This window comes from Pecten maximus, chromosome 9 (genome assembly GCF_902652985.1).
Source record: "Pecten maximus chromosome 9, xPecMax1.1, whole genome shotgun sequence".
NCBI lineage: Eukaryota > Metazoa > Mollusca > Bivalvia > Pectinida > Pectinidae > Pecten > Pecten maximus.
This window is the reverse complement of record NC_047023.1, coordinates 7955309-8099487: the sequence shown is the minus strand read 5'-3', so window position 1 is coordinate 8099487 and position 144179 is coordinate 7955309. Positions and strand designations below refer to the sequence as shown.

Genomic DNA, 144179 nt, shown 5'->3' with positions numbered 1-144179 from the left:
AACTTTTACTCTTTCGGAAAAATACGTATTTCCCTTTAAGTTTCATTTTGGCGACATACACTTTATTCAAACGAGGGAATGTCCCTTTAAAGACATTTAATAGTTTACAGGCGGTTTTAATTAGTATTTTTTTTTTATTACTCCCTGCATAATATTATTTTCATAGTGTACAATTCTGTATTTTAGGTGTCAGTGAAGTTCCGTGTGGTGAACGGTACAGCTCTAGAACATCTGGACTTTGAGATGCTGTCGGATACCGTTGTCCTACTAGACGGGGAGAGGAGTAAGGCCTTGCCCATCATTATCAGAGAAGACCAGGTACCGGAGGTGAGGGAGACCTTCTACGTCGAGATTCTCGACCAGATCACAGGTGATGCAGTTCTTGGCAATAGAACCTACTGTGTCATCAATATCCTGCCCTCTGATGATCCAACAGGTGCATTTGGTAAGTGGATTTTTTTTTCTGTTGATAGAGGTAGCCTTGCATATTCTTACATGAAAGAATGTTTATCATTTAAATTATCAGATTGATAAAAATGAATAAAATTTATACAAATTGAAAGTATTGGTAATGCTTCTCAGCTTTTATTGTTGCTGAATAATTATAGTTTATTAGCCCACCTGGTCCGACGGACCAAGGTGAGCTTATGCCATACCGTTGCGTCCGTCGTCCGTCCGTCCGTCACCAATTGACTTCTTCTTCATAACCACACATCAGAATTTGACCAAATTTGGTCAGAAGCATCCCTATGGGTAGGGGACTCAGAATTGTACAAATGATGGGGCTGACCCCCTGGGGGCCTCTGGGGCGGGGGAAAAAGGGGTAATTTTTGCGCTATTGATATAAACGACTTCTTCTCTGAAACCAAGCAATGGCTATCACTCATATTTGCCTGGTAGCATCACTATGTGGTGGGGATTCAAAATTGTACAAATGATGGGGCTGAGGGGCGGGGCCAAATGTGGTCAATCTGGCTATATTGATATAAACGACTTCTTCTCTGAAACCAAGCAATGGCTATCGCTCATATTTGCCTGGTAGCATCATTATGGGGTGGGGATTCAAAATTGTACAAATGGTGAGGCTGACCCCCGGGGGGCCTGGGGGGCGGGGCCAAGATGGGTCAATTTGGCTGAATTGATGTGAACAACTTCTTCTCTGAAACTAAGCAAGGGATATCGCTCATATTTGCCTGGTAGCATCCTTTTGGGTAGGGATTCAAAATTGTATAAAGGAAGGAACTGACCCCACTCCCCCCGGGGTGCAGAAGGCGGGGTCAAAAGGGGTCAATTGGTTTAGACAACTTCTTTTCTGAAACTAAGCAATGGATATTACTCACATTTGTGTGGTAGCATCCCTATGGGGTTGTGCCAAAAGTTAATTTTATTTCATGGATTAATGCATTTTTTGACATCAAATCCTCACGTACCCATATAAAATGCCTGTGATATATTGACATAGCAATACCAGTGACAAATATACTTAATCATCATTCTTGTTTCATATCTCATGAAATCCAGGTGAGCGATACAGGCCCTCTGGGCCTCTTGTTTAGTATTACTGTTATAAAGCGTTTTTATTGACTCTAAGAAATGGATTCCTTGTTTTAGTGTTTTCGGTTTGAGGAAGGTTGTCTATTACAAGTAACCAAAGAAAGCTTGCTTGTTGATGTTTATCAGAAGTCCATTGTTGTTTTCCATTGTAGCTTCAATGCTTTTTCTTCTTTTGAATGAATATTTTAGAGCTATCAGAAACGTTTCTGAAATTTATAAGATCATTTACCTTTGTCCACAGAATTTGCTGTAAATGAGATATCCGTAGAGGAACCAGAGAATGGAAGTCCATTTGAGGTCAATGTTACTGTGATCAGAACAGGAGGGAGCATGGGTGTAGTCAGTGTTGACTGGCAGGCCAGATACCAGGGTAGGTAACTCTGTCAGTGAGGTGAGGATAGGGGGAGGTAACTCTGTCAGTTAGGTGAGGATAGGGGGAGGTAGCTCTGTCATTGAGGTGAGGATAGGGGGAGGTAACTCTGTCATTGAGGTGAGGATAGGGGGAGGAAACTCTGTCAGTGAGGTGAGGATAGGGGGAGGTTACTCTGTCCGTGAGGGGAGGTAACTCTGTCAGTGAGGTGAGGATAGGGGGAGGTAACTCTGTCACTGAGTTGAAGATAGGAGGAGGTAACTCTGTCAGTGAAGTGAGGATAGGGGGAGGTAACTCTGTCAGTGAGGTGAGGATAGGGGGAGGTAACTCTGTCAGTGAGGTGAGGATAAGGGGAGGTAACTCTGTCAGTGAGGTGAGGATAGGGGAGGTAACTCTGTCAGTGGGGTGATGATAGGGGGAGGTAACTCTGTCAGTGAGGTGAGGATACGGGAGGTAACTCTGTCAATGGGGTTAAGATAGGGGGAGGTAACTCTGTCAGTGAGGTGAGGATAGGGGGAGGTAACTCTGTCACTGGGGTGAGGATAGGGGAGGTAACTATGTCAGTGATATGAGGATAGGGGAGGTAATTCTGTCAGTGGGGTGAGGATGGGGGAGGTAACTCTGTCAGTGAGGTGAGGATAGGGGAGATAACTCTGTCACTGAGTTGAGGATAGGGGAGGTAACTATGTCAGTGAGGTGAGGATAGGGGGAGGTAACTCTGTCAGTGAGGTGAGGATAACTGTGTTACTGAAGTGAAGATAGACAAATCATGGAGAATTTTGAATGGCATTATTAAAGTAGATAGTGCTTTATATGTTTGACTATGCACAAATATTAAGAATCATAATCCAAGACTAGATTTCATTTATACAAAGTTTAGACTAGATATTGTGATGTTTGTGATTTTTTCGCATTTTACCATTTTGTGGACTTAACTTTTTTGGCACCAAAACCCACTTTAAAGTTTTGGGTTAAGGTTTTGGAAAGCTTGTAAGTCCAAAGATATACACCTCACACTCTTCTTATTTGGTTTATGTATTTATAAGAAAACAACATCAATAACTAAGAAATTGCCATGACGTATAATTTCAAAATAACATACATGATAAAAATGAGTGCATAGTGTGATTGCTGCTGCCGGTGATCTTTGCAGTCATTGATTGCACTTGTTTTATGTTACTAACAGACCTTCCTCCAGATGACGACATACAGCCTACAGCTGGATCCATACACTTTGTCAGCAACGAGGGCAGTCGGAACATTCGGGTATCTGTCCGCCCGGACAATATCCCTGAGGGACCTGAGGTAGGCACTGTTCCCAAACAAACCTTATTTAGAAATATGTGTTATCTGTGACCTCTCCTGTTGATCAAGTTCCGCTAAGTTTAAAATGGTTCGTTAATTTGCAAATTATGGATGGCCTTGGTGGTCTTATAAAGCCTCATCAGAGACTTCCTGTCCTGCTTGAATACTTTAGCTCACAAGCTATCTTAAAAATACTACACTTGAGATAGAGGAACTTGTGATTAGTCTCCTTACCTGTGAAACCAGAGTCATGTTCGTCTTGTATGTATGTATGTAACACCGAAGTTTGCCAGTGCTCTAGCGGCCGCGGTGGCCGAGTGGTTAAGGTGTCCCATGTTGCCAGGTACTGACCGTAGGCCGGTGGTTTTTCTCCGAGTACTCCGGCTTTCCTCCACCTCCAAAACCTGGCACGTCCTTAAATTACCCTGGCTGTTAATAGGACGTTAAACAAAAACAAACAAATCTAGCGGCTTCATTCCTCGAAGGATTTTCATCAAACTCCATACAATGATAAAAGGACCATAATATCTCAGACCTACATTCCAGGTTTTATAAAATCAAAAGTCAGAATAAGACGTACTTGGAGGGTAGACCCTACCATTACCCGACAAAATCGACGGAAGCCCCCCTTGAATATCATTTAGAAACACATTGTTCCCAACTTCTGAAAGGTGGACGCCATCCGAAAAGAAATCACTGCATCTAAATATTTGCCTTAATATCTGTAGGCATAATAATGTTCGAGTTTTATGTATTTTGAGTCAAGGACAATGTTACTGTTACTATTTTTAGCGGGGCTGGTAGGGGGCGTGTATTGCTTTAGCAATACCAATTATGCTTGTTCCTGCTGTCGATTATAATTTCTGTCTGCAGCATTTAACCTGGTATCCCCTTTCAGGGCTTTTTCTGGGGGCTTTTTGGGGCCGTTAATGTGCCCCATTCCCAATTGAAACTATTTCATATTTAAGCCAGATTCACAAAACTTGCAGTTTATTCCTGAAAAAACCTTTCCCAATTCACCATTTTCTTCCTAAAATGAGACAAAAAGGCCCTTTCCCAAACCAGTCAGAAAAAGCCCTGCCTTTGGACAGGACAATCAAATGGAGATGACAAACCTCTGGTTTCAATATCAGTATAGTACTAAATATTTAACTGCAAGTAACTTGGTCAATATTTTTTGTTGAATACTGATCATGACCTCCAATGATTAAACTTTTATTTACCGATATTAGTGATGTTTCAGGTTATTAAGTTCACTCTTGTGAATATTAACAACGATGGACGTATTGGGGAGCGGAATTCTTTACTTTTTACGATTGCTGCCAACGATAACCCGCACGGTTCCGTACAGTTTGCCACTGGTAACTACAGTGTGGAGGAGAGAGATACAAGCAGTGTTCAGTACATCAAACTGGCTAGGCTGTAAGTTGTTCAACTTCTCAAAGGAAACTTCAACCTACGTGTGCTTAATAAAATTTAATTATTACTTTATTTGTGTTAAAACATACGAAACTTTGCATGTGTACTTCAGAAAATGACAGAAAAATCTGAACAAGAAATTGAAACATAGTGTTAAAAATTGATTATATTTGTACAGGTAAGAAATTAAATATTCATTTGAGACATGTAACACACAAATCTATGGACTATGATATGTTATTCCTGTTTCCCGTCCACAGTGGAGGTACATACGGACTACTGCGTGTTTACTACACTACAGAACAGATCGACATTGTCGAGGAGGCCATGCTAGATGGCAGCTCCCTACTGGTGTACTTCGACTCCCCACAAGATGGAGGTCGGGTGACTCCTGGGAGTAACATAGACGTGGGAGGGGAGAGTGATCCTCTAATGGTATGATACCCTGTATGTGATGATTGGTGGGGGTGGATGGGATAGGGTTCTTATGCAGCACATAACTTTTTCAGTGACAAATTAACAGAATTTAACTGTAAAAATGTTTCACACTTACTTAGCTTTCATTAAAGATAGTTATTTAATGAAAAGGCTATTAGTCTTTTAACATTTTTTCTTTAACATCTTACTCTCAGTACTTTTAAGTACATTGATTGAGCTATGAAGAAATTTCTCCTAAAATAGTTAGCAAAAAGAACAGTTTGTCTGAATTAAGCCATCATCTTGATTTAGGTGTGTCTGTCGAGCTGTCTGAAGGACAGTTTGTCTGAACTAAACCATTATCTTGATTTAGGTGTGTCTGTCGAGCTGTCTGAGGGTGGATGCTTGTCTAGCCTTTGAGGTGAGAGTGGAGGGAAACCTAAGTTCCTGTGTATGGTACATCACCCGTGCTGTCCAGCCTCTGGTCGCAAAGACAGGGGTCAAGTATTACAACAAAAACCAGGTCAAGGTCAGTGTTATCGTTAGGTCACAGGGACGACACCTTGCATGAATATTCTAGATAACAAGTAAATTGAATATTCTTGTTAAGCTTTCATCATCAATTAAAGTATTTGATAAAGTTAAGCTGACTTGTAAAGATATTTATAAAAATCAGATCTCTGGAAATATGTTTTTAATTTAAAAGTAAAAATTAGTCAATATTCAACATTTTCAGATGGGTCATAGAGGCTGTTACAATGTATTTGTTATTTTGTTACATGTATATTTTAGATGTTGAATTTTACTTCTTATGCATAAAAAATCTATACAAATAGTCAAATTGAACAAAGATTGTATATATTAAATTATATAAGATGACTTGATGAAGTAAATTGAGGACATGCTCAGTATATAACATATGATATACTAGTTAAATTATCTAGAGGTGGGTTTACAAAAGGTATCTTGTCTGTGACTGTAGATGCAGGAACTGTTGATGATGCGGGCGACTCCAGGTCAAGACTTTGGAGTAGTGACCAACGGCTATGTCCTCATAAACGACCAAGTGAACGAAGGAGCAATCCCACTGACCATACTGGCGGATAACTTCCCTGAACTTGGAGAAAAGTTTAGGGTGAAACTGACCCGTGTGGAGGTCATTTCAGCGGGAGGGTCAGCCAAGTATCCCCCTACCCTCGGCTCACTGGACAAGGCCACAGTTCAGATCATAAAGAACGACAATGCATACGGAATATTTACTTTGTTCAGTGACAGTCCAGCTGGGTCCGACGGTGGTCACTATCTTCCTGTCGAGGAGAAACCTCAGCATGCTGTGGATCTCATCGTAGAGAGACAAGGTAAAATTCTAGGGATGGAGTTTTTTGAAAATTAATGATGTTATGATAGATTTATTGAAGAGTGACAGGGAAAAATTCTAGGTATGGAGTTTTTGAAAATTAATGATATTATGATAGATTTATTGATGAGCGACAGGGTAAAATTCTAGCGACAAATTTCATGAAATGATACAGATTTATTGCAGAGAGACAGGGTAATATTCTAGGGATAGAGTTTTTGAGAAATAGTGATATTATGATAGATTTATTGATGAGCGACAGGGTAAAATTCTAGCGACAAATTTCATGAAATGATACAGATTTATTGCAGAGAGACAGGGTAATATTCTAGGGATAGAGTTTTTGAAAAATAGTGATATTATGATAGATTCATTGTGGAGCGACAGGGTAAAATTCTAGGGATAGAGTTCATAAAATGATACAGATGTATTGTGGAGCAAGGTTAAAATTCTAGGGACAAAGTTTCTGAAAATTTATGATGTTATGATAGAGCTTTTGTAGAGAGACAGGGTAACATTCTAGGGATAGTGTTTTTGAAAGTTAATGATATTATAAAAGATTTATTGTAGAGAGACAGGGAATATTCTAGGGATAGACTTCATGAAATGACACAGATTTATTGTAGAGCGACAAGGTAAAATTCTAGGGATAAAGTTTTTGAAAAATAATTTTATTATAATAGATTTATTGTAGAGAGACAGGGCGATATTCTAGAGATAAAGATTAAGTTCGTATAAAAGATTGATCAATAATGTAGAGGATCTGAGAGTTGTGACGTATCATGGTGGACTCTAGCTTTGATAAACAGAATCACAAAAAGAGAACTAAGTGATGAATACAGACATTAAAATCAAATGACTCTTTTTAAGTACCAGCCATTAACAAAAAATTCTTTATTTTTAGAGCCTCCTCATTGGATAGTTTAATTAGACTGGAATAACCCCAATATATTAAGATGAGCCACATTTTCTAGATTACTTGAGTCAGGACAGGGATATAAAATGCCAATTACTAATACTATGTGTGGTCTTATTAGTGTTTGAGTATCCAAGTTTGCGTTACAGGGGGAAATGTGGGTGATGTTATGGTGGATTGGTTTATCAATATGACGGCCACCAATGCCCAGTACGGTGTGGATTACAGGGCCGACGGGGCTACCCTACAGTTTGAAGCAGGACAAACTAGGAGAGGGTAAGTTGTACAAACATTTGGTGCAGTTTGTGGTATTAAAACCATAGGTTGCTATTAACATACACAGTTGTTGATGATCTGAGAAATTGAATTTGATGAAACCAGAAAATATGTATGGTCACTTTATTTCATGTATCCTGATTCAAAATATATACAATCTTGTAGTTCCTTAGTCAGTTCTGTACCAGTGAAATGGTGTTATTTAGCTTTCGATGAACCTTGGCAAAGATATGATTTAGCAGTCCTTCAGTTCTGTGCTTGTTATAAAGAAATACTGGTACATGATTATAAAACTAATTCTTCCTATTCCAGTAATCACTCTGACAGTACTAGAGGACGCAGCACCAGAATTAAACGAGACATTGACAGTCCAGCTGCGGAATCCTCAAGGAGGCGCTGATATCAGTCCAGATGCCCGTGTGAGGGTTATCATCATGGAGAACGACTATGTGGCTGGCGTCCTGGGATTTGATACGACTTCGGCTCTAGCTAGAGAAGGTACGGACTGGATACTTGATATGACTTGTGTTCTAGATAGAGACGGTACAGACTGGATACTTGTGTTCTAGCTAGAGAAGATACAGACTTGATACTTGATACGACTTGTGTTCTAGATAGAGACGGTACAGACTGGATACTTGATACGACTTGTGTTCTAGCTAGAGAAGGTACGGACTGGATACTTGATATGACTTGTGTTCTAGCTAGAGAAGGTACAGACTGGATACTTGATACGACTTGTGTTCTAGCTAGAGAAGGTACGGACTGGATACTTGATATGACTTGTGTTCTAGCTAGAGAAGGTACGGACTGGATACTTGATATGACTTGTGTTCTAGCTAGAGAAGGTACAGACTTGATACTTGATATGACTTGTGTTCTAGCTAGAGAAGGTACAGACTGGATACTTGATACGACTTGTGTTCTAGCTAGAGAAGGTACAGACTGGATACTTGATATGACTTGTGTTCTAGCTAGAGAAGGTACAGACTTGATACTTGATATGACTTGTGTTCTAGCTAGAGAAGGTACAGACTGGATACTTGATACGACTTGTGTTCTAGCTAGAGAAGGTACAGACTGGATACTTGATATGACTTGTGTTCTAGCTAGAGAAGGTACAGACTGGATACTTGATATGACTTGTGTTCTAGCTAGAGAAGGTACAGACTGGATACTTGATATGACTTGTGTTCTAGCTAGAGAAGGTACGGACTGGATACTTGATATGACTTGTGTTCTAGCTAGAGAAGGTACGGACTGGATACTTGATATGACTTGTGTTCTAGCTAGAGAAGGTACAGACTTGATACTTGATATGACTTGTGTTCTAGCTAGAGAAGGTACAGACTGGATACTTGATACGACTTTGTTCTAGCTAGAGAAGATACAGGACTGGATACTTGATATGACTTGTGTTCTAGCTAGAGAAGGTACGGACTGGATACTTGATATGACTTCTGTTCTAGCTAGAGAAGGTACGGACTGGATACTTGATATGACTTGTGTTCTAGCTAGAGAAGGTACAGACTGGATACTTGATATGACTTGTGTTCTAGCTAGAGAAGGTACAGACTGGATACTTGATATGACTTGTGTTCTAGCTAGAGAAGGTACAGACTGGATACTTGATATGACTTGTGTTCTAGCTATAGAGAAGGTACAGACTGGATACTTGATATGACTTGTGTTCTAGCTAGAGAAGGTACAGACTGGATACTTGATATGACTTGTGTTCTAGCTAGAGAAGATACAGACTGGATACTTGATATGACTTGTGTTCTAGCTAGAGAAGGTACAGACTGGATACTTGATATGACTTGTGTTCTAGCTAGAGAAGATACAGACTGGATACTTGATATGACTTGTGTTCTAGCTAGAGAAGATACAGACTGGATACTTGATATGACTTGTGTTCTAGCTAGAGAAGGTACGGACTGGATACTTGATATGACTTGTGTTCTAGCTAGAGAAGATACAGACTGGATACTTGATATGACTTGTGTTCTAGCTAGAGAAGGTACGGACTGGATACTTGATATGACTTGTGTTCTAGCTAGAGAAGATACAGACTGGATACTTGATATGACTTGTGTTCTAGCTAGAGAAGGTACGGACTGGATACTTGATATGACTTGTGTTCTAGCTAGAGAAGATACAGACTGGATACTTGATATGACTTGTGTTCTAGCTAGAGAAGGTACGGACTGGATACTTGATATGACTTGTGTTCTAGCTAGAGAAGATACAGACTGGATACTTGATATGACTTGTGTTCTAGCTAGAGAAGGTACGGACTGGATACTTGATATGACTTGTGTTCTAGCTAGAGAAGATACAGACTGGATACTTGTGTTCTAGCTAGAGAAGATACAGACTGGATACTTGATATGACTTGTGTTCTAGCTAGAGAAGATACAGACTGGATCCTTGATATGACTTGTGTTCTAGCTAGAGAAGATACAGACTGGATACTTGATACGACTTGTGTTCTAGCTAGAGAAGATACAGACTGGATACTTGATATGACTTGTGTTCTAGCTAGAGAAGGTACGGACTGGATACTTGATATGACTTGTGTTCTAGCTAAAGACGGTACAGACTGGATACTTGATATGACTTGTGTTCTAGCTAGAGAAGATACAGACTGGATACTTGATATGACTTGTGTTCTAGCTAGAGAAGGTACAGACTGGATACTTGATATGACTTGTGTTCTAGCTAGAGAAGATACAGACTGGATACTTGTGTTCCAGCTAGAGAAGATACAGACTGGATACTTGATATGACTTGTGTTCTAGCTGGAGAAGGTACAGACTGGATACTTGATATGACTTGTGTTCTAGCTAGAGAAGGTACAGACTGGATACTTGATATGACATGTGTTCTAGCTAGAGAAGGTACAGACTGGATACTTGATATGACTTGTGTTCTAGCTGGAGAAGGTACAGACTGGATACTTGATATGACTTGTGTTCTAGCTAGAGAAGGTACAGACTGGATACTTGATATGACTTGTGTTCTAGCTAGAGAAGGTACAGACTGGATACTTGATATGACTTGTGTTCTAGCTGGAGAAGGTACAGACTGGATACTTGATATGACTTGTGTTCTAGCTAGAGAAGGTACAGACTGGATACTTGATATGACTTGTGTTCTAGCTAGAGAAGATACAGACTGGATACTTGATACGACTTGTGTTCTAGCTAGAGAAGGTACAGACTGGATACTTGATATGACTTGTGTTCTAGCTGGATAAGGTACAGACTGGATACTTGATATGACTTGTGTTCTAGCTAGAGAAGGTACGGACTGGATACTTGATATGACTTGTGTTCTAGCTAGAGAAGATACAGACTGGATACTTGTGTTCTAGCTAGAGAAGATACAGACTGGATACTTGATACGACTTGTGTTCTAGCTAGAGAAGGTACAGACTGGATACTTGATATGACTTGTGTTCTAGCTAGAGAAGGTACAGACTGGATACTTGATATGACTTGTGTTCTAGCTAGATAAGGTACAGACTGGATACTTGATATGACTTGTGTTCTAGCTAGAGAAGGTACAGACTGGATACTTGTGTTCTAGCTAGAGAAGGTACAGACTGGATACTTGTGTTCTAGCTAGAGAAGATACAGACTGGATACTTGATACGACTTGTGTTCTAGCTAGAGAAGGTACAGACTGGATACTTGATATGACTTGTGTTCTAGCTAGATAAGGTACAGACTGGATACTTGATATGACTTGTGTTCTAGCTGGAAAAGGTACAGACTGGATACTTGTTATGACTTGTGTTCTAGCTAGTGAAGGTACAGACTGGATACTTGTGTTCTAGCTAGAGAAGATACAGACTGGATACTTGATACGACTTGTGTTCTAGCTGGAAAAGATACAGACTGGATACTTGATATGACTTGTGTTCTAGCTAGAGAAGGTACAGACTGGATACTTGATATGACTTGTGTTCTAGCTGGAGAAGATACAGACTGGATACTTGATATGACTTGTGTTCTAGCTGGAGAAAGATACAGACTGGATACTTGATATGACTTGTGTTCTAGCTAGAGAAGGTACAGACTGGATACTTGATACGACTTGTGTTCTAGCTAGAGAAGGTACAGACTCGATACTTGATATGACTTATGTTCTAGCTGGAAAAGATACAGACTGGATACTTGATATGACTTGTGTTCTAGCTGGAGAAGATACAGACTGGATACTTGATACGACTTGTGTTCTAGCTAGAGAAGGTACAGACTGGATACTTGATATGACTTGTGTTCTAGCTGGAGAAGGTACAGACTGGATACTTGATATGACTTGTGTTCTAGCTAGTGAAAGTACAATACATTATGTTGTCCTTATGTAATTTGAACATTTCCACAACCAAGATCTGTTTGTTTAGATGCAGTGCCCATTTTGTACTATACTGCTGCATATATACGCACTAGGTACAAAGCCACATAAAATATATCATGTGACCCAGGTAAATACTAGCCACAATATACCACTTGACTAGAAAGAATTTATCTTTCGAATCAGCTTAATCAGTTGAGTGTAAGAGTATCCAGTAATCCAGAGGTCCCAGGTCCGATCCCTAGTGGGGGCATTGATATATACAACAGAAATAAATTTAATTATGATGCTTAGCTTTCTGATACATATAGACACTGTGCTCTATTGTTCGACTTTTGTTTTGCAAAAATTTTGCTGTAAAATTTTATAACTTCCCTTAATTAGCTTAATACTGGAATTTCGTAATAACATTCCCTGAATGTGATGTTTTTAAACCAATAAAACAGATTGATCACAACCTTCAAATTGATATTAAATACATGTATAGTTAAGACTAATTTTTCTGTATCAAGGTGATGGCATCTCCATCAACGTGACTCGGTCAGTCTCCAGTTACGGTATCGTCCACGTCGACTGGCACATACAGGGCAAAGATGGACTGGACCCAGCCAAGGGCTTCAACATCTACCAGGGGACATTTACATACCAACAGGTAAATCTACCCCGCCAGTGTTAACCGGCGGAATGTCTCTGGGGAAGGTGTCCACCACCCAGTTAACCTTAATATACCCTGGCCTTACAGTAACTGTAGAGGTTTATCGGTATTTAATGGAAGTCTACAACAGTTGATGTACGAAAAAAATGCATACAAATCATTGCACATTTTCTTAGGATTTTATATGTCAGATTAAGCAGCACCTACCTCTTGTTTACATCTTAATATGTTGATCTCATGTTCTTATGACATGATTCTATTTATATCTCTCAGACAAGAACAGAAACTTTATAATTGTGTAGCGGGACTGGACTGGGTCGATCATCGGTGACCAGGCAGTTCAATTGGTAGAGCTTCCGGCCAGTGTTCGGAGGTCCCGGGTTCGAACCCCGGTCTGGCTGCTACATTTTCACCTCTCCTGTTACAATTGTATACCTCAGTATGTTTCGACCAAATCAATTGGCCTTCTTCAGCTGAGTGAGAAAATATACATAGAACAACCTCTCTTGATTGTTTGTGATGTTAATGTTTTATTTATAACTTACAGGGAGAGGTGTCCAAAACAATAAACTTGGATGTGTTGGTGGACCAGAATCCAGAAACCAACGAGGAATACCAGATCTTCCTCACAAATGTCAGGACTGATGGTAATATCTTCAGTGATGTTTATAGAATCTAGTTTTTTTTTTAGCTCACCTGGACCGACAGTTGGTCAAATCCAACCAGGTGAGCGATACAGGCCCCATGGGCCTCTTGTTTCTGATTGCGTTAATCAATTTGAATTACAGCTGAACTTTGTTATCTCAAAGTCAATGGGGCCAGGGTAATTTTCAAGTCCCCAGTATTCGAAATAACAGGTTTTTTTTTTTTATTTTGCATAAATTTTTCACCATCGGAAATAAATGTTTATGTCGAGTTAAACAGAGTCTATGAGTTATCGGAGTTCGAGAAAATGAGATTTATAACTGCATTGATTAACCATTAAAATGATCCAAGAGGAGTAGAAAAGGTTTCCAGAACATGCATCTTATTTATATGGAATCCAGAGTACCTGTCATATGAGACTTATCAGGGGGCGTTTGAGATATCAGGCAGAAATATCAATTAATTCTGTTAATTAGTTTCTTACAAACTATGTCAGGTGTCGGGGCGACAGGAGCAGCAAAGATTGACTCCCAGTTTAACGAGGCGGCCATCACTATTCAGGGCAGTAATGACCCCCACGGGGTCATTCAGTTTGCTTCCACCTCCCTTAATGTTCGTGTTCAGGAGGCCGACAACATCATGAGCCTACAGATCGACAGGAAGTTCGGAGCAATAGGTATTATGTATAAACAACATCAGAAACGTTGTTAAAAATTTCTGTGCTTGATAATCTTTCTTTAAGCTGAAAAAATCATTATTATTTATTATATGATCATTTTTCAAATTAAATGAAGAATAAATTATAATCATTAACTGAAATTAAAATTTGAATACTGTCATTAAAGGCAGCTGTACATCATCTGGGCAACATTGTTTGAAACTTAAATAATAAGTTTGATACTAGTTATTGAAATCATACAATAAGTATCCAATTAAATCTTTATATGAATTTATGATAAAGAATTTATTTTTAATGTAGAGGTTTGCAAATCTATAAATTCAATCACAAATATTACTTGACTAAGTCTTATGACATACTGGTTGATTAATTGGAAAAGGAAGGTAAATCCAATTTAGCAACATTAATGATAGTATGTCTGATGTTATATAATGGACATATTGTGCTAGCTTAAAGAAATATTCAAATCAGATCGTTTGAAAATAATCCCATTTGAACTGTCAGGAATGGTGCGAGTGTCGTACGAGATCACAGAAGGGTCTGTGAGCCCGACCACTGAGGAATTAGTGGCAGCTATGGCCGCTGAGGACTTTGTTCCCATCCAGGGGTACCTGGACATCGCAGATGGTGTATCAGACGGCGCCATTAAGGTGCAAATCAAGGATGACGACGTACCTGAGGTTGACGAAGTTTTCATTGTGTCCCTGACCGGTGTTACTCTTATGGACACAGATAACACGGCCATCCCTCCAAAGCTTGGTAATAATCCTCTACCTATGATATCATATTTTATCTGCTTCCATGAGTTTAGATATCTCATGCTGTGTTTTAAACCTTGGCAAGGACACAAAATATGAGTACCTCTAGTAATCTAGAAATGTTTTGTAATTTCCTGTGAAATATATTATCATCATGAGTCATAGATATATAAAATGAAATTTATTAATTTCATAAATTCATATTATAATAATATTAAACACTAGTTGCTATGAACACAGACTGGTGATATGTCTTCCATATTTTCATATTAATCTAGGCATTAAATATTGGCCAATTTTCTTCAATTTTTCATATGTATATGGCCAATTAAGGCATCTGATTATCCAATTTATTAAATATTGATCAGATTTGATATTAGATATAGTTGTATTACACTACAAATACTGCCGTCTCATACATTAACATCATTAACAGCTAAAGGGTAGTTTGGTGGACTTCCTCAAAAAAAGAAAAAAAAAATTAACTCCCTTAATTAGTATTTTTATATTCTGGTAAGTTTATGGTATTAATTGAAACACATTTTTCGATATTTGGGATTCATTTTGATTTGCTGAATTTGAAGCTGGTCTTGGAACTGTGGCACAGGTGATCATTGATGCTAACGATGGAACCAAAGGCATCATTAAGTTCTCTGCAGACTCAATAGAGTAGGTATTGCTTTTCCTTACCAGGTAAAAAAATTGTATTTCACTAAACAGGCCACCAAATAATCATTCTTGGTGACCTTTATCTTAATAGCAGAATGATGTATCCATCTTAGAAGTCTTTTATATGATGTTTTGAATTTGTTTGGTGTGTTGTAGAATGTAGACCAAAATATCTTATCCTCAAGCTCAGCAAATCATATAAATATTTTGCATAGTTTTATGAAAAGTGAATTTTGATTCACATTGCCCTTCCTCCATAAACCATATTCTGTCTTTTCATAAATTCTTACTAATTGTTGCTATTCCTTGAAAAAGACTGAAGAACTTCTTTCAGTTTTCATAATTATGCATGTTTCCCGATCAGTCCCTTGTTGTGCACAATCAAATTACAATTTTGAGACTGATCAGAGAAAAAAATGGCTGATCAGCAGCCATCTTGGATTTCGACAATTAAAGTTTGTGATTTGTTTTTTCTCTGAAATTACTTTCAATTGTTCAATCACAAGTTTCACTTGCCATTTCCCCTTGGTCTCTAGGTGCATATGTTCAATTTCGAGATTGAAAAAGAAAAGGGAATGGTTCATTGACATTTTTGATTTTTACTGTAAATTCATGAACCTTGATATCAGTGTTTTCAGAAGATCTTTCCCTGATTTTTATTTATTTTATTTTTTTTCGTTGTCTCTTGTCGTCCATGTTCAATTTTGAGACTGATCAGCAGAAGAAAAGTACTGTCTCATGTGTTACCAATATCAAAACAGAAGAGATACTTAAGAGGGAAGATCAAACTTGCATCAGTATCATTTATTCATTGGTGTATATGTCTGAGGTAATCATATGATATCTTTGTCATTTAAAGATTTAAAATGATCACAATGCACAATTTTGTTTTCATTGTAGTGTGACAGTCGACGAAATCACAAAAAATATTTCACTTACCGTGTTCCGTGACAAAGGAACATTTGGAGATGTGTCTGTATTCTATTACGCTCAAAGTATCGTGGAGGGCACCACCCAGGGAATCGACTATAAAATCGTCCCTCAGGTAGGCACTGGTAACTTGGATATGTTGTATGTAAATTCTCTCAAATGTATCATGGCATCAGGGTATTCAAATCCAGATATTTTCACACTTTTTTGGAATGTTTTGATTATTTTTGCATGTGGATGATTTTAAACCTAATTGTGCTGGTAAATTCACATTCAAAATCTTATTTAATCACTCCTTTAAGTTGAAAAAAAAGGAAAATAATTTTAAAGGAATTATTTTCCTTTAATATGAAAACCAAAAACCATATAATAGCATTTATCTGACTTTTGTTCATTTCAAATAGACCGGTAAACTTATGTGAATTTTGATGTAGTTATTCTGTGAGGGTAAAGAAATCATGTGACAGTGATGTTAATTTCATTAAATTGTACAGATTACTGAAACATAAAATGTTAATTTCATTAAATTGTACAGATTACTGACCAGTTCTATATGGTTAAGTTAGTATTAAAATGTTAAGATTCACTGTATGTTGTCCTGTTTCACTGTGTACCATTTTATACTCACCTAGAATGTAACAGAAATACCACCACAGCATTTGGCCCAGGTAACCAGGATCCCTGTGGTAACCTCTATAACCCCAGTGGTTACAGGCTGTAGTTACCTTAGTTTCAAGCCTGTATTACAGACTGGTAACCTTGGTGACAATCCTAGTATATACTAGTAATCTTGGTGACAACCCTAGTATTACAGACTCTGGTTACCTTGGTGACAACCCTGGTACAGACTGGTAACCTTGGTGACAACCCTTGTATTACAGACTGTGGTAACCTTGGTGACAACCCTAGTACAGACTGGTAACCTTGGTGACAACCCTAGTATTACAGACTGGTTACCTTGGTGACAACCCTAGTACTGAGTGTGGTAACCTTGGTGACAACCCTAGTACTGAGTGTGGTAACCTTGGCTACAATCCTAGTACAAACTGGTAACCTTGGTGACAACCCTAGTACAGACTGGTAACCTTGGTGACAACCCTAGTATTACAGACTGTGGTTATCTTGGTGACAACCCTAGTATTACAGACTGTGGTAACCTTGATGACAACCCTAGTATTACAGACTGTGGTAACCTTGGTGACAACCCTAGTATTACAGACTGTGGTAACCTTGGTGACAATCCTAGTATTACAGACTGGTAACCTTGGTGACAACCCTAGTATTACAGACTGTGGTTATCTTGGTGACAACCCTAGTATTACAGACTGGTATCCTTGGTGACAACCCTAGTATTACAGACTGTGGTTATCTTGGTGACAACCCTAGTATTACAGACTGGTATCCTTGGTGACAACCCTAGTATTGCAGACTGGTATCCTTGGTGACAACCCTAGTACAGACTGGTATCCTTGGTGACAACCCTAGTATTACAGACTGGTATCCTTGGTGACAACCCTAGTATTACAGACTGTGGTTATCTTGGTGACAACCCTAGTATTACAGACTGGTATCCTTGGTGACAACCCTAGTATTACAGACTCTGGTTACCTTGGTGACAACCCTTGTATTACAGACTGTGGTAACCTTGGTGACAACCCTAGTATTACAGACTCTGGTTACCTTGGTGACAACCCTAGTATTACAGACTGGTATCCTTGGTGACAATCCTAGTATAGACTGGTAACCTTGGTGACAACCCTAGTATTACAGACTGTGGTAACCTTGGTGACAATCCTAGTATTACAGACTGGTAACCTTGGTGGCAACCCTAGTACAGACTGTGGTAACCTTGGTGACAACCCTAGTATTACAGACTGTGGTAACCTTGGTGACAACCCTAGTATTACAGACTGGTATCCTTGGTGGCAACCCTAGTATTACAGACTGTGGTAACCTTGGTGACAACTCTAGTATTACAGACTGTGGTAACCTTGGTGACAACCCTAGTTCATCATGTGGTAACCTTGGTGACAACCCTAGTAATGACTGTGGTAACCTTGGTGACAACCCTAGTATTGCATACTGCGGTGACCTTGGTGACAACCCTTTTATTACAGACTGTGGTAACGTTGGTGACAACCCTAGTATTACAGACTGGTATCCTTGGTGACAACCCTAGTATTACAGACTCTGGTTACCTTGGTGACAACCCTTGTATTACAGACTGTGGTAACCTTGGTGACAACCCTAGTTCATCATGTGGTAACTTTGGTGACAACCCTAGTACAGACTGTGGTAACCTTGATTACAACCCTAGTATTACAGACTGGTAACCTTGGTGACAACCCTAGTTCATCATGTGGTAACTTTGATGACAACCCTTGTATTACAGACTGTGGTAACCTTGGTGACAACCCTTGTATTACAGACTGTGGTAACCTTGATTACAACCCTAGTATTACAGACTGGTAACCTTGGTGACAACCCTAGTATTGCATACTGCGATGACCTTGGTGACAACCCTAGTATTACAGACTGGTATCCTTGGTGACAACCCTAGTATTACAGACTGCGATGACCTTGATTACAACCCTAGAACAGACTGTGAAAACATTGTATACAATCCAAGTACAGACTAACTCAAGGCAACCTTAGTAACAACCCTGATACAAGACTCTGCTGTAAACTTGGTACCAACCCCCGTGGTGAAGGTCCTCCTGGGTTGCATGTTGGATGTATTTATTGTTTCACAAAGTTTATTTTTATTTGAATCCAGGATATGTAGTGGTGAAGGAAACACCTACTTCAGGTAGGACTTTGTTCTGTGACATTTCCTCTCACAAATATCATCTGAATGTTTCAAATGAAGTAACTACCAAATTCTGACATTAATGACATTTATTTTACCTTGTCTCAAGACTACATATTTGATGCTTTGGAGTGGAGAAAATCTTGCTTTTTCACTTCTAAATAGCTGTATTTCTTTGTCTTTTGCTTAAAAAACTATTCTGGATGAGGAATAACCTAATAAATAGTTTGACAAAAAGATTTTTTTTTTATCTAGAACTGTTATTTATTTGCCTTTACATTAATCAAAGGGGCTTTTCTCATAGAGAGCCTTGATTCAGACACAAGTTAATTGTCGTTAACTTCAAATCTATCTTACATGTACTTCGTCATTTACAATGTAAAGTTTTGTAATCAAACTACATTTTAACATAAGTAAATGTACAGTAAATGTACTCAGTAATCAGGATATTAAGATAAGGCTGTTAGAAAGGAAATACAAAAGTTGTGTCTGAACCCAAAGAGTTATGTGCAGGAGCTGTTCTTTGCCAAGGGAGAGTCTAATAAGATGATCATCATCGAGATCCTCAATGATGATATACCAGAACCAGACGAGACATTTGAGGTGATATTGTCCAACCCTACTAATGGTCTACAGATGGGGAACCAGAGTAGAGGTAAGGTTCAACAGGATGGTTTTATCAGTTTAGCCAGAGTAGAGGTAAGGTTCAACACCATGGTTTTATCAGTTTAACCAGAGTAGAGGTACGGTTCAACACCATGGTTTTATCAGTTTGACTAGAGTAGAGGTAAGGTTCAACAGGATGGTTTTATCAGTTTAACTGGAGTAGAGGTAAGGTTCAACAGGATGGTTTTATCAGTTTAACTGGAGTAGAGGTATGGTTCAACAGGATGGTTTTATCAGTTTAACTAGAGTAGAGGTAAGGTTCAACAGGATGGTTTTATCAGTTTGACTACAGTAGAGGTAAGGTTCAACAGGATGGTTTTATCAGTTTGACCAGAGTAGAGGTACGGTTCAACAGGATGGTTTTATCAGTTTGACCAGAGTAGAGGTACGGTTCAACAGGATGGTTTTATCACAGTTTAACCAGAGTAGAGGTAAGGTTCAACAGGATGGTTTTATCAGTTTAACCGGAGTAGAGGTAAGGTTCAACAGGATGGTTTTATCAGTTTGACTACAGTAGAGGTAAGGTTCAACAGGATGGTTTTATCAGTTTAACCAGAGTAGAGGTACGGTTCAACAGGATGGTTTTATCAGTTTGACTAGAGTAGAGGTAAGGTTCAACAGGATGGTTTTATCAGTTTGACCAGAGTAGAGGTAAGGTTCAACAGGATGGTTTTATCAGTTTAACCGGAGTAGAGGTAAGGTTCAACAGGATGGTTTTATCAGTTTGACCAGAGTAGAGGTACGGTTCAACAGGATGGTTTTATCAGTTTAACCAGAGTAGAGGTACGGTTCAACAGGATGGTTTTATCAGTTTGACCAGAGTAGAGGTAAGGTTCAACAGGATGGTTTTATCAGTTTAACTGGAGTAGAGGTACGGTTCAACAGGATGGTTTTATCAGTTTGACCAGAGTAGAGGTAAGGTTCAACAGGATGGTTTTATCAGTTTGACCAGAGTAGAGGTACGGTTCAACAGGATGCTTTTATCAGTTTGACTACAGTAGAGGTAAGGTTCAACAGGATGGTTTTATCAGTTTGACTACAGTAGAGGTAAGGTTCAACAGGATGGTTTTATCAGTTTGACTACAGTAGAGGTACGGTTCAACAGGATGGTTTTATCAGTTTGACTACAGTAGAGGTAAGGTTCAACAGGATGGTTTTATCAGTTTGACTGGAGTAGAGGTATGGTTCAACAGGATGGTTTTATCAGTTAACTAGAGTAGAGGTACGGTTCAACAGGATGGTTTTATCAGTTTAACCAGAGTAGAGGTATGGTTCAACAGGATGGTTTTATCAGTTTAACTGGAGTAGAGGTATGGTTCAACAGGATGGTTTTATCAGTTAACTAGAGTAGAGGTACGGTTCAACAGGATGGTTTTATCAGTTTAACCGGAGTAGAGGTACGGTTCAACAGGATGGTTTTATCAGTTTGACGTACCAGAGTAGAGGTATGGTTCAACAGGATGGTTTTATCAGTTTGACAGTAATGTGTACTAGAAGTAATTGAGGTGTAAAGGCCTGTTGACAACGTCTCAAATATATTGTTGGAAACAATGTAATTAATCATTTGCTCCTTTTTAAGTGATAAAATATTGTTGTGATTTGAAGTAACACCATTCCCCAAATGGTTTCTGAACATATATCATTTTAAGATCAATTTTCTGTGTTTTGTGATCATTGTTGTATTGGTTGGATTTTACCTGTAAGTCATGGAGTTTTTTTATCCTTATAATACAGGGATATTTAATAAATAGCTACTTGGTCTCAGGAAAACATCTGGAGATAAAATTCAACTGTCTTTGCTGGGAATAACTTTATTTACTTGTACATGGTGTCTTAGCTAGGAATAACTTTCTTTACCTGTACATGGTATTTACAGCCACTGTAACAATATTGGGCAATGATGGATCCAGTGGAATTGTGTCATTCGATACGGATGCCAGTGTGACGATTGAGGAGGCAGGGGGAGATGACTCCTCTGTCAGTGTTGCCAGACTTAAGATTGTCAGAGGGCCGGGCGTGTATGGTGTGGTCAATGTGCCGTTTGAAATCATACCCGAGTTTCCAGATAACACCAATGACCTATCTCCTGTCAAGGGATACGCCACATTCCAAGACAAACAGGTATGTACGATCACTTCATCGCTCAATATTCTATATAAATGGCTACACTATTTCTATTATAAATTGTAAAATTTTGTCAATAATGTAAATTTGTGAAATAACCATCGTATGACATAGTACATTTTAATTGATTTTCAGATACAAGAAAGAGAAAGTTCTTGGACTAAACACTTTTATATGTTGTTACAAATTACTGTAATAACTGTACATGATTATATATGATTATTTTGTATGCTGCATCTTAGATGACAATTTTTCAGTTTATTACCTTCCCCATGTTTTGTTTTATTTAGAGTGCTGTGTACATTGAGTTGATGGCCCTAGATGACAGCGAGCCGGAGCAGGTGGAGAGGTTTACAGTGAGGCTGAAGGAGGCTGACAACAGTGCTGTACTGGGTCGGTACCTGGAGAGGATGGTCATTATCAACCCTAATGACTCGCCCAATGGTCTAATGCAGCTGTATATCCGAGGAACCAGGTAATCAACAATTAGTTCATCGGTCTGCAGAGATCGTAGACTATTGTGGACTCACATTGATATATTTTGGAAAATAAACATGTTGTAACACTTGATTATACTGAGTATTCAGTAAATTATCATTATTGATGGAAACTGAACACAGTACAGTAAAACATCTGATTCAGTTCAGTTTCATTGAAGAGATCACACTATTGAACGAACCAAATAAAAGTTTTGAGAAAATTGATTTTGAAGCTGTATGTTAGAAATTTCCTTATTTATTCCTCAAAACATCCTTGTATCATTACAGGAACAGCAGTGTCTCTATGGATGAAAACATAGGTATACTTTACATAGACGTGGAGAGGACCCAGGGGGCTGATGGTACTGCCACAGTGGACGTAATAACCCGCCCTGACACAGCAGTCGTTATCTCTGACCTTGACTCCGTGACCCTTGCCCCCTACCAGATGATCCCGACAACCCAGGTTCAGTCCTGGTATAGCTACACGGTCAATGGGACACACTATCTACTGATGCTGACCAACTTCAGGGTCGGAGAGCTCACAACAATGATCGGCAGTAACGGGTCAGCGGTGCCCATCAATGTCGACCGCCTCTACCAAACTACACTGTTCAAGTGGAGAGGCCAACTCATACCAATACAGGTAAAGTGGCAGGAGAACAATGGAATACCTTTTATCCTATATATATGTTTTTATCCTGCAACTGGCACCACATTGTCGGAATACACCCACCATATATATTTTTGCTGTATATATATAAGGCAGTGAAGGAAAAGCGCTGTATTTTAGAATCTTAGCATGTGCGTCGATTCGACTGATGTACTTCAAAGTAAAACAACATTTAAAAGGCAAACATATTTGGGACATTGTTGATACAGTTTCACTTAAAAGTGCATATTTTTGGTGAATGTTGCATGGCTCGGGACAGAAAGACACAAGTGGCTCACCAAGGCTCACCACTTTTGTCTTTCTTTACCCTCACCACAATACAGCTTATACTTTAAGACACTGACAATGTATTGTTTAGATACTCATCTGTGTATGAAGAACAAAACTACAGGCCAGTGGCCCAGTATCACGGTCGTGAATACTTTAGGTCGTGAATACTTTATCCTCTTTTTCTACGGTCCACTCTTTCTGTTCAGTGATGACTTACTAAGAAATGTTAGAAAAGCTTGTTGTAAGAATGGTGTAATTGGGTAGATTGTCCAGCTACTTCATCACCATGACAATTTTGAAACTGCAAATTTGTCAGGCAGTGTTTCTTGTCATCATCACACACAACTCTGCCTTTTTTCCCTCACTTGTACATGTACTACCAGTGTCTATGATCCTAACTCTTCTAACTCTTCACCAGACATTGGAGACAGATGCTGCCACAGCTGCGGCCACCTTCTCCATCAGTGGCATCCATTACATGGTGGTGGCCAACCTGGGCAACATTCGGAGACACCAGACCACCTCTAGGATCTACAAGGTCAACGAGGACGGCAGCCTCTTTGTGGTAAGTGAATTTTATCACAACTTTTCTTCAGAGATAAAATTTCAGATATCCATTTTTTTGTTCCATAAGTCCAATTCATATCAAGATTTTGTTTATTTTTTCTCCCCTTTGAATGAAGGGAGGTATATTGTTTAATTAGTTCTGATATTTGTCAGAGATATTTTAAACAGTTAAAGATATCTTGATGAAACTTAAAATATATATCATAGTATGCATCATCCACTGAGACAGTGCAACATGATTTGGTCACTGTGACCTTCATTTTTAGGTCAAAAAGTTCAAAACTTCCCATACTTAGCAAGGAGGGACGAGGAGACACATGACAAAATAAATATTTCAACATATTTTATTTCAGTTACAAGATTTAGTGACAAAGGGAGCCAAGGATGTCAAGTTTTTCTCCTACAGTAACCAGCATTACTTGGTGTTTGCCAACTCAATTGACAACAACGGACTCACAGTCGTAGATGTAGATGTGTTTAAGTGGGAGATAAGCACCAAGATGTTTACAGCATCGCCCTGGCAGTCTCTCAGTAACCTGGGAGCCCATGCCGTCGAGGTGTTCGAGGTGGAGGGAGTCATGTTTATGGCTGTAGCCAATTACTACGACTCTGAGCGTAAAACCTACATGATCGAGTAAGTCCGCGATTCAGATTCCACAGTCATAGGTTTACTTGTTCCCGTGGTTAACGATAAAAGAATGAAATCTTATGTTTAATTAATGAAATCTTTTACAATGTCACTCAACAAATAGATTCTACTCACGGGTAGCTTGATCTTATATTAAACCTTCGGTTGCATCTTTAATTAATATGGTTTACAAAACTTACATCAAATTGTTATATTTCAATTAAAAATTTTATCGACAATTTTTAGAAATTGGTCATTCTTCACAAATCATGAAACATTTTTATTAATGTAAATATTGTGGTAGTTATGATTTGAGCAGCCTTGAATTTACAGAGTGCAAGTTTTTCATTTCATTTACAGTTCTGTTGTGTACAAGTTTGGAGGAGACGGGATGTTTGCGGAGCATCAGAGGATGAGGACCGAGGGCGCTGTGGATGTCGCGTACTTGGCTGTACGATCACTACACTTGCTGGTGTTCGGTAACAATCGTGGTGACGCTATCAGTAGTCCGCAGACATCCACAGTGTATCGGTGGGACTCCACTGCCCAGAGGTTCTTCAGAGACTCAGATCTACAGACCTATAGAGTGGAGAGTCTCTCCATGTTCCTCGGGGCTGATGATATGGGTAAATAAATCTCATTGGAATAATTCTCAGCATTAAAATAGATTAAAACAACTGAATTTCTGACATTGATACATGTACATAAATGTAACAAAGCATATTATCAAGGATGCCAAAAATAAAAAATAAATAAATCTCAAAATGTTGATCTGCTTATGTTGAGTACAGTTAAACCTGTTATAAAGGACACCTCTATATAAAGGACACTTGTCTATTAAGGACAGACTCATCAGACCCAATTCTTCCAACTTACTATATAATAACCTCTGTATAAAGGACACCTGTCTATTAAGGACATTTTTTATCTGTCCCTTTGGTGTCCTTTATATTCAGGTTTGACTGTATTTAATTTATGACACAAGAAAAAACATTTTGATGACACCGGGTGTGGTTTTGAAGATGTCTTTGCTCCGAAATTTATAGTATGGAGATGGTTGTCACTCAGGCGTATGTGTGTGTTCCTAATTACAGGATACCTCCTGGTAGCCAATGGTATTGGTAACTCGGAGATGTTTTACTGGGATATACAAGACCAGGAGTTTGTGTCCATGTGGATGGGTCCACCGGCCTTGAGTTTCCATCCCTGGATCATTCCTCAGACTTCCGGAGCCCTTACTCTGATGCTGGTCGCTGACAAAGATCCCCAGGCCTCGGCCACACTCTACCAGTTTGTTAAGGTCAAAGATAGTGACTTTGCGCCCAGGTAACTTAGAGAAAACAACCAACAAATTTCCAGATTTAGGTGGTTTTGGAAATTATGATTTATTTTCAGGGCTCAAAGTGGCGCCTATTTTAGTGGCCATGGCGCTTTTACTTCAACATTGGCGACCAGTTATTGACCTATATAACGTGCCTGCATGGCCACTGAAAAATTGTGTAAATTTGCGATTTGGTTAATCTTTTGAAGGTTGCAGTCACTTCTAAAATGACGTTCATAATTGAAAAAGTTACAGAGAGATGTTACACTGAACTAAAGAATTAAAAGATTTTTTTCTTTTAAATGTAAGACAACTTGGCAAGGCAACTAACTTTTCCAATTGGCACCTAGATTTTATAACTTTGTAGCCAAAAAGGCCACCTGGAAGATATGAATAGTTTGACTGAACCTTGCCTGGATCAGTCCCTCTCAAAGTCACAGCCTAGTACCACCGATACACAAACACACATTGTGAAGTTTTCAGTTAATTAACTGGCTAATTTTACTGTAAAAGTTGCCCTTTGAAATATAGCTTTTCAGATTATATAAATTTTCCAACAAGTCATATATGTCAACCTCTGAAACCTATACTGCATTGTGATAGTATGAGATAGAAATGTTACAAACATGTTTTTATTTCCATTTATAAAATAATGTATGTGCATATCGGGTCTAGGTTAATCATTCATGAAGGGGCCGCGGTGGCCAAGTGGTTAAGGTGTCCCGACACTTTATCACTAGCCCTCCACCTCTGGGTTGCGAGTTTGAAACCTACGTGGGGCAGTTGCCAGGTACTGACCGTAGGCCGGTGGTTTTTACTCCGAGTACGCCGGCTTTTCTTCACCTCCAAAACCTGGCACGTCCTTAAATGACCCTGGCTGTTAAACAAAACAAACCAATAAATCATTCATGTGAAAAAATATATAAATTAGTTCAAATTAAGATGTGGGGAAAATAATGTCATGTTTACAGTAAACGTTTGTCCCTATAGATATAAACTTCTAAAGAAAATTCTTTGACAGGAGATATGACTTTATTAATATATTTCTCAGAAAATCAGTGATCAAAATAGACCTGTTCAACTGGTTGTCTTTTTTTAGAACTGTCACAATGACCTTTGAACCAGGAAGTCGCCTGCTGCAGACATCTGTTGTCATTCTACAAGACACAAAACCAGAGGACACGGAGACATTCTATGTCTCCCTCACCAACCCATCAGGGGGTGCGGATATAGGCCCTCAAAACACACTCACCATCAATATCCTGTCCAACGACAACGCTCATGGCATCATCGAAATTAACACGGTTTGGTTTATTTTACAGATTTTGTAATACTTGAAATGCATATCTTAATTATATGCATTAAAAAAGTTACAATAATGCAAATGTATATTCCATCAAAATCATTTTCCTTAAAGAATATTTAGAAATTATTACAGAACAGCTGGTCCCATTTGATTTTAAGATTATCAGGAAATCGTAGACATATATTGTTTAGATAAATAAAAAATAAAATAATAAACTTTTGAATGTGTTCTTTGCATTGTAGGACTCCCTTGAGATCCGAGTTCAGGAAGAGGATGGACAAGACAATGAAATCCGGGTCAACCTTATCAGGAAATATGGCTATTTTGGCCGTGTGGTGGTGAAATGGGTCGCATCTGGTGACCAAAATGGCCTGAGTGACATCACACCTCTACAAGGAGAGGTATGTAGCGCGGGTAAAATGTTGTGAGCCATCATTGTCTCTTTGTGACATTTTATAGCAAGGTGTAGGAGGAAGAGCAGGGTTCATAGGGGCATTCAGTCGGTGAAATGAGGTTATGCTATAAAAACAAAAGTAAAAGGGAATTTTGTGTTTTTCTCAACTAGAGAAAGTTATAAACTTCACCGTACTACAACACTCCAAGACCAAAGATAACACAAAGTTCTTAGAAATAAATTTGAAAATTGTCACTTGGACCCGAAGTGTGAAAATTAATCTCTGCCAACTACTATCAATATGAGCATGTGCAGATAAGCTCACGAACAGTAACGAAAATGGCGTACATGGCTCCCCGAGTTAGCAATTAGCTATTATGGGTCAATCGGCAAGAAAATGAAGATATGACAAGAAAGCGAACATCATAAAAAATGGTATAAATATCGGCAATTAGTTAGAAAGATGGAAGAGAGTGAGGAGGCTGCGTCAGTTGAGTCGAACGCGGAAATTGCATTACTTCTGGAAAGTTCTCAACATCCTGTTCCGTTCCGTCCTGTACCATACCGTCCCTTCCCGTCCCGATGCAATATTAATAGCTAATCTCAGGAACTACTTAGGATTCGGGGTGTCAAGTTGCATCGGGGGGCATTTATGTCTTACAGATATTTTCTAGTTTGCCTGTTAACTTGATGATTCTTATGATTGTGTCTCAGGTTGAATTCAGTGACCACCAGTCTGTAGCAGAAATCAGCTTGACCATTCTTAATGACAACTTGGCTGAGCTGAGCGAGGTGACCTACATACGACTAACCGAGGTCATAGAGTCGGGTACTTCTCTTCCCGGCAGGGGAGCCACAATAGGTTGGTTATATATCATATAGCATCATTATAGGTATGACAAGCTGTGGTTTAATTTGAAATCAGTTTTCACAGGTTTACATTTGGGCTTCAGTAACTATATATGTATTTTTGATGTTGGAGAGTAATGCTATCATATTTTGTCTCTAAGTCGTCCTTTCACAATTCAAATATATTTTTAAAATAATGATTGTTAGTCAAATGAAAATATTTGGATACTGTTAATTTTGAAAGCATTTAAAAATTTTTTTTTTATATACTTTGGTATACCAAATATTAGTTTCAAAAGAATGACTACATTCTGTGACCTGCTTTGGACAAACAACCAGTGATTGTGTGGCAGAACCGGACTGGGTCGATCATCGGTGACCAGGTAGCTCAATTGGTAGAGCATCCGTCTAGTATTCGGAGGTCCCAGGTTTGAACCCTGGTCTAGCCGTACATTTTTACTACAATGGTATACTGTGACATCTACTTTTCTCTCTCTGTAGGGGACAACAACGTAGCCACCATTATAGTCCAGGCTAACGATTCACCTTATGGAGTAGTTCTCTGGGAAAAAGGAGTTGTGTTTGTCAACGAACCCAACGGGACGGATATTACAGTGGTCGCCTACATCCTCCGACAGCAGGGCATGATGGGAATGCTTCAGGTGGCATACCAGTATGTATACTCAGTAACTTGTAAACGTTTGACTTGTTTTATTGTATCAGGTTTCTAAAATGATATGTGTAATAATATTTCATGGAAGTTGTTTTGGTTGAAGATAAAGACAGATTCTAGTAAAACGACCTTGTTTTGTCTCGAAAACTATTTTTTGCTTCATTAGAACTTGGCTCTTGGATCAAATTAAAATTATTTTTATTGTTGTGTAATGATATCATAAAAAGTATGTTTTATATTCAGGACCACTGCTAACACCGGGGTATATGTGGACAAACGAGCAGTATCCGGGGAGGATTTTGTGTCCAAGCAGAGTGTGGCAATCCTACAGGAGAATGCCACCAGGGTTCCCATAGAGATCGTTGTCAAACAGGTGAGAGTGTTGGCTACTGTAAACAGGTGAGAGTGTTGGCTATTGGAAACAGGTGAGAGTGGTGGCTACTGGAAACAGGTGCTGGAAACAGGTGAGAGTGTTGGCTATTGGAAACAGGTGAGAGTGGTGGCTATTGGAAACAGGTGAGAGTGTTGGCTATTGGAAACAGGTGAGAGTTTTGGCTACTGGAGATGCAGACATTTACTTAGTTTCCACATTTAGAAGGTCTTAGTTCCCTATCAATAAAAATTGGGGGAACTACTAGATTTTCTCTCTATCCATATTGTACATAATACTGTGTATTTACTAGGTAACACCAAAGGTTGTCAGCACTCTAGTGGCTTCATTCCTGAGGAGTTTCTGATCAAACTTCACACTATGATAGAGGTATATAATATCTCAAAGAAGATCAAGTTTCAGGGATTTTGGGTCAAGGTCAAGGTCACTGTTACTATTTTGTAGAGTGTGGGCCAGTAGGGGACATGTATTGTTTTAGTAATACCCTGTATGCTTGGTCCATTTGATATCTTTTGTTGATTCTAGGATGATCTTCCTGAAGGCGATGAATCTTTCCTTGTAAACATCACTGGTGTGACCTTAGCAGGATCAAATCCACCTCCTGGGGCGGAGCCAAGTGTGAAAGTTCCGGGCAACCTCCTGTCAATCACTATCAAGGAGAACGACAATGCCCGTGGGATTGTGCAGTTCAATGTTACTACTGTAAGTTCAACTCTCAAAGAGTAATTAGACTCTAAAATATTGGGTCTGTTCCGTGCACAGGGGTATTCTCAATCCGAGTGTAAGAGTTTGGCCAGTCAGCACGAGGCTTGCCGAGTGCTGGCCAGCCGACTCTTACGCGAGGGTTGAGATATCCTTGTCCACTGAAACAGACCCATGTTGATTATTTTTCTCACATACTTGCAAGCAAATGTAAGTTTTTATGAAAGACTTTTCATTGTTCCATCTACAATGCTCCTTGGAATGTGTGTCAATTTGATAACGTCATCATTTCTGACACGAATACTCAATGCAAAATTATGATGTTATGTTATTGTAAGCAGCGTCATATAGTATGTGCAAGCAGTCTTTACCCCTCTGTGTGAGATTGATTGATTTTTTCCCTAGCAACCGTGGAATAACCCTCTGAAGTATGTGAGAAATAAACATCTCATTGCTGTCATAAAACTTTATGGTCAAATAAAAAAAATTATTGGTATGTAAGTCACTATAGTCAGAGTATATAATAAAGATTATGAAAAATGAACGAAATCATTGCAAACTAATTTCTTAACTTCTTGAGAACTTCTTTAAAAAATGAAGATGATGAAAAATCAAATCATTACATACTAATTTCTTAACTTCTTCAGAACATCGAAGGCCGCATAGATACTTATGAGGAGTTTGGAAAAAACACGACGGTGAGGTTAAAGGTCAGTAGGACAGTTGGTGCTCTCGGCCCTATTATAATCACCTGGCAAGGAGATCCTAGGGAGGCCAACATACTGGACTTTTCACCGTCCAGTGGGACTATCCGTATGGAGGATGGAGAAATGGACGGCTACATTGTTATCTACATACTGGACGATACAGTCTCGGAGCCAATGGAGGTACAGTTGGGACTTTGTTGTCTAGATAGAATATATATATTGAAAGCATTTTTTTTTTTCTTCTGAAAATCTGTGGCATCAGATCCAGGACATTTTTATCCTAGAATATTGTACCAGTAATACTGACTAACAGGGAAGTAGTGTTAAACCTATGTTGTCTGAAATACTGGATTTAATGCTTTCTTTGAAATTAAAATCATCTGTTAGGGCTATTCCATTAAAGTATCTACCTGACCCCAGGACTCCACAATAGATCCCTTCTATCCATGGTTGGTGTGCCTTCCTATTACTTCTATGTAATTTACCAAATAAATTATATAGGTGGTACCCCTTAACCAAATCTGGAGTCCTAGGGTGGAGTAGATGTTTTACTGGAAAAACCGTTCCAGTATCCACATTTTATTGATAGAAATAATCACATATGATTATTAAATAATTATTTCTCCACTTTTCAGACATTTGATGTGAAGTTAATCAGTAAAAGTGGCGGGTCAGAATTTGGCCCCAACAGAAGTGTGCGAGTGGCCATCCTGAAGAATGACTCCCCCACCGGTCTCTTCAGGTTTGTTTCCTCGGAGGTAAGTAAGAGGAATCACACTTTCTAATGTAACGTTCTGTTTTACTTACTGTATAACATTCAAAATCAGACTTGATAAACATTTGCTTGATCAGGAAATAATTTGATATTGTGTTTAAGACTGTACTGTATTTTGTACATAATTATACATTTTTATAAACCTGTATATTTGTATATATTTTATGAAATCATATTCGGGTCTGGTATCGAGAATTTTAAGGTCCTGTATCAGAAATTGAACTGAACTAAACTATGAATGAAAGTGTATGTGTTGTTTCCTGGTGTTCACAGTGGACTCAGTAAGTATTGTATTGATGATTTTGGGTGGAGTGAGTATTGTATTGTTGATTTAGCCCACCCAAAATAAAAGTATTGCTTGATAGTGAAGTTTCCAACAGTTATCTCCCCTACAATGTCACTCTGAATTACTGTCATATTCCAACTCACAGTTCACAGTCAAGGAGTCAAGGTCAGTGGACGACCCTGAGGGTGAGGTGACCTTACAGATAGAAAGAGTTCAGGGGTCAGACGGCTCAGTCAATGTACGCTGGAGACTAAGTGCTGAGGCAGTTCACGACTTTGATGACCCTCAGTCAGGCACCATCCAATTTGATCAGGTATTGGATTAATTAACATAGAGGAGATATCGGTAGTCACTCAATGTTGTGTTAATGATGAAGTTAATGGAGATTTAATGATAAAGTTAATGGAGATTTAATGATCAAGTTAATGGAGATTTAATGATCAAGTTAATGGAGATTTAATGATAAAGTTAATGGAGATTTAATGATAAAGTTAATGGAGATTTAATGATCAAGTTAATGGAGATTTAATGATCAAGTTAATGGAGATTTAATGATCAAGTTAATGGGGAAAATCTCAAAAAAGTATAATTAGATTATCAGGACTTTAGCCAAATAATAAAGAAAAAGTCAGTGTATAGATTGAGAAAAGTCTTGTACATCTTTTATTTAGTGTGTATTTCTCCATATAATCTAACTTAACATCAACAACAAAATTTTGAATCCAAAGGGGCAAACGACAAAACCAATTGTGCTGAGGACCAAAATGGATTCAGTGTTAGAGGGTGAAGAGAGGTTCCTTATCTCCCTGGTAACGGCCGACAACAACGCAGATATCTCACATAGTCAAGGTGATGCTATCGTGATTATCTCCCCTGACCCTGGGGCTAGTGGTACCATAAGTATTCTCCCGGAGTTCAGGAAAGTTTACATTGGGGAACCAGGAGAGTCAAGTCCAAGTTACAATGGCCAGGTCCAAGTTTTCATCACTAGAGGGCAGGGGATATTCGGGGCCATAGCTGTAACGTGGTCAGTTACACCAAGGAAGACGTCCACATTCCTGCAGTTGGAAGGCACTGTCCAGTTTTCCGATTTACAGCAGAAAGCTACCATTACTCTGCAGGTTAGATATTCTTCACATAATCAAAACTTTTAATTTGATTTTAATTAAAAGTCATTTATTCGGGATTTTTCAAACATTTAGTTTCAATTAATATGAAGAAATCTGTTTATCATATGACAAAAATTTGAACAATTTTGATAAATACTATTTTTATACATCCATTATTTTTATTTTTATTTTTTGGGCATGAATGTTCTTGTGGAGTCTAAAAATGATTGTATGGATTCAAAATATGTGAAAATAAGTTTGTTTTTTTTCCTTCGAAATTTTGAATGTTTGAGACTTTGGGGGCTTTTTTATTAAATTATTATCTTTTATTTTTTAAGTTTTGAAATAGGTCAGACAATTGTATTAAACTCTGTTAATGGTGACCTTACAATCTTTAGCATTTTAGTAAAATGATCTTAATCTTGTTGAATGATAATAGTTCAATAAATTGTGAAAGAGCAAATAATAAAAACAGATTCTTCATCAGATAATAATGTTAGGGACTACATATTTTTCTATCTAGGCTCAGGACGATACCAGAGCTGAACGTCGAGATACCTTCACTCTACAGATAAACTCAGCCACAGGAGGAGCTGTCATAAGTAATATCCCAGGAGAATTCTCGGCCGACATTGTATTTGTGGCCAGCGACTATCCACATGGCTTGTTTGAGTTCACCCTGCCGGAGACCATACTTGTTGACGAGGATGTGTTTAAGGTGGGGTCATGCTTTTGAAATGGATAGGGGGGGGGGAATGTAGTGTTACCTGTGTCCGTCCTGTCCCGTCTCATCCTGATGCATTGTAGCTAGCTAAATTTTTTTTTTCTTTTTTTCTGAACACTTCTATCATTATTAACACAATAATTGTAATATATCATCTTGCACACTACTATCATCATCATTTAACAATTATCATCACTACTCGCAGTCCTCCTCCTCCTCCTCCCTCCTCCTCCTCCTCCTCCTCCTCATCATCATCATTCAATCACCATCATCATCATCAATATAACTAGCTAATCTCAGGAACTGCTGATGCGATCCTCACCAAACTGTGTTTCAGGGTGTCAAGTGGCAGTAGGAGCATTTATGTCTTACAGACATTTTGTAGTTTATTTAGAAACTAAAGCAACATGAATCCGCAGTCCTTTCTGTAAAATTTAATGTTTTATCCTTCACATTGAATTTTAAGAGAGCCTATGTCAAGATAGATGTACTGCAGTTTATCTTAAACATTTAATATTGGAACTGTCCTGTACTTATTAATAAATACTTACTCAGTAGAAGTGGCTACAAAGTTCAACACTTGTTAGAATAGTGTGGACAGCATGTCTCTAATATTCTCAGGAGGGGCTACAAATTCACGTTTTAAGCTGTTAAAGCTACCTTCCCACACTTAACTATACAGACAGATGAAAAGCGTGTATAACAATAGTCTTCTTTCAAATAGCTATAATGATAAGTTTATAAATGAAATTAATGTTGAATATCTTTTGAATAAAAATCCTCTAGCAATATCTTTATGAGGGTTTTGAAGCCCTGGTGTCGCCCCTTTGAACAATTTCAAAATTTTAAAAATATTTTCTTGTTCCAGTTCGATGTAATGGTGGTACGTCGTTCAGGCCTGAATGAGCAAGTAATGGTATCGTATACCACCACCCCTGGCACCGCCCAGGACATGCTCGACTTCCTCCCAATGGCGGGCACCCTGGAGTTCCAGGGAGGCGACGACCGCAAGCCCATTTCTCTACGAGTCCAACAGGATGACCTGCCAGAAGGCCCAGAGATGTTCTATGTAACCTGACCTCCACCTGGCTTAGCAGTGCTAGGTATAACGTTATATAGGAAACCATTGGTATTGTACTAGATACCACAGTATTGGCTCTATCTCTGGGTCTATAACACAATTATATAACAGCTTTTATAGACAAACAGACTGTACATTTTTTCATTTATTTACTGAACCACTACCTTAATCAATCATAGTTAAACGTTGGAATTATTTTGTCTCCAAAACAAAGCTATATTGTGTTTACTCCGTTTCTTATTATTATTAGTATCATTCTTATTTCTTCCAATTTCTTTTGCCTGTGAGGTTTCAGACACTTTTTCTCAAAAACTGTAATGCAGATTTCAATGAAAATTTACATGAGTGGCCATGTATGACCATTTTTTTTGCTCGATTGATTAAGCAATCAGCTGGACAGAGGCCTCTGATTGGTCGAAATTTAGATATTTTCCGATTTTGATGAAAATTGGTATACAGGTGTAAATTGACATCCCAAACTCTATTGCAATATTGACTTCTTCATTTATGTCTGCAGGGATATTTTGGAGGACATATGTAAAGGTCCCTATTATAATAAGCAGTAGTTTCTGTATTTTTTGTGCCGTGATTTGTACAAGCCATTGTGACCTTGACCTTTCAGCAAGAACAATTACACACGGATCGGCGATCTACAACTGGACATGGCTCCAGCCATCGGATCTGTCCATGTCAAAACCATCGTCATTAACAAGAATGACAATGCAGAGGGCACCATCCAGTTCGACTCATCTGCAAAAGAAATGTCAAGTAGGTTATTGGGATATTACAAAGGAATGTTTTAATGAAAGTCTGCGAGTCGTTTAATTTTGTACACATGACGAGGATCGCTATTATTAGTGGATCTTTCATTGTGTAACTTCCTGCAGATTATCTGCACCAGAAAATCTGCTGCTAAAAAAAAAAAGGAGCATTTTGTACAATCATTTCTAGACAGCCCTATTGGAAAGATTACCCATATTAGGTTTACTGTAAAAGGTTACAATGATTTCAGTAACCCTGGGTATTGGAGATATATGTTGGTTTTCTGTTGAATTTCTTATCCTAATGATGGTATATCAAAATGTCATAGAAAAATATTATTATATTTTATTATGTTTGCATATTCACACCATTTTACTTTCATTAATTGAGAAAAAATTTCTAGCTAAAAAATTTTTTATAAGAAAACAGAAAATAGAAATTTTAATTAAATTAGCACAATTATGAAAAAAGCAAATTATTTTTTGTATACAAGGCTGAATTCTTATTGTGTTTTTCTTTTCTCAACAAGTTGTGGAAGAAATAGGTATGGCCAAGATCCCTCTTGTGAGACTCGGTGGAAACTATGGGAAACAAACTGTTCTCTTCTCTACCAAAAACACCACAGCCCTGGAGGGAATCGACTACAGCGTTCCCCGCCATGAAGTCACCATGGAGCAGGGCCAGACACGGGCCACCATCAACATCACAGTCCATGATGACTCTGAGATGGAACATGCCGAGCATTTCAATATCATTCTCAACAGTATTGTAGGTATGTATCTCTATGAAGAATATTAAGAATTATTATTATATAATAATTTCATGGTGAACATTTTTTAGCCCAGAATCATAAGATTGAAATTTACTATGTATTATGAAACAAGATAAAACTTGTTTAAAACATGCCTTGGTCTGTTGAAGTGCTCAAGTTTTACTAGGTCACCTGAGACGAAGTCACAACTGGTTTCTTGTCTCATCTAAACAGTCAGTCAACCATGACTAGTTTCCCCTCTTATCTAAACAGTCGATCAACCATGACTGGTTTCCCTCTCTTATCTAAACAGTCAGTCAACCATGACTGGTTTCTCCTCTTATCGAAACAGTCAGTCAACCATGAATGGTTTCTCATCTCATCTAAATAGTCAGTTAACCATGACTCGTTTCTCATCTCATCTAAACAGTCAGTCAACCATGACTGGTTTCTCCTCTCATCTAAACAGTCAGTCAACCATGACTGGTTTCCCCTCTTATCTAAACAGTCAGTCAACCATGACTCATTTCCCCTCTCATCTAAACAGTCGGTCAACCATGACTGGTTTCCCCTCTTATCTAAACAGTCAGTCAACCATGACTGGTTTCCCCTCTTATCAAAACAGTCAGTCAACCATGACTAGTTTCTCATCTCATCTAAACAGTCAGTAAACCATGACTCGTTTCTCATCTCATCTAAACAGTCAGTAAACCATGACTCGTTTCTCATCTCATCGAAACAGTCAGTCAACCATGACTGGTTTCCCCTCTTATCTAAACAGTCAGTCAACCATGACTGGTTTCTCATCTTATCTAAACAGTCAGTCAACCATGACTGGTTTCTCATCTTATCTAAACAGTCAGTCAACCATGACTGGTTTCTTGTCTCATCTAAACAGTCCAACCACCACAAATGGTTTCTCCTCTTATCTAAACAGTCAGTCAACCCTGACTGGTTTCTCCTCTCATCTAAACAGCCAGTCAACCATGACTGGTTTCTCATCTTATCTAAACAGTCAGTCAACCATGACTCGTTTCTCATCTCATCTAAACAGCCAGTCAACCCTGACTGGTTTCTCCTCTCATCTAAACAGTCAGTCAACCATGACTGGTTTCACCTCTTATCTAAACAGTCGGTCAACTATGACTGGTTTCTTCTCTCATCTAAACAGTCAGTCACCCATGACTGGTTCCTCCACTCATCTAAACAGTCAGTCAACCATGACTGGTTCCTCCTCTTATCTAAACAGTCTGTCAACCATGACTGGTTTCTCCTCTTATCTAAACAGTCGGTAAACCATGACTGGTTCCTCCTCTCATCTTAACAGTCAGTCAACCATGACTGGTTTCACCTCTCATCTAAACAGTCCAACCACCACAAATGATTTCTCCTCTTATCTAAACAGTCAGTCAACCATGACTGGTTTCTCCTCTCATCTAAACAGTCAGTCAACCATGACTGGTTTCTCATCTCATCTAAACAGTCGGTCAACCATGACTCGTTTCTCATCTCTTCTAAACAGTCAGTCAACCATGACTCGTTTCTCATCTCATCTAAACAGTCAGTAAACCATGACTCGTTTCTCATCTCATCTAAACAGTCAGTCAACCATGACTGGTTTCCCCTCTTATCTAAACAGTCAGTCAACCATGACTGGTTTCCCCTCTTATCTAAACAGTCAGTCAACCATGACTGGTTTCTTGTCTCATCTAAACAGTCCAACCACCACAAATGGTTTCTCCTCTTATCTAAACAGTCAGTCAACCATGACTGGTTTCTCATCTCATCTAAACAGCCAGTCAACCATGACTGGTTTCTCATCTTATCTAAACAGTCAGTCAACCATGACTCGTTTCTCATCTCATCTAAACAGCCAGTCAACCCTGACTGGTTTCTCCTCTCATCTAAACAGTCAGTCAACCATGACAGGTTTCTCCTCTTATCTAAACAGTCAGTCAACCATGACTGGTTTCTCCTATCATCTAAACAGTTGGACCACCATGACTGGTTTTCCTTAAAGCTTTGTAAATTTTATTGAGTAAATTCCTGTAAACATTTAAAAGAATGTAATTTCATTGTAGTTAAATATACATGTTAATGTCAAAGGTTGTAGGTGTTGGAATTAAAGTGATTTTACACATTGCATCTGAAATTGAAAATAAACAAATTACCTGTAAAATGATACTGAACGTAATGTTTACCATCTTGTGTCAACATGTTTCTAAATTGCTGATCTACATCGTGTTAAATTATTTCATGTGTATTGTGACTTGCAGATTTGCAAGTAAGGTATATGTATTTGTCACAAATAATGATGCAGTGAAAGTTAAGATAAAAATAGATTTTAAAATCATGATTTAGGTCAATTGTTGCCATGAAAATATTTGTAAAAGTTTAATGTGTATCGAGTCGTGAGATGAAAGCTACGTCACAACATTACAAAATAGAAGAGACGTCAGTAATGACTCGGTCTATTGGACTTTCCTGTTTATTATTTGTATACATTGTACCTGCGGATATCGTGATTTACCTGTAGTCACCTTGGTGACCCATGTAAATCTACCCTCCTATAGTTACCGACTTCCTTGTACATTGAGACTTAACCCGGGATTTCCGTGATACAAATATAATATGTAAATGAAGTGTATGTCATGATTTGCTGCAGGGGAATAATGCTGAAATACAATTAGATTGTTTTTATTGGGGTTGGTCTTTATTCTGCCAAGTTCCTTATGCTAATATAGGCAATTCAGCAGTTGTTTTGATGGGGTTTTTTTCCATCAGTTGAACTTATTTTAACATTCCCTGACTTTATAATGTAGAATTGTAATATGGTACTAAAGTTAACCCAATTTTTTAAACATACTAAATGCTTATGTGGCATTTAAATCTATGTTTAAGTGTCATTCATTCTCTGTAGATAATCCAGCTTCCTTCATTCTCAGTAGATAATCCAGCCACCTTTGTTCTCTGTAGATAATCCAGCCACCTTCATTCTCAGTAGATAATCCATCCACCTTTGTTCTCTGTAGATAATCCAGCCACCTTTGTTCTCTGTAGATAATCCAGCTTCCTTCATTCTCAGTAGATAATCCATCCACCTTCATTCTCAGTAGATAATCCATCCATCTTCATTCTCAGTAGATAATCCATCCACCTTCATTCTCTGTAGATAATCCAGCCACCTTCATTCTCAGTAGATAATCCAGCCACCTTCATTCTCAGTAGATAATCCAGCTTCCTTCATTCTCAGTAGATAATCCAGCCACCTTTGTTCTCTGTAGATAATCCAGCCACCTTCATTACCAGTAGATAATCCAGCCACCTTCATTCTCAGTAGATAATCCAGTCACCTTCATTCTCTGTAGATAATCCAGCCACCTTTGTTCTCTGTAGATAATCCAGCCACCTTTGTTCTCTGTAGATAATCCAGCCACCTTCATTCTCTGTAGATAATCCAGCCACCTTCATTCTCTGTAGATAATCCAGCCACCTTCATTCTCTGTAGATAATCCAGCCACCTTCATTCTCAGTAGATAATCCAGTCACCTTCATTCTTAGTAGATAATCCAGTCACCTTCATTCTCAGTAGATAATCCAGCCACCTTCATTCTCAGTAGATAATCCAGTCACCTTCATTCCCTGTAGATAATCCAGCCACCTTCATTCTTAGTAGATAATCCAGTCACCTTCATTCTCATCAATAATCAAGCTTTCTACATTTTCGTCAATAATCAAGCTATCTTCATTTTCATCAATAATCAAGCTTTCTTCATTTTCATCAATAATCAAGCCTTCTTCATAATCTTGGTAATAATGAAGCTCTCTTTATTATCATCAATAATCCAGCCTTTTCCATTCTCAGTAGAATATTGAGTAAGCTTTAAGGCTGTCATTGTAGACTTGTATGTTGATAACATGTTTTTTTTTACTAATTTACATTTAGATAATACATGTCCTACATTACTCTTTAAGTTATGGAATATCATGTTCATTTGAGACGTTGGAATGTCACAATAGGTAATCCCAGCATTAACATAATGATACACGAGGCAGGATGATCCTTGCCATCAATGATATCTTCATTCCATAGGATATAGTCATGTTATACTACCCCGTCAATACAGTGGATTATGTAATCATGTGGCAAGTGAAACCAAAACTACAGGATACAGGATGTGAATGAACTTTGATAAAGTCGTTACTCAAACACTCGGACAGAATATTAATTATTACAGTATGTAATTAAAAAAAAATTATACAAATATCAAGCCTATGAAAGTTCCCTCTTTGATGTTTAAAATCAATATTTATTTCTGTTGATTGAATACTGCTGTGTGTTGAGTCATAATCAATCAATTTAATATTTTCTATATTCCTACACAAGATTATTGACAAAACTTTTAATCTGTGAAATTGTTAATATTTTGTACAAGGCTAAAGATAAATTCCAAATTTTACTTTTACCGTCCTGTTTTTGGGATTATTGACAGGGATGGATATTATTAATTAGTAATTAGTATAATTATTAATTAGATTAACATAATCTTTCACCCCTTTGTAGGTGAGACAGGGGGATCTCAGCCCAGTCAGGGGGGGGGGGGGGGGGGGGTGGGGAGGAGGGAGGAATCTTATCCCAAGGATTGATATCCCCCTGTCTAACTCTCAATTATTTTTCTCTTACCCTGTTTATCATCTTCTTGTATCTGATATTCAAAAGAGAGAGATAGGAAAATCTCAAATCTCACAGTGTTAATATCGTGGATATCCCTGTCCAGGATAAGAGAAAGGAAGGTCTTTGATATCCAAGGACAAATACTAGGCATTAATTCCCAGACAAATCGTTATAGATTCTTCTCTATTTCTGACAGGTGGGGCAAAGTTAGGAGATGCCGTTACTGCTACAATCACCATCCTCAAGTCTGACTTTCCTAACGGTAACTTTGGCTTCAGCAGTCTGCTGACTGTTACCATGCCTAACCCGGACCGACAAATCAACCTCAATCTGACCATACATAGGACTGGTGGACTGACAGGACAACAAACCGTAGGTGTTCCTCGGGGAGGATAACATTTTACTAGTACTAAAATGAAAATGAAAATTTCTTAAAATAATATGCTTATAACTATACTTTTCTGACTGCTCACAGATTAGGTAGCTCATAGATTTCTAGCATTTCTGAATAAGATCTTGTTCCTTTTAGGTCATTTGACCCAAAGGGTCAGGATGACCTATAGCCATCTGCTGTGAACATCAGATGTGCAAATAATTTTTAACTTTAAAAACAATTCTCTTCCTTAATGCCAAATGTATGTATTCACCAAACTGCTGGACGTGTCATTTCTGATTTTTTTTTCTCTTTGTGTTGTCACATTCCCGAAATACTACTACCCATATAAAACTTTGAAAATTAAAGCCACCAGCTGGTGGCATAATGCATGTACAGACTTTATAAACAATCTATACCATAATATGATAGAACCTGCAATATCATAGGAATTAAGCGAGGTTATAAAAAATTATGTTGGTTTGACCCCTAAGGACAGAGGGGCAGGGCCTGAAACGGATAGCTTTGCTAATTTTGCTTTAAAGCACTACTCCTTTAATGCCTAAGGGGATTATCATCAAAAGTCTGAAATATCATTGGGGGAAGGCAATTTATAGTTTTTGTAATTTGACCCAAGGGGACAGAAAAATGGGGTCTTGAAAAGGAAATTACTACATAGCTGATGAGTGTGTTACGGAATGAATATTATGAAATTGAAAGAAGGGCAGTCACTTTCAAAATTATTAAGGTTCATTTGACCCCTAGGGCCAAAGAGGAGCCCCAAAATGGGGAAATTAGCTCAAGTTTGCTTTTAAATGATTTTGATGACAGTACTGACAAATAATTACTCACTGCTGGCCAAAACTGCCATAATGGAACACAAATTCTTCACAGAATTTTTAGCTCACCTGCCCGAAGGGCAAGTGAGCTTATGCCGTGGCGCGGCGTCCGTCCGGCGTCAACTTTCCATTCAAGCAACTTCTTCTCAATAACCAAAAGGCCCAGAGACCTAATATTGGGCCTGTAGCATGCTGGGGTGAAGGGCTACCAAGTTTGTTCAAATGAATAACGTTGACCTTCATTCAAGGTCACAGGGGTCAAAAAGGCTAAAATCTTTAAACAACTTCTTCTCAATAACCAAGAGTCCCAGGGAGTTGATATTAGGTCTGTAGCATGCTGGGGTAAAGGGCTACAAAGTTTGTTCAAATGAATGACCTTGACTTTCATTCAAGGTCACAGGGGTCAAATATGCTAAAAAAAAATTAGACGACTTCTTCTAAATAGCCAAAAGACCCAGGGACTTGATATTGGGTCTGTAGCATGCTGGGGTGAAGGGCTACCAAGTTTGTTCAAATGAATGACCTTGACCTTCATTCAAGGTCACAGGAGTCAAAAAGGCTAAAATCTTTAAACGACTTCTTCTCAATAACCAAGAGTCCCAGGGAGTTGATATTGGGTCTGTAGCATGCTGGGGTAAAGGGCTACCAAGTTTGTTCAAATGAATGACCTTGACCTTCATTCAAGGTCACAGGAGTCAAAAAGGCTAAAATCTTTAAACGACTTCTTCTCAATAACCAAGAGTCCCAGGGAGTTGATATTGGGTCTGTAGCATGCTGGGGTAAAGGGCTACAAAGTTTGTTCAAATGAATGACCTTGACTTTCATTCAAGGTCACAGGGGTCAAAAAGGCTAAAATCTTTAAACGACTTCTTCTCAATAACCAAGAGTCCCAGGGAGTTGATATTGGGTCTGTAGCATGCTGGGGTGAAGGGCTACCAAGTTTGTTCAAATGAATGACCTTGACTTTCATTCAAGGTCACAGGGGTCAAAAAGGCTAAAATCTTCAAACGACTTCTCAATAACCAACAGTCCCAGGGAGTTGATATTGGGTCTGTAGCATGCTGGGATGAAGGGCTACCAAGTTTGTTCAAATGAATGACCTTGACCTTCATTCAAGGTCACAGGGGTCAAAAAGACTAAAATCTTCAAACGACTTCTTCTCAATAACCAACAGGCCCAAGGGAGTTGATATTGGGTCTGTAGCATGCTGGGACAAAGGGCTACCAAGTTTGTTCAAATGAATGGCCTTGACCTTCATTCAAGGTCACAGGGGTCAAAAAGGCTAAAATCTTTAAACAACTTCTTCTCAATAACCAAGAGTCCCAGGGAGTTGATATTAGGTCTGTAGCATGCTGGGGTAAAGGGCTACCAAGTTTGTTCAAATGAATGACCTTGACTTTCATTCAAGGTCACAGGGGTCAAATATGCTAAAAAAAATTAGACGACTTCTTCTAAATAGCCAAAAGACCCAGGGACTTGATATTGGGTCTGTAGCATGCTGGGGTGAAGGGCTACCAAGTTTGTTCAAATGAATGACCTTGACCTTCATTCAAGGTCACAGGAGTCAAAAAGGCTAAAATCTTTAAACGACTTCTTCTCAATAACCAAGAGTCCCAGGGAGTTGATATTGGGTCTGTAGCATGCTGGGGTGAAGGGCTACCAAGTTTGTTCAAATGAATGACCTTGACCTTCATTCAAGGTCACAGGAGTCAAAAAGGCTAAAATCTTTAAACGACTTCTTCTCAATAACCAAGAGTCCCAGGGAGTTGATATTGGGTCTGTAGCATGCTGGGGTAAAGGGCTACAAAGTTTGTTCAAATGAATGACCTTGACTTTCATTCAAGGTCACAGGGGTCAAAAAGGCTAAAATCTTTAAACGACTTCTTCTCAATAACCAAGAGTCCCAGGGAGTTGATATTGGGTCTGTAGCATGCTGGGGTGAAGGGCTACCAAGTTTGTTCAAATGAATGACCTTGACTTTCATTCAAGGTCACAGGGGTCAAAAAGGCTAAAATCTTCAAACGACTTCTTCTCAATAACCAACAGTCCCAGGGAGTTGATATTGGGTCTGTAGCATGCTGGGATGAAGGGCTACCAAGTTTGTTCAAATGAATGACCTTGACCTTCATTCAAGGTCACAGGGGTCAAAAAGACTAAAATCTTCAAACGACTTCTTCTCAATAACCAACAGGCCCAAGGGAGTTGATATTGGGTCTGTAGCATGCTGGGACGAAGGGCTACCAAGTTTGTTCAAATGAATGGCCTTGACCTTCATTCAAGGTCACAGGGGCCAAAAAGGCTAAAATCTTTAAACGACTTCTTCTCGGTAACCAACAGTCCCAGAGACCTAATATTTGGCCTGTAGCATGCTGGGGTAAAGGGCTACCAAGTTTGTTCAAATGAATGACCTTGACTTTCATTCAAGGTCACAGGAGTCAAAAAGGCTAAAATCTTTAAACGACTTCTTCTCAATAACCAAGAGTCCCAGGGAGTTGATATTGGGTCTGTAGCATGCTGGGGTGAAGGGCTACCAAGTTTGTTCAAATGAATGACCTTGACTCACATTCAAGGTCACGTCGATCAAGTATGCTCAAATCTTTAAATGACTTTTAGTGAAAAGCCAAAGTGCAGAGAGACATTATATTGGTCCTGTAGCATGCTTTCAAATAACTGCAGGATCCATATATGAAAAGATCACTGCATTGCAGGTGAGCGATTTGGGCCCATTGGGCCCTTGTTACAGAAAGTGGTATGCGTGTAAAAGTTATTATTCTCCAAGCTGTAAGTGTGAAGTTTCTAGCGAGATGACCGTTAAGGTCAGTGGGCCTCTTGTTCTAGTTTAAAATCATACAGTTTCAGAAATGCTTACAAAAGATGCTGAAATATTTCGAAAATAAGTTCTAGCAAATTTTATCCCTTTTGTAATTGTAAGTTGATTGTTTTTGTGTTCTTAGGTTTTTTGCCGTTGTTTTTATGTTCTTAGGTTTTCTGGCGTATCCTAGGTCCCAATAACCCTGGAAATGTCTTGGTGGAAACCAATGATGTCAGTTACAATGAGAACGGTCCGGAGACTACCCAGGGTTCCCTGGTCTGGGCGGATGCCGAGGGAGGCGAGAAGACCTTTCAGCTGCGTGTCAAGCCTTACACCAGTTGGGAAATTCAAAAGATATTTGTCATTGAGATTTATAAGGTCCAGGGTTTCCCAATGACGGTCGGAGATGGAGAGGTCGGACCATCTACTGGCAAAGTTGTCTTAACGGTAAAGGGTCTGGATATATTGTAATCATGACTTAGAGTAATTTGTAGTTATACTTCAAATGTTAAACAAAATGATGAGTTTGTGGTATAATGCATACTTTTGAAACCTTGCATTCAAAATTTGTTCATTGCATAGAACAGTCAAATGGGTCAAAATAGCGTACTACTATTTTATCAAATAGAATATCATGTATTGTTATATAATTACAGATTTCAAAGACAATGTTTATTTCACCACTCATTTTCTTCTCCATTTCAAATTTGAAAACTTGACAGCTATGCTCCTAGAATTGTTTAACTAATTTGGCTTGCTGAACTTATGGGTATACTAATCATTGAATATTAATATACGTCTATATCTGTGTACTGTTTGGTCTGTATGTGAACTAATTTTCAGAGATCTTCTGACCACAGATTGAGAAGTTTGGAGACCCCAACGGAATCATCCAGTTTGAAGGAGTAGCTGAATCAGAACAGATGGTTGATGAGCCAGAGGGTACTGGATTGTTAGACCTTCGTTTTCCTGTCAGTCGCGGGGACGACACAGGAACTGTTGGTAGTATACAGGTAAAGGACTTTATGTCAGCCATAGGGAGGGTTTACAATTTAAAACCATTTCATCGATATACCGAACTATCACTGATGGACACATCATCACTGTGACATGTAGGGATCTCCTGACATCATCAGTCATAAGTTTCATTGTCATTTCTAGTTTTCCTGTGATACCTTTGACTGATGAAACTAAAACTTGATAATGATAACATTATTTTACAATTAGATATTGTTTTATATAATTGTGTTGCCTTGACAAAAACTTTTTGACTTTTAAGCGAGAATCTGATTTTGTCATTATTTTGCTTTTTTTCCCCAGGTATTCTGGGGTATAACAGGACCTATGGACAGGACAGCCGATTTTCAGCCACGGAATGGATCTATTGTGATAGGAGAAGGCCAGCGAGACTCCGCCATTGTTATACAAGTCCTGCCTGATGATGTACCCGAACTAACGGAGAGATACGAACTCTCTCTCAAGTCTGTAGAGGGTGGGGCTGAGATAGCAAACTCAGACAACACGTCAGTCTTCAGTATCAGGTAGATCAAGTCCCTAAAGTTTGTAGACCTCAAGGTCAAAGGTCAGATATATGCAATTTTTAAAGATTTTGTAATGCAGTGCTCTGTCATTGGATCATTGTGACCTTGACCTCAAGGTCAAATGTCAATTGAATGCAGAAAATTAAATGCCCAGCTATAGGGAGAAATTGTCGTTGGTATGTATAGATTGTTTTTTAATTCTAGGTTTAATGACAATCCTCATGGCCTGTTTGGTGTAGTTCAGAGTGACCAAACTGTGGTCGTCAATCCAGCGGACCTAAGTCGCTCGGTCAGACTCAACTTCACTCGATATGCTGGCAAATTTGGCAATGTTATCCTCACCTTCCAGATCAGATACGACTTGGTAGGTAATTTTCAATGTGAATCACAGAATTCAAATAATTGAACTTTTTAAGGATTACATACTTAACATACAGGTAGAAAAATGGATCAACATGTTAATTGGGGATGTCGTTTTTGTGAAAATTACCATTCAAAGATTCACCTTCAGTTAGAATATTGATTTCTCATCATTATTATTTGTTACAAAAATTCAGAAACCAGTCTACATTTGAGGGTGCCAAAACCGAATCGGCCTACTAAAGAGAATAATGTCCAAATAATTTTTTGTTGACAGATTCACAGTTACTATATGCATGTGTATTTAATGGAAAATAATGGATGCTGGCTAAAAGCCTATAAGTCTGTATTACAAGACATACATATAGTTAACTTACTGTCACTGGTATATTGTACATAAAATGTATACTCCTTGAAATTTTCAGTAATCATTATAGATAGTGTTCCTAATTTGATTATTGAGCATTATCTCAAAATTTCTGGTAGATTTTGTATTTACAACGTAATCTGCAAGCTTGTTCCAGGCATCTACTACCTTGAAGCTGTATAGTTATGATAAATATTGGCATTACTTGTGATCTTGCTATATTTAACTGGTGTTTTCCCGGTCAGAACAAAACAAAAACAAAAAACAACCATAGGACCGTAGGTATATTCAGAACTCATTTGACCGTTAAGGCCTATGGGCCTCTTCTTACATTTAAATTGTTTTGAGAAGTCTCTGCTATGATGTTAAAAGTCAAATGATCACCTGTGATCTGAAGTACTGAAGGGGATTTTAAATGAAAGCATATTACAGTAAGACATTATTTACTTAACATTCTCCCCACATAATGTAACACTGAGGAATTTCAATTTACTCAATAAAAATCTTATAAGATATGTTGATGATTTGTGATGAAAATTCTGGCTTACTTCATTAGTGAAAGTTCTGAAAATCAGAAGAAAAATAATATGACTTTCCTGATTTCCGATAGCTAACCTTTTAATTGGGACTCAGGAATGTTTTTAAATTATAATGTATCAGATGATCTTATTAACTTAACACCTACAGTTGTATAAGCCTAGGGATTTCTTATTCTTGAGTGATGGAATTCATGTGTTTCATTCATTTCCTTAGTGTGCAGTTTGTAAATGCTGTCATTTAAAGCAACTATTACCTTAGATTTGCCCTCAGGAAACAGAGTTCAGCCTATAAATAATTCAATATACCCATAATAAAGTGATACACGTGTCTATACCGTCAACTTGGCTGTTTTTGGTACATATTTTTGGGGTTAAAACATTGTTCACTTCAACTGTTGCTTGTAAACATGATCATGCTCAATTTACTTTCGTCGAAAAGAAAACATGTTTTTATCCCGAAGATATCGACGGAAAAAAACCCGAGTGGTTTTCCAATTGGGTTATGATCACCAATATGTAAATCAGATAAAGACTGTTCTGTTAACACTGTTAACATTTTTAGGTCACCTGAGACAAGGGAGGGGGGGGGGGGGGGGGGGGGGGGGGGGGGGGCTCTAGTGCCTTTATTTTGCTCAAATTTCAAACAATGGTAGAAGAACTTGTGTAAGAACCGTGATGTCTTACACAAGTTTGAGTTTCAGGGCTTTTAATTGGGTCAAGGTGTCAAGGTCACTGTTACTATTTTGAGTGAGGGCTAGTATTAGACATACAATGTATAACGCTTTAGTAATACTCAGTATACCTGTTATATAATATTCATTGTGTTCGTTGTCATTTTATTGCCATCAGAATAGATGATGATCACATTATTATATCAAACAGCTACAGACAGGTGTGCTGCTGTCCAAGAGCGGAGGAATTGTCTCGTTTGATGATGGCCAGTCCCAAGCTGTCATAGATATCCCACTGGATGGTGATGGATTCCTGGAGATGGACTCGAGCTTCTCTGTGACCCTGACAGACGTACAGCTATCAGGAACTGCAGGTTCGTACTGCCTTCATATTGTTTATATCTTTTGATCTATAGTTTCTTTCCAATTCATGGTATACCATCAGATGAGGACAGATGAGATGGTGATGCTGTGTTTATGAGGGATAACTTTGTTGATTTTCTTCCCAGTGGGTAAACTATGACAGAGGAGAGTTAATTATCTATAGGTGTAGGTTAGAGGCAGACCTGAGGAGGATGTCATGGTAGATGTAGGTTAGAGGTAGGCCTGAGGAGGATGTATTGGTAGATGTAGGTTAGAGGCAGGCCTGAGGAGGATGTATTGGTAGATGTAGGTTAGAGGCAGGCCTGAGGAGGATGTATTGGTAGATGTAGGTTAGAGGCAGGCCTGAGGAGGATGTCGCGGTAGATGTAGGTTAGAGGTAGGCCTGAGGAGGATGTCTTGGTAGATGTAGGTTAGAGGCAGGCCTGAGGAGGATGTCTTGGTAGATGTAGGTTAGAGGTAGGCCTGAGGAGGATGTCTAGGTAGATGTAGGTTAGAGGCAGGCCTGAGGAGGATGTAGGTTAGAGGCAGGCCTGAGGAGGATGTAGGTTAGAGGTAGGCCTGAGGAGGATGTCTTGGTAGATGTAGGTTAGAGGCAGGCCTGAGGAGGATGTCTAGGTAGATGTAGGTTAGAGGTAGGCCTGAGGAGGATGTCTTGGTAGATGTAGGTTAGAGGTAGGCCTGAGGAGGATGTCTAGGTAGATGTAGGTTAGAGGCAGGCCTGAGGAGGATGTCTTGGTAGATGTAGGTTAGAGGCAGGCCTGAGGAGGATGTAGGTTAGAGGTAGGCCTGAGGAGGATGTTTTGGTAGATGTAGGTTAGAGGTAGGCCTGAGGGGATGTCTTGGTAGATGTAGGTTAGAGACAGGCCTGCGGAGGATATCTCGATAGCTGTAGGTTAGAGGCAGGCCTGAGGAGGATGTCTTGGTAGATGTAGGTTAGAGGTAGGCCTGAGGAGGATGTCTTGGTAGATGTAGGTTAGAGGCAGGCCTGAGGAGGATTTCCTGTAGATGTAGGTTAGAGGCAGGCCTGAGGAGGATGTCTTGGTAGATGTAGGTTAGAGACAGGCCTGGGGAGGATGTCTCCTTAGATGTAGGTTAGAGGCAGGCCTGAGGAGGATGTCTTGGTAGATGTAGGTTAGAGGCAGGCCTGAGGGGGATGTCTTGGTAGATGTAGGTTAGAGACAGGCCTGGGGAGGATGTCTCCTTAGATGTAGGTTAGAGGCAGGCCTGAGGAGGATGTCTCAGTAGATGTAGGTTAGAGGCAGGCCTGAGGAGGATGTATTGGTAGATGCAGGTTAGAGGTAGGCCTGAGGAGGATGTCTTGGTAGATGTAGGTTAGAGGTAGGCCTGAGGAGGATGTCTTGGTAGATGTAGGTTAGAGGTAGGCCTAAGGAGGATGTCTTGGTAGATGTAGGTTAGAGGCAGGCCTGAGGAGGATGTATTGGTAGATGTAGGTTAGAGGCAGGCCTGAGGAGGATGTCTTTGTAGATGTAGGTTAGAGGTAGGCCTGAGGAGGATATCTTGGTAGATGTAGGTTAGAGGTAGGCCTGAGGAGGATGTCTTTGTAGATGTAGGTTAGAGGCAGGCCTGAGGAGGATGTCTTTGTAGATGTAGGTTAGAGACAGGCCTGAGGAGGATGTCTTGGTAGATATAGGTTAAAGGCAGGCCTGAGGAGGATGTCTTGGTAGATGTAGGTTAGAGGCAGGCCTGAGGAGGATGTCTCGGTAGATGTAGGTTAGAGGCAGGCCTGAGGAGGATGTCTTGGTAGATGTAGGTTAGAGGTAGGCCTGAGGAGGATGTCTTAGTAGATGTAGGTTAGAGGCAGGCCTGAGGAGGATGTCGCGGTAGATGTAGGTTAGAGGCAGGCCTGAGGAGGATGTCTTGGTAGATGTAGGTTAGAGGTAGGCCTGAGGGGGATGTCTCTATAGATGTAGGTTAGAGGCAGGCCTGAGGAGGATGTCGCGGTAGATGTAGGTTAGAGGCAGGCCTGAGGAGTATATGTCTTTGTAGATGTTAGGGTTATGCAAGCCAGCAGCATACCGGGATGAACGGGTGCCAGGTTTGTTCACATGAAAGACCTTGAACTACTTTCAAGGTCACAGCATTTAAATATGTTTAGATCTTCGAATTATTATTTCTCATTAACCAAAAGGCCCAAGATCATGATACAGGGCCAATTGTATGGATGGATGAAGGGCTACAAAATTGTTTCAGTTATATATACTTAGCTTACTCTCATACAGGAATGGAGAAATATTGTTCTTATCTATTAAAATCAACTTTAAAGTTACATTTGAACTTAGTTTTTATGAATAGACAAGTTCTGAATATAATCTCAGAGTTATTTACTGACAAAATGGTAGTATGATTTTCATCGACAAAGTTCTGACATATTTAATTTCATTTTATAGAGACACATTTCTCAAACTTTAGCATACAAAGCATATATTAAAAAAAAGTGGATTTGGTTTTCAGCTACATTTCAAACTTTACAGGCACTTAAATGTCTTTGGTTTGTTTTCATATGAGTAGCAGAGTGATTGGTACATGTCCATTGGACCTCTTGTTGAACTTTTTATGTTATACATGAAGTGTGTCATGATTTGGGTCATAAATTTTGCAAATGATTGTAAGTCGTGTATCATACATAATTCAGACGACATTAACACATATATTCGGTTACGTACCCCACAAACCCTGTTACTTCCCGAATGATTGATGATATCACCATATTAGCCTCCAGAGGGTGAGAAAGGGTGAGATTTTGATGGATTTGAAGCATAATATAATCCTGAAAGTATTTTGATATCCCGGACCTATTTCTTCTGAATGAACTATTAAATTAATTCAAAGCAACTAATGTAATTGATGTAACCCTGGTAAAATACCAGCCACAATATATCTCTTGGCTAGAGAGATCATCCCGTTAGCTCGATAGATTGAGGCTTGATCGATTGAGCATAAGACTAGTGAACCAGAGGTCCCGGGTTCGATCCTGATCGGAGGCAGTGATTAAAATCTAATTAATCAATATGATCTGTTACATTTATATCCACCTTTGATATTGAAAAATCCAGCAGGGTGTTTGACATCGTTTGATTGTTACTTCAAATGTTAACAGTGAAAATTTGATTGTATGTTTAAATTGGAATAGATATGTCAAGTACCCTAAACATTAACCACGAAACAACACGTGTTATGTCTGTTAATTCTACCACTGTGACGACATATTTACTCTTTATAATTGAAAACTCTTTACATACAGGATAATGTCTTTCAACATGTGTAAGGCATTAAAATCATCAGAAAATCAATTATACATGTATCACTAATCATATGTCTGCAGATAAATAATTTAAAATTCAGTTAAAAGGATCTTGCTTTGAAGAGGTGATTTGTGAAACAGGAACTTGGTGTATGATACATAGCTAACCAGCTGATCAGTGTCGGATATCGGACTCCCCGACACCTTACACAATGTCATCAGTGTCAGATATCCGACACCCTACACAATGTCATCGGAGGGTGGTACGTGTCTAGGATGTGGTCACAAGGTCTATACCCAGGATGTCGAAGACGTTATTTTATATTTCAATTTGTTACGTCAATATGATAATAAATGTCGTTTTTACAAACCCAAGCAGTATAGTGCATTTAGTCCGTATACATTTGTAGATAATGAATGGAGGAGAAAAAGACATGGCTCAGGTCAGTCAGATAGGAACATACTACAAAGTCACACCACTAATTGGTCCCCACCAATGAAACCAGAAAGACTATAGGTTTCCTCCCTATCTGTCCGTTCGTCCGTCTGTCTGTCTGTATGACCACTTTGTTTTCCGCAATTTTCTCAGCCATGCTTCAAGCTTACGATTTCTGATATGGGGGGTCTCTCTCCCGAACAGGAATGACTTGCAAGTGAGATATTATCGGACAACTTCGAAGAATTTGGTGTTCAAATTTGTCACCGAATTTCCATTTCAAAGAAAAGTATAAATACACTGTCTTACAGAACAACTGTAACAGTTTCAAATTAATTACCCAGAAGTCAGTTTAAACTGTGAGTAAATTTTATTTTTGTATGTAATAGATAAATGAAATCAGGCAATATCTGTGTCTCTAGAAAACCTGTAATCACATGGTTGACAGCATTTCCTATTATTTACATTTTTTTATGGATTATGCGAACATGTCTCACAGGTTAATAAAAAGCTCATAAAACCCATAATGAACTTCATCATTGGAAATATGTCAGAAAGCAAAACGACATCAAAAATTTGTTTACCAATTGACAACAAGTCATCATGCAGATGTGGCTTGTTGATCAATAAAATTGATTTAAGTGGATTTGTAACGTGGACTGTTGATACAAAAGATTCATATATTTATTTACCAGTCATGGAATGTTTATTTTACGACAGCTGGTGTATTTGATATGCACCGGGAGATTTCTCCGAAATGAAGGTAAACAGCTAAGCAATGAATAACTAGATTATGATTTATGTTGTTGGAATGATATTCATGCTTGTAATATGTATTTAAAGATTAACATTATACATTTTTATATTCTTCTCCAAAACTACTGGGTCAATTTTGACCGAACTTGACATGGAACATCTCTAGGTCATAGGGATCTGAATTTATTAAATTTATGGGACTGTGTCCCTAGGGGCCTGAGGGGAAGGGCCAAAAAAGTGAAGTGTAGCCAATTCTTCAAATCCTTAATCTTTAGGATTGCCATTATTCTGTTCTAATTTAGTCCTAAGCATCCTTGGTTGAAGTGAAATAGATTTTGTATAAAAAGTGTGTCTTGACTCCCTAGGGCCTTAGGGATGGGCCTCAGTAGGGGAAATATAATAGTAGTTCTATAAAACCCTTTTCCTGCTTAAGAATGTGCCAGGATTTGTCCAAATTTAGTCTAAAACATCCTTAGGTGAAGGGTAAATGGTTGGTCTTGGGCCCCTAGGGAGTGAGGGTATGTTGTCATAATAGGGACATTTATCACATTGTTTGAATTCTTCTGTACATGCAGGAATAAAAGAATTTGGTTAAAATTTGGTCTGAAGTATCCTTGGGTAAATGGGAACCAATTGTGAATAAATGGTTGGTCTGTTCAACTTCATTGGCTTTGAATCTTATAGTAATAATTAAAAGGAATTAATAGACTGCAGTAATGATATTGGGTGGCCAAACTGGGAAAAGTTTTTGTTGTATAACTTGTTTTGACATTATGCTTGATAGAAGCAAGATTAAATTTCTTAGCTGATGACTCAGACAACTAGGTCACATGCTTTCACCAAACTAGCTATATCAGCCTAGGCGGCCGGGGTTTGATTTTCTGATCGGATGTGAAAAGGTATTGTGTCACCTGCCCGACCACATGGGTTTTCCCCGAGTACTCCGGTTTCTTCCCACAGTAAGACCTCTCCCTCCCTTCCGTCCGGGCCAACAAGCGTGATTAATATAAGTGGTAGTATGTTTGCCTTGAGAGCAAAAGGTCACTAGTTTGAGTCCTGGAATATCCAGGGCTTTTTCTGGGGGCTTTTGGGGGCTGTTAATGGACCCCATTCCCAATTGAAATTATTTCATAGCCAAATTCCCAAAATTTGCAGTTTACTGCTGAGGAAATCTTTCCCAATTCACCAATTTTCTTCCCAAAATGAGACAAAAAAGCCCTTTCCCAAACCAGTGAGAAAAAGCCCTGTACGTTCCATAACTCCTTCCTATTACAGAATTGGAGCTAAACAACCTGGGTTGTGGTTGTCTTCGGGGGCGATAACTTTGTGAATGAGGGAGTAGTGTAAATATAGAGAGTATAAGGTCACCTTATTAGCTCAGGCTAGTGGGAATTTCCCTTTAGCCTAGTGGTAGAATCTTTGCTTGAGGGTGAAAGGTCGCTAGTTTGAGCCTCGTCACGGGCCAGGTATTTTTCATTACTCCTTCCTGTTACAAAGATAATGAGTATGAGTTATGGTAAAAAAAATCCCTAGTTCGATAAATAGCTCCATATTTTATATTTGTGTTCCCCGAGGAAAAAAGACTCCTTAAGAGTGTATGGTCACCATTTCTTTTTGTACTTGCATGACTAGAAAGTGTATATATATTAACAAATAAAAGCATCCAAACTAGAAAGTGTAAATATATTAGCTAATAAAAGCATCCAGAAAAGATTAATGATATGCCATCCTTGAATGGATGTAGTAAGTGAGATATACATTAGAGTGAACCACTGTTAGGTTTTGTATCTCTCTCAGCTATAATGAAAACAGTGCTCTCATATGTTGATAGATGGTGTGTGGTTAAGTGGCTCTGGTGAAAACGGTGCCAGGTGAGGTGGAAAATTTAAAAATTTAACAATCTCCCAATTGATCTTGTGTTTGGAGGGTCAACACTCACTTTTAGAGTTCTTTATACAACATGTGGATTATCCATCAGAACCATTGTGCATTGTCCTCGTATGTCTAGTGAAGAAGGGAGGGGGATAAAGGTTTTCTCTCCGTTTGTCAAAGTTTAACAGTGCTTTAGCAGCTTCATTTCTTAAAAGATTTTGATGAAACTTAATTCTCACAATGATAAAGGACCATAATATCTCGGAAAAGGTCAAATTTTAAGGATTTTAGGTCAAGTTCACTTACTATTTTTAGCGGGTGCCGGTAGGGGACATGTACTGACTTAAATAAAAGCAGCATTCAGTGTGCATCTTGGATAAGTTCAAGTTTGAGGGATTTTGGGTCAAGGTTACTGTACTATTTTTAGCGGGGGCTGGTAGGGGACATGTATTGGTTAAGAAATTTCCAGTATGTCTATTTTTCTCCAAATGAGTTGATATGAATTAAAGAGAAGCCTGATAATTGGAATGTTACTGAAGTAATTAATAAATACAAAACAAACAAAAAATATTAAAATATTAAAGTATTTTTGTTTTTAATAAACATATGAATGCGTAAATCTCATCAAGGCTGTCCATGCAAGCACATATTTTATCTGCCATACAATAGCACACATTGTTATCAGTATATAAGCACTGACTCATGCAAGCCATTCACACTTCCAAGTTGTTGACATTTAGCGATAACATCATTTCTTGTGACTAGCATACATTGGCAAAGTTAAGTCTGAATGAAAATGCATTTTATGCACGGAAATAAATATGTATAGAAAAACACAAAACAAAATATGAAAACTAGTTGGAATATTTCTAAATGTTTGTACCTAATGTGGCCCCATAATTGTCAAGCCACAGATGTAATCATATACATACGAAGTTGGTGAATAGTGTCAGTATTGGTGACAATTTTATATACAGTAATAGAATTATAATATTGAAGTTCACAATTATGTCAAATACTTGCTGCCATAGTGGTTTAATTTACTTTAATCAAAATCCGTTATCATCTTTTGTACGTTTTGATTGGTCAATTAAGGCGCTATGACACTTTGAATGGGTCTAATCACTTTACTAATTTTATAGATATAGACATTGCACGTAACTGTAGATCCACATACTTACGAAATATATATGCAGTTAAAAAGGTGTATTATATACACATTGGGTATCCATTTCATATTCTTAAATACAGATGTATTAACAAACGCACATTCATCCAAAAAAATAAGGGGACAAAATACTCAGATTCATGCTTTCCGTAATAATTAAATCAATGAATATTAAGAATAGCACATTTTGAAATACAAATTGCTTTGCTTGATATATTGTACAAGGATATTAATGTTTAATTAATTGATATTGTGTGATTAAAATTAAAAAAAAAAAAAAAATCAGAGCTATTGGTACCAACATTGAAACATTAGCACACAGGTGACGAAAGATGATATCAGTTTGGGCTGTAGATGTTTTGTGTTCACGGCATCAATCTCACGATTATATCCAACCAGATCTATGCTTCAAACTCCTGACATATTAGATCACTGTTTTCAACCCTAAGTATACAGTACACTTAAAAAACACAAAAGAGTGTGCTTGATATATATATCCATTTTCAGGGATATATGTTACTTTTCGAAATCAGATTTCAATGTATCAATGCTCAGAAAGATCTTGCAAACTATAATCAGTCTGCAATATTTTTATGGACTAAGGCACCCATCCTGTTTCTCAGAAAAGAGGTGGCGTATGTTTGCTTTAAAATGTATATCGGTTTAAGGAACGCCTTCAGGAAGTGGGTAAAATTTGTATGAAATTAATTCAGACGCAGATTTGTTTACAGTGAATAACATTCAAATAGAAATTTGATTTTTTTAGATTTAATCTACTTTCACTTAGATGAAGGTTTACGTGTGTCAAGTCACGATATGCATTCATCTGTCTCAGAAAATGTAACTTATAATCCTGACCTACATTATGTAAGTTGGATGTTTTTTTTTCAACTTAGAATTATGACGTACATCAGAAAGTGTGTTGGATGTTTTTTTGTTGTTTTTAGAATTTTGACGTACATCAGTAAGTGTGTTGGATGGATTTTTTTTTTTTTTTTTTTTTTAGAATTTTGACGTACATCAGTCAGTGTGTCGGATGTTTTTGTTGTTTTTTAAAAATTCAAGTCACTTTCAAATCCTATTTAAATGTTATAGATTGCCTGATACAACTAAATGGGTATAATGGGTATCGGGCTTCACACAAGGAAACACGGAAATTGTTTTTAACTTTCTTTTATACAGTTTTTGTTAGCTATTATAGTGTAGACGTTCTCTGAGTACAAACTCGTATTATTGACTTCATTTAAATGCAAGTTGCTTACTAACATCAAAATATTTTCATTTTTGTGTGTTATTTAGTTTTGAACTCTTTTAAAGAACACTTGAACTTTTTTTTTTTTTTTTTAGGATCAGACCACCAGTGAACTTTAAACATGCCGGTTTGAACAAATTGTTCATGCAGTTCTGGGAAAAAATACAAAATCAAACAATTTCATTTTTTAAATTCAACAAGATATGAAACAAAAGCTTGTATCATGGATCATACATGCTACATTTGTAACCAAATATACGTAGCACTAATTGTACATTATTGCAATATTAACTGATCAAGTTTTTCAGTCGGTTGGGGAATGACAAAACTGAAACTGTTAATTTACATTTATGCTGATGCTCATCATTATCAGGTGTACTGAAGTAGAAAAATAACAACAAATTTATTGTTATTAACTGTTATATATACTCCTCAGTTCCGACTTCATCTTAAAAACATCCAAGATTTAGATGGGCTATCAGCTGAACTATTATCTGACAGGAATAGGCATTGAACTACTTACATCTTTTTTAAAAATATATAATTCAAATGTTACTTCAGAGATAAACTTTCCCTTGATATGGAAGATCCAAACTGATAAATGAACCATATATGATACATGACCAGGCTCATCTCCTGAAATTAAAGCTACCAATCTTCAAAAGCAGTAATATTAAGCTATATGTACAGAAATACAAGCTTTATTTTAGATTCCAACATCACAGATAACAGTAACATAAAAGTGAATTAAAATTTGTAAAACAAAAAAGTGAAATTTATGATAAATGTGAATGAATATTACTTCGTTGTATTTTCTAATTTAAAAAATCTTGTTTGCAAATAATCCAGATTATTTTTTATTTGACATCTGAATTATTATTGCAGCCTTAAATTTAAGGGAAAACTGCAATACTTATTCTATGCGCAAAAAACACCTTCATTTGACTCCGAATTTCCTTATAATAATTACCAATATGCACTCAAATATCCACTCAAGAAGTATGGCATTATGCCCGTCTCATTATCAGATGTCCAAGCGACTTAATTGTGCATGTTTTATTAAGAATTTGGAGAGTAAAATCATTTTCGTCATTCGCAGCTATTTCTCATCTACCTTCCATAAAAATTCATAATAGTTTTTGCATATAGATGTAAAATCGAATTGTACACGTTCCTGATGTTCAACTTTAGAAACATATGTCTGGGTCGTATACCGCGAGTATGTGGGTTTATTGAAATATAAGGATAGAATATTACTTTCATCGATCCCATGGGTTTGTATTGAGACCAATTCAATAAGACCAACTTCACAGTTCATTAAATTTGTCCCCAGAAAAGCTATTCATCAACCAATGTGTTGTTGACAAAGCAAGATTCATTCCATGAAGCAACACAATTTTAACAGTTTGTTATGAGGTAAGTATATATACACAACAAATCATAGCACAGCTGTGATATCTGTTTGTGTACAGTAACCAGCTGAAGTTAGTTTATATACTTAGAAGACTTATCTTCACTTAATAATCTCATAACTTAAAAATGCTAACATTCAAATGTGTATTTGTAAAATTATCAATACTGACAAAGAAGTTAGAGCTAAATTAAGCATTTAAATTAAGCATTTAAATTGGATATCAAAAAAAAAATTCTGTTATTAGAAATCAGTTTGTTTTCAAAGTTGTAAAAAGTTAGAGCTAAATTAAGCATTTAAATTGGATATCAAAATAATATCTGTTATTAGGAATCAGTTTGTTTTCAAAGTTGTAAAAAGTTACATTTAAGAATATTTCAAAAATTCATGTTTGGATGAGGAAATGACTGTGCAGTTATAGCAGTGTAAATGTCACGATTACTGAATATTACATGAATATGATTTCTTTGAATAATGAAGTATCATACCTGAATTTATAATTCTTTAGAATTACTTGGATGCAAAATATATATATATATATACCGTATATGCTTACCTGGCAGTCTTTAAAAAGTTATTATGAATTAATGTTTGATATTTCGTTACTGGAACAAATGAAATGAAAGTGAATATTTGAGGGTTTTTTTGAGCTCTTTTGTTTTCAGTGTGTCTGTAGTATAACTTATCTGAACTGTTGTTCAAGTTCCTTTTCAATAAAGTGATGGTGTCATCTCTTTCGAGGAACACTTTTGTCTCCGACAAAGATGAGTTTGAGCTGTTTTTTGAATGCAGGGTTAAGAATACTGTAAATAATTGGATTGATTGCGATATTAAAACAAAAAGAAGAGTTACAAACTCGTAGAATCTGTTTGTGACTTATTGGAAGGTTGCCGTTCATATTCAGCGCTCCTGTACTCGTCAGTAACTCGACCAGGAAGAATGGTACGTAGCTGAGGATGAATGCCGTAGTTATCACAGCAAACAACAACGTACTGTGAGCAAGACTGGCACTGGATTTTGGTGTTCGATGTTTCATACTGCTGTTGGACTTGTGGGACATTCTCTTTCTGAATGCACTTGAAATGGACGAAAAATGAGAAATGGCCGATCCGTTCCTTTGCGGTTTTGGGGAACTCTCTGTAGACACACTGACAAACTTCCTTGTAGACCCGTTCCTCTGAGGTTTTGGCGAGTAAGAGGACAAGCTGGTGGACTTTGTTCTGATAATACTATCAGTCTCTCGTGGTGTACTTTGTACCGAAGAATCTGGAGTATTCCGTACTGTTAGACGCGTAACAAACAAATGACCGTTTTGAACATGACCATTGGGAATATGATTTGTACCATTTTGTTTGGTAAAAACCTCAGTTTTATCACTTTCAGTCGAGGAAAAGGTAAGGTTTAGATGCCCTCCCTCCTCCCCATGTACTTGAGAGCCGGATTCATCGCCATCTCCCTCCTCCTGTAGTACACTTGACTGAGAGCCGTCGTCGCCGCTGTGACGGGAGTTTAATTGTGGCCTGTGTTCACACTGTTTATACATTTCTGTTCCATCTATCTGGTCCGTATCACCATTGCTGCTCAAACTGTGGCAGGACTCTAATGAGGAGCTGTGTCTTGACATCATTGGAATCTCAAGTGTGTTGTGTTGAGCGCCGTTCTTTTTGAAAACATTATTACGCTGTATAGGTATTCCAAGACTTACTCCATTCAACTCTGACAAATCTCTGACACTCTCTGAATGGTTAACAAAGACCTCATCCTGAGCCTCTGAGAAATGGATATGCTTTATGTTGTCCAAAGTTTCGTTACTTATGCTTCGAACAGACTTGATTCTGTTAAGGTCTTCTCCGACTTTCTGATGTTTCCATTTCCATATCTCTTTATACAATAATGAGTACAGAACTACCATTATACAGAAAACAACAAGGTTTACTACCAGAAGGGCAATGAAATACAATGGCCTCACCAACAGGTCCTTATAGTTGTCATCATCTGCACAGTCCATACCGTACACACCGGGAATTCCGGTCGGCACCATCTCTGGCCCATGAAATATGCTGATGGGCCATGCACCGATACAGCCCAAAATTACCACTCCAGCAGCCATCTTCTTGGCTCTACTCATGGTAAATGATTTCATCGGGTGGCAGATTTTGTAGTAACGGTCAAACGCTATACACAACAAGATTCCAACGGACCAAATATTGACGATACTTCCGACAAAACGAACAATTTTACACAAAACGGGCAGATCACCAGAATACATGGGAAATCTTCTATCAATTGCCTCGAAACTCAGAGTAAGCGAGCCAATAACATCGGATATACCCAACAACAGAATGAAGTAATTCATGGTATTCCTTCTGAACCGACAGCTGTAGATATACACAACGGATCCATTTCCGAAAACCCCGAGTATCGACATGATGACGAGAAAACTCATCACAGGCATATTGGCCTCGAACATTTTCTCGTTGTAAAGCCACACAGCGTAATTGTTAGAAAATACATTAATATCCTCTGGGGCGACACTGCCGTTAACAAAGAGGTCCGAATCATTCAGCACCCCAGTTGTGCCCATTTCTCAAGGTTACTTTTCCACTGCGAAATGTGAACTGTACTGCATTTAAAAACGAAGATGACTTATAAAGTTGTAGAAAGTTTGCCATCGATGAAGTAACACAAGTCTTCATTACTCTCCATATTCAGACCACTGCTGTTGAAATAATCCAGCGCCGTCACATTTGTATTCAGTAGTGACGTGCATTATGCAGCAGAGTTTAACTGCCTTACACAGCAGATGAAAGTCAGTTCCTGGTGTTTCATAATTCCCAGTTTTCTCTCATGTTTCTTGTGAGTTGAACTTCCTCTGTACTTACTTACACATATATATATATCTTATATATACAGCCCTCTACATGTCATCCCAGACGTAATATTTCCACGAAAAGTGTTGAGCATATTAAAGTTTTTAATTCACCGAGTATCACAGTATCCCTCCTCTTCTAGATGTTAGTTTCAGTTGGTTGCGCTGAATTTCACTTGAGTATACCCATCGTAAGTGTCAACACTGTATACACCTCTGTAGCCTACTTCTCAGGTATATTAACCGACACAGGTAAGCCCGCGATAGTTTTGTCACATGTATTTTTCATGTGTTTCGGCACAATGCCTCCAAGTTGTCTACAGAAAAAATAATCCAGCATACAGATCATGCATGTTTGTCCATAGTTTTAGGTAAATAATCATTCTCTACTCACATTGACGCATTTCTCCATGGCTACATTCCCCAAATTACTTAATGGCATTCATGTTGATTTGAATGACAAGAGAAGTCTTTTCCTTTTTCTATAAATAGGTGATAATGGCCCTGGGGTAGAGCGCCCACCCACTTTACCTGTGTTATTGGCCAAGCGTTAGGTAGAGGAGCTTTTCTATTGTGTATAGTCCACAAATAGAGAGTCGGGACTTCCAAATAAAATCTTATGTACGTGAGTGGGGGTGTGTAATCCAGTTATTACGAACATCATAGATGTAATGTTATTTAATATTTGGGTCTATGAAAGCAGTATTATGAACTACATTACGCTGGCTGTTGACTTTCTTACGTCCATAACGACAAATAGCCAGGATTATATTGTAAAACTTCTAGAATATTTAACCAAGGATTATAATGTAAAACTTCTAGAATATTTAACCAATCAACAGCTATCATCTGCTTGTTGTAGTTTTAGATCTTACTTGTGTATACAAGTTTTGTCTTAGGGTAAATATATCTCAAAGACTTTAGGGTTTTGAATTGGAAAACATTAGAGGCACTGTATGAATAAAAAAACGCGTAGGGCTATTTATCTGAATGAGTTAAAGGGACACAAAAGAGCAGACGGCTATTTACCTGTGAGGATCGCCAGCACAGGGATATACCGTAGTGTACATGAGGTTTCAGTTAATCAACTTGTCTTTATTAACCTATTTAGGGCATTCATTACAATACTCGTTGTGTTCAACGCTCATATTCTAAACAGGACATCAAAGTTTCAATTAGAACATTTGAGTATTTGCACAAAAAAGTTTTGGAAAAAAATGGAATATGCAATCGGTCTCAATAAACTTTGTCTAATCTTTAAACAGAAACAAATGATTAGCTTCAGTTGAAGGTCAGATAGACTTTACTGTGTGTCATTTTCAGATGCCATAGACTGATAAAAATAATGTGTAGTATATTTGCCCTTGGGTCCTTACTTGTGCCTGCCGCGGTGGCCGAGTGGTTAAGGTGTCCCGACAATTTATCACTTAAAAGCCCTCCACCTCTGGGTTGTGAGTTCGAAACCTACGTGGGGCAGTCGCCAGGTACTGACTGTAGGCCTGTGGTTTTTCTCCGGATACTCTGGCTTTCCTCTACCTCCAAAACATGCCACATCCTTAAATGACCCTGGCTGTTAATAGGATGTCAAATAAAAACAAACAAAGTTGCTAGAACAAGATAGGTATTCCTGATGGCCTGAGCTCAAGGTTAATTGACATATTGTTATCCCAATACCTCTCGGAGAGTTATGGAGGTGTCGTAATCAAATTTTCACTAGGAGGTTCCCCTTAGCCCTGACAGTTATAGACCCTGTACATTACAAAAACTATTAATGGCGGTCAGGTGTAGCCATCTTAGAGTCTGACAATTAAAAGTTAAGGTTAAAGTTTTCTCCATTGTACAGTAACGTTTGCTCAATTTTATGACCAGAGGAACAATTTTGCCGGCCAGATGGCCATCTCAGATACTTATTGATACTTAAATTTCTGATGCCAGAAATCAGTCATTTATGGCTGAAGTTCTATAGTATCAGTGCATGAGTTTGTGTAGTCATATTATGACATTGTTAATGAAAACTCAGATTTTTAAATTTCTGACAAATTTTGTACTTTGACTTTGTATTTAGCTCCTATCTCATCATAATGAAAGAGAGGAAACATTTTGTTTAACAAACATTTTTGTGTTTTTGTTATCCCTGTGTTGTCACGTTTTAAGAATTGTTGTTGTCACGTTGTAATATGTCCAAATCCAATTTTAGGTTTTTCTTCTTTATTTTCTTATTCATCCAAACATATATATCCAATTTTCACAACGTTCTCCTTTCTAGTATCCTCTCTATTTCTGTATCTCTTAAATCTCTGTTCTTACTAATCTCCAATATTCTGTCCTTGTTCTCTATTATTCTCTGTTGTTCTCTGTTCTTCCTTCTCTCTCTGTTCTCCTCTTTCTAATTATTTCACTCTTCTCTCCTTTAATCTCTTCTCTCTCCCTCTTTTGCTTGATTGATTGATTGATGGGGCTTAACGTCCTTGTTCCGGTTATAACCGAGCCTAGGACACTCCCTCTTTTGCTTTGATTGATTGATTGATTGATGGGGCTTAACGTCCTTGTTTCGGTTAAGCCCCATCAATCAATCAATCAATCAAAGCAAAAGAGGGAGTGTCCTAGCTCCCTCTTTTGATGATGATGTTGATGTTGCTGGTTTAAAGTCTCGATTTAGGTTACAACCTCTACTCGCGACTCTAGGTTAGAACATTAGTCCAGGGTGACTGTTAGATGTTGTCAGTTGGTGTTCCCCTCCTCCTTTCTCAACACGGGCTTGGGACCGGCTACGGCGGAGTTCCCTCTTTTGCACATACATCTCACATACATATAAAGATTCTCTGACCCTCAGAGAAGTCACCCCCCTAAGGCCACCTACCAATCCACAGGTTGACCTCTGAATCCCCAGTACTGTGTTTCTCTATCATCTTTAAACTTCATTATTTACCAAACCAATACTGATATCCAAAATCTATAATCTAGCATCACTAGATGACACACTCTAGTTTAAAACCATATTAATTATATTTTACTCCAACATTTCATATTAATTCAATTTAGACTTTAAGTATATTTAGATACCTCAAATGACATATATATCAATACAGTGCCCAAACTACTGCACTGTTTAAAATAATAAAAACAGTTCCATAAACTACATAACTTGCACTATCAAATGATACCAATAATATTGTCTAAATGATTATTATCAATTAGAAATAATAACTTTAATTCAAAATACAAAAACAACTATTTATACAGGTAAAGTGTCAAGCCTATGTCTGTCCCTGTGGGGTGTCACCCATCTGACCATCTTGATGCTGGGCCAGTATGACACTTACCTACCCAACCCAAACCGCAATTAAGAGCACTTACATAATTTACCTGGCTAACAGGATTTACACTACTATACCTGTACACATTATAGATGAAGCCCATAAAAAACAACCTCAAAGAATAATGTAGGTATTATACCAAATTACCTTTCTAATGTATATAATTATAAAACATTAAAACTTTAGTAGCAAACATCTTAAATGTATCCAATGATTATATCTCTTCAGGGTTTTCATATATAAAACTTGAATCAGCTATTTCATGCCAGAATGAAGACAAAAGAAAAGTCCTCAGGAAGTATTTAAAATAATAGATTAAAATGTTTTCATAACAAAATGTTAAATTGACTCCAGCTACAAGGAAGATCCTGGTTGTGACAGGTTATAGCAATACTGAAATATGTGTATTATAATGTAGTTGATACAGCTCAAATGTTGAAGAAAATTTCTGAGAATTCACCAAAAGTTGTATGACAGGGACCCTGGTTATAAGCTCACCAAGAGCAAGTGAGCTTATTCTGTGGTCCGGCGTCCGTCCATCTGGTCATACAGCATCAACACTTTCATTTAAACAACTTTTTCTCAATATCCAAGAGACCCAGAGATCTAATATGGCCCCTGTAGGTAGTATGTTAGGATGAAGAGCAACTAAGTTTATTCAAATGAATGACCCTGACCTACATTCAACATCACAGGGGTCAAATAAGCTTAAGTTTTCAAATGACTTCTCAATAACTAATATGCTCTGAGACCTTGTAATATTCTTGGAGTTGTGAAGGGCTAAGAAGTTTGTTTAAATGAATAGCCTTGACTGACATTCAAGGTCACAGGGGTCAAATAGCCTAAAATCTTTAAACAACCAAGAGGCCCAGGGACTTGATATTGGGTCTCTATCATGCTTGAGTAAAAGGCTACCAATTCTGTTCTGATGAATGATCTTGACTGACATTCAAGGTCACAGGGGTCAAATAGCCTAAAATCTTTAAACAACCAAGAGGTCTCTATCATGCTTGAGTAAAAGGCTACCAATTCTGTTCTGATGAATGATCTTGACTGACATTCAAATCTTTAAAATGTCTTCTTCTCAATAGCTAAGAAGCCCAGAGACTAATATATAATACTGGGTCAGTAACATGCTGGGTTGAAGGATGTACCAAGTTTGTTCAAAGGAATGAACTTGACCGACATTCAAGGTCACAGAGTCAAATAGGCTAAAATCTTCAAAACAGCTAGGATTAGTTTGTTAAAATTAATTACCTTGACCATGTTTTTATTTTGAAAGAGTTAATTGGCCAAAATATTTATAAGACACCTTTTCAAATAACATGGAGCCCCTGAGATCTTACCAAGTACATCTGGTCTCTGATACACTTGTTCTTTATTATGTATATAAAGGATTACTGGATAGCTGGTGAGCGATTCAGGCCCATTGAACCCCTTGCATATTCTTATTTGCTTACACTCCCATATGTGATTCATAATTTTTTTACCACCTACATGACTCCACCTATTGCTTGGTTTTGTCTCACTGACTGTAGTCATTATGTTTTGTCGGCATTAGAAAAAAACCAACATGATCTCCGCCTTCGTCAGTGAGATTTCCAGATGTGTATGCACCACTGTAAACGAGTCCATGATTTTAATTGGATGGATGGTGACTCGTGACATTGTCCAATGAAGGACATTTTACTATGAGGCCAAATAATTCATACAAAGTTTCTTCACTGTAATATGTACCTTGAAAATGAGAAAAACTTTTTTCTATCTGTAGAATGAATTACAAAAAAAGAAAGAAAATTCCAGGGAAAAAAGGAGAAAAATCCATGAGGAAAAAAAAAAATATATATATATATATGATAGAAAAAGAGAAAAATCCATGGATTTTGTTGTTACATGTAGATTCGTGTTACCATCTGTTGAATCAGCTATGATGGGACTTGGTTAAAGGGAGCTAACTCGGACAGCTACCAGACTATTCCTTGTGGTTCTGGTAAAATAACGGTGAGGGTGGTTGGATGGTGTAGTGATGAAGGTCCTGACTTAGACCTTGACAACTTTTTTATCACAGATGAACAGACATATAAGGTCATTCTGTCCACCTATTAGTGAGTTTTGTGTTTGCTAAATAGTTCCTCCCAAAGAAAAATCTCCTCACACATTTTGCACTGGTCGAACAAGAGCAATTAGTAAATTAAGTTGAATTAACTTGCTTCACAATTGTTGTATAATAGATTAAAATCTGTAAGTCTTAACAACGGTGAGTAACAGTAGACTAAAGTTTATTTTTGGTAAGACAAATATTTTTCTTGAGATTTTTCAAATCTTGACTGAGACTCTCAAATATATAGCAAGCAGTGAGATTTAAGTACTTGGTACCAGTGGTAACAGGAATTGAACTCAGGTCTCTGGGATGGTAATCCACAACTCTACAACTCTAACAACTCGGCTAAGTTAGAGACCATATTAACCCCAACCTTTTATAGGTTATACAGAGAGTGGGAGATCCAACGTCCGTTAAGGTGGTATCGGTGTAGTTCTGTGATGCCCAGTAGACGGATTCCACAAGGAATACAGGAGTCCGGTGTCATGCATAATATGTACCCCCCTACCAAAAGGTATCCGGATACTTTTTATTCCTGCATAAAATGTACCCCCCTTGCATAAAAAGTACCCCCCTACCAAAAATCTTTAATTTTGACTTTATCAATGTGAAATTGGGAAGATATGATAAGAGGACCCAGAGGATGTCATTTTCAATGTTTCTCACCCCATCCCACCAAATCCCCACCCCAGGGCCAAAAAAAATGAAAAAAAATTTTTTTACTCAAACTTCCAAGTATGACTTGGGATCATCATTGGAAACCCTCATATGCATAGAAAAGACATAAAAATAGAGTAATCAGAGATGAAAAATGACCAGACAACGTCTAGCTGGGTTTCTCGACTGAAATCGAAATGTTTTATAGTATCGACACTAAGGCATGTCGTCATCAGAACAACTTTGAAATACAAGCATTCGGGTATAGGGTGCATAGGTTAGTACATATCAGTAAGTCTATTATTATTGTTTTACTAGTGACAGAGCCACCAGCACTTAAAGCAGGAGAGAGGGAGGCCAAGGTTATTGTCCCAGCTGCTGCAGCCAATAGTGAAGTGGGCTTCTCTGTGACCATTGCTGCTGTGGATGAGGGTAAGTACAGTTGACCGTTAAAAACTTTAAAGTCAGAATATCTTCTCCATGACCACTGCTGCTGTGGACGAGGGTAAGTAAAGTTGACTAATAAAAACTTTAAAGTCAGAATATCTTCTCTGTGACCATTGGTGTGATTAATTGGCAACTCTACCAAAAAGTGTGAGAAAATCTACATCAAGCGGGGGGGAAAGATTCTTTCATAACTTCAAATGTTACTTATTATGAATTTGATTGTGTGCTCTATTCATTTTCCTTGATCTTTTGATAAAAGTAACCACAACAACGACCTTGACCTTGGATCGGCGTGGGACCTATGGAACACTGGAGATCATATGGAAGGCTGGCTTTGTGCCAGGGAACCTACCTAATAACTTCGTGGAGGGAACTGTTAACCCCGAGCAGGGAAGTGTCACTATAGCACATGGGGTGACCTCGAAGGACTTCACTGTACAGGTAAGAAGAATCACTTGTGGCAAGGAAGAAGAAAATCGTATGTGCATGCTGTCTGAATAAGGAAAATAACTTTCAGAATAAGATGTTGCTAATCAAGAATTTTGTTGATTATTTTGATATAAAAAAGAATTTATTTCAGACTTATATTAAAAAGTTCATCTTGAAGGTATTGAAAACGTTGAAATTTCCGTGAGAGGGAAATTTACGCTAATTACGCAGAGTCTATTTGATCACTAAAATTTCCCCAGAGGATATTATTTGGATATCAATTTGCATAAGCTTGAACTAAAAATGGGTGAATCAATCACGAAAATTACGTCCACATGTATAGTTTACATATCGAAATCGCAAAATTAATTCCCCGCGAAAGTGACCTCGTTTACTGTAAATTCATGTAGATATACAAAATGTTCACCAAAATAAGAAAGCAACTAACACAGTGAATTGTTTTTACAGCTGACAGCCAAGCCCTCCCAGGCTGAGCTGTTCTCCCTCCATCTTCCCCAAGCTCCCATCACCACCATCTCTGGCGGGGCTAGACTGGCCCCTAATACTCGACAGGTTCAAATAGAGCCAAATGGCATTGTTCGCTTCGCTTCTAACTCCACCAATCCAAGCATTTCAGAGATGGAAGGAAAGGTAAGTTGTTAGGTTAATTACAATTGTAATCATAGAAATTCTATTTATTGTTATAGCTATATGTTTTCTTTTATGTACAGTATGTGGTATTATAATCTTGACAAATATTGCAACCCGATATGCAGTATACATTGAGTTGTAAAATTGGGGTAATGGGGCTGTAAATATTTTGTATTTGTCACAGTCAGACTTAGTTTGCAGGTATTAAATTTTGCCTTGCAGTCATTCTGCAGTTAACAATCTACCGGTATGCATTTATATATATAAATATTCACTTGATATTGATTTTTGCACTATATTTAATTATCGTGAATATTGCAAAATTAAATCTCCGTCAAATATTACCAATTATTACATAACTATACACATAAGATATATTTTGAACTATTCCACCACTAAAATGACTATTGCCTGGTCAGGTACGAACTATTGATGAACACCTGTGGCGTTTTGGAATTTGATCACGTACAAACTGTTGAACACTGTGATGTTTCTGAATTTAGTTCTACCATTTCAAGTGTCTAAGTCACTCAGATGTAAATACTGCCAGATGACAATCATGGCAAATTTAGGCTTTCTAAGTGTGTTTTAATGATTATGTAATGAAACGAGTATATCATATGTATCTATATGATATATTTGTATACTTTTCAGTATTTACTAGGTATTTTAAAATTATGTTTCTGCTTATGTATCTGTCAGACTTAAGATTTGTATATTAAGTATTTAGGCTAATGACATTATGTTTTCTCTATATAGATTTATTTAATGGTACAAAGATTGTATGGATCAGAAGGCAAGCTAGAGGTCACGTACAGGTCAGAGGCGGTGACTGCTGATAAAGGCATTGACTTCATCACCATGGAGACCAATGCTGTAATGCTGGAGCCTGGTCAAACCTCTGGCCTTATTGAAATAAGGGTATTACAAATGTTTTCTCTGATGTACATTTTACATTAATGGTAAATCAACACTTTTATTCGCCATTGTGATAGAAAACAGTGTAGTGTAAACCATATTCACATTGAGTCTGGTGTCATTGTGTGTGGTTACCTGTTCTGTGTTTAGCAAAATGAATTCAACTCCATTTAATTAAGAATTTTTTTGTTTATCTGCACAGTCATATAACTGTTTTTTTTTTCAATATATGCTGGAACTGTTTCAATAAGTTGTGACTGTTTCAATAAGCAATGATTGGAATTGTTTGTTCTATTTTAATACATTGTTGGGTTTTTTTGTTCTATTTTAATACATTGTCAACTTTAGATATTATATAGTCTAAGGTATATCATTGAGAGTTGTTGCATATATTTGTTTTCATTATCATAATACTTTTGTAATTTCTAAATTAATAAAATGCTGACCGTTATTGGTAGGTACTGCAAGACAACATCCCTGAGGAAGAGGAAATCCTGTTCATCAATCTCACTCGTGTGGAGAAATACCCCACAGAAATAACGCCAAGTAAGTACGGGACAGTAATCATTTAAGATACCCGACAGAAATGGCGCAATTATGTTGGGGACAACTGGACAGTTGACCAATCACTGATTTATTGCTGAGAAATTAATATAATTGTATAAGATATAAAGGAAAATCCTGACTTACCTGATGAGGAAAATTCAACAAGAATAAATCTAGTAAAATATCACACCAACAGAAGTAAAACTGAGGAAGAGCTGGAATGTGGCAGGGAAATTATTAAATAGAATAGACTGACCTACTTTCAAGGTCACAGGGATCAAATAAGCTAAAATCTTTTAACAACTTCATCTCAATAATCAAGAGGTACAGTGACTTGATAGGATGTGTTGGGTTTCTGCTAACTCTTTATTTCTTCTGACACCACATCGTTACGTTAATCGATGAAATTTAAAACAAAACATACACAGGTATGTAAAATTCCTTCAGTTTTATTAAGATATGACTTTCATTCAAAGTACTTGCCAATTAAGATATATCAAATTCCAATCCAATATATACTCCAGGAGTAGAACGTATAAATTCACAAATAATTCACAAAGTAAATAAGAAAGCCTGAAGTTGAATAAATGCCAGCAGTATCTAAATAAGATCCACTCCAATTCCTTTTAGAAGTAACCAAGATGAAGAAAATAATTGCACAATAAAAGGTTCTGTAAAGTTCCTAATTACATATCACTAAACTATGACTCAAAACCATAAACTAAACTACTCTACACATTTCTATACTCTCTATCTAAACTAAGATAATAAAATCCAAAGTCTCTCTGTTAATAAGACCAACTCCAAACACTAGCCCTACAAACTCTCTAAAACTAACTCCTTGTTCCAGACTCACTCTGAAAACTCCTCTAACCACTCGATGTCCAAAAAGCCCCTGCTCTAAGTTAACAGCCCTTTATATATGGCCAGCAAACTATTCTTGACCAGTGACATCACTTACTTAACCCCACTACCCTACACAATAGATGCTAAACTTAAACAGCAACACAGTCTAATAAAAGAATGACATCATGGTCAAGTTCTAAATATACAACCTCTAGGAACCGACTATAAACAGATCATAACCTCATACCTATTTATACCTCAGCATGCATATCTATTTTAAGGCAGTCCACCCAATGACCACATACCTATTTATACCACAGCCTGGGACGCTATTTTAAGGCAGTCCACCCAATGACCACATACCTATTTATATACCAGAGCTGAGAATCTATTTCAATGTAGCCCCGCCCCCTGGATGATCGCATACCTATTTATAAACCAGTCCTCCAGACTGACCAGGCGGCTTTGCATATACCAGTCCTGCAGACTGACCACGAGTCTATTTATAAACCACCCATACGGACCTAACCCAGCCTCTGATAATATATACACACCAGCTTCTGAGAATGACCACCAAGGTACAATATATCATCCCCAGAAGGAACTGACAACTATTCACATCTAACATACTTAAGACCTAATAATTACACTACAGGCTTAAACAACCTCCACTGGTGTTAACTCTATCAATTACTACTTTAAACCTTATCTCTGATCTTCACAGTCGCCAAGGCTAATTAGAGGCCACTTCCCTACTACCACTAAACTGACCATCTACAATTAACCACTTACTCACCTTAAAATAAGAAATCAAGAAAAATCCAAATAAATGAAAAAGAGAACCTCACAGATGCATGGATAAAGGGCTACCATGTTTGTTTAACTGAATGACCTTGACCTACATTCAAGTTCACAGGGATCAAATAAGCTAAAATCTTTTAACAACTTCTTCTCAATAATCAAGAGGTACAGTGACTTGATAGCATGCATGGATGAAGGGCTACCATGTTTGTTTAACTGAGTGACCTTGACCTACATTCAAGTTCACAGGGGTCTAATAGGCTAAAATCTTTAAACATCTTCTCGACAACCAAAAGGCCCAGAGAGCTGTTATTAGGTCTGTAGTATGCTGGAGTAAAGGGCTACCAAGTTATAGATGACCTTAACCCACATTCAAGGTCACAGGGATCAAATAAGCTAAACAATGATTTCTCGATGGCCAAGAGGCTATGCTAGAGTGAAGGACGAGAAAATGTATTGACACAAATAAACCTAGCCTACTCTGATATTTGAATAAAGTGGTTATCAGCTTTTGGTTAGTATATGCAGAAATGACCTAGATCAAAGTTGCTGTAGAATAAGGTGAGCGATACAGGCCCATCAGGCAGAAATTAAACTATTTTTTCAAAAGTTATTGCCCGTTGTTTATTTTAGTATTTGATTTTTGTCCAGAGATCTCCTACAATATCCCACTGATTTTTGTCCAGAGATCTCCTACAATATCTCACTGATTTTTTGAAACTTTGTGTAGGCTTTATATTCATGAAATAAAGATGTGTTTCCTAGAGGGGGATTTTGATTCAAATATTTTTGCAAAATGAAAGTCAAAAGTCATTTGAAACTTGATAGGCTTTATAATCATGATATCAAGTTGTGTTTAGAGAGTTTGAAGTCTGATTATTTGTATTCCTCAAACTGTCAGAAAATTAAACATTGACTTTGTAGTGAAAAGTGATGCAAATCTGTCAAAGTTGGAGGTGATATTATAATTAAAGAAGTGATTATTGATAGTAAGATATGGTGTATATTGTACGACATGATTAATAGATAATTTTTGGTTGTCAAATTTAAGCTAGTATGATTGGTCTATTCTTTAACGAGACTGTGTTTAATAAGAATGATTGGTCAGTTCTTTAACAAGACTTTGTTTTGATAAGAACTATTCTCAGGGTTAGCACCGGCCTTGAGAAAGCCTTAAATTTCACCTTGGGCCTTGAAATGTCTTGAATTTCATTCTGGGCCTTGAAAAGCCTTGAAAATTGGTTTACAGCCTTGAAAAGTCCTTGAATATTAAAGTTTCATTAGGATAAATAATTTGGATTCAACTTTGTCCATGTCACCTCCCCTACAGACATTAAATAATTACCATGTCAAGTTGTATTTTGATCAAGTGGAAAGCTATAAGTTGCTTTTTTGTTCTCTTGTTCCCTCTCAAGATGATTTAGATGACAGGTAAAATGGGCATTGAATATTTAATTAAGACATTGAAAAAGCCTTGAAATGGCCTTGAATTTGGTTTGACATAATCCGTATGAACCCTGTATTCTACATGTTTGTATAGGAATCTCCCCTCGTTTGAGCTCTCTGTACACCAACTCAGTGGTCCGTATTGAGGAGAGCAATGACCCGTACGGAGTGCTGTGTATGGAACCTTCCGAGATCAGTGTGGAGGAGGAGTATCGACAGGTCAACATCTCTATCGTCAGGACAGGTCAGTAGTGTCCAGTGTCCAGGGACACTATCCGGCAAAATGTCTATAGACAAAATCTCAACTAGTTAATCTTATTTCATGAAATTCCATTGACATATTAACCTCACTGTATGGAGTTGTTCATGGCATTTTTTTTAGGTTTCAGTGGGAGTTATATTTTTCCCACTGTAACAGAATTCAGTCGAATTGGTCCAAACTTCTCATCTTTCTTCACAAATGTATTCAAACCAAAGTTGTGAACCTTCAAGTTTCTTTATATAGTTTTGAGCCCACCATTTTACTGGAAACTTATCTTTTATGCCCCCCGCCATGAAATAGAGAGAGGTAGGCCCCCCGCCATGAAATAGAGAGAGGTGGGCCCCCTGCCATGAAATAGAGAGGGGTGGGCCCCCCGCCATGAAATAGAGAGGGGTGGGTGGACGTTACTCATGTCTATCCTGGGCTCATGTTCCCTCTCGTCTTCTCTTGCCCCCTCCATTCCCCTCCCGATGCAATGTAACTAGCTAATCTCAGGAGCTGCTGAGGTTTCAGGGTATCGAGTGGCAGCGGGGGGGCATTTATGTCTTACAGATATTTTCTAGTTTAATTTCTTTTTCATATAATAATATGTTTGTATATCAACATTCAGTCAGTGTTTTTTGAACCAGTACATATCAGTTCACAATTATCACTTGGACTGAAAATAAGTTCTCAGTTGACCTTGCATCAGTTTTGAAGATAATTGATTTTTTAACATTTCTTGAATATTTACCTTGAAAAATGAAGATAATTCCCTGATGTTGTCTATAAAAAATCATAAATTTTTTCATATTTTTTGTTACATAAATAGGAGGCCTGTTTGGAACAGTGTCCGTGGTGGTACGTACAGTAGGAGGGGGAGAAATGTGGACTTCAATGATAGTTCCGTCACCCGGAGACACAAACGACACCATCAGACAGGTTCTGGGCAATCGCCAAAGTTACAACGTAGCTCGTGGTGGTGAAGACTACGACGTTTTAGACACCAAAGTTACACTACAGGTAACATATCACAGTTTGAGGATTTACAATATACGATTTCCAGTCGAGTAACATATCGCAGTTTGAGGATTTACAATATACGATTTCCAGTCGAGTGTCTTTTTCGTGCCGTGATGATTTGAAGGCTTGCTATATTTGATGAATATTTAATTGTCTTCTAGCAAGGACAGCAGACTGCATATGTGTTGGTGACAGTTCTGGCAGACAATGCGGCCGAGCCAGACGAGACCGTTATCGTGTACCTTACACAACCCACAGCCGGGGCACGTATAGCAGAGGGGGCGCCTGACGGGGGTAAAAAGGTAGAGTATCGTCCAGGTGTTATTTTAGGGGTGGGGGTAACTTAATTTATGCAAGTCTGAGTGAAATAGTCTAATGTTTCATAATTGTATATCCTTATACATATTTTTGGTCTATTTTTTGGAACAATACGGGGCCGCAGGTGGCCGAGTGGTTAAGGTGTCCTGACACTTTATCACAAGCACCCCACCTCAGGGTTGCGAGTTCAAAACCTAAGTGGGGCAGTTGCCTGGTACTGACCGTAGGCCGGTTGTTTTTCTCCAGGTACTCTGGCTTTCCTCCACCTCCAAACCTGTCACGTCCTTGAATGACCCTGGCTGTTCATAGGACGTTAAACAAAATAAACCAAATATTGGAACAATGTTAAACATTTGTAATACTTTGGCATTACAGGGCTATTGTGTCATCACTTTGCTGCAAAATGACCTATCAAATGGAGTCCTTGGGTTCGCAGAGAGCTCAAAGGTCATCAGGGTCAGCGAAGACACGGCGAACGTGGTGAACTTACGACTGGTACGGACAAATGCCTTCTACGGAGAAGTCGAGGTAAGAAAGCCGAGATCTAGTAAACGATAACATTGGCATCATTTGAAATATCACGTGACGGACATACATCGGCACTTGAACAGTCTTTTGTGTAAGCTATGAGTAACCATTACTTAGATTTTCATGAGGCCCCGGGTATTAATTATTGCACGTGTTTAAATTTCAATTCCATGAAAAGTACATTAGTTTTATTAAGCTCTTTTTGATAAAATAATCCCTACATATTTAAGCTTCTAATTGTATTTTTGAAGTCATGAAGATTAGAGAAGTTTTACTGAATATACAGATAATTGATATATTTTTGACTATTTAGACAGTCTTCCTCCTAATTATCCTCCTACATATGTATATAAAGAGCGTTGTATTTGCCACTGTGATTCATTAGAATTAGGAGATTGATTGAAGCCTAGTCCCTGCAATAGGTTACATGTTTATAGATATGTATATGTCCATGTACCATGACATATTGTGGTTGTGTACAGGTGTCCTGGGTAACCAAACTAGCTGTAAATAGTACGGAGGCTGAGGATGCGATACTGGCCAGTCAGCTGATGAGAACCGCAGGTACCGCCATATGTGCTGCCCGAAAAGCTTCCTGTCACTTCAATATCACTGTTAGAAACGACAATGTGAGTAACACTGTTAGAAGTCAGAAACTCTGAAGTGTATTCGATATAGTATGTGATCATGTGAAAATGTCGATAAGTTTTAGCTGTTTGAATTTTTTTTTTTTCCATAATCACTTACAGCCCTAGTAAATCCTAGGAAATGTAATTTGACGGAAATGTCATTAATGAAAAGATCAATTCAGGATTATATAGCAACATGTGTTCATTGTACATGTGTGGCATTCAAATTAATATCAACTTATCATACTCAGGTTGGCATTCATGTTGGTTATGAATACCAATGGATCACATATTGATGTTAATTGTCATTGTAATTACCTTTTGATTATATATAACTTTGGATACTATCTAATGATAGAGAAATGTTAAACAGCAGATGTATATAATATTTATATGATGCAATAACAGTAGTGATATTCAAACTTATATACTGACTTAAGAATTAAAAGAATAAAATATTGGAATGAAAATGAAAAGTGTATTGAACTGGAAATTATAGATTCAAGATGAATCATCAGCTAACTTCAAGGAATTGGTCATGTACATAGGGCACTCATTTTGGCTACAAGTTCCAAATAAATGCAATTAAGAAATTAGTTAATGAATACTGCAACAATATAATTTTGCAGTACCAATACTCATTGTCTACAGGTATGTTTATGGGATGTTTACCAAAAAATAAGAGTTTTTAGAAATGATTGATGATAAATGACATGAATCATTGTTACAGATTCCCGAGGAGTCCCATACCTTTATAGTTAAGCTGGTCAGTGTAAGAAGGGATGCCCAGCTTGACAGTGGTAGTTTGGTTTCCACCGTAACTGTTGAAGCCAGTGATTATGTTCGAGGTCTGCTCCAGTTCACAGAAAATTCCAGGTCAGTTGACTATAAACAAATTTCCCTTACTTGGTGCAGATTTGAGAAAGAAATTTCACACATGCTTCACAGGTTTTTCTCACATACTTCACAGGGTTATCCGGCGGTTGCTAGGGTAAAGAGAAATCCTTCTCACACAGGGGGGTAAAGACAGCCGGCACGCACTATATGACACTGTTCACAATAACGAAACGTCATCATTTTGCGTTGAGTAACCAAGTCGTAAATGATGACGTCATTATTTTTTACGCACATTCCAAGGAGCATTGAAGATGGCACTATGAAAAACTTTCATGAAAAATTTACATTTGCTTGCAAGTATGTGAAAAAAAATAATCAATCATGGGTCTGTTCCTTCTGTAAGAGTTTGACTTCAGATACAGCATCTAACGATTGTTGAAAAATATAATTTCATATACAGTAGACCCAATATATAAAAGAAAAGGAAAAGAAAATGAGGGTCAATATATTATATTTTATGTCATCCAAATTTCAAATTGGCACTGTCAAGAATTAATTAAATGTGTATTAAATGGCTGATAAATTTCTCTGTATAACCTTGTGAGAAATATCAATTTCTAATTAGTCTTATTCTTACAAAGTAGCAGTTGATATGTGGCAATTAACAACAATGTATCCGGTTGAACCAGAATTTTGGGAAGACATCCGTCTAGGAAATGATGCATATATCTTGTAACAATGTGATATGACACAGATTATAGACATGAGGTTTATGCAATGATTTCCCAACAGATTGTTAACCGTGGGGGATACTAGCAGAACAGTAGTACTAAATGTCGAGAGAAAGATGGGTCAAGGTTACAAAGTACAGGTGGGCTTTGAGACCATGCAGATGACCTCTCAGGTGACCAAACACGGAGTGACCATCAACCCGGCCCTGGAGCAGGAAGACTTCAGTAGTAAAGTGGGGATGCTGGTGTTCGAGAAGAATCGACAGGTACATGGTATACTTTACATAGCAGGGTTCACCCTGGACCCAAAAATCATGGGCCATTTTGACAGGATTTCAGAAATCGTATGAGCCAAAACTTAGAAAATTGAAGAAATTTGTGAGTTTTGTCGGGCCATTTTGGAAAATATGGGGCAAATGGCCCCATGGCCCCCTCCAGAGTTATCCCTGAATAGTACTAAATCTGCCTGAGGGTTCAAGTTTGATTTGCTAACAGAAATTTTGATTTTAAGTCTATAATTATATTTTATTTTAAGTTTTTCCTTTGGCCGGCATAAAATATACAATTCTAAAGGGAAGTTCTAGATTCTTGTCTAATTTATTGAAGCTAAGACAATTAATATGGGCTCTGAAAGTGCAACTTCTAGCTGTCTGAAAAAGTTTTCATCTGTTTTAATTTAACTCTGTCCATCCTAATTCTTTTGACAGGATATAGAGACTATCGAAATCAACCTAACCCCGGCCATACTCTCCAAAAATCCTCTGCCAAAACAGTTCTTTGTGACCCTGAAAAACCCTAGTAATGGAGCCAGGTGAGGACATGGGTTAAGATACCAATAAATAACATATTAACAAAAAAAATTTGAAATTATCATTTTGATTGTAAATTTCATAACGATAACCATAATTAGCGAACTGTCATATAAAGATTTATCAACCAGCTTCAAATTACCAGCAAATTATAGATTTGAACATTTTGCTGGATCTAAATTTTAACTAATTTACAATAAATGTTTATGAGGAAAGTTCTTTGAGGGAATTATTCATTAATGTACTAATCAGTTGATATTTAATTATTAATTATTTCTTTCTTTACCTTGGAAGTATCCACTCCGATATCACACACTCGCGGGCAGCTGTGCGTATAGTCAAGGAAAAGAACCTGCCGATATGGATCGCCATTGGGGATCTGGACAAAGGGCCAAACTTTAACGACACAGAAATTCTGAGGTATTCCTAAGGATCAGTTAATGTAAAAAATATAAATAGATAAATAAATATTACAATGATACCAATGTATCTAATAACATGGAATGATAAACTGCTTCACACAGCTCTGTACATCTGTACATTACAATAGTTGAACAGCATACTACTTGTGTCTGATATGTTAATGATGACGGGGCGTATTACATGGCTCTGAACGGTCCAGTTGGTCTAGGATTTGTTAGATTTATGTTACATATTTATATTGTAGGACATTGTCCCACTTGGACACCATTGCCAAAGTGGACATGGACGAAACGGAGGTGACACTTGTAGAAAGCATCCTCAGCGACTTCATAGAGGAAGGCCTCAAACGACAGTAAGCCGAATTCATGTCTTTTTAGATTTCCATACATATAGATATTGATGACAGTTGTGAAAAATGTTTGAAGCCTCAAAAAGAAATTTATAATTATCCTACAGAACTTCTTCATGCCAACTAATACCGTAATTTGACATGCTTCCCTTTCTGTACAAAAATAGAAATTTTTAAATTCTTAATATTGAAGAATTTCATAGCTTATAATCATATACTAAATAAATAAAATGAAATAAGCCATAAGTTACATACGAGGTTCATCAGGTGCTTCATTGCAAAAAAAAAAAAAAAAGTATTTTATTGGTGAACCATTGATTGAGAAATAAAATTATAGATTACTTATTTACTGGGTGGACTTTTGAGGAATGTCATTTTAGGGTCTAATTTTCCGGAAACATAATGTCTTTACAGATTACCTACGGAGATTATCAACCAGATCATGAACGTGATGTGTAACATGCTGAACCCGTCTAAAAATGACGCCACCAGGTGGCGCTCCTCATTAGCTACCTTGATGGAGAAGCTGGCTTATACGACACTGACAGGGAAGGCCTGTCCTAGCCCCGATCCTCCTGAACTGTGAGTATAGACAGAATAGGTCTAAATATATGTAATTGCTGTTCTGGAAAGACATTCTTAGGGTTTAACTACCAAATGTTGTGAAATTGTTTTTTAAAAATAATTTAGTGTTGTGAAATCAAGATCATGGTATCTTACTGAAAATTGACAAAAAGTATACGTCAATTCAAAATTCATACGAGATGAGTTGGCTATGTGGGTGTTTTCCATATATTGAAGGTGTTTTTACTGAAAATAGACAAAACAGCTCGCATCAATTCATAATTCATATTAGGTGTGCGGCTTGCTGGCATGGTTCATACTGATTCAAGGTATCTTTACTGAAAATAGGCAAAAAGCTCTGTACGACAATTCAAAATTTACATTAGGTGTATTGGCTGTGTGGATGTTGTCCATAAATGATTAATCTATTGTTTGTGTGAAATCATTTTCTTGTGGCTGATATTGCTAACCTGAAAAAATTATTTGGCTTAAGTTGAATTCCACATTTTGTTTTTACGTATTTTTTCAAACATCCGATATCTCGCTCTGACAATTCCAAGACCCTGCTTAACTCCAACAAAAATCCAGTTGAGAGAGTTAGAATAAGATACATGAAATATACTCCAGATATCTCAAGTTTTTTCTTGGTTTTATTCCACAGTACCAGTCTACAGTGTGTCTACATGAGGATGTCTGCAGGACGATGGCCGCTGGAGAAGATCCAGAATTTCCAGTACCAGGCACAGTAAGCTATATAATATCAACTCTGACCTACACATCAGTTATTTCTCAAATAAATAAAAGAGAACTTTTTTACCACATAAGTCTGTATTTAACTCTGGCAGCAAATGGAGCATAATATATTGAAATAATCAGCCTGTCTGTGCATCTGTCTGGCCCTGGACAGAAGCTTGTCCTGTTCTCCTGAACTTCCAAGCCAATTTCATTAAATTTTATAAGCATTATCAATTGGTATTACAACATTCATGATTTCAAGCTGAGACCAAACTTTGTAATATATACATAGGATATACATATACCAGAGTATCACTAACTTAATAAACACAAAATTATATATAGATATTAATAACAATAAACATCACTGATAAGGGAAAATTTATTGCGAATAAATTGGTTTCGGTTCTGGTTTACAGTTTCAGACATTTTCAAACCGTTTCTTCAACTAAAACTGGTTTCCTCTTCAGAAACAAATGGAAAGTTCTGTTTTCAAAATGATTTTCATTGATTAATAATGTGAATAAAGAAAATGTTCAGTCATGAAAGCTTTGACACACCCTCAGCCTAAGAATATTCCCCATATTGTATTAAGTTTATAGAGATGAACATTTACGGTAATGATTCAGGATGAATCGGGTAATGTTTGCTGCTCTGATTAGTATCTTATCAAAACAATAAATGGACACTTAGGTACAAATACCAAATAAATTAAAACCTGTCGTTATATAAAAGTTGAATTCCACATTTTGTTTTTACGTATTTTTTCAAAAATCCGATATCTCGCTCTGACAATTCCAAGACCCTGCTTAACTCCAACAAAAATCCAGTTGAGAGAGTTATAGAGATGAACATTTACGGTAATGATTCAGGATGAATAAGGAAATGTTTGCTGTTCTGATTAGCATATTATCAAAACAATAAAGGGACACTTAGGTACCAATACCAAATAAATTAAAACCTGTCGTTATATAATGACACCAGTCCACTTGACGACCATACTGATCAAGAAATCTAGGTTACACAGTACGCAGTCATCGTATTTAATGAGAGCATCCATCTTGCCGGGGAGAACATCTTGCAGTATTGTAATATTTGCCATCTTGTTCTACGACTTCTGAAGAAACCATCCAAATCACACTATAGATGTTTTGATTAGTTTAACAAACCAGTTTTAGTTTACCAACAACAAAAAGAAAAAAACGATTTCAGTTTAAACCTTATTTGAAACTTGTTTATGAAACAAATGAGAAGAAATGAGATATATTTGCAGAACTGGTTTATATTAACTAAAAACAGTTTTTGGAAAATGAATTTGCCTTAATTAAATCATTTTTAAGTTTAAATAGAAGAATAAACTTAAAACACTGTGTATAGTGTTCAGAAGGGTCAGTGATTTATATTATAATGTTTTGTAGGAGATTAGACACCCACTGTATATAGTGTAAGGAAGGGTCAGTGATTTATATTATAATGTTTTGTAGGAGATTAGACACCCACTGTATATAGTGTAAGGAAGGGTCAGTGATTTATATTATAATGTTTTGTAGGAGATTAGACACCCACTGTATATAGTGTAAGGAAGGGTCAGTGATTTATATCATAATGTTTTGTAGGAGATTAGACACCCACTGTATATAGTGTAAGGAAGGGTCAGTGATTTATATTATAATGTTTTGTAGGAGATTAGACACCCACTGTATATAGTGTTCAGAAGGGTCAGTGATTTATATTATAATGTTTTGTAGGAGATTAGACACCCACTGTATATAGTGTAAGGAAGGGTCAGTGATTTATATTATAATGTTTTGTAGGAGATTAGACACATTCACCGTGCCAGATAAAGTGGAGAATCCGCCTATTCCTGTCGACATTGACGTAAGTTTTGTCAGTATTATATATATACTTACTAAGCTTCTGTCAACAATTGCTACATGTTCTAGCACCAGGACCAGACTTACCCATACTGTATCTTGTAATTCAAACTTTTCACGATTTTTTCAGATATCTTCTCCGTCATTTTGAATGTGGAATGAGGTAGATCTCCCTCATTGGAGGTTCAGAAGTTGACATGTATGCTTTTGTGTAAATTTTTTGTTGGTGTATTTGTGGAGGTATATCTCCGTAAACCAGATCAAATATCATATACTGTACATCTTAGTTTGTTGGTAATGACATTTTCTTATGTCAACTGAAGTCAAGGTTTATCTATACATATTTATGTATCATGTTGATAAGCTTTAGGAAATTGCCATATTGTAGAAATTGTTACCACTTTGAAAAAATCACTAACTTTAGTTGATATGATGTCACTGATACACTCTCTCTATATTTTCCAGTGCCTGGACTTCCACCTGATGGAGTACAGCAGCGAGCAGTGGTTCATGAAAAGTGACGATCCCGAGCTTCTTAGTAACAAGGTGAGGAACTTTCAAATGTTTGATCTTTTTTTTGAAGAAAATGTTTCAAACCTTACTTTACAATCTCTCTACATGATACTGTTTGATGATGTGCATTTATGAGGAAGGTTGAGGGTGAGATGAGGGTGCAGTGAAGGTGGGGTCTGGGTGGGGCAAGGACGGATATGATACCCAATAAGCTGTTTTTAAAGGATGAAACAAATTTGTCCATGAAATTTTGTATATCAACTATTTTTAAATCCATAGAAGTAATGCCCAATTTCTGATTTTCATTTAATCAAATTAACTTTGTTCAAAGACATATTTGAAATTTGGTACAAATATATGTTATTTACCTTACATGGTTTTACACCATATGAATAAACAGGCTTACAGCTGTTCATAGTGGTCTCTACACTGAACACCTTTATTAGTCCCCTACCAGTGAAATCAGGGAGATATAGGTTTCCTCTCCATCTGTCTTGTATGTATGAAACTATGTTAGTACGAACTTAAGGTTTGTGTGAGGACAGTCTATCATGAATTCAGATCCTTCCGGACTACTTGTGTGTGAATAACACCTTTGGATGGTGACCAAGCTGTCAATCGCCAATACAGGAATCTTTAGCTCAATGACTCTGTTAGGTCATCATTCACAAATTAAAAGTCATTTCTAGATCAGCATCATTAAAATCATGTATTTGTGTGTGAAGAATTAAAATCACAAAATAAAGTATTCACACAATCTAAGTGATTTACAGTATGAAGACTCTGTATGTACACAACACCAAAGATTGTTGGTGCTCTAGTGGCTTCAATGTTTAGGGATTTCACTCATTTGAAATTTGGGTCGAGGTCAAGGTCACTGTTACTATTTTTAGCAGGGGCTGGTGGGGACATGTATTGCTTTTGAATTAGCAAAACCCAGTATGCTTGTTATATTATTTTATATGTTTATGTAACACAGATAATTGGTTTTGGAATGAAGGACAGACAATCATCTTATTCCGAGTCTCCAGCAACCTTCCGAATCCACACGCCTGATAGACGACTCGCCACACGAAGGGCACAGTAAGATCATGTTTCTAATTTCAGAATCACCGAATGTTAATCACATAAGTTTGAATCCTTACTTTAGGATTGATGTTGTGAAGAATTTCTGTTAGTAACAGCTATTCCAGAAAACCAATGTTAAGATATTATGTCTAAATGTGTCTGATGTAAATAATCCATAATTTTATACAAGGTGTTTTTGACAGCAAAGCAATCATAATTGAACAGCCTATGAAGGATGGTACATTGCCAAGCAAAATGGGGAAGAAAATATAAACAAACTGTGTCTTGATATCAGGCATAGTTATTTTCCGCTTTAAAGTGGAATTCCGCTTTTTGTAAAATTTTGATGTTCACTTCTGCCCCTTGTAACCCTGCTTGCATGGGGAGGTCCCCTGGCTCCCTTTTCTTTTTTCCTATGCAATGATGTCTGTAATATAAAAACGTTATTGAACTTTAACATAATCTTGTATTTAGTGATTGAATACCAACGTTGAAGAAACAATTTTATTTACTGAGTCCCAGAATCCTCGAAGTAATTTGTTTAGATAATGCACTTTGCTTCCTCTGTAGGTGTGTGTATTACGACATGACTACAGCGGACTGGGTGAACCCCCAGGGTACGACTTGTACAGTGACCAACAACCTAGAGTTGGCCACAGATGACTACGTGGATTGCTCCTGTAAACATCTCACTCACTACGCGGTGAAGGCCACCCCTCTAGATGCCGGACTTGTTGGCTACTCGGTCTGGTTCTTTGTGGTCTCATTCTTCGTTATGGTAAGTAGAACCTCTGTTTATTAAGATACTGTACTGGGATCTGTGGAACTGGACTAGGCTGAAAATCGGGTGGCCAGGTAGCTCAAATGCATAGAGCGCCCGTCTAGAGTTTTGAGGTCTTGGGTTCAAGTTCAGGTCTAGTCGTCGCATTATTCCTCTCCTTTTACAATACTTAGGACGAGTTACAGGAATGACATGACTAAAAACTGAATGCTTTATATATAATTAATGGTTTTGACAGCTTTTTTGTGTAGAATAGTAACACTAAATTGCAGAATGTTTTGTTGATTCTGTTTATTCAATATGTATCTATCTAAAGCAATAAACCTTCATCACAGTACACACAGTCACCTTCAGCTCATTAGATATATAACATATATAAATGACAATGGAAGACAACTCTATGACTTCATGTTCTACGGCACCTAATCGCCTAGCCAGAAATACCTGCAGCTTATCATATCAATGAACCTATATAATTATATACATATATATTGCTTTCATATTGTTGTTAAGATGTAAAATACCTTGGAGTAGTGAACTTCCAATGAAAAATGAACATAACTCTCAATTTCCTTTTGTGGCTGTCAACTGATCTTGTCAAGGGATTTGCTTCAGCATGAATCACATTCTAATGTGTACAATTAAAACCTGCAACAAATTCAATGAAACAGCCACTGATTAACAGACACAGTAGGAACATTCATTGTAATTAATAATGTTGACTTCTGTTTAACAGGTTGCCATGGCCCTCACCATTCTGGTCCACCATATTTGTGCCAACCTCCACGCCATGTTTTCAGCCAACCTGCTGGTGCATATGTGTTTTGCATGTTTTGCCACACAGGTAAGGATCCAATTTGGTAGCAAACTCTATATACATAAACATTATTATCTCTCCTTGTTGTTTAATCTAAAGCTTGTGTTAACTTTCTGTTATAAACATGGCTATTTCTCTTTGTTGTGATTAGAGTTCTGTTATAAAACATGATTATCTCCCTTTGTTGTTGTGATATAAACATGGTTATCTCCCTTTGCTACAGCTCTGTTATAAGTCATAAGCTTGTGTGAGAGTTCTGTTATAAACATGATTATCTCTCATTGTTGTTTAAGTCAAAAGCTTGTGTTAATTTTTCCGTTTTAAGCATGGTTATCTCCCTCTGTTGCGTTAAGAGTTTTTTATAAAACATGATTATCTCCCTTTGTTGTTGTGTTATAAACATGGTTATCTCCCTTTATCATGTTGCAAGTCAGTATCATGTATTAGTTAATTTGTTATTAAACCATTATAGTAAAAAATTATTTTCAAACTCTAAACAATTATGATCATCTCCCAATGTGTTGTAAGGTAATCCGTCCTAACACAGAGTCTGTTATACAGTATACAATGTGATTATTCTGCTAAATCAAGATTATGGTTTTTCCTATGTTTTCTACAGAGATTTGTTGTATGTTAATTGTAGCTTTGTTACGTGGTAGCAGCCTATGTGAGTCCGACCGAGATTCTGGTGTACAACATCGGTCAGGACAACTACAGATGTATCGTGATGGGACTGTTTCTTCATTACTTCTTCCTCTCGCAGTTCACCTGGATCATGGCTCAGGTAAAACATAAATAGGTTTAAACGTGGATGGTCCCAACAATTTATAGTGATACAATCACATAGCAACCATATACTACACGGTATTAAGGTCTTTGTAGACAGTTGTTCCACTTACTCATAGATTTGACATTCAGATTAATATTACAAGTTAAATGTGATATGGTGTAACCTCTTGTGTTAGTTTTCAGGACAACTAAACACCAGAATAGTGGTTTGGAGTCATTTTTATCATCCAAGAAACTTACAACACATAATACCTGGACATGATACTTGGACAGATACAATGTACTTACAACACATAATACGTGGACATGATACATGGACAGATACCTACAACACATAATACCTGGACATGCTACATGGACAGAAATCTACAACACATAATACCTGGACATGATACATGGACAGATACCTACAACACATAATACCTGGACATGATACATGGACAGAAATCTACAACACATAATACCTGGACATGATACATGGACAGAAATCTACAACACATAATACCTGGACATGATACATTGACAGATACCTACAACACATAATACCTGGACATGATACATGGACAGATACCTACAACACATAATACCTGGACATGATACATGGACATATACCTACAACACATAATACCTGGACATGATACATGGACAGAAATCTACAACACATAATACCTGGACATGATACATTGACAGAATATAGGAAGCATTGATGCGTCAATTATACGCTACACACATTATATACATTATGTGTTGTAGATATATCATAAATGAATATATACACAGTCTTTGACCTACCAGGGCTGACATCATGGAAATACTTGATAGGAGAATGACATTTTAATCATTTGATGGCTTTGTGGAGTATGATCGGGGAGTGATGAATTGGAGTATGATCTCGGAGTTGGGAATCGGGGGATAGATCTGGGAGTGGGGAATTGGAGGATAGATCTGGGAGTGGGGAATTGGAAGATACATACAGGGTATGGCATTAATGATCCTGCAACACTCTCATCCAATCAAACCTCACACACATGATGACATTTCCATACGAACCCCTGTGTACTTTGATGTACATGTGATCGGCACACGCACGTACCAAGTACACATAGGCTGCAATGGTAACCTGGAATGTTTAGAAAGTATTGTGGATTAATTATGATGGTTTTTTACAGGCAATCAACTTCTGGAAAATACTGGTGCTGAACGATGAACATACGGACAGAAAATATGTCCTATTCTTCCTCATCGGATGGGGTACGTGAATAAGGAATATCTTAATACGTGGATCTTTAAATAAATCGTGATTTAAGTTCTTTGTGCATGTAATTGATTTAAAGAGATGAAGAGTTGTATGGTGTGTTTATAAAATCACTAAATGTCAAAATAGAACAGCTTACGTGAAAGTCATTTTGTGAAATAGTTGTTGATCCAGAACTGAGTATCATCAAGCTATCAATACTTATTGATAAATAGTCGTTCAAAACAGATCCATATAAGTTTTCAAAACTTGTTTCCGAATCTAATTCTTCTGTATATACTCTTTGTTATACTTGTATGAAAATGGAATGAAATAAAGTTTATATTGAAAACATTCAAAAGTAGAGAAATTAAAATATGAATACTTTTAATTTTACCTGAACAGTATCACCATGTTCACTTACAGTACTGAAGCCCAACTTTGTGATCTGTCCCAATAAGATTTTAATATTTCTCCAGATTTTTGTCCAGCTGCAGTATAACATAAAATGTTTCTGTGTACTTACTTTCATAGTTTGGAACTTTCAAATTATTTTGTGGGTACAAATTTCATGGTTATTCCATGCAATAATAATATAAAAATAACACATACTGTACACCAAAATTTTTTTGATGTTCCATAGCAACCACGAAAACAATGAAAGTTCATACACAACGAAAGTTTCATGTTCCACAGTAAACCTATAAGAGTTGATAATTAACACTACTATGTACTCTAAGCTTAGGTTGACCTTGATTTGAATCTGTTTATTTATTTCCACCTGGTAAAAATATTTGATTTTACAGGACTGCCTGTGGTAATTCTGGCCGTGTTCTATGTGGTGGCCTTTAACCTCTACAAATATGTCTACAACATGCCCGTGGATTTTATTTATGGCGACGTCAACAATAACGGTGAAATGTAAGTCTGTTTAATAAGAGAACTAAAAAGTTATAAATAGTAATACACTGTACTTGTGGATTTAAAACTTGTATAAACAGGAAACCTGTGTAATTCAGAGTTTTCCTATCAACACTCAAAATCCACTGTAATTTACTCACACAATGAGTCACGAGCTATGACATTTCATAAAATATAAAATTATTCAATACTTCTATTGCACTTTAAAATTTAATTTTAAAATCTTTTAATTTCAGCTGTCAAATGTAATTAGGAGTAAATATCTCATTTTATGTTGAAATCACAGGATTTTGTACTGATTATGTCTTTGATCTGTATTAAGTAAGGTTCCTATATGGACAATACTTCTGAGCTGAGCATTATTGTTTTACAGGTGTTTTGTGACAAACCCATACGCAGCCCTCGGGGGTGTCATTCTCCCTGTACTGCTGATGCTGTTAGTGGTGGGCGTGGTCTTCGTCAAGGCTTTCCAGGTTACCCCACAGTGGCAGGCCTACGACGATATCTACAGGGGGCGGTATAACATTAATGGTGAGTAATTGTACAGCTTACCTTTTAACCTCACCTGTCCAAAGGGCAAGTGAACTTTCCTTGTGATGAAATGTCTATTGTTAGTTCAGGTGATGCCTACTCTTACCATTAAGCAACTTCTTCTCAACACCCAACTGCAAGAAGACTCGAGTCAAGCTATTGGACACTAAGTAGTTTGCTGGCATGAAGATTCAAATGGATATCCTAAGCATAACCTAGACCAATTTTGAAATTTGTATTCATATAGAATCTTTAAACAAAGACTCCTCATAAGCTCAACAACATGTGTGTTGTACAGGCCCCTTGGGCCTCTTGTAATATGTGGTGCATATGATATAATGTAAGTATGTTTTGGTTGAATATATTAATGATGTAAGTATGTTTTGGTTGAATATAATAATGATGTAAGTATCCTTGGTTGAATATGTTTACAGAGATCCGAACACTGCTGTCATTCTGGGCGGTGATCACACTGACGTGGCTGTGGGGAGGACTACACATGGCGTACGGACAACTCTGGATGCTCATCATGTTCTGTATATTTAACTTACTACAGGTGAGAGAACTGGAGATCGGAATTATCTGAAGTCTGGTTTAATACAAAAGTTTCTACCACAATACCCTGTGTTATTCAACTCTCAGACCATCAGTTAATCATTACAGCTGTTGATTAACAATCTGTTTATACCACACGTGGTATAAACTCTGTACGCATTTCGATTGGCTAACACGGTGAACTTTGACCCAAGCTGCAATTGTTATTGATGTCATCAATAATCTAATGACGTCACATCACCGGGTTCTGGACGTCACCGGTACACTTTATTTGCATACGCGAAATAATACTTGGCCACGTTTCCCTTTGATTCAAGCCGATATTTTTGTGGTAGAAACAGGTCACACGACTCAAAATTGTTGGATATGGAATTTATTTCACACTCGTAAGTTATTTTTTAAAAGTTGCAAAAAACACTCGCTAAAGCTCGTGTCTTTTGTAACTTTTAAAAAATAACTTACTCGTGTGAAATAAATTCCATATCCAACAACCACTCGTTGTGTAACCTCTATATCTATCAGTCATCAACTGCGTAAAGACCAATTATGTGAGGTCTTGTTTTAGCTATCGACTGCATCAAGACTATATATAAAAATTATGACCCCCTAGATGATGTTGTATGTTGACCTGGATTTGAAAGTACAGTTCCTTAAATAGGGGGTTGTGGTGGCCTAGTGGTTAAGGTGTCCCGACACTTTATCACTAGCCCTCCACCTCTGGGTTGCGAGTTCGAAACCTACGTGGGGGAGTTGCCAGGTACTGACTGTAGGCTGGTGGTTTTTCTCTGGGTACTCCGGCTTTCCTCCACCTCCAAAACCTGGCACGTCCTTAAATGACCCCTGGCTGTTAATAGGACGTTAAACAAAAACAAACCAATCCTTAAATAGTGATTACTCATTTGATTTGTTGAGACAGTTTTGTAGACCGATGTCACTATATCTGTTACAGGGACTTCTAGCCCTTGTCCTGTACACAATACTTCGTAACCCATGTGTACAACAGTGTTTCGGCCCACAAAAGCAGCTCTACTCCATCTCGGCTGATGCCAACACTGGTGTGATGTCGGGCGGGGATGACATCCGTCACCACATGGCTTCTGTAGAGATAGGCAGTCTGAAGGGATCTAGGGCCTCTCTACTGAACGAGGTAGGTACACCAACTCTGGTCTGTTTATATAGAAATCCAGGGTCTCTCTACTGAACGAGGTAGGTACACCAACTCCAATCTGTTTATATAGAAATCCAGGGCCTCTCTACTGAACGAGGTAGGTACACCAACTCTGTCTGTTTATATAGAAATCCAGGGTCTCTCTACTGAACGAGGTAGGTACACCAACTCTAGTCTGTTTATATAGAAATCCAGGTCCTCTCTACTGAACGAGGTAGGTACACTAATTCTAGTCTGTTTATATAGAAATCTAGGGCCTCTCTACTGAACGAGGTAGGTACACCAACTCTGGTCTGTTTATATAGAAATCCAGGGCCTCTCTACTGAACGAGGTAGGTACACCAACTCTGGTCTGTTTATATAGAAATCCAGGGCCTCTCTACTGAACGAGGTAGGTACACCAACTCTGGTCTGTTTATATAGAAATCCAGGGCCTCTCTACTGAACGAGGTAGGTACACCAACTCTGGTCTGTTTATATAGAAATCTAGGGCCTCTCTACTGAACGAGGTAGGTAACATGTACACCAACTCTAGTCTAGGTTATAAGGAAATTTAATGGTTACTATCAATTGATTTTATTTTATCAATAGCACATCTTTGTATTCAGAAACATTAGATGGAGATCTACATGAACATCTGTTTAGAGAACATACAAAGCGGCCAGTTTCACTGTTAAACTACCATACTTAGTTTATAGTTCAATGAGATGACACTTCTTAAAACTCCAAATAAGTCCTCAAGTAGCTACATACTCTTGTGATAATTAAATTTTAGCTATTTTGATGACAAAACTTTACACTTGGTAAAATTTCCACATGTTAACTTACTTTAGGATATCTGTAGATGTCCTGTGAAGCCTGCAATTCTAAAAACATATTTCTTATCCATGATAAAATTATGAATTTGTTAAAGAGGAAATACTAGTAATGCGATATAAACTATTGTTATGTCCCTAACAATGAGTAATTGGATTTCTTTGTTATAACAGAGCTGGGAGCGAGACTCCATTCCATCCAAGAGTACCATGAAGGTGAAACGACAACTGGCGTCCAGTGGTAATATTTACGTGACGCCACCCGTCCTCGTCCAGTCCAACGACGGAGACACCACCACGGATAAAGACTTTGACGATTTACTGTATGCATTAAAGACAGACGGCAGTTATACCGCTAGTGATGTCAACAGTCTCGACTCGGACAAAATATCAGAAATATCTAGTAAAGTAGATAAATACGAAATGAGACGAATATCCATTGCAGATACACATTTATGAGCTTCACTCGATATTTTGTATGCTGTGAATTAATATTTTGTATTGTCAAATATCAAAAGAACATTGTACATGTATGTTTAAAACTGGTCTGATCATGTGCAGTCATACTTTCTCATCAAGGCTGTGAATCAAGTCAAACTTATTTTATTTTTTATTTTCATTAGTTGTCATAAATTATGTTGCTGTACAGAGAATTCAATAAATCTCTGGGCTTTATATATATTTCCAGAAGGTCAACAGGAAAAGTCCTTTATGTATGATTTCTGTGTTAAGTCAGTGGTACCAACATTTCATCCCCAATTCTAAGTAGGGCTTATTAGACTGATATAACATTTAAACTGCAATATATATCGATGGAACTAGAAGCTTTTTGCTTGTAGGTACAGCAATGTATTACCAGTCTCAGCATTCTAATCTATTTAGAGTTACTTCCCTTTGTCCCATTCCATCGCCATAAGCTAATTAGAGCATTTCCAGTAAAACGTCTAATCCATCCGAGGACTCCAGGTTTTGTTAAGGGGTAGCACCCATAGAATTTAGTTAATTAATTACATAGAAGTAATCCAACTATGGATAGAAGTGGTTTATTTTAGAGTCCTGTGGTTAGGTAGATATATTAATGGAATAGCCCTTCAATAATTAACTTGCACAGCCGGTGTGGGCAGAAAATGAATCTCGGCTGATTGTGATATACATGTTTAAGTTAGATGTAACATGTTGTGCAGTATTTTGAATGGTACTTTTGTTATAAATCTATTGTTTATGTTTATGCAATAGGATATTTGTATAAGCGACCACCAGTGAATTTGAGAAGAAGTTGAAATAGGTGTTGTTCAGGAAAACCATGATTGCGCAATCATGTTACAAAATGGCCACCATTGCTGCAATGCCAAAGTTTTTACAAGGCCGAAAAAATAACACTTTGTTGGCCCTCCTTCCTTAACATCCTCACCAATTTCGAGCTCAATGGCACCAATGGAACTGGAGAAGAAGTTTAAAATGTGTTTTTTAAGATGGCGCATTTCAGACCAATCTAAAAAATAACAACACTTGGTCGGGATCATCTCAGGAACATTTCAGGCAACTTTCTGCCCAACAGCACTGGTGGAACTTGAGAAGAAGTTTAAAATGTGTTTTTGAAGATGGTGGTTATGGTGGCCATCTTGGATTTCGGACCTACCCGAAAAATAACAACACTTGGTTGGGATCAAATCAGGATCTTTTCAGGCAATTTTCAGCTCAATAGCACTGGTGGAACTTGAGAAGAAGTTTAAAATGTGTTTTTCAGGATAGCGGCTATGGCGGCCATCTTGGATTTCGGACCGGCCCGAAAAATAACAACACTTGGTCGCGATCATATCAGGATCATTTCAGGCAAGTTTCAGCTCAATAGCACAGGTGGAACTTGAGAAGAAGTTTAAAACATGTTTTTCAAGATGGCGGCTATGGCGGCCATCTTGGATTTCGGACTGACCCGAAAAATAACAACACTTGGTCGCGATCATATCAGGATCATTTCAGGCAAGTTTCAGCTCAATAGCACTGGTGGAACTTGAGAAGTTTAAAATGTGTTTTTCAAGATGGCGGCTATGGCGGCCATCTTGGATTTTGGACGGACCCAAAAAATAACAACACTTGGTCGGGATCATGTCAGGATCATTTCTGACAAGTATCAGCCCAAGAGCACTGGTGGAACTTGAGAAGAAGTTTAAAATGTGTTTTTTCAAAATGGCGGCTATGGCGGCCATATTGGATTTCGGACCGACCCGAAAAATAACAACACTTTGACGGGATCATCTCAGGATCATTTCTGACAAGTATCAGCCCAAGAGCACTGGTGGAACTTGAGAAGAAGTTTAAAATGTGTTTTTTCAAAATGGTGGCCATCTTGGATTTTGGACCGACCCGAAAAATAACAACACTTGGACGGGATCATCTCAGGATCATTTCTGGCAAGTATCAGCCCAACAGCACTGGCGGAACTTGAGAAGAAGTTTAAAATGTGTTTTCAAAATGGCGGCTATGGCGGCCATCTTGGATTTCAGACCGACCCGAAAAATAACAACACTTGGTCAGGACCATCTCAGGATCATTTCAGGCAAGTTTCAGCCTAATCCCACTGGTGGAACTTGAGAAGAAGATTGAAATGTGAAAAGATTACGCACGGCGGACGGCGCACGACGACGGACGAAGTATGATGACTATAGGTCATTCGTTTGGGTCAGATGACCTAAAAATTGCTTTAAATCATGTAAAGTGGTAATCTAAATATTAGGTTAAAATGCCCATAATAAATGCCACTATATACTAGGTTTGGTTGAATAGCATTGATACTTTTTGCAACTGAGAAACTGAGCTAAACACAAAACCACTATTTGCCAAGTTTGGGTAAAGTTGGAATGCAACTTTTTGAGCAACGGATTTAAAAGCAAAACTTTAAAAGTGAAATTTTCATGTCGCCAACAGAAAAGCAACACTATAATCTCGCTTCCATGATTTTTTGTCGCAAGCGAGACGAAAAATAGTTATATGATTTCCTGGCTACACAATCGTGTACAAATTATGTCCCCTACCTTTACATGGTCGACGCTAGTGAAACGGTCCCCTACCTTTACATGGTCGACGCTAGTGAAACGGTCCCAGCTCATACCACATGCCTCCCCCTCGTGTTGATCCCAGATATCTGACACCATCTGGTGTAGTTCCTGACAAAATAAAGTTTCACATCAGCTGAAGATATAGGATGCATCAGCTTATATAAAAGTACCCACCAATATACCCTATCCTGGTATTTGTATTTCGGATATTCCAGAGACTTCTATACCATTTTGTTAATACAAAAACACAAAATTTTATTTCTTACAGGTTAAGAAACTTCGTAGCTTACTCTAGTATTGACAGAGAAAGAATTACAAAAAATGTTTAAATTGAATCAGTTGATAATTTTTTGGCATAGCCGTATAATATTATTTTGGCCCCGGATATGACGCGAAAGGTGGTGTTACTGGTCAAGATGAAGTATGTGATTGGTCAATGTAGCGGTAGATGCAAAATGCAGATATGCAGTTAAAAACGAAACAAAGTTAAGATTGAATGCAAGCTGAATAAGTGGATGTATCTTTTCAAATGACACATTAATAGAATTATATTCCTGATTCAAACTGATATAATTTTGTTATCCGTGCTGAAATACATTAGTTCGTTAATTTATTTCACCAGCAGTTTACATTATAACCACCAGCATTAAAACTATGCCGTTTATCTTTTTTTAAGATATTTCTTGTTTATATATATCAAGTGTAACCTTGACCTTGAACTTTGAACCCTGAAACAACAATGTCTGACCTATACTCATATTTGACCTTTAAATATTGTGCAAAATCTGTCGAAGAATAACGATGCTAAGTGTTTACATTGAATCGGGACACGACCGGATGAGGCAGCAATCGCAAGACATGAAAAACCAAGACTCCAAACTGTATACTGTATTATGTTTGCTCTATTATAACCCCAGGGGACTTGTTAACCTTCTCACAGAACTGCAATAGACTGAGATAGGTGGCTTTTTACTATGCATGAGCTTATTGCAGGATAGATACAGTGAAACAGCACTCATTGAATACTCTACAAACAGCAATATAATGGTTTGATTCTGTACTTGCCTCTATAGAACTGTTTCTCAGAATATCTAACCGGCGGTCAATCTTGTCCTTACGGCTGGCATAAAAGTGGTCACTTTGGAAGTCCAGGGGCATCACTTGGTAGAGAGAATGGAAGGCATCCGGAATGTCGCAGTAAATCACATCCCAGAAAAACAGTACAAACAGACTGCTAACTGTGGATCCTTCAGCATGCAAACCTGACATCAAATATAGTTCAGTTTTAAATTAATGGCGTACATAAATAATTCAAATTAAAGTGAAAGCTTTCTAATCCAGGTATCGATTCAAAATGTACCAATCCATTATTTCCTTGACAAAAGAAAACAAGAGGTCAAATGGTCCTGAATCATTCACCTGTTCTTCAGCTATAAAGTTAAGACATTGTTGGAAGACTGAATTCATGTGACAATTGAATAAATCTGAATTTAAAAGTAGATGTTTAATAATAATAATCAATTTTTGCACATATAACCTCTGTCACCTTTGTCAAGGTCATTCATTTAAACAAACTTAGTATCCCTTCATCTCAGCATGCGACTGACCCAATACCTTAACCTTTGGAATCTTGAATGATGAATTAAAAAGAAGTCATGAAGAGATATTAACATATCTGACCTCTCTGACCTTGAAATACTGACCATCTGTATATCCGTTCTGACGGTAGTGTTCCATCACAAGTTGTTCCACTCCACAAAATGTCAGGTTGTCTGGATCATCCCCTGACCCTGGTGTCGATATCAGGAAACGAAATTTCGCCCCAGGTACATTGTCTGGTAGGACTTTACCATCCAGAAACACCTGAACAAAAACATATATAATCCCATGTAAAAAGAATCATAATTCAAATATACTGTATACATATGACTCGTCTTCATTCAAACTTCTTTTTTTATTATTTTAATTTGAAAAAAAAAAAATTGTCGGTTGTCAGGAAATATTCAAAATCATAATACGGTAATGAAGTTTAAGTTTATTCCAACCCTTCACAGATCATTATTTCTTCCGCTTTGTTATTTACAGTCAGTCTACTAACTAGACGCTGCCGTAAGAATAATTTTAAAAGTGATTCTGAAAAGTTTTATTTTGTTAATACCGTATAACATATTAAAATGTTTTGATTTGAAGACATCTTTAAAGAGGCTTACCCGCAGACGGACCGGTAAACGGCACATCTCCGATCACTTAATAAACTTCAGTACACGTTTCTATGTGACAAAATTAGAGGCTTTCCGACTTTATTTCTTGAAAACAATTACAGAATATGTATTTAAAAGACGTTTTAAAACTCAACCTGAGAGGGAAATGTATGGAATATAACGGCAAATCTTCTTTGTAAATCGCCGCTGCCTTTGAAGTTATCACTGTGCGGCACTGTTCACGTGCTTGTTTCTTTGATGTGTCAATCAAATTAGACTCCACTTTATAGCGGGGACTTACTGCGGGTTGCGATTAAATAAATAATATTTAAAAAATGAGGTTTTAATATCACTTTTCAGAGTTTTATAAGGAAAATAAAATGAAAAACTCAACAATTCCAACAATCTGTCATGTGTAAAAAATCTTTTTCTATTAGCCAATTTTTCTGATCTCTCTGCGGGCAAGCCTCTTTAAGAAGTTATCAGATTTTTAAAATCAATCATAATTTGTAATTTTCCTTGAATATACAGTGGACCCTCGATAATCCGAACACCTTCGTTCCCAGTCCAAACCGTTCGGATTACGAGTTTTCCGGACTGCCGAATTTTGTCTACCAGGTCAAAAACATTGTCGTGTATGAGTTATCTCCCTTGATTATATACAATCCGGGACGTTTCATAAACACGTCTAATTGTCAGACTTTTTAACAATAAATATACTTATGTTTCTGATATGATTCTTGTTTTGTTTTGTAGAAAGTAAAAAATAAACTTTGTTTTTAAAAGAACATGTAAAGTGAAAGTTGTTTTATTTATAGCGGGCATATGTGACCTACAAACAACACACATGTGCGACGTCCCGGAGGTTCACAAACAAGTAGAAATTACAAACGTTAATACCTTAAATAAAAGACCCGGAATTTACAACTTACCGTCAGTCCATGTTTTTTTTATGATTTTTACGTACCAGAAACCCCAAGCTATATATATCTATTTCAAAGTACGCGACACCAGCGAGAACTACAATGTACCCAAGATGTCCGATAATTATTAAACCCGTATTCACTTAACAATGTGACGCTTAATTAAGTATCAGACGACTATTGACTAATTTGTGTGTAATCAACCCAGTTCTTGTGATCACTGCTTAATACGTAAATGTGTATGCAATTAATAACATGCATCTTTCAATGAGTCGTCGTTTCGCGTAACGGTATTACAAGCCGATATCCGTGTTTACCCAATACAAGTGTTAATGATGTTAATTACCGATGATAAATTTATTACGTGTATTTGAGATTGATTAATTATCGTATCACGTACTGTATGTGTGTGCATAAATTCTTGCTAACTACGAAATAGCAATATGTGTTCCTATAAAAGTTGCCGTCTGTAAAATAACTATCATAGATATTGTACGTCAAGTTGATAAAAGCAAGACCAGGCTATACTATAAAATCCTTTAATACTCTAACATTTAGGTCGTAGAGAAAAAGCAAGGTACCGTTATAAAAACAAAAGCTACACATTGTAACACAGGTAAACACCTGGGGCTAAGACCTGGCAGCGGTCGCTATGACTACGCACAGTGTCAAACGATAGTCTGTACAGCTGTCGACACGGGTGACTTGCCCCGACATTTTTTCTCCTCGTGGTGAAAAAATCGTCCGGATTATTGAGGGAAATTTACTAATTAAAAGTACGTTCCGTTCCCAAAATGGGCTTCCGGAATCGGAATCCGAATTTCCGGACTGGTGAGTACAAATAACGTTACGGAAATCCGTTCCCGTGCATTTCCGTCCGGACTGTGAGTTTTCCGGACTATCGGCGTCCGGATTATCGCGGGTCCACTGTACATGTACACATATTATGTAGTTGATTGACAACTGGTTTTCCTCCTGAAAATTTAACATATTTGTACCTCAGGGTAGTCTACGACCGGTTCATGGTGAAAGGTGACCAGTTGTTCTCTGAACTTTGACTTGGGAGCTGTACAGATTTTCTCTGCCCTTTGAAACAGAGCTAGTCTGTGTCCTGTTCGGACATACTTGTCCTCCAGGGCTTCACCAATACACTTCAGCGTCTGAGTCAAGAAAGGAAAACACGTTGGTTTATATATACAGTAACTTTCACGAAATGTTTTTGCAAAATCACATGCTATCGTAACCTGATACAGAAATTACGTTCCTTAGCTGGCTGTTGAAGCGAGACACATGTCTACCTTAGCTTGCTGTTAATGTGAGACACATGTGAACCTTAGCTGGCTGTTTAAGGTGAGACACATATGTACCTTAGCTGGCTGTTAAGGTGAGACACACATGTGTACCTTAGCTGGCTGTTAAGGTGAGACACACATGTGTACCTTAGCTGGCTGTTAAGGTGAGACACACATGTGTACCTTAGCTGGCTGTGAAGTTGAGACACAAATGTGTACCTTAGCTGGCTGTGAAGGTGAGACACACATGTGTACCTTAGCTGGCTGTTAAGGTGAGACACACATGTGTACCTTAGCTGGCTGTTAAGGTGAGACACATGTGTACCTTAGCTGGCTGTTAAGGTGAGACACACATGTGTACCTTAGCTGGCTGTTAAGGTGAGACACATGTGTACCTTAGCTGGCTGTTAAGGTGAGACACACATGTGTACCTTAGCTGGCTGTTAAGGTGAGACACACATGTGTACCTTAGCTGGCTGTTATTGTGAGACACATGTGTACCTTAGCTGGCTGTGAAGGTGAGACACACATGTGTACCTTAGCTGGCTGTTATTGTGAGACACATGTGTACCCTAGCTGGCTGTTAATGTGAGACACACATGTGTACCTTAGCTGGCTGTTGTTGTGAGATATATGTACCTTAGCTTGCTGTTTAAGGTGAGCATCATAGTTGAGAGCGAGACGTTCCCACCAGTGGCCGCGGTAAGTTACACAGTAGGTTTGCTGGCTCAGTAACTTTTCCAGAAGTTGGACTGCCTGTGTATAGTTCTTCCTGCGCTGAAGTATCTCCACCCCCTGGTTCATCACTCGGACACATACACCACACGCTGTGTAGGACCGGAGGAAATCGGGCAGGTTTATGTCATGTCTGGTACAAAGGAAGAGATAAATATCACTCAAACATACCACACATTGTGTATAATTTACATATCAAAATCGCGAAATTAAGCCCTCACCCCCACGAAAATAACCATGTTTACTGTAAGTGATTTACAAGACCAATGTGTGGCAAAGGCTTTTTAACTCCTATACGTATATGAGGTCTTATTCCACCTGATTACATTGGTGGATATTACAACCTCATATCCCATCAGCGTATGTTTCTTGTAACTGCCAGCGCCCTGATTCTGGGGCGCGACAAAAAAGTGTTATAAACCATCAAGAACGATAATTCATGTAACCAACTATGTGCACACTTGTTGATAAAGTACTAATCCATTATGTACAAACTGTTGATGGACACCTCTTAAATATAATCAAATACACAATAATTCACTTGCAACCTACTGTGTTCAAATATTGGGTCACTAAAACAACTTTGCTTTTCCGGTTATTATAAAATACGGAATACAAATAAAACGGATAGAGTAACGCAATATTTTCACAGCGTTTCGTTTGCTTCGTCTATTTCAACTCCAAATTTTTATAAACTGGAAATAACCCTGAGAAGTCACAGTCAAAACAAGTATAGCGATATATACAAATGGGACCTACGCTTAAACGACAAGAAAGGCTTATAATCACTGATTTTGGATATAGATATGGACACAATATTTTAACTGTGTTTATAGAATTATGTAAGTCACATCGTATAAAATGTGAGTTATTATAACTTTTAAGCGATTTCAATTAGAGGTGTCGCAGCAACAGGTTCTACATGCGATGGTGATTAGAGGTTACATGACAGCCTGTCAAAAGTTTCCTGTCGTTTAAACCTCTAATATTATTGGAGTAAGGCTTTTTATGCTTTTATCTAATACCTAACAGAGTAAAATTACCTCAGTACAGCGGAATCCTGTAATAATCTGTCATACTCTGTGTGTGCCGATTGGTAGATATCAAACGCCCGATCAAAGTCTTTTTTCTCTATCCTTATTAGTATATCACTTTCCATTGTCACAGCATTGGCGAACCTGGTTCCAAATAAATACAATTTCAGTAAAATTTTTACCAATATCATAATCAAAGCTGTGTCAAGATTGACAGTGAACAGGAATTCAATTTGAGATGACGAAATGAAAATATCTACTAAATTATTTTTTAAATTATAGTGCTTTACCTCAATATCGCGAATTAATTTCCAAAATTATGCTGCTCCTGAATTAAATGTCCCAAAATACAGACATGCTCAAGTTAATTCCATATCTAGATTGTTCCTGAGAAAACTCTCCCTGTCCCCTATTACAGGTTTAACTTTGTTCCTACAAGCAGGGTGTACCACAAGGAAGCATCCTCTCCGTCACTTTCTTTGGCACAAAAATAAATAATATTTTCAAAACTCTTTCCTGATTGTTTGACGGATCGCTAGGTTATATTTGTTAATTTTTGTTTCTAGTTCGTACCTGAGGAAAGTGTCCCTGTCCCCAAATATAGCCCTGTTCTTGTTTACCGTGTAGGCTGGGTACACCAACTTTCCTATGTTTACTTGTAGCATCTGGAAGCTGGAAAATTAGGTAATTTATTCATTAGTATTAATTCATTTTAGAGCATCATTAAACTTAAATCTCTCAAATTACATTTTTTCCTCTTCTCATAACAATATCATTTTATATCAACTAAATGAAGGCACATTGAACAATTATACCATGATTTCAAGAAAGATCTTTTTGAAGGAAGCTATTGCATTTAACCCCGCTAGAGGCCAATGGGCCTATAGGGATAACCAGGACATATGCTCAAGAAGAAGTTCAACCCCTGGGAACTAAGGGTCACAGTCCTAAAGCATGAGAACTGGGGGGGGGGGCACAGTCCTAAAGCATGAGATCTGGGGTCACTCACAGTCCTAAAGCATGAGATCTGGGGTCACTCACAGTCCTAAAGCATGAGATCTGGGGTCACTCACAGTCCTAAAGCATGAGATCTGGGGTCACAGTCCTAAAGCAGGAGATCTGGGGGGGGGGGGGGGGGGGGGGGGGGGGGGGGGGGGGGCACAGTCCTAAAACATGAAAACTTGGGGGGCACAGTCCTAAAGCATGAGAACTGGGGGGGGCACAGTCCTAAAGCATGAGATCTGGGGTCACAGTCCTAAAGCATGAGAACTGGGGGGGGGGGGGCGGCAGTCCTAACATGAAAACTTGGGGGGCACAGTCCTAAAACATGAGAACTGGGGGTCACAGTCTTAAAACATGAGAACTGGGGATCACAATTCAAAAACATGCAAACATGTGGTCACAATCCTTAAGCACAGGGAATAAAGACCACAGTCCTTAAGCATAGGAACTGGGGGTCACAGTCCTAAAGCACAGAAACCAAGGGCCACAGTCATAAAGACTAAATGTTAGGACCAGTGAAGAAGATTTAACTATTACAAGTTATCTTAGATAGATTACCACCAATAATATAATGACATTACGGTGACTTACAGCTGTTGACCCTGACTACCAGTACCATTGTCTTCATCCAGAATTGTGTCATTTAAAGAGAACAGCATCAACAGCCTCAGGAACACGGTTCTTGGTTCTTCCATCAGGTGTACACAGCCCCCCAGTAATTTCTTGGCTCTGTCAAACAAACATTAAAATTTCAATATTAGTTCAGCAGAACCCTTCCAGAAAGCTTTTAAAAAATTGTTTATAGTTATTTAATACATTATACATTAAAGACAATTAATTCTGTTAAAACTGAAGATTTCGATTTAAATATTTTGAAATTTGGTTGGTTGCAGTTAATTTTGTTTTTGAAAAAAAAAGCCATTTAATTAAATTCTAATATAAATGCATATAACTTTATGGAAGTCCCCTCACGAGTGATAGTTGCTTGAAAATCTAAAGATCGACCAATTAAAACACATTCAATATAATGACAAGCTACAATGTTTATGTACAAACTTCTTACATGTTTAGTCAACATTTTTATTCAGAGTTTTTGTTGGCCTCATGACAAGAACTCAAGAACTTTTTAAGCACATTCTCTCATTTTTCAAGGTGCATTATTTTGTCCAGACTTGTAGGGAATTAAGGTGATTTTTTTTAACATGATAAAAGTAACAGGATTAAGTCATGTAATTTAATTATTCAGAAGACTGTGGTTGTAATAAATAACCAAACACTGAAATCTGGATATCATCGAAAATTGATTTAAAATTAAATATGCCAATGATCAAAAAAAAATATTTTGATCATTTTCTCATCATGACCTATTGAAACCTGAAAATGCATTTTTACAGCGAGCATGAACTCCAGTACTTTCAAGCACTTGTGTAAGAGCAAATTCCAAAATTTCAACACTTTTCCAGCACTCTCCCCAAATTTCAGCACTTTTAATCATCTGTATGAACCATGTGCCTGTTTTATTGCACAATGACCAGCTAGGATGATTTTGAGGCAGATTTTCATTGTAGTAGCTAGTGGCCACCTCAATGATAACCATACACATCTAAAGACACAACAATATCAGTAAAGGATTGTGTGTGATTTCAGATTCCTGAGAACACAAACTGACCCTGGTAAGGATCAAACTACACTCCTCAGATCTCACATCTCAGATCCCGAGATTGTATAGTCCAATCCTCTATCAATTGCCCAAACCCCAAGGAGAAGAGATACAGGTAACGGTAAATTCTGTATATGTGAATTGTGACCCACCTGTTTATCATGGTACTCGAACCCCCAAAGCCAGCGACCTTGAACATGGAGCCGATCGTGTTCTGTTTACTTTTCTTCATCAGCGTCTGTATAATATCGGGCTTGTTCAGATTCGTCACATTGATGTGATAGGTTTTAGCCAAAGTCTTCAAATCTCCAGCAGTCAGGATGTTCAATGTCACCTGAAGGTCAGTCAAACCTTCAGCTGAAACATAGTACTAGTTTATAGGTACAGTAATATACATGTATATAATATATAATGCTTCCAATCTTCCTATTTTGGAGAGACTTCAAATTAAATTTTTATATAAATTACATGCAACGAATATCACATCTTTATAAAATCTGATTAAAATATAGATGCTCATTCTCACTACGTTACATGAAATCTAACAACATCGCATAAGGGATCAAGTCAGGATGACCTTTTGGATTAACCAATCAAATTACTACTTACAGAATCTTGGAAGTGAATTTCGTATGTGCGAAATAGCATGACTAAAGTACAATGTTTGTATAATTTGTCAATCTGTTTCAAGTCATTTCGTCCATGAAGCTACAGCTATATACATGCTGTACCGAAATGGTTAGCTTCAGATGCTTGATGTGAATAATGGGCGAGATTGTGACATCGAAAAATTGACAATTTGACCTGTAAGTGAAATATTGAGATAAAGGTAACCAGAATGTGACCCCTTATGCGATGTTGTTTGATGTTTATGTAAAGTAGTGAGAATGAGTACCTTTATCTTAATTAGATTAATCTTTATAATCAATAATTTAAACAAGAGATCCCAGAGGGATCTTGGCGCCCACCATTGAATGATCTTCATAGGTTCCATGTCAGATTGATCTTTTCTCTACTTTTCCCTTCATTTTACTAATCTGTGCAAATTGAGACATCCCTCCAGTACTTTTCAAACAAGGGAATCCTAGCTATATAAGAAATTTGAGATTTAACGATAATGGCTGTTTGTTTGCCAGGTTGTTTTCAGGACAGATTGGTCCAAAAATGCAATACAAGGGACCAAGGGGAACCTACTTATGAAATTTGAGAAAGATCCATTCAGTACTTTCTCAGAAATAGCGATAACAAACTTCAATTGTCAAAATCCAAGATGGCGGTCTGTCGGCCATATTGTTTTCCAATTGATCTCAAAATGCAATAAGCATAACGAGCCACCAAGGGGAACCTCCATATGAAATTTGAGAAAGATCCATTCAGTACTTTCTCAGAAATAGCGATAACAATCCTCAATTGTCAAAATCCAAGATGGCTGCCTGTCGGCCATATTGTTTTCAGATTGGTCTCAAAACGCAATATGCATAACTAGGCACCAAGGGAAACTTACATATGAAATTTCAGAAAGATCCATTCAGTACTTTCTCAGAAATAGTGATAACAAACTTCAATTGTCAAAATCCAAGATGGCTGCCTGTCGGCCATGTTGTTATCTGATTGGTCTCAAAACGCAATATGCATAACTAGGCACCAAGGGGAACCTACATATGAAATTTCAGAAAGATCCATTCAGTACATTCTCAGAAATAGCGATAACAAACTTCAATTGTCAAAATCCAAGATGGCTGCCTGTCGGCCATGTTGTTTTCCAATTGATCTCAAAATGCAATATGCATAACTAGGCACCAAGGGGAACCTACATATGAAATTTGAGAAAGATCTCTTCTGTACTTTCTCAGAAATAGCGATAACAATCTTCAATTGTCAAAATCCAAGATGGCTGCCTGTCGGCCATATTGTTTTCAGATTGGTCTCAAAACGCAATATGCATAACTACGCACCAAGGGAAACTTACATACGAAATTTCAGAAAGATCCATTCAGTACATTCTCAGAAATAGCGATAACAAACTTAAATTGTCAAAATCCAAGATGGCTGCCTGTCGGCCATGTTGTTTTCCGATTGGTCTCAAATTGCAATATGCATAACTACGCACCAAGGGGAACCTACATATGAAATTTGAGAAAGATCCCTCCAGTACTTTCTCAGAAATAGCGATAACAAACTTCAATTGTCAAAATCCAAGATGGCTGCCTGTCGGCCATGTTGTTTTCAGATTGGTCTCAAAACGCAATATGCATAACTATGCACCAAGGGGAACCTACAAATGAAATTTGAGAAAGATCCCTTCAGTACTTTCTCAGAAATAGCGATAACAATCTTCAATTGTCAAAATCCAAGATGGCTGCCTGTCGGCCATGTTGTTTTCCGATTGGTCTCAAAACGCAATATGCATAACTAGGCACCAAGGGGAACCTACATATGAAATTTGAGAAAGATCCCTTAAGTACTTTCTCAGAAATAGCAATAACAAACTTCAATTGTCAAAATCCAAGATGGCTACCTGTCGGCCATGTTGTTATCCGATTGGTCCCAAAATGCAATATGCATAACTAGGCACCAAGGGGAACCTTCATATGAAATTTGAGAAAGATCCCTTCAGTACTTTCTCAGAAATAGCGATAACAAACTTCAATTGTCAAAATCCAAGATGGCTGCCTGTCGGCCATGTTGTTTTCCGATTGGTCTCAAAACGCAATATGCATAACTAGGCACCAAGGGGAACCTACACATGAAATTTGAGAAAGATCCCTTCAGTACTTTCTGAGAAATAGCGATAACAAGAATTGTTTACGGACGGACAGACGGACGGACGGACGGACGGAGGGACGGACGACGGACCACGGATGCAGGGCGATTTGAATAGCCCACCATCTGATGATGGTGGGCTAAAAATCCAATTGATCCATCAGAGAGAGCCGTTAAAATGAATTGACAATTATTATAGTGAAAATGTGCTGTTTTAAGGTATGATTTACCAAATTTCAATTCAGTTCTTTAACATCCTATTTTCATCATCTTGATCTGCATATAAAAGATATAGATAATGAATCCTTATTAAATTGAGTTGAAGATCTTTCTTTTAATTCTTAGTTGATCAGCTGGTTTAAATTTAAGTCATTAGTATTAAAGACTACAGTATTCTATACAGGTATAACCATTCCGAATAATTCATTATTCAGTTTTTTAGTCCTCTTTTTTGTTTGAGAGGGCCAGAGTGTTACCTGTCTGAACAAGGTGACGCTGGGCCAATTCTTCCAAAACTGGAATCAGATCATCCTCTATTTCCGGATATTTTATTCTCGATGCTGGTAACCAAGCCAACTTCCTGGAGAACAGACGAATATACAACTTCTGGGCCGATTCTGGAATAGAAATGGTAATGATCACTTCATAAAATAAAACAAATTTATAACGGTAATCATATAACCTCTTAATGAAATACAACAAATTTATTATAAGCATGAGAACATTATATCTGCTTCCTATAGATTCAGAAATTACATCAATGAAAATCATTTTTTTTTTTTAAATGATCCTTACCTGAGCATGTTTGAAATTCTCCAATAAGTTTCATATCGTCTTCACTGAAGAGTCTGACATAGTCGGATTCCCCCAATACCGTTGTCATGATCACTTTGAAGTTTTCATGGTAGTATGGCGTTTTGTACTTTTCCTTCAAATCTTCTCCTACACTGTCCGTCTGACTGTCCGTCACTACACTGTCCGTCTGACTGTCCTTCATTACACTGTCTGTCTGACTATCTGTCTGAATAATTTCTGTCCCGCTATCACTTTGAATGTCCACACGCATTGTCTGAGATTCCTCTGTTTGGCAGATCCTACTATCCAACTTAGCTTCTCTTTTACTTGGGGAATTCTTTTTAGATTTCTTACTCATCAGACTCTGTTTATCAGAAATGTGCCGTTTGGTTTGGCAATCAGATTGAGATGATGTAGACGGAGTACTGTCCTCCAATGTCAATAATTCTGATGAAGTTTTATTTTCACATACACGTTTCGATGCGTCCTTTCCTGCGTAGTCAGTCTTAGCATCTGTACAATGTTTTGTTCCGTCTGTTCTGGAATATTTCACACTCTTTGACAAATCCTTCGTCCTATTTTTTTTAATCGACGATCTACTTTCAAGCGGAACTAAATCTGAACTGTTCTTTTCTTTACTTTCTTCCTTCATTTGTTTTTTCAACGATTTAGAATTTTTTCTTTTCTTCTCTTCCGTCATGAAATCATCATCATCCTGCCATAACTTTCTTTTCCCGAGCAACCTTTTTGCATTTTGCGACGCTTTAACTTTGTCACTGTTGACTTTCAACTTATTCTCTTTTTGTGACGGAGATTCTTCTTCACTGTCAATTTTCGTTTCATTGTCACCCGTTTCAATTTTCATTTCGTTATTTAATTTACCTTCCACAATTTCACCTTCAGAACTTTCCTTTGACATAGATTTCTTAAGACGTAATCTCGAAGAACTTCTGTGTTTTTTAAAGTAAGGAGATGTGGGTTCTGGAATCGTCACTTTAGAATCATCTTTATTTCGGGTCTTTTGAAAATATTTACATTCCACTTCAACTATGGTGACATCATCAGAATCTTTGTCATCACTTGGCCTGGTACTGGAATTGTCCTGTTCAATAGTGGACGGAATGTTTGGAGAACCTTTCGACATACCAGCAGTCTGCTGTTTGAACATGGCTGTTATAGTTTGAACACCTTTCACAGGAGATTTCTTCTGCTTTTGTTTTCCCCATTTCTTTGGACTTTTCCCTATCCCTTTGGGTTTCATGTTTTCTGGAAAAAATAATTATATATATACATATATTACTTATTACTAGTAGACAAAGTGTGAATCAAACAGAACTCAGAGCAACTTCAAAGTGGAAACAATCGAAATACCACTAGATACAACAACCCTTTATAATTACCATGACACCACTGTATAGCTAGTGAGTAATGGCCAAAGTTAATTGTTACATCCTGCAGTCAATCACATCACAATTCAGTGATAAATCTACATGCAAGTCCGGTCCCGTACTCATAGAATTTTGTTGGAACAGAGTTTCTCGATATATTTAAATTTAACATTATATTGTGCAACTCATTGTTTTAGCAATGCACAATTGAAAGGGACTTGCGAAATTAATTGATCAATGACAATATATGAATTAAGTGTATATATTTGTGGAATATGGATGGATGAATATATTTTCTAGACTAGTACTGCATGAGAGCTCATAAGATCAAGGTACATATATAATGTACAATTGTATCGTACACATTTTACTACATTGTGTACAACATTTCTAAGATGAAATTTTTGGGAATACATGTTCCTTAGCTGCAATTTCATATACAACTGTGGCTCTGATAAGACTTTTTGATTTTTTTATTTGAATGAAGGAGACTTTACAACTATATGTACTAGTATATTAGGAAGGAATATAATGACAAACATCTTCCCCACGCTCGGGTTTGAACCAACAAGCTCTTGGTCTCTAGATGGACACTCTACCACTAAGGCTAAAGGGAAATTCTGCTAGCCGGATCATGAACTAGCGAGTTGACCCATGCTCTCCTCTTTTACAGCTACTCCCTCCTTCAGTCTCTGTACACGATCGACACACAACCCATTTTCCTAGTGCCAACAAAGCCTCTCAATCTCTTTATTTATTTATTCATTTAGTATTGTATTATGGCCCATTAACTCAATTTCTCACAATAATAAACCATCAATAAATAGGTTTTGTAGGGTAAATGAATATATCCTTTATCCATAAATGCTGATGCACTTCGCAATTTTTCAGCACATGTATTCTAGTAAATTTTGTTTTTCTTAATTTACCTTTTCCTCAACAGAATTAATTAGAATTGTGTCATTCAACGAAGAATTAAACAATTTTTAGTATGTTATATGTTTTCTGGTTTCTGTGTGAAAATATAGTCATAACTATTGTGAAAGAAATTTTATGGTTGTGTTATATACATATACCAATAAACTAACATATGTCAATATTTGAAACCTGCACCAAAACCTTAGCGACACCAAACGATGTCGGAGAATTCCACGTTTTTCACATTAGTAGTAATATAAGCTCTGGCATGGTGCCAGGTTTATCTGTTTATGTCCAACAAATTGGAGTATCCAAATCCTTATACAGTAGCATGCGAGACCGCTGGTCGGTCGATTTATAATCTGACGTAGTCTGCGACCTGTCAAAAGTTCCTCGTCGTGTTGAACCTCCACATTGAGTAGATTCTATTTATTCTCACTGGACCAAAATGAAATCCACGATTCAGCAAAAAAAATCAGAATGAGGGATCGACGTACAGCGACTGACATGTACTTGTACCTACAAATCAAACGTGATAAGATAGTCCATATCTAGCTACAGTAACTATAGACTGCTTACAAGTGAACAGATCTAGAGGGGAGATCGACACCTAAATCCACAACCTACACACGTTGTTGTTTATGTCCAAATAAACTTGGCGCTGGTTTCCGACAAATCAGATTCATTTAAACACTTCAACAAAACTCGCTTTAAAGTAAAGCGCCCAACTAACCCAGATCAAATAATCTAATTTAAAAGCAGTCGGAACACCTCATCTTCGTGCGTCTAGTTTCGTGGAAAATAACGAGGGGTTCTGATTGAATTAGATCTGATACCGTATTAATGATAAAATGCACAACCGAAATATAATGAAAGGCCTAATCAAAACAAAATAAATAAAATTTTGTTTTAACACGAGACTAAAATGTAATGTGAAGGAATATTACATTATTGTAGACTCTAGTTTGTATTCACAATGTGTATTTTTTAAGAAATGAATAATTTTTACTCTCATATAGGCTAAAATTCATTTTAGTGCATATTGACTATAATCAACAAACCATGCCGTTCCACTTAAACTCTGACTGTTTAAGAAATTAAGCAGCTGCTTTTAAAATATTTGCAATGTTTCTTTCATTTCATACCCCAAGAAATTAATTATTTTGAAAAGTAACTAGACTAATACATTATAACCTAAGTTCAAAACTAATGCCATAGCTCATTACTTTTAATATTACCATGTTATTCATTGAGCTATACCTGTACATAACTCTTCAATTTTCTTCACAAATATAATTACAAATCAGATTTCTGTATAATATTGATAATTTTATTCAAATTTCAACAACAATATAATTTTGTATAACAATTAACAATATATCAACAAGAAAATCACATTAAAAAAAATACTCAAAATTAAAAATTTCACAATGTTACATTAACACTATCATTTACATGTGTTAGTGTTACGTACAGAGAGAAAATATGTTGTCTACATGATTTTTCAATAATCACGATCAAAGTAAGGAGACACTGATGAGCTACATAACTTTTGTAAAAATATATTTTGCATTATACTAATTTTTTCCAATATAATTGCAACCATTTTTAAGAGACAAAGATAAAAACATATATTCTGGATTTCCTAAATAAGAAACAAATTATTTTATCTGCGCCTCAACACTCATAACATTAATTGTGGCTAGTTTAACCATTTATCCTGCTATATAAAATCTCGGGCTCATTAAATACAAATGTAGCTAATTTTGACAGAAGACAGTCAACTGACAACCTACTCCTATACGTATATGAGGTATTATTCCACCTGATTACATTGGTGGATATTGCGACATGTTACATGACAGCTTGTCAAAAGTTTCCGGTCGTGTAAACCTCTAATATTATTGGAGTAGTGACAACCCAAAACTGATGTGAGGCATGCACAGTGTCAATTTTCTGTCATCCACTAGGGCCTGATTTATATGTCACCCTCTAGGGTGTGATTTCTCCTTCACCCATAGGGTATGATTTCTCTGTCACCCCTAGGGTGTGATTTCTCTCTCATCCATAGGGTGTGATTTATATGTAACCCCCAGGGTGTGATTTCTCGTCATCCCTACACTTGCTTTATCTCTGTCACCCCTAGGGTGTGATATCTCTGTCACCCACTAGGGTGTGATATCTCTGTCACCCCCTAGGGTGTGATATCTCTGTCACCCCTAGGGTATGATATCTCTGTCACTCCTAGGGTGTGATATCTCTGTCACCCCAAGGGTGTGATATCTCTGTCACTCCCTAGAGTGTGATATCTCTGTCACCCCTAGGGTGTGATATCTCTGTCACTCCTAGGGTGTGATATCTCTGTCACCCCAAGGGTGTGATATCTCTGTCACCCACTAGGGTGTGATATCTCTGTCACCCCCTAGGGTGTGATATCTCTGTCACCCCCTAGGGTGTGATATCTCTGTCACCCCTAGGGTATGATATCTCTGTCACTCCTAGGGTGTGATATCTCTGTCACCCCAAGGGTGTGATATCTCTGTCACTCCCTAGAGTGTGATATCTCTGTCACCCCTAGGGTGTGATATCTCTGTCACCCCTAGGGTGTGATATCTCTGTCACCCCTAGGGTATGATATCTCTGTCACTCCTAGGGTGTGATATCTCTGTCACCACTAGGGTGTGATATCTCTGTCACCCCTAGGGTGTGATATCTCTGTCACCCCTAGGGGGTGATATCTCTGTCACCCCTAGGGTGTGATATCTCTGTCACCCCTAGGGTGTGATTTCTCTGTCACCCCAAGGGTGTGATTTATATGTAACCCCAGGGTGTGATTTCTCGTCATACCCACAATTGTTATATCTCTGTCACCCCTAGGGTTACATTTCTCTGTCAGCCCCTACGGAGTGATTTCTCTGTCAGTCCCTAGGGTGTGATATCTGTCACTCCCTAGGGTGTTATTTCTCCATCACCTTGGGGGAATAAAGGATAGCATAAGCTGGCAACAGCACAATGATGATACAGCAACATTCATCCCATTGGCAGTGAGAAAAGGGGTCTAAATCCTCCGGATAAGACTATTAAAAATATTAACTTTATCTAATTATTCTAGAATAATTGCGTCAACTTGGTGAAAATCACTCATGCCGGTAATTTGGCAAAGATGGAAGCACCTGAGGGGTCTTAATGAGAGATGAAACTGTAGTTGCCAAGGAAACCCCATTATACCTTTTCATTTCAAATCAGAGGAGTCGAACTCTGGCCACCTAGGTAAAAGCCAACACAACAGACCCGTACCAACAAACAGGCAATCAAGGCGTACCCATCACAAATCATTTCAACTACCACACTGCAAAACCATGGCCATTTTTTCCACGTACAATATCCGGTGGAACAAGATCCCACCAGATATATCCTCCTGTCCAACAGCTGAAACTTTTAGACTGCCCTCCTGTCAGTATACAGGTGTATCCCCCAAAAACTTTTTCTCTCTCTCATGACATTATCTTCAACTTGTTGAACTGGTCATTATCATTTAGAAGTTAGAAGTAGAAGTGTTACCACTGTGCCATCTAACCACACATTATGCATCAAATTTGGATATTTTAAAGATATGTTGAATGATTTTATGGTATTGTCATCAAGCTAATTACTATTTGAACAACTGGACTCATGAAGGCCAATAAAAGTGATTTTAAAAATAATCATCTCCGTCGGCAGAGCCTCAAGTTCGACAATCAAGAAAATCTTCTCTCAGTCCCGTTTGAGATTTTTCTGTCACACATACAAGGTAGGGGATGATTCCATTAATAATTTGTTGTTTCTGTTTAAAAGTATATCACAATTTTGATAAACATTGATCACAGCTTGTTTTCCTGAGGCTTCCGTCGTTGTCTGTTTATATACTGGATTCCCTTTTGTTTAGATACAGCCATAACCACACCGTTGTTACTATCAGCCTCAACTAACTGAAGAAAGCCATTCACAACATCAGCTACCCTGGAAATAAAGTGTATCATACGGTCAAACGTCTATATAATGTATGTGCTTATAGGCTGAATAAAAAAACTGTTTATCAACAAGAATTTTATTTTTTTTAATTTAAACAAATAAAGTTAATGTAAACTAGGTCCTAAGTAAAGAATTCAATTAAAACATTTTTGTTAAAAAAAAGTTAATTTTTAACAATTTTTAACTTTTCAGACCTAAAGTGAAATGTAAAATCTTGCGATATTTATGAAATTTGATTCATGTATTTACACTCACGTTTGTATTCCTGTGTTCGTGACAATTTTGGCGACTTGATTAAAGTTTTCAACCTTATTCTCTGATTGAGCCATTTGACTCGCATTAAACAGGTTTGTGTCTGTGAATGCTGGACAAAGTACTGCATAACTTAGTCCTGTATCTAACACTCTTGGGCCTGCCTGCAAAAATAAAAACAAAGTGAACGGGGACTCGCATATATATACCCCCACCCTGTTTACAAATTAAATATTTCCCTAACCTGATCTCAAAAGTGGTAAAGCACAATTGCTTCCTTTCCCCACAGCAAAGACTTTTGATCACAAGAAATTTTTTATGTGAAAATCACCATCCAATTCGAGTAGTATTTATTAGTAAATGGCAAACTCTGTGAAATTTTCTCGTCTAGTTTGTGGACAGACATATTGACAGGGGAAGCATTATATGACAGGGAAGAAAATATCATTTAACTTCAGCAAGACAAATCTCCCCTGCAGGGTGAATTATCTCCCCTATAGGGTGCATGATAAACAGGGGCCAGTTCGTCAAACATATTTCTTGATGGACCTACAAATGGTAATACAGGCCTTGGAAGTCTTTGTCATGGCTTGTCTGAAAACAATTTAAAATCACCAGGTCCGTCTTTATTTCATAACGAATAACATCGATATCGGTCCAACCGTTTGGATAACAAAAATGAAAACAGCCCAGGCAATGCCTCAGATATTTTGTATAAATACAGATTAGATATCAGTGTCTGTCTTCTAATCCATTAAGTCCTGAGAAATCAAAATAAATTTATATTAAAGTGTAGCTAATTTATTTTCGACAGTAATCTAAAAGAAAAAGAAGAAAATCCCAAAGAAAAAAACATTCAATAATTGATTTAAACTTACTGCCATACTTCTAGTATAACCCACAACACCATACTTGGATCCAGAGTAGACCGGGGCATAGAAAATTGGTGTAAGGCCTGTAACGACAAAACAAGACTAGTCTTTTATAAAATAACACATGTCTATAGACAAAACACACCACACACAAAATCTGAACATTTTTATGTAATGTACAGGATAAAAAAATTGTTCTCTCTCTTTTTGAGTTCCATCAAAATCAAACAAAATAATAATATTTCGAAGCATGTAAACAAAAATTTGCTCAAAAAAGCATTTAAAATCACACACATTTTGTGTTTTACTCCATTTAGATAAATAAAACATTTTAATGAAAACACCATCCCTTTATCTTTCTCTGAATATATTAATCATATTTTGTAACCTGCAGTTGACGCTATGTTTACCACGAGTCCTCCGCGTCCCCCAGCGGTCTTGTCCATATAAGTCGCTGCCAGCATTGTCCCCTCTATCACACCAATCTGAATGAAGACAAAAGTTCCCTGTGATAGTTTCATGTATCAAAATTCTTAAATATTTGTATATACCCCAATAACTAAAGCATATAACACAAACAATTGTTCAATTTTACGTTGTTCTAGACAATTTATTTTCTCGGTCTTGATGTTGCCATCACAGAAAGGTAGGCAGATGTGAATTTAAGAAATTTATTAATGTATTTAAATAGTGTCCTGTTGAACCAATATTTCCTTCCCAGTTTGAAGCAGGCCAGGCATAATTATCAGGGGTCGACACTAGCAGTAGCCCGGCAGCCCTGGGCTGCTTGAAATCTGGTAGGGCTACCAGAATGTCTCTAAGACCAGCAAACCTGTGGGCTGCTAACATTTCAGCTAAAAGTTTAATGTCCAGTTACTTCTTCCTTACTTCAATCATTTTATTTTCAAAACTTTTTTTAATAAAACTCTTTTATGTAAGATCTGAATTTTTTAAGCTCAGGATGAACTAGACCACAGGAAACTGCATCTGAAATTCAATTTTTCCCTCAGAGTTTGGGTTATTGGGGCTGTAGGGACATATGCCAACAAATCCGCCAGGAGTGGCTTCACAATTGGCAGCCTGGGCTGCCTCATTTCAGAACCTGGAAGCCAGCGGTTTGTCACGGTGATTAAGTTAGTGTCAAACCCTGATTATCACTTTTATCATAGAACCTGTATCAGCCTTACATAATAACCCCCTATGCCTTAACAGACAACCCTGGCCTGTCGTCCCTATTACTACACTACTAAACCCTATAAATCCTACCATGTTGATGTGAATTGTCTTTCTCCATTTCTCAGGTTCCTCTCCATTGACTCCAGCATTGTTCACAAGAATGTCAACTCCACCGAACTTTTCTATCACTTTCTTCATCACACCTTTGAGGAGTAATTCAACCAATTGTATGTTATTAATTAAATACAGAGAACTTTCAGATATCAGGTGCATGTATGTACGTTGTAATGATATTGTGATATAACAATGTGTAATGTTACATATCTAGTAAGCCATTCACCCTGTTCCTACCCTACTTACCTCTACACCAATTCTTATTATATTTCTGTGGGTGTCATGTCATTTATCTAATAAGTCAAAGATCAAAGAAGGAAGCTAACCATCAATCGAAAAATTTGTGAATAGGATGATATTCCCAATCAAACTGCTATCTGGTCGACCCAAGCTACATATACAGTGTACCTAACCAACCAGTCTACTATGCCGCACAATCTACTATGCTGGCCAACCACCTAGTCTACTATGCCACCCAACCACATAATCCACTATCCCACCCAACCACATAATCCACTATCCCACCCAACCACATAATCCACTATCCCACCCAACCACATAATCCACTATCCCACCCAACCACACAATCCACTATCCCACCCAACCACATAATCCACTATCCCCCCAACCATATAATCCACTATCCCACCCAACCACATAATCCACTATCCCACCCAACCACATAATCCACTATCCCACCCAACCACATAATCCACTATGCCACCCAACCACATAATCCACTATCCCACCCAACCACCTAGTCTACTATGCCACCCAACCACATAATCCACTATCCCACCCAACCACACAATCCACTATCCCCCCAACCACATAATCCACTATCCCCCCCCAACCACACAATCCACTATCCCACCCAACCACATAATCCACTATCCCACCCAACCACATAATCCACTATCCCACCCAACCACATTATCCACTATCCCACCCAACCACATTATCCACTATCCCACCCAACCACATAATCCACTATGCCACCCAACCACATTATCCACTATCCCACCCAACCACATAATCCCCTATGCCACCCAACCACATAATCCACTATCCCACCCAACCACCTAGTCTACTATGCCACCCAACCACACAATCCACTATCCCACCCAACCACATAATCCACTATCCCCCCCCAACCATATAATCCACTATCCCACCCAACCACATAATCCACTATCCCACCCAACCACATAATCCACTATCCCACCCAACCACATAATCCACTATCCCACCCAACCACATAATCCACTATCCCACCCAACCACATAATCCACTATCCCACCCAACCACATAATCCACTATCCCACCCAGCCACATAATCCACTATCCCACCCAACCACATTATCCACTATCCCACCCAACCACATAATCCACTATGCCACCCAACCAACCAGATTGGAGTGCTACACAATCTACATATACTTTGTCATCAGACCAACCAGTCTACTATGCCACCCAACCACCCAGTCTACTATGCCACCCAACCACACAGTCTACTATGTCACCCAAAACACCAGTCTACTATCCCACCCAGCCACTTAATCCACTAAGCCACCCAACCAACCAGTCTTGAGTGCCACACAATCTACTATGCCACCCAACCATCCAGTGTACAATGCCACCAACCCAATCACAAAATCAACTGTGGCACCCAACCACACAGTCTGGGATGCCATCCTACTAGACAGTCTAGAGCTATATCATACAAACAACACTGTCTAATGACCTCACCCGATCAGCCACAGTCTGAAGTGCAGCCAAATTACCTTCATATTACACCAAGAAAAGTATCACCCTCGATAACCTGATCCCTTAAAAATAAAAAAAAATAAATCTGTTTACAAATTTATAATCACTTTTGCATAATATGTATATGCATCTGTTTATAAATTACCTTCAAATTGATCATGGTCGGTAACATCACATCTCAGAAACATGCTGCTGTCCTTCCCGAACTGTTTGTTCCAGATGTCGAGAGTAGCATTTCCAGTAGCTGGATTGATATCACAGATACAAACCTGTCAATGAAAGAGAGAAAAAATAACAATTATATAACCAAGTCAGTGACTGTCTGGTGTTTTATAATCTAACATGAATTAAAGTACAATTTACTAATAATTGAAAACTAATTTAACGCATCATGGCCAGATAGAAATCTATATATGCACAATCTAATAACCCCATCATTGGCATCAAATAGCGATATCCCTCGAGCTTTTTTCTATTGTCCGATACATTTAACGTGGCTATTTGATTTTCAAATGGCAATTAGCAGATAAGTATTAATTTCAATTTACTAGACAATTAAATACGCAAAGGTAATGACTTATGTACATACTCTAGCCAATAGCACAATCAACTCAATCGTGATACTGATGGGGAAGTTTCATCAATCAACAACTCCGGTTGCCCGAGTTTCCTCCACAGGCGTCTGAAGTTCTGACAGTAAACCGAGATTCTTTTTTTATAGTAGATACTCTTATTTTTTCTATGGTATTATATCTCAGTTTACTGTCAGAACTTCAGACGCCTGTGTTTTCTCTGGCCCTGACACCATTTCTGGTCAGAGGAAACTCGGCAACAACTCCGGGTCATTGCAATACTGATGTCACAGGACTGAGTCTCTGAACTCTCACTCTCGGCATACTCCCTGACCTTTGCACCTTTCCTAAGTAGGCCCTCCGCAAATCCCCGCCCTAATCCTTGGGCACCTCCCGTCACGACAGCAACTTTCCCCTGTAGTTTCATGTCCACTGAGGGTTGATCTTGACAAGTCTCCCAGTGTTGTCTGTCCGCGCTCTCTACAAACCCTAGCTAGATGACTTCAGTCTTCAGATCGATCTTTGCCGACAGCCAAAGTGAAACAAAACAAGGGAAGTAACTCCCAAAACCTTAAGAGTTTGTTACCGTAATGCACCCATTAACAACTCTGTTGGATATATCACCGATTGGTAATATCTTCTCGGTTTCAACTTTACATATCCACATTTTTTTTGTCTGTACCATTATGTTTATACTTTCATGTTTTTGCAATAGAAAAATATTTGTAATGAATTTTGATAATCTAAATAATAAAGGACCTGTTGCAGCTATATAGTGATTTTGGCCCACAGAGTTTATTCATTAAAAATGATTGATTCATCAAATATGATCAATTCCTCATAACTTTTCGACATTTGGAAACCATTTTCTCATTTGGCCAACAGGTGGCGCTTCAGTCAATAGCATATACCAGATGGCAGCATGACCCGTCAATAAGAGCTAAAAAAATGTATAAATTCAGACAAAATGTTGACAACTATACTCTCTTTTTGAAGCCTGATCTTGTGCACTTACGAACACGTAACTACTATATAAAAAGTGTATTTCATTTTTATGTGAGAACAATTCAAAATATAAAGACAGCTCTTTTTGCGAATTAGACCTATACTAAAATCCATTTATTCAACAATGTTCGTATTTGAGTGCAGACAACATTTTACTTTTAAAAACATCTTTACCAATCATATAAACAAATGCCAAAATTTTGTATAGCTAAACCCCTGGCCATTGAGCCATTTTTCAATTCAAAGATGCATTACCCCTATTTGTTTGAGTATATCAAAGTACTGGAAGTACTGAGAGTCAATACGGGATTTTTCTCATGCTACAGTTTCGAGTGAAAATGTCAACTTTTATTGCATATAAAGTGCCTCTTGGATGATGTTTTGTTTATTTATGAATTATTTTATTATGTACGCGTTCTTAACATCAGATATCAGTAGTCTATGATATATCTCCGTTCACTTTTAAGTACAAATGCAAACAATGTACACATTGCACACCACATTATACCTCTCTTCTCTTTACAAACACCATGAACACCATACCCATTTTACTAAAAAGCAGTATGATAAAAAGATAACGTCAGTACAGGTTAAATTTCATGTTGATGGTGCTCAGAATTATGATTTTTGAAGGAAAAACATATGATTTGAACTGTAGCAAAGATGGCGAGTTGAGTAGTGATATGTATTCCCTTTTCCTCGTCCAAAGCCAAGTAGCCGAATGATTTGGAACATAGAGACACCTTTGTGTATATATACATATATATTATATATAAACAGTTCTCATAGTACAATTACGACATGTAATTCAAATCTAGACCTTTGGATCAACAACACATACATTTATATTCATAAGTAATCACGACAATATGGTCAAATATATGTACTGGATCCGCAGAAACAAATGTTTGTTGTTTTTGAATTTTTCATTGATCTGTTATGTGTTTTGTGTGTTCTTTGTTTATTGAAGGTTTCCCATCAAATTCTGTCTATAGCATGTATTATTTAAAACTGGATTTCCTTAGATTGGTCGAAGAATGCTTATAAACTCCGAGGTAGTAGAGGACACTTGCGGTGTGTGTACACATGCCTACCGTCCTCTGACCAGAAGGACATGTGCAGTAGTATGCCTGTATCGGATTTGGTGCATCATGATATACAATCCAAACGTTATATTTGGTTTGTAATATATGACGTGACATTAGCTGACAGCGTAATAGGTCATCGGAGTGCTGGTATACCATGACCTCATAGTCTCCGTCATCACTGAGATGCTCGGTTATATAACCGTTTGCCAACTTAAGCTGGTATGTTCCACACGCCAATGTTTCCAAGTAATCCTCAGAGAGTTTTGGAAAGGTAACATCAGTCGCCTCTAGCTTTTGCCAGTAAGATTGGGCACGTTTGGATAACTCCGGTTCATTCTTCACCCTTTGTGCAAGCTCATTAACCTTAATTGATAACCCTTTCATTTGTTCAGCCATTGCCCTGTCTTTCAGCACCTGTTCAGAAGAAGGTTCATATATAGAATCACGGAGGAAGTTCAGGGAAGCGGTTACAACCTTAACGAGTGTTGCAATGATGTCAATGAAGTGATTAGATGAGAGTTCTGTCTGAAAGAATTTAAATTTGAATTTAAAATCTTGCGTGATAGCTCTCAACAACCCATCTCGTTTTTGTGATGCATCTATCAGTATTGGCTTCAAGAGAATCATGCTGGCTCTTTCCTGGCGGCTGGAGAAAGGATGGCATGTGATGTCCATATCCCACTTCAGAGATGTCTTTCAGAACATCCCTGAATCCACGATCTACGATGATATGGTCCTCTGGCTGCAGGAGAGGATTCAGGCTTTCAATTCCGTCAAGGATTTTCTTGGTTATTGTGGCGTCATTTTCACTCCCAAAAAAATGGCCCAATCGTGTCCAAGACGTATCCATCTGGGAAAACTACACTCATAAATTTAATATAGTTTCTTTTTTTCTGCTCGCAGTAACTTTTTCTTTGAAACTCGTGATCGCCACTCTTTCCAATATAGATGTACGTTCCATCTAAAACAACTGTGACATTATCACTAAAGAAAGTCTTGGTGAATGCAGTTTTATGGTTGATGGCGTTTTCTCTAGAAATATGTTCAGATCCCAGATACAATGGAACAACTGTTGCCTCGAGAGATTGAGCAACATTGTGGAATATTCTACTGACACTGGATTTATGCAGGTTGAATAGGGATGCCAACTGTGTATAGGATATGTCCATTTTGAGTTTGACCCAAAACAAGAGGAGACAATCTTCTGTTGACAAACACTGGGAAGATATTAGATGTGCACATCGGCTATGAAGCTCTTGCAGCTGCTCCATGTTCCACCCAGTCCAAGCCAGACAGTCTTGGTCATCCATATTTTTCAGATTGAAAGAAAAGGATGTCTTTCCACTACCAAGTTGGTATGATAATCTCAGAAGATCATTGATCACCTCTTCATGTTTATCTGGAAGATAGAGTGACAACTTTTCCCTTCCAGCAGCAGTAATTGGAAAATTAGGATCCAAGTCTTTCTCAATAAAGTGGTCTGCGCATGATCTCGCTAGACTTAGAGACCCATATCCTGTGAAACAAGATCAATTGGAAACTAGCCTTTTCAGGAATTGTGGCAGTTTTTTCAGTATATGAAAGGCAAAAGCAACATTTCCTGTGAGAGGATGGAGTCAAAAAGAGGTCATCAACCGTAGGACATATTGAGACACTTTCTTCCTCAACAGGATTGCAGTTGCTCTTCTTAGACTCATATGTATTTGAGTCATCTACCATGGGCTCTGACCTTGGACGCTTCCTTAAATATCTAGTATAACACTTTGGGCACATCTTTGCCTCCCCAACATCAGTTGTTGCATTACCATCAGCTTACAACAGGGGTTTCATCCATTCTTGTACATATCGAGAATATCTTTTATCGCCAACTGCATATTTATATTTCAATGAGGTTTTGCAGTTTAAACCAATGCATTTAGCTTCCATTGCGAATAAGGTATTGTGATAAGGCAGTAGTGATACTGTTCTACTACATAAAGTACAATCCATTACCCTTTATAGTATTACAACCAATTCGGTATTCGTCAATGGTTTGACATCACCCTATCAGTTTTTCACCGTGTAAGTGTTTGTTATTGTTTACTGATACATGAAATTACATTTAAATGTCTTTTTTTGTAAAATGTATAATTCCCTCTACACATTCTGTTAAAGGCTTGGACGAAAATTGGCCACACAAATATATTATATAAAACATATTTTCGTCTCAATGTTTTAAGGAACATTAATCAAGATGCAATAACCGATCTTCTGTTTCATTCGTACAGTAGAAACACAGAGATTGCTTGTCAAAACGCAAGGAACAAAATTAGAATTTAAATACACTTTGAGTATCCCGACAATAGAGGTGTTGAAACATATGTGTTATGAAAGGCAGTGAAATTGTTTTTCTTTTTATGATGATTGCAACTAATTATTGACATTTTCATCAGTATGTATCAGAATGAAAGACAAATATGCATATGGAATGCCTACATATTTTATACAACACTAAGAACTCTTGTACAATATAAAGTAAACATATAAATAAATAACTAGTGAAAACTCTCACTGGAAAGTCATTTACTTTGTTCATGCTATCATATTTTGTCACAATGACACGACAGAAAAGTTTGAAACACGTAGAAAAATTGTACTCGGGGTTTAATACATGTACTTGAATCGTTTTTAGTCATTCCACAGATTTAACGAAGAAAAGTTTCAAATAAAACATAAATTATGCAAAAGAAAATCATAATTTTGTCATATTTTCTTCAAAACTAGTTCATTTTGTCTGAAGAAAGTCATGCTTTGGGAACAAATAATCTCTCATTAAGGCACTAGTAGCTTTTGAATTTTTTGTCCGGGTTTTGTTGATTTTTGGGGGTAGGGGAGATAAACATGATATTTCTCTTACTTGCCAGGGACCTACTATCTTGATATTTTTGTAATGTTTCACAAGGATATCAAAGATGTTTTTAAAACACTTTCACTGTCTGCACTCGGGGTTTTAGATACATCTGTTGATATTTTTCTGAATTACTGAAATCAAAATGACGAAAAAAGTATCCCTGTCTGCCACCTTTTTCATGTATATTGTTAATTCTGCCAAATAAATTCACAAATCGGGCGTATTATACTCAAAGCTAGTTCATTCAGGTTGATTATAGTCCATCCTTGGTAAAAAAATATGTTCTCACTTAGGTGTTAGCGGCCATTGAATATTTTCCCCGGTTTTTGTGATTTTTGGGGGTAGGGGAGATAAACATGACATTTCTCTTACTTGCCAGGGACCTACTATCTTGATATTTTTGTAATGTTTCACAAGGATATCAAAGATGTTTATAAAACACTTTCACTGTCTGCACTTGGGGTTTTAGATACATCTGTTGATATTTTTCTGAATTACTGAAATCAAAATGACAAAAAAAGTATCCCTGTCTGCCACCCATTTTCATGTATTATGTAAATTATGCAAAATAAATTCACAAGTCGGGCATACAATATCAAAAAACAGTTCATTTTGGTAGAGTGTGTTTATGGTAAGGCAGAATTAAGATACTAGCGGCATTTGAAATCTCTTGGTAAAATTTTCAATCGAAATCTGTAAAAGGTGGCGCTGTAATCGCACCAAAAATAAAAATTAAAAATAATAGGCCATTCCATGTGTATTTTGACATCTTTTATCAAAATAAAATGTTTTACAAAGAATTCCTTCGTGGGCCATCCTGCAACAGGTCCTTTGAAATAAATATCTAACTTGTAATATATTATCAGAGACATATATACATATGTCTGATATTATAGGATAAAATTAATTATGACCGGCATAGTGAAACGACGGGAAGTAGCTGATAGATCTCAGAATTATTTGAGTGAGGAACCCTAAATTAGAGGCGGATGTACGAGTTTCAGTATATTGATTAAAATAATATCATTTCATAGTAACACAAGACTAAAATGTAATAAGAATTATTATTAGTATGTATTAGAAATATTTTAAGTAGTCAGATATTTTTCGTAAGAAATTAATTTGAACTTGAAACCATACAATTGTTTAAAAGATCATCCGCTTAAATTCTGTTCAAGAAATTAAAAAAAAAAAAAAAAAGCTGGTCTAAATTTTCATCAAAAATTACAGTGTTTTTTTTTCATTTCATGCCCAAAGAAATGATTCTGAAAAGTAAGAAAAACTAATGTCATAGTTTTCATTTTTTTTTTTTAATATTACCAGGTAATTCATTGTACCATACTGTAGTGTACATAATCATAATTCTTTATTTTTCTTCACAAATATAATTCAAATAAGATTCTAACTATTTATTCACAATTTAACAATATATCAGCAAGTAAATCAAATAAAAAAACCCAACTCAAATCTTAAATTTTACAATGTAGCATTAGTATTGTTTCAATAAGTATATGACAAGTGTGTTTTGAAAATTGTTACTGTTAGTGGTAGATATTAATCTTTCTACATGATTTTTTTTTTTCAATAAGCACTATCAAAGTAAGGAGGCACTGAGCTACATAATTTAATTGTGTAAAAACATATTTTGCATACTACAAAATTTTGCCAATATAATTACAATCATTTTTAAGAAGCAAAGATAGAAGCATATTTTCTGGAATGATATAAGAATATTTTCAACTCGGTTACACTCTCATAATATTGTATTCTGATTTGTGTGATAATTTATTTTGCATAAATACGTGCATAATATAAATCTCAGGCTCACGGGCCTACACATGTTGTAAAATGGTCAACTGAAAACCCAGAACTGATATAAATGAGGCAATGTCTTGTGAAAAACGTCCAGCATCAAAAAGTAATGTTTTGTTGGAGAGTTCATGATTATAATGACCAATGGGCTTAAAACATAAGTAAGTAACATGTGGTAGTATTCCTCCAATTATTGATCACTACCAATGCTTACAGATTTGTCTCCCATTTTACCTAGCTGCTCAGGATTTTTCACCCTATATTATATGAAGGACGTGATTTCACTGTGACCTTCTATGGTATTTCTCTGTGACCCATAGGGTGGGATATTTCTGTGACCCCCTAGGGTGGGATTTTTCTGTGACCCCTAGGGTGCTATTTCTCTGTGACCCCCTAGGTTGGGATTTCTATGTGACCCCCTAGGGTGGGATTTCTCTGTGACCCCCTAGGGTGCTATTTATCTGTGACCCCCTAGGTTGGGATTTCTATGTGACCCCCTAGGGTGCGATTTCTCTGTGACCCCCTAGGGTGCTATTTCTCTGTGACCCCCTAAGATGGGATTTATTTATCATTCCCAGAGAGTATTACATATAGCACGTGCTGGCAACAATACAATGAAATCACAGCAACATTCATCATCTAAATGGCAATGAAAAAAGTGTAAACCATGATGGTATGATTCTTAAGCCGACACATACACCATGATAACTATCAAAAAAGACCAACTTGATTTAGTCTACAATTGCATCAAATTATATAAATCGATAATCATTATCAATAGATTATTTCTGTATAAGTGTAGTATATCACAGTTTTGGTCAACATTAATCACAGCTTGTTTTCCTGAGGCTTCTGTCGTTGTCTGTTTATATACTGGATTCCGTTTTGTTTAGATACAGCCATAACATCACCGTTGTTACTATCAGCCTCAACTAACTGAAGAAAGCCATTCACAACATCAGCTACCCTGGAAATAAAGTGTATCATACGTCAAACTTCTATATAAATATGTGGTTATAGTCAGAATTAGTTGCCCAAAAAAAGAGTCGTAAAAAGAAAATCTGTATATGGACGTTCCTGAATTTTATTTGAATTTTTACCAGTCTACAGTTCAGTAAATGTAAACAACTCCAGGGTAAAAAGAATTCAGTTAATATTACGTTTGCGACAAACAGATTATTTTTTATAACTTTCAAGACCTTAAAGGGGCATTCCTTCGTTGCACATCAGAAACATGCATTATTTCTATTGGTGAAATCTATGTCCGAACGATGATTATATGAGTGTTTGTGTCTACATGTAATGAAATTAACGCCGAAATATACAGGAAAAAAGGCGTATCGTATACAAATACCGTATGTCGTTGCGGTAATGAGTGATACTTCGGGTCGAATTAAGAATTTTCAGGACTTAATACTCGCAGAAGTTTAGTTATCTTGAGAGTAAAACTGCCTTATTAGAAAGATTATAACTTTTACTACTTGAGAAAAATAACATTTTTCAATAAGTTTTATATTGACGACCTAAACTTTATTCAAACGAAGGAATGCCCTTTAAGTGAAATGTAAAATCTTGCAAATGCAATGTTTATTAAACAGTCAAATCTTATGTATGTGACCTTCTAAAAGAGACAATAAAAACAGGTGGTCTCTTAACCAATATTCAGGTAACTGATATATTAAGTAACATTGGGAGGAAATACGGTCAACCGAGAGATAATCGTTTAATTCATGTGGTACCTAAGGCAGATTTGACTCTATTTACACTCACGTTTGTATTCCAATCTTTCCAGCAAGTGTGATAATCTCCCTAAGGCTATCCTTATTCTCAGTTTGAGCCATATAAGTCTCATTTAACATGTTAGTGTCCGTGAATGCTGGACAAAGTACTGCGTAACTTACACCTGTATCAAACACTCTTGGGTCCGCCTGCAAAAAAATAAAAGCAAAATGAACGGGGATCACATATATATACCCCCAAACCCCCTATAGGTTACACATTATATATTTCCCCAAACCCGATCTACAAAGTAGAAAAGAACGATATTTGACCGTCTGATTATCACCAGAATCTAACCAAATGTAGAACTCGATGATGAGATGTTTTTTGGTCTGATGATGAACAAACAACGCCATGACCAGGGGTTCATGAGATTTTGTACACGAGCCTTGGATACACGCGCACAAAGAATGAGATATACAAATGTACAAGTATTTAAACACACACGTATGTGCACCCACACATGCATGCACAGACAAAGTAATCCCGATCCCTTTACTTAATTACTATATCTTAACCCCTTTACATGATTACTTAAACCTATCCCCTTTACTTAATTGCTTAACCTGATCCCTTATTTAATTGCTATATCCCGATCCCTTTACTTAAATTCTATATTCCAACCCCTGTACTTAATTACTTTAACCCGATACATAATTGCTAAACCCGATCCCTTTACTTATTTACTTAAATCCGACCCCTTTACTTATTTTCTTTAACCCGACCCCTTTACTTAATTAACATATCTCAATCCCTTTATTTAATTACTTAAAACCGACCCCTTTACTGAATTACTTTAACGCGACCAATTTACTTAATTACTATATCACGACCCCTTTACTTAATTACTATATCACCACCCCTTTACTTAATCACTACATCACCACTCCTTTACTTAATTACTATAACACGACCTCTTTACGTAATTTCTATATCCCGACCCCTTGAATTAATTACTATATTCTGATCCCCTTGAATTAATTACTTAATTTCTCGACCACTTTAATACTATTCTATCCCCTGTAATAAATGGGAGGGGAAATGTTTGTAAATACGTACATGAAAAAACCCATTACCACCTAGTTTGTGGACAGATTTGACTCTATTTACACTCACGTTTGTATTCCAATGTTTCCAACAAGTGTTTTGATGACGTACTAGGTTAGCACAAAATTTGACGATAAAAACGATAACAATCACAGTCGTAGTGTCGTTGAAAGCTCGGTTTAGCTTATTGATGGCACGTTATCGTCATTTCTTTACGGAATGATTGTTGCATCTCCATGATGGATATCCAACAATTTCAGCAATACTATGAGATTAAACACTTAGATTTGATAGCAGTTGTTCAAATCACAATTATTCTATTGTGCTAATTATCGTCTCCTTATTGTCCATGGCAATGGCAATAACAACTAATTGTAAATTGATTAACAACTGAGAAATCTCCCCTATAGGATGAATTATCTCCCTTGTAGGGTGGATTATCTCCCCTATAGGGAGTACGATAAACAGGCATTGCCTCCTATATTTTGTATAACTACGTATAGTAGTCACCAGTGTTTGCATTCTGAATCCATTACAGCCTGAAAATCAAACTAAATTCATATCATAGTATAGCTAATTGGTTTGCGACAATAATGAAATGCTTAAATTAAACAAATAGGAGAAAACTTCAAAGAAAAAAAATCCAATAACTTGACATTAATAACTTACTGCCATACTTCTGGTGAAACCCACAACACCATATTTGGATCCAGTGTAGACTGGTATATAGAAAACTGGTGTAAGGCCTAAACGACAAAACGAGGACTTTTATAAAATAAGTCTATGGATAAAACACATCCACAAACTAAATCTGGACATTTTTATTTGTGGTACAGGATCAAAAACTTCTCTCTCTCTTTTGAGAGAATATGTATCAAAATCGCACCGATAAAGAATGTATTCAAGCCTATTACACGTAAACAAAGCCTGTCAATCAAGCATTTTGTGTTTTATTCTATTGCGATATATAAAACATTTAGAGGAAAACATCCTCCATTTATAATTCTATGAATTAATAAATAATATTTTGACCTGCAGCCGATGCTATGTTTACCACGAGTCCTCCGCGCCCACTAGCGGTCTTGTCCATATAAGTCGTTGCCAGCATTGTCCCTTCTATCACACCAACCTGAATTAAAGACAAAACTGTAGTCCCCTTCAATATTCTTCTAATGCATTATAATTGTTAAATATTAGTATTTATTACATTAATGAAAGCATATATAACGTACAATTTTATATTTTTCTAGACAATTTTGATCCCTTTATCTCAGTCTTGATATTGCCGTCACAGAAAGGTAGACAGGTGTGAATAAAAGAGATTTGTTAATGAATTTTGAAATATTCGGTGATAAACCCAGCAAACAAACGGACATATGTTGAAACAATATTTTGTTTCCCAGTTTGAAGCAGGCCGGATGCAATTAAAACATTGACATTTAAGATTGACAACCTGTATCAGCCTTACAGGATGTCTTACCAGATAACCCTGGCCTGTCGTCCCTATTACTACAGTGTACACTACTAAACCCTATAAATCCTACCAAATTGATGTGAACTGTCTTTCTCCATTTCTCAGGCTCCTCTCCATTGACTCCAGCGTTGTTCACGAGAATGTCAACTCCACCGAACTTTTCTATCACTTTCTTCATCACACCTTTGAAACATAATTCAATTAAACACAGTGGATTTTCATATACATAAAATCATACGTACATTGTGAATAATATTGTATTTGATATCACAATGTAGAATGTTAATTATCTAGTGTGCCACCCCCTCTTGCCAGCCTACCTATCTCTACGTTAATTCAAATTTTCATTCCTCAGTGCCATGTCATTATTTTAGTCAAAGACTTAAGGTAGACATCAAACAGAAAATTTGTGAATAGGATGATATTCTCAACCACACAGTTTTGCATGCCACCAAACCACACATTCGCACAACCACGAATTCCAACCACCCAGACATTCTGTAGAGCCACCCGCCACACAGTCTAGAGCTCAACCTACCCGCCACACAGTCTAGAGCTCAACCCACCAGCCATTTAGTCCAGAGCTCAACCTACCACCACACAGCCTAGAGCTCAACCTACCAGCCACAAAGTCTAGAGCTCAACCTACCAGCCACAAAGTCTAGAGTTCGACCTACCAGTCTCATAATCTAGAGCTCAACCTACCAACCACACAGTCGAGAGCTCAACTACCAGTCACACAGTCTAGAGCTCAACCTACTAGCCACACAGTCTAGAGCTCAACCTAAAGTGCGGTCGCTTTCACATTACACCAAGAAAAGTTGTCAACTGCTTTAACCTGATCTCTTAAATATTAGAAAAGGTCATTTGTTAATAAATAATTACTATTGCATAATATTATCTTTTTACCTTCAAATTGATCATGGTCGGTAACATCACATCTCAGAAACATACTGCAGTCCTTCCCGAACTGTTTGTTCCAGATGTCGAGAGTAGCATTTCCAGTAGCTTGCTTGATATCACAGATACAAACCTTTCAGTGAAAGAGAGAAAAATATTCCAATAACAAAGTCAGTTGACTGTCTGACTGGATTTAACAGGAATATACCCCACAGAGTATAAGAAGAATGGAATCAAAGTACTAGATGTGCTGTAAGCTGAGGCGAGTAAAACATAATCTATTTGTTGTCAAGCATATTTTATACAGTTTATTTTGATAAATTTGATATAATTTTAATGAATTGAATATAATCTCTCTGGTGGAACTTGAGAAGAAGTTTATTAAAATTAGTGTTGTTCAGGAAGACCATGATTTGCTTGTTTGTTTTGATTTATTTAGGGCCATAGGGATTCGTTAACTAAGTTATTGGAATACAAATGGGTGGCGAAGAAAATATCCAATCAAAATGTTCATTTTTAAGAGTATTTACATCGTATATTGAGATAATTAAAACAAAAAAGGGGATACCGACTGTGTGATATATAAAACGCCAAAGAAAGAGAGATAGGTAAAAGGACATAAAATTCTATAGAATAGATTAAACTGAAAAAAAACCACAAAAGTAGTTATCACGAATAAGCTTAAAATAGGAAATTCTATTACAAAATGCTCCACTGTGAATTGAGTATCACATGCATGGCATGTTGGTGGATCTTCTCATTTTAAAAGAACCGGATGAGTAGGATATGTGTGCCCGGTACGGAGCTGGGAGAGGACAACTTTTTCTCTACGACTTTTCCGACTGGGAATGGATGTTTTAAGTTTTAAAAGTTTGTTGCTCATCTTGAGAGACCATAGTTGCTATTTACTTTTGAATAACAGCACACATAACATGTTGGAAATTCGTATATTGTAGTTTGATATTCATTTGTTGTATATTTTAAGAACTTTTTGCCTTCTGGTCAACAAGTTCGTTGTCTTAAATTCCGACTTTGCACCGAATTCAAAGCAATTACAGTAAAAGAGGAAATGTTCGCGGCTGGATAGTTTTCGCTAATTTCGCGGTCATGAAATCTTCGCGAAAATATGTTATGGTCCGTTTAATGTATTGAAATTTCAACGCGCAAAAATATCCAATTTTACAGTATACGAGATATTCGAAAGGCACGGTTTATGTTCTCGTAATTGTAACTTTGAAGGACAGACAGAGTCAGAACAAATGATTGCCCTTTTAATGCAATATTCATCGTTATGCCGAGGGCCAAACTGTATATAGAATTCCAGAGAGGAGGATTTGTGTTCTTCCAGCATTACACTGGATTTACATCTCTCATGTAACGTAAAGTTAAAATCAGGAGTTTGTATGTTCCATGGGGGAACATCAGATATGTATGGTGGCTCGTTAGGGCCAAGTATCAAATCTCGCATTCTCGCACTCGCGACCTTAGGTCGAAAACACGAAAATGCCAAAATGCAACGGCGAGGGAGCGAAATTCGAGAATGCGAAAGAGCGAAAACGCTAGAATGCGAAAACTGGACGGTGAGAATGCGAAAACGCGACGGCGAAAACGCGAGATTAATCTCACACTCTCGCCGTCGCAATTTTGCTCCCTCGGCGTCGCGTTTTCGCATTCTCGTATTTTTGACCTTAGGTCGAAAACACCCCAAGGGCTAGACGTATCCCCTGGTTACGGATCTGCGTGCTGATCCGTGTACCATAGAACCGTAATCAAGTTTTGTTCGAAAATGTGCAAATGCGTTTCACGGTCTGTTCCCTTGGAAAGAAATTGAAGTTGTTAACTCATTTAACTATCTAGGTGTCACATTATTTTTAATGGAAAGTTTAATAAAACTCAGTGTGTTATTAGTCAGCAAGGGCGAAAATGTGTGTACCGATTTATGAATATATGTAATGATAATTTTATGCATGTTGAGACTAAATTACATGAATTTGACACTTACATAGCAAGTGGATAATATAAAGTATTACCATGAATACGTCTGTATTACCATGGATATGTTTGTATTACCATGAATATGTATGTATTACCATGAATATGTCTGTATTAACATGAATATGTTTGTATTACCATGAATATCTCTGTGTTACCATGAATATGTCTGTATTACCATGGATATGTGTGTATTGCCATGGATATGTCTGTATTACCACGGATATGTTTGTATTACAATAGCATGTCTGCATTACCATGAATATGTCTGTATTACCATGAACATGTCTGTATCACCATGAATATGTCTGTATCAACATGGATATGTGTGTATTACAATAGTATGTCTGTATCACCATGCATATGTCTGTATCACCATGGATATGTGAGTATTACAATAGTATGTCTGTATTACCATGAATATGTCTGTGTTACCATGGATATGTGTGTATTATAATAGTATGTCTGTATTACCATGAATATGTCCGTATCACCATGAATATGTCTGTATCACTATGGATATGTGTGTATTACAATAGTATGTCTGTATTACCATGAATATGTCTGTGTTACCATGGATATGTGTGTATTACAATAGCATGTCTGTATTACCATGAATATGTCTGTATTATCCTGAATATGTCTGTATCACCATGAATATGTCTGTATCACCATGGATATGTGTGTATTACAATAGTATGTCTGTATTACCATGAATATGTCTGTGTTACCATGGATATGTGTGTATTATAATAGTATGTCTGTATTACCATGAATATGTTTGTATTACCATGAATATGTCTGTATCATCATGGATATGTGTGTATTACAATAGTATGTCTGTATTACCATGAATATGTCTGTGTTACCATGGATATGTGTGTATTATAATAGTATGCCTCCCCAACCTCCCCAACCTCCCCAATGGGTACGAAAAAAGACTCGGTGTAATGTTCAATGCATTTGAACATGTGTCCTTTAGATAATTTATGTGTGATATGAAATATATTTTTATGTGAACTTTTAATGAATTCCGTTTAAAAGAGAAGTCATAAAAAATCAGTAACAAGTTGCCAAAATGCATTGATTATATACAGACCCGTGTACGTTCGCAGTTCCGATTTAAGCGTAGCGTTTTCGTAGCATTACCGTACCATTTCCGTAGCATTACCGTAGCATAACCGTACCATTTCCGTACCATTTCCGTAGCATTACCGTACCATTTCCGTACCATTTCCGTACCGTTTGCGTCCACTCACCGTAGCATTACCGTAGCATTTGCGTTTACCTATTTTCACTCACAGACCGTCTCATAACCGTTCGGTAGAAAATTTTACGGAATGTATTTTTTATCGAAACGAAATTTAGTTAAATATACTTACCGAACGTCAAAAAGAAATGTAGCGACAGCAAATAATTTTATACATGTAAGGAGGTGAGAATTACATAGATACGGCTATAAATCTGTCTGTATCTTTGTATAGAAAAAATAACACTCTCACAAAAAACAAGTCAAGTCACATGGTCCATCGATCTTAGTGTAATAAAAAATGGCGGATCCTAGTAGTAGTCGACGCATTACGATGAAAACCAAGATGAAGATCGTGTTAAATAAACAATATTACCTTTACTGTGCTATAGTCTAACCTTTAAAACAGTTTCATATAATATGCACTGGTCAGGCTACATGTATTGTATAGGGTACAAATGCTCCAGACAGTATCACACAGGTAAACTAGGGTAGTTAGACTTAATTGTCAGCAATGATACAAACACCACAGCATGTTGTATACAGGTAAACTAAAGGTAAGGTATTTTGTGGACCAAGTGATAAAGGTGTGAAAGGTAGAACAATAAGAGATACTTATAGCCTACAGGTAAGGCTATAGACTGATTCATAAAACGTACAACTTTAATGAGAATGTCATCGTGATCTTTGGAGTTATTCATTATTTATTTCAATTTTAAAACCCAAAGGTCTAATCACAGAATTGATAACAAATTGATAAAATCAGAGACGTATATATTACATGTGTGATATATATATATATGTCTCTGATAAAGTATAACAAGAGTAAATTAATTACATAGTAAGAGCAAATACGGTATATAAAGTGCATACACATGTGAAATAGAACTGAGGTCCAAAATAGAAATCATCCAGACAATCAAGTAAGTCTTGTTATGAACAGTAAACAAGAGACCTAGTTCTGAAAACAAATCTTCGTTCGACATAAATCTCTCAAGTGAAACTTAAAAAAACTGTCGGGAACATGACGAAGGTAGTTAAAATTAATTATTTTTACGTAACACCTGCTTGACCTAATTAACCTTATGAAACTTTAAACCCAACAACATTTGAGCGCGTCATTTCCCCACGGCTCCACACTAGCTCCACACTGGCTCCACACGGCCCCACACGGCTCCACACGGCTCCACACAGCTCCACACAGCTCCACACGGCTCCACACTAGCTCCACACTAGCTCCACACGGCTCCACACTAGCTCAACACTGGCTCAACACGGCCCCACACAGCTCCACACTGGCTCCACACTGGCTCCACACGGCTCCACACAGCTCCACACAGCTCCGGACGGCTCCACACTAGCTCCACACTAGCTCCACACGGCTCCACACGGCTCCACACGGCTCCACACTAGCTCAACACTGGCTCCACCCGGCTCCACACTTCATCATTACCCTACATAAATGGTCGTTTAAAGTTACGTGTTCATTGTGAATTTTGCGTCGGATGTAGAAACATGTCTCAGCATTGTACTTTGTGTGATATACAATTCGATAAAACATTCAACTATAAACGGCACATGGAATCGAAACATAGTCCCGACAAGACATGTATGTGCTTGCTTTGCCCCATGTCGTTTTCGAGAGTAGACTCATTAACTCGTCACATGAAGTCAGTACATCCAGAGAAACAAATCACAAATACTGCCGTATCCTCGTGGTGGGAGACAGAGAGTTTACTCCCCTTTACCTCTCCTACAATATCCTCATCAGCGGTGCCACACAAAGTGGTAAGACGTATTTCACCAAACGGCTGATAGACAATGCAAAGGGTATGTTTACAACTTCACGAGACAAGATCGTTTATGCTTACATGGAATATCAACCCATATTCGACGATATGAAAAACAATGGAGTCATCTTGCATCAAGGTTTACCATGCAGACAAAAATCAGATCGAAGATTACTCTGATGGAGTGCGACACATGATAATCGTGTTGAACGACTTGATGTTCAAAATTACCCAGTCCGAAGAATGCGTTCAGTTATTCACTGTGAAATCACATCATCGAAACATTACGTGTGTTTATCTGACACAAAACCTCTATCCTCCAGGGAAATATGCACGATCTATATCTTTGAATTGCATGAACATCGTGTTATTACGTAACTATCGAGATGCGAGACAGGTGCTGACCTTTGGTTCTCAGATACTTCCTGGTCAGTCCTCTTATTTCAAAGACGTATACGAGAAAGCGACCAGTAAACCTTACGGTTATCTTTTGATTGACCTCTGCCCTCATACGGATAAAAAAATATCAGCTACGTACCAACATCTTTCCCAACGAAGACTGTACTGTGTATGTACCAAAGGTATAAAAGACCTTCGATAATTAGTGGAGGTCAGTCTTGTCAAGATGAGTGGACGTGTAGCACAGCATTCGGGTTTCCTGAACTTTTTGTATATCGCTAACCCTAAGCAAAGAAAGGGGATCGTACAATACATTACCGACTCACAACTTGATGTATTGGCCTTGATAGCTAAAAATATTTTGCAAAGCAATATCCCAGTCAGTGATGCTTATATAAAGAAGTTGAAGCGATACAAATTAGTCATTAGGTCTCTTGCTAGTCGTCAAGTCAGTCGGACTAGAAAGAAAGTAGCTTTACTGAGACATATGCTTTACTACCACTCCTCATAAAACCTGACTTGCCTTTAATCAATAACGATGGCTAAAGAATTGATACTGATTCCCAAGTTCAGGTACGAATCTCTCATCAAGAGCCCTAGAGACGAACCTGGGGAGAAGAACGCTGTATACGAAACCGATGATAACAGTCAAAACACTGATACAGATGGAATGGAGTCTACCTTGGAATACATTGTCCCTAAAAACCGATTACGTAAAACCTTGGGGCTTTTGAATTTCCTAAAGAAACACCGAGGAAAAGAGTTAAACTGGAACATGAATGGTGAACTGATTGTACGTGGAGATGTCATTACTGGATCTAACATTGTCGACCTGATCAAAGATGCAGTGTCCAGTCATTCGTCAAAGGAACTCATTGGACAGAAACAGTTTTACCAAGTGTTGAAAGACATACATACACCCATTGGATTTATTGTAAAAAAATCACAGATTGGATCCGGAAATATGGTCGTGTCAGGGAAACTGAAAAACGGACCACCCGGTTTAAAAGAGAAATTTAAATGGATTCCTTATTGATTTAAATAAATTTTGTCGATTTAATCCTTGCATTCTTTGTCGTTTGTTGAACACTATCTTTGCACACTATATTAAAAACAGCGAAAACCAATTTCAAGCTCACACATTATTATTAATGAAACTAAAATCCGTAGGGTACAGTATCCATATCTGGTAATAGGACCGGCTTTGTATAGACTTTCTTATACTTCTTTCTCTCTCCTCTATTGAATAATTTTCTTTTACGTTTTCCACGGTATATTTTTGAATGGATTGACGAGGGTAACAAAGTCTATTTTGTCGGGTGTCGTGGGGCAATTATTATCCCAATTTGGACCCCTTTCATGTTTTGACTGAGATGTAAATTAGCTTGAGGTAACTGAGCAGTTTCATGAATGTATAGAATTTACTATGCCGACAGATGGTGATAGCGTTACGCCTCATTAACTTTGCGATAGAGATGGGCGTACATGAGACCTATTGTTAGGACAACGCATATTCAATTACTTCATCACCGATGACGTAAGCACATGTTACACCTAGCAATATACATAGGTAATTTGATTTTCTTTAACAAACTCTCTAAACATTAATTAAAGTATTGTTATTTTTCTTCACTTACTACAAAACCGGATCGTCAAGTTAATACTGTTGTGTCGAAAAATCATTGAACACATTGAATTTGTAGATATAAACAGTTTAGTTATCAATTTTTTAGAAGAATTGAAATATGCGTATTATAATACTTGAATAGATGTTGTTAATAGGTTGTAAAATAAATATAGCATGCCGACTAATGTTTTAATGTGGTAAGTGATACCTTTTTAGCTGTGGTGGTGTGCCGCAAGACTCCTTTGTGTGACCTAGCCGCGGCAACCAATTATGTAAATCAAGTCCCTGACACGCGTACGGTAACGCATATTAAAAGTAACGTTTTAGATAGATGAACGAAAAAGTAATATATTCTATAAATTGGATTATTATCAATTCATGATGTAAAATAATTTATTAGGAATGTTTACAAATATCTTCCCTGAGTTGATAAAGGGATCGTATGATAAAATAAATAATATTCTCATTCTCTTTATTCACCTTTCAAACCGACAACTTAATTAACATATTTTAACAGTTTATCTTGTACGCGAACATTTCAATCATGTCCGAGTGGTGTTACATGTGTTCAGGTGAGAGGGGAAATGACGCGCTCAAATGTAGTTGGGGTTTAAAGTTTCATAAGGTTAATTAGGTCATGCAGGTGTTACGTGAGGGGGTCAATGACGTCATGGGGTCTGGGTTTAAAGTTTCACAAGGTTAAGTAGGTCACGCAGGTGTGTCACGTGAGGGGTCAATGACGCGCTCAAATGTAGGTCAAGTTGGGGTTAAAAAGACACATATACTACTAGTATTACGAAATATTTAGGTATAGTTCAGAACTGTTGAAAATGTAACGTTAGGCCGTCGTCTTAGCTTAAAAAGCTGTTTTAACTGGGTTATGTGCAGACATATATTGAAATATACATGCAGAGCCTTGCAACTCCTTGAAAATGTATGTACGTCCATTGTTTAAGTCTCATAAATCAACAAACCCCTGACCTTTGCACCTTTCCTGAGTAGGCCCTCTGCAAATCCTCGTCCTATTCCTTGGGCACCACCCGTCACGATTGCAACTTTCCCTTGTAGTTTCATGTCCACTGGGCTTTGAAGATATCTTGACTAGCCTCACTCTAGATCTGTTCTCCCTGCAGACAGGCAACGAGAAACAACGCAAGGGAGGTAATTCCTATATGCCATTGAGTTTGTTACGTAACAAATAAAACAAGAAATATCTTTTAAAAAGATAAACGGCATAGTTTTAATGCTCATGGTTTTAATGTAAAACTGCTGGTGAAATAAATCAACGAACTAATACGTTTCAGCACGGATAACAAAATTATATCAGTTTCAATCATTTTTGGTGATACTAAGACTGCATTTGAATCAGGAATATAATTTTACCAATGTGTCATTTGAAAAGATGCATTCACTAATTCAGCTTGCATTCAATCTTAACTTTGTTTCGCTACATTGACCAATCACATTCTCCATCTTGTCCAGTAACGCCTACTGTCGCGTCATATCCGGGGCCAAAAGAATATTATACGGCTATGCCGAAAAAAGTTTAATGGAAAAGAAATCAACTCTGAGAATCAAAATATGTTTCTATTCCCATTGATTTGACAGAATTCGCAATAATACATACAAGCTATTACAAATACTATTCTCATCAATCATAAACTAGTTTTACATTAAATATTTAATATGTCCAATAGAGTCGAAGTATGGTGACCCCAATACGTCAACTTGTCCGAGTAAAAAAAAACGCGAGAATTTTGAAGTTTCACACCCGATTTCGTAAACTAATATCGAGAAATCGACAACATGTTATGGCTTATTTTAAAGATTGGCCATTTCTCTTCAATCTAAGTCCTACTTCGAATAAATCCACCCAATACAACCGAAGCTACGGTACTTAAATACATCAGATTTCAAGCCTGAGGGAGTTCAGAACCTTTCTCATTTATATGTATTTTTATGTTATTATTTTATAAAACCAGTCAGGCACCTGTGGTTTAATTCATAATATGGACTTTCAAAAGCCAAAAACGAATTCTGGACGAAAAATGAGTTTGAGTGTGATGACAGTGCTGATGGTGATGAAATATAAGTTGAGAGTCGGTCTGATTTTCATATGTTTACATCTCAAAGGGATTTTCATGAATATGAAGAAAATTCTGACATGAAAGATGTGTTTCTACTCCAACACACAGCACTTCACAAATCAGTTAGTGTCACACACAGATCTATTTTAAATAACCCTGCATGTTATGGCGCGGGAAGGATGGCATAATTAAATATTTTTGTCTAGGCAAACATTGAATATTGCTTAGGCAAAATTATTTCTGCCTAGGCAAAAATAATTTTATTTCGATTATTGCCTAGGCAGAAATCGAATTTTGCCTAGACAGAAATCGAATTTTGTCTAGGCAAAAATATTTAATTATGACATCCTTCCCGCGCCATATATCTCAACTTTTTATCTTTATACTAAATATTTTATATTAAATATGGATTAATGTTGCAAATATCTTTCAAATACGACCAAGAAAAATAAAATGGTATTAAGAAACATAACAAAATATGAAAAAGATACATCTTGGTGATTCGAACTTAAAACTGTTGTGTCGCTAAGCGATGGTTCTACCATATGAGCTATACGGAGTAATGGAAATGTGAAGTTTATGTTGTCAGTTATAGTCAGTCTAGTTAATAGTAAATGCTAAATTAAAATATTTCATCAACTACGTTTTTGCAATTTTTCGACACAAGCGCATCGGAGGACCACTTTTTAAGAATAGGATTTTAGTTGTCTTTTGGTTCATGTAATAAAATAAGACAAAAATGATATGAATGTAGGAAAACCCCCTCGAAAGTTGCAAATATCCCGATGATGCAACGGTCATTTAATGAACTATCAATTGTAATGAACAAACACATTTTTCGAAAATAAGAATATTTATATGTTATAGATTTAAGGTTTGTATTCAAAAACTCAGTTTTTAACATTTATTTTTTTCTATTTTGAAAACGGCCACCATTAGGTCAAAACAGGCCAATATGCGCCATACCTCTTTAAATCATTGCCTCCACAAGGGATCAAACCCACGACCTCTGACTAGTACGCACCTGTGCCAGAGAATTTATTCCAAACACATGTAGACAAATACAATGTCATGTAGATTGTAAAAATGGTCAGGTCCCTGTGGTCTTACGCTCGATCTCTTCAGCGGAGTGGTGTATTATGGGTATTTGTCAGTCCATTAAAAAGCTGTACAGTAACCAATATTCTGATTTCGCCGCCACATCTGAGCAAAGGCGCTTGCATAGAAAATGTGATTTACACATACCACTGTCAGATAAAAAAAAACCTGAAAATCATACTTTCTATGCAAGCGCCTGTGCATCTGATGATAGCATTGCTCTGGATGACGGACGGAGCTTGCAAACTTGCTTGCATTCCTAGCCTCGTGTTGGAAATTGATGGGCCTGATTGCCGCAAGAAAAACAAGTTTTAAAACACTCAAATACGTAAAGGTTTCCATTCAAGTAAGACCGACCTTGGCCATTAAGTACTTTATGGTTAGTAGCGATTTAAAGGACTTACTTCTATTTCCACTAAAAATAACATATTTACCTGTAAAAAAAGTATCACGCAATCGTATTGTCTTGCAGTTAGTAAAACTGAAGATTTTGATTTATGTGTGCATTTGTTAATAACAGAAACATTGCAGACTTGATTTATCTATGGGTACATGGCGAGCAGGGACTGAGATCTCTATCAATGATGACAAGGTCAAAGTCAATGTGGTTTTTTGTAATAATACAGTAACACTTGACATTCCATCGGGCATTGACAAACCGTTACACACGAAGGAAAAGTTATCCAATATTCTACCAAAGATGCACTTCAGCAATTGTTTGCCGTGGTATTTTGTTAACTTCATGATGCCATACATGAGGGCGATGCAATTATGACATGCAATATGACAGACTCCTGTATCTTAATTGTATAGAGGCAAACCCCTATCATCATCATCATCATCAAATGCATCATCATCATCGTCAAATGCTGTAGCACAACATCGTGTTTGACAACTTAATAATCCCTCCGGAGGGGAGGGGCTTGAGATTCCCCTGTCTCACTCCTAAGGATTTGTCGATGAATTTATTATGTAATCAAATCTCGCTCGATAGATAAAATCAGGAGAGTGTATTGTAGGGATATCTATTGTAATTAACTTATTTTATGCAATCACAAACGGAACATCTATTATCTAAATGTCATTTGATACATAGACATAGACACGACCGTCCGAAACCACATTCAATCGGGGAATCGAACCCCAGGCAAATAGGTGCCACCCAACCGCCCAAAACGTATTTAGAATTATGTTGAGCGTTTAGAAGCAAATATAAATGTAAAATAAAACTAATGCTATCAACAAAGAGTATCCAAACAGAGGGTGAAATCCTACCACAGTAGGAACCTCCGTCAATGGAATACAACTGTTACAGCAATTACCAATGTAGATTAAAGTGTATAACTAGTACACAATAGTCTACATTCGAGCAAGCATAGGAGAAGGCCAATTGGGGTTTAGTAGACCTTTGATTACACGATCGTACTTATTCGCACCTGTGTTTGAAAACAATGAATTATATCACTTTCCAAAATCTACCACTTTATTCCAAAGAAAATCGATTTTCCCAGGTGTACAAAAAATAATGTATTTTCTAAACACGTTATGTATCACTGCAAACGTTTCATTTTCAACAAATTTGACTGAGATAAGTTTCAGACTGTTCCAAACATTTACATATTAATTTAGTTTCGATGGTTTAAATTTAAGTACCTGTATGCATTAAATTTTAATTTGTTCCCAGGTAAGTATGAAGGAGGTAACTCTTGATTTGTCTCCTCAAGTAGACTAAGTACAGTTCACCCCTCCCGTTTTGGGGAGAATGATTGCCAATGACTATAATCCCTGCCCAAGTCTGTACGTTGTATCTCTAACTCTGGCAATTATCGCCGCCGGACACTCCTACCGCCCAGGTAATCGGTGACGAACTGCCGTCACAATTTTTCATTTTATTTTATATCAACGGGAATTTTCATCATTTCAACAAGTCAAAAAAAGACAAGATAGGACAAAATCTTTCTCTTTGAAATACAACCGACGTTACAATAAAACTAACACATTTACATATATATATGTACGCAAGAGCATTAGGGCCATGAAGCAAAAAAAATAAATTCATTTTTTCATGTTACTAACTCGAAATTTCGACTTACTAACTCGAAATTTTGAGATAATAACTCGAAATTTCGACTGAATAACTCGCAATTTCGACTTACTAACTCGAAATTTCGAGTTACTATCTCGAAATTTCGACTTACTAACTCGAAATTTCGACTTACTAACTCGAAATTTCGAGTTATTATCTCGAAATTTCTGTACCAGTACCAACAAACTATTACTTAATTAGTTCATAAAACATATATAAATACATACTACAAGGAAGTTGAGTTGCGGCCATAGGTATTTCTGGCCAGGTGATTTGCTGCCATATATCGAGAGTTCGAGGCCCTGACAGGGCACATTAAAAATTGTCTTTATTCATCATTTGTGTTTCTATGTTAATCATAAGTATATTCAACACAATCTATCATATTCACTTAAAGGGGCATCCCACGAAAGCAAACTAATTTTACTTTTGGTTATTAAGACGAATTGGCTATAAATCATCCTGACCTAAACTGATAGAGAAGATGAAGTTGATTTCCCATTCTTGTGTATATATATGTATGTGGGAGGCCACTTAAAAGGGGCCAAGAACTAAGAAGGCTTATAGTAAATTGATAGTGGAGGTAATAATGACTATAAGGAGGGGCCTTTCATCTATGTTTTCAGTCTTTGACAAATCACGGAATTACAAGTACAGATGCTATCGAAGACTTTGATTAAATGATTTTAACAATTCTGCTTAAAACTTCATAAAAGTTGAAAGATGGCCACTCATGTACCTGTATATACACGTCATAATGTGGTAACCTAGACGTTGAATAAATGAATCGCCTGAAGATGGCCGTTAGGCCTGAAAACGTTAACAAAACACAACAGTTGTCATGTTGAATTTATATTTTTCAACTATATATACATATACATACAGTGCATTCCTCTTAATATCATGTCCTATTTGTCAGACAAAAACATATATACAGTAGTGTGACATTAAGAGAAACATGTTTTTT

At 37.4% G+C, this 144179-nt stretch overlaps 5 protein-coding genes across 5 annotated transcripts; 1 reads left to right on the top strand and 4 right to left on the bottom strand.

Annotated features, from left to right (window-relative positions):
- The first annotated feature begins 34739 nt into the window (after window positions 1–34739).
- Window positions 34740–93578, top strand: LOC117334177 (adhesion G-protein coupled receptor V1-like). The gene is made up of 38 exons (XM_033893650.1): window positions 34740–34868; window positions 35469–35614; window positions 36138–36380; window positions 41231–41406; window positions 45230–45505; window positions 45919–46071; window positions 46379–46599; window positions 46804–46963; window positions 48748–48910; window positions 68340–68453; window positions 68728–68909; window positions 69366–69548; window positions 70308–70469; window positions 70925–71012; window positions 74200–74349; window positions 75179–75369; window positions 75531–75671; window positions 76063–76215; window positions 76698–76844; window positions 77575–77720; window positions 78474–78678; window positions 79120–79223; window positions 79516–79641; window positions 79889–79996; window positions 80408–80575; window positions 81219–81302; window positions 83107–83170; window positions 83632–83712; window positions 84659–84762; window positions 85318–85525; window positions 86265–86372; window positions 86989–87129; window positions 88304–88385; window positions 89175–89289; window positions 89663–89820; window positions 90255–90376; window positions 91325–91522; window positions 92533–93578. The coding sequence occupies exons 2-38, from the start codon at window positions 35509–35511 to the stop codon at window positions 92815–92817; spliced, it is 5616 nt and encodes a 1871-aa protein (XP_033749541.1). The 5' UTR covers window positions 34740–34868; window positions 35469–35508; the 3' UTR covers window positions 92818–93578.
- On the bottom strand, window positions 55815–62482 carry LOC117334178. The gene has a single exon (XM_033893651.1). It carries the CDS (start codon window positions 61659–61661, stop codon window positions 59805–59807), a length of 1857 nt encoding a protein of 618 aa, XP_033749542.1. The 5' UTR covers window positions 61662–62482; the 3' UTR covers window positions 55815–59804.
- Window positions 92933–110823, bottom strand: LOC117334883 (fanconi-associated nuclease 1-like). Its single transcript, XM_033894722.1, has 13 exons — window positions 110705–110823; window positions 107820–109085; window positions 107501–107641; window positions 104414–104618; window positions 103193–103330; window positions 102173–102271; window positions 101609–101743; window positions 100470–100698; window positions 99537–99698; window positions 97118–97277; window positions 96480–96676; window positions 95391–95522; window positions 92933–92938 (listed from the first exon to the last, which is right to left on the bottom strand). Exons 2-13 carry the CDS (start codon window positions 109078–109080, stop codon window positions 92933–92935), a joined length of 2865 nt encoding a protein of 954 aa, XP_033750613.1. The 5' UTR covers window positions 109081–109085; window positions 110705–110823.
- Window positions 110824–113981: 3158 nt separating this feature from the next.
- LOC117334796 (15-hydroxyprostaglandin dehydrogenase [NAD(+)]-like) lies at window positions 113982–119432 on the bottom strand. Its single transcript, XM_033894602.1, has 7 exons — window positions 119224–119432; window positions 118463–118586; window positions 116527–116639; window positions 115649–115745; window positions 115267–115343; window positions 114392–114552; window positions 113982–114124 (listed from the first exon to the last, which is right to left on the bottom strand). Exons 1-7 carry the CDS (start codon window positions 119314–119316, stop codon window positions 113986–113988), a joined length of 804 nt encoding a protein of 267 aa, XP_033750493.1. The 5' UTR covers window positions 119317–119432; the 3' UTR covers window positions 113982–113985.
- A 5797-nt stretch (window positions 119433–125229) lies between these two features.
- LOC117334797 (15-hydroxyprostaglandin dehydrogenase [NAD(+)]-like) lies at window positions 125230–139056 on the bottom strand. Its single transcript, XM_033894603.1, has 7 exons — window positions 138923–139056; window positions 130894–131017; window positions 130055–130167; window positions 129543–129639; window positions 129180–129256; window positions 127455–127612; window positions 125230–126651 (listed from the first exon to the last, which is right to left on the bottom strand). Exons 1-7 carry the CDS (start codon window positions 139013–139015, stop codon window positions 126513–126515), a joined length of 801 nt encoding a protein of 266 aa, XP_033750494.1. The 5' UTR covers window positions 139016–139056; the 3' UTR covers window positions 125230–126512.
- Between the last annotated feature and the right edge of the window lie 5123 nt (window positions 139057–144179).

Coding starts and splice junctions, on each gene's coding strand:
- LOC117334177 (XM_033893650.1), top strand. CDS start 35,509: ATGGCTCCAGCCATCGGATCTGTCCATGTCAAAACCATCGTCATTAAC. Junction 68,454..68,727: donor CATTGCTGCTGTGGATGAGG/GTAAGTACAGTT, acceptor TTTTGATAAAAG/TAACCACAACAACGACCTTG. Junction 71,013..74,199: donor CCCCACAGAAATAACGCCAA/GTAAGTACGGGA, acceptor ATGTTTGTATAG/GAATCTCCCCTCGTTTGAGC.
- LOC117334178 (XM_033893651.1), bottom strand. CDS start 61,661: ATGGGCACAACTGGGGTGCTGAATGATTCGGACCTCTTTGTTAACGGC.
- LOC117334883 (XM_033894722.1), bottom strand. CDS start 109,080: ATGAAACCCAAAGGGATAGGGAAAAGTCCAAAGAAATGGGGAAAACAA. Junction 102,272..103,192: donor GGTAGTCAGGGTCAACAGCT/GTAAGTCACCGT, acceptor CTAATTTTCCAG/CTTCCAGATGCTACAAGTAA. Junction 96,677..97,117: donor TCAGAACGGATATACAGATG/GTCAGTATTTCA, acceptor ATTTGATGTCAG/GTTTGCATGCTGAAGGATCC.
- LOC117334796 (XM_033894602.1), bottom strand. CDS start 119,316: ATGAAACTACAGGGGAAAGTTGCTGTCGTGACGGGAGGTGCCCAAGGA. Junction 116,640..118,462: donor CGACCATGATCAATTTGAAG/GTAATTTATAAA, acceptor TACTCCTCAAAG/GTGTGATGAAGAAAGTGATA. Junction 115,344..115,648: donor AAACATAGCGTCAACTGCAG/GTTACAAAATAT, acceptor TTGTCGTTACAG/GCCTTACACCAATTTTCTAT.
- LOC117334797 (XM_033894603.1), bottom strand. CDS start 139,015: ATGAAACTACAAGGGAAAGTTGCAATCGTGACGGGTGGTGCCCAAGGA. Junction 131,018..138,922: donor TACTCAGGAAAGGTGCAAAG/GTCAGGGGTTTG, acceptor TTTCACTGAAAG/GTTTGTATCTGTGATATCAA. Junction 127,613..129,179: donor GTTTCACCAGAAGTATGGCA/GTAAGTTATTAA, acceptor ATTTTTTTGCAG/GCGGACCCAAGAGTGTTTGA.